Consider the following 144,179-nt stretch of genomic DNA (forward strand, 5'->3'; position numbering starts at 1 on the left):
AGTATTCTCATTCAGTATTATATTTATGTTGTATTATTAGTTGTACTGTCACTTTAGGTGTTCACGGGGGTTCACGGGGATGTGGCGCTAATGGGAGTGTTCTTATGGAGTTTCATTCACCTTTTGACGTTGTTGACAGTTTACGGAGAGAGGGGGTGAGAGTTAGGAGAGCATAATTTCTTTTGACCGCAATATTGAAAGCATGCAAGCCTTGCAATATTGAAAGCATGCAAGAGCCCTACACGCAAGATAGTTATAGGAACGTGAGCGTGAACATTATGTAATTCTGCTTGTCCATTGGGGACCAGTTGTCCACACGCAAGATAGTTATAGGAACGTGAGCGTGAACATTATGTAATTAAGTGTATTTTGTTTGGCTCATGAAGCGAAGGAATAAAAGCTTGAAGGGTGCTTTCTGGATGTGGAGCGTAATTACTTCACTAGGCGCGTCAATTGTTTGTACTCCTTTACTTAGCCCCTCGGCACGGCTTGTCTATGACAGCCTACACAGTCTACTGCCGCAACAGCAGTGTTAGAGGGTGGGAAAGCCGGTGGGTGGGTCCTGGTCGTTGTAAACAGCGACTCCTACAGTTCGGTCGGGGCACCTGCTCAGTGAGGAAAGGATCTAAGGGGGGTAGTGTGATCCTTCCACACGTTACACCCTCTCAGTGAGAGTCCACGCAAAGAAGCGGTTGATTGGCTACACATGTGTCGGAGGAAGCATGTGATAGTCTCCACTCTCCCAGACCGACTGTAGGGGGTAGGTGCGCAGCGACCAGGAAGGGGATTGGGAATTGGCATAACGACTAATATTGGGATGGGAGAAAAACGGAGGAAAAAGGAGGGGGGAAAGATAAAAAAATTAAAATAAAGGAAGAAAACGGGGGATAGACCCTTGTAACAAGTGTCAATTGAACATTGTTTATTATTTTATTAAGGATTGAAATGTCACCAAATCCTGTTTACAAATGTTTACAAGTGGTTACTATTGTTTATTATTTATTATTTCTTTATACCAAAGACACTTTTATCTGAACGTAACTTGGAAAGTTCACGTTCGAGAGTTTTGCACTTCCGGGTCAAGTATTCGCGCATGTTAGAAGCAACCTTCCGGTTTGGGTTCAGTCTGTAACAAGCACCCAACGTGAAAGGTATGTGATTATTGTGGCGCGCAGTACTTTTATGTTTTACACTGTTGTATATATCTTTTGTATAAGAATTGAATGTTGATAGATAATAATGACTCGATAGTGTTGTGACGAACGGTGTGGTTATATTATATGCACAATTGAAGGTTTTAGTCAGTGTATTTCACCGAGGCAATATAGTCAATTGGTTGTTCTTTGTCAACAGACTTGACGAGTGAACATAAGTGTGACGCTGTTTCTTTGTGGCATTGACCACCCGTTTCATGCAGGTATGTGCCTTAAGATGTTGATTTATTGTGCAAATATAATTGTTTAGAGTCTGTAACAAGCACCCAACGTGAAAGACTTGACGAGTAAACATAAGTGTGAAGCTGTTTCTTTGTGGCATTGACCACCCGTTTCATGCAGGTGGCTCCATTGCAGACCACCGAATAAATGATGAACAGTTGTCCATGTGTGCCGACTCGTCACTAAGTATCACGCCCAGAACACAACGCAGGAGACACGGACAGAACATCCGTTACAGTGGTACCGTTTTGACCCGGATTCATCAGGGAGAACGACATCAAATCGTTCGCCGGGGAGCTGCAGACAACACAGCAAAGACAACACAGCCCTCATCAGTTCATCAGTGGTGAGACGCTGCCATCTAGTGGCCGGTGATAAACTTTTCACCCTATGTGTTTCCAGGGAGAAGCACAGTGCAAGGTATGTCACAACAGACAGTGAATGACCCTGGTAAATTGTGAACAAGACAATGAACTGGTGAAGAAGAAAAAATACATGAAGATGATGATGCCATGTCATGTGCAGAAGACATTTAGGTATTAATTTAATTGGTTAATCTCTTATGTAATTTCATTCCTATTCATTTTTTATTTTAATTTTTTTTCTACTACAGTATTTAGAAGCTGAACAGGTTATTTAATTTTTTTTTCTGTTAAGCCAAAGCACCTAAGGGTGAAAGTAGGACAATGGCAGAAGGTGGGAATACAGATGTGGTAGTTGATATTGAATTGGATGGGGGGGGGGGGATTTTACAACCGGCTCTCAGAGACGGAAGCACCAGGACCAGATCCAGTCACATTTGACACTCCACAGCTTACCTCCACAAGGTATGTAAATCGTGCCAGGCCAAGTCTACCACCAGTTGATGAGCGGCTAACAGGTGAACAGCCAGAGTTAAGTGCGCTCATCACACAGCTGGCAGAAAAGATTGGTGAGTCCATCACAGCTAAGCTGCAGTTTAGCAGGAGCACAGACAGTATTAGGTCTATTGAGCATCCCTCAGAGGTGACAGTGCCACACAGAATAGTCGTGCACTCAGACGCCAGAGAGCCCCCTATATTCAGGGGTGATAATTCAGACAAATTCACTGTTTATGAGTGGGAGAATTTGGTTACCTCGTACATGAGGAAACGAGCCACTCCAGTTGGTGAGCAATCACAGGAGATTCTATCTAAGCTCATGGGTAAAGCAGGGGATGTGGTAAGGATAAAGTTGCGTTACAACAAGTCTATTGACCACACAAGGAACCCTCACATGATTTTTGACATACTAAAACAACATTTTAGTGAACTCTCATACTCGAGCATGCCCCTGGCGGACTTTTATAGTACACTACCAAAGCCAGGTGAAGATGCTATGGAGTTTTGGATCAGGCTAAATAGGACAGTAGAAGTAGCTGATGAGTGCTTGAGAAGGCAAGGCCGTAGTATCGAGGACCCGAGTCACGAGGTTAGCATGATGTTTATCAAACACTGCCCCGATCAGTCACTGGCTAATGTTTTTAAGTTCAAGTCTGCTGGGCAATGGTCTGCTTGCGAGATCCAGGAGAGACTCGATGAGCACATGCAGGACAGGAAGTCTCGAACTGCTGCAGGGGGACCGTTCGAGTTAGGTACGGTAGAGCGCAGGGTCCGTTCCCAGTGTCATGTGCCTCTAGTCAGTGACGCACCAGTATTGAGTGCAACAGCATCGGTGTTTCCGGCACCGTCCCCAGCACCCACAGATGGTTCCGGAGGTGACCATGACTACATGAGGAGTCTAGTGGGTTTGTTAGACCGCCTAGTTACAGTGCAGACTCAAGTGCCAGCCAGCGCCACAGCTCGGGTGCCTGACACACAGCGCCGGCTGTGCAGAGTTTGTAATTCTCCTGACCATTCCACTCTTTCCCACTGCAGAGGGGAGAACAGATGTCTAGGATGTTTGTCTCCCGGTCATTGGAAGAGGGATTGTCCTCAGCAGCACAACCAGTGGCAGACTCCGCCCAGTGGCAGCACTGGTGGTCAGTCTCGTTCTTTAAACGACTAAACTCACACCTAGAGAGGGGTGGTGTGGGTGGTATGGATGAGTCCCTCACTGATGTCTCTGATCTTGCTCACTTGTATGAAGACAAGTGTGCCAAAGCACCTAAGGGTTCTCGGACGATCATTCAAGCAACTCAAAAGATTCAAGCTTTCAGTGACCTGTTTTATGCTTCAGTCCTTGTCAACCAGAGTGTTCAGCTTAGAGGCATGTTGGATACTGGCTCTATGTCGTGCAGTATCAGTGAATATGCAGTGGAGAAGCTCCGCTCTGGGGGTGTTTTACCTGGGAAGCAGCAGCCTGAAGAAAATATTGTTTTGATTGGCTGTGGTGGTCTGGAGACGAGGCCTGATGGTTTTTATGATTTAGACATGCAGCTTTATGGGGTCTCCTTTACTGTACTGTGGTATAATATAATGTTCTCATGTAAAGATATTCCCCTCCCCTGTGTCCCCTTACCTGTGCCCCCCCCCCCTCTCTGTGGAATAAGACGTTCCCCTCCCCTTTCTCCCCAATCCTGTGCCCCCCCCCCCCTTTCTCCCCGTCTACGAACTTGTGACGGACTCTTGCGTCCTACCGGCGTGCTGTATTGTTTCAGTTATAATAGAGAAAAGTGAGTATTGTGGGATATTCGTGGATATCCTGAAGAAGAATGTTCTCAGTCAACCGAGGTTTGGATAATAACAAGGTTTATTAACCAAACAGATAGAATTATAGAGAGAATGGCTGAGGGCTTTGCCCCAGGTAATCAGCTGAAATGACCCAGGTGAAAAGACCAGGATTGATCTCGGGAGGAGACTTATATAGTTAACAAGGGGGGGATGTGGTCCCATTTGATAGGTCAAATGGGGGGGGATACAGGTTTGGGGAGAGGGGCACAGGATTGGGGAGAAAGGGGGGGGGGCACAGGATTGGGGAGAAAGGGGAGGGGAATGTCTTATTCCACAGAGAGGGGGGGGCACAGGTAAGGGGACACAGGGGAGGGGAATATCTTTACATGAGAACATTATATTATACCACAGTACCCACTTTGGTCGTGCCCGGTCAACATGATGACCTGATAGTTGGCACGAATGTCCTTAAACATGTTACCCACGTCCTGAAGGGTGGTAGTGAGTACTGGGATCTCGCATCGAGACCAGAGCCTCAGTCAAGTCCGGAAGTGGAGCAGTTTCTGTCCATGTTTACGAATGTGGAGCGCTGGAGGGGCGGTACGGTTCCCGAGAAAATTGGTACCATGAAGCTCACCCAGGCCGTGACGCTCCTACCGAGACACGAGCACTTAGTCTGGGGCAGACTCCCTGCTAAGGTGCCTATGTCACCTGGGAGCACTGTAATCGTGGAGCCAACAGACTCCAAGGCTATGCCACGAGGTGTTCTTGTGGGTCGGCTCGTTACACCACTCTGGGGAGATAGGTGGGTGCCCATGACTGTTGTCAATCCGTCTGACAAACCTATCACACTAAAAAGGAACTGCAAGTTGGCTGATGTTTCAGTGTGTTTGGCGATTGAGGACTTGGATGCTTTTCAGGGACTGCAGGCAGTTTCGGAAAGGCGAGAGCCTGACGCCCCAGGTTGTGCCGGTCCTCCAGCCTCGCCGGCTAGGAGTTTGTCAGAGCTCGGGCTCGGTGACATTGACATCAGTTCTTGCCAGGTCAGTGAAGCCTGCAAGTCTCAGCTTGTGCAGTTGATAACTGAATATAGCGACATCTTTTCCAAGGACTCGTTAGACTGTGGTGAGGTCAAGGGATACACTCATCGCATCCGTCTTGTGGATGAGCGCCCCTTTCGATTGCCCTACAGGAGGGTCCCCCCGGCTCACTATCAGAAGCTGAGACAGGTTCTCACTGATATGGAGGAAAAGGGGATTATCAGGAAGTCCTCGAGTGAGTACGCTTCACCTCTTGTAATGGTCTGGAAAAAGGACGGGGGGTTCGCATCTGCACTGATTTCAGATGGTTGAATGCGCGCACCCTGAAGGACGCTCACCCCTTGCCACACCAGTCTGATTGTCTTGCCGCGCTTGGGGGCAATTGCCTCTTTAGTACGATGGATCTCACCTCTGGCTTCTTTAACATCCCAATGCATGAGGATGACAAGAAGTACACGGCTTTCACAACCCCCCTCGGGTTGCATGAGTACAATCGCATGCCACAGGGTCTATGTAATAGCCCTGCAGCCTTTATGAGAATGATGACTGGAATCTTTGGGGACATGAACTTTACAAAACTGTTGTGTTACCTTGACGATCTCCTGGTCTTCGCGCCGTCAGAAGATGAGGCCCTGTCTAGGCTCCACACCGTGTTTCAGAGGTTGAGGGAGAACAACTTGAAACTGGCTCCCAAGAAGTGTCACCTGCTGCAGCGGGAGGTTAGGTTCTTGGGCCATGTGGTCGGTGGTGGGGGCGTGTCTGTTGATCCCTCCAAGGTGGAGGTTATCTCCAACATGACGGTACAAGATCTCATGGAGGTTGATGGGTGCACACCCTCTGTCCGTAGGATCAAGTCGTTTCTCGGGATGGTATTCTATTACCAGCATTTCCTCCCAAACTGCTCTGCTGTTGCGAAGCCATTGTTCGCCCTTACGGCTGGACAAAAGAGGAAGGGGAGGTCCCCTAAGGACAAGAAACCACCTGGCAGCTTTCATAGGCTCACCCCTGCCGACTGGACAGCGGTCTGTGGGGAAGCTTTCCATAGGCTGAAGACAATGTTACTAGAGTGTGTCGTGCTCGCCCATCCAGATTTTGAGGAGCCTTTTGTCCTCTCAGTTGATGCGTCATTGGACGGACTTGGCGCTGTGCTGTCGCAGGTACCTCGAGGTGAGTCTAAGGCCAGGCCTGTCGCTTTTGCAAGCAAGACCCTCAGTGTTTCACAGCGTAAGTATCCAGCGTATAGACTGGAGTTCATGGCCTTGAAATGGAGCATATGCGAGAAGTTCAGCCATTGGCTGAAGGGTCAGAGATTCACAGTTTGGACGGACAATAACCCATTGACTTATCTGCTTACGAAGCCAAAGCTCGACGCATGTGAGATTCGCTGGGTGTCTAAACTTGCGTCTTTTGACTTTGATCTCAAACACCTGCCAGGGAAGAAGAATGTGGTGGCGGACGCTTTGAGTCGTGACCCGTTCGCTAAGCATGTTAGTCAGAGATTATTGAGGGAGCCGTACCCGGCTCTTGTGCAGGAAGCGGGGGCAGTTGAGGGGGACTCTGTGCAGGATGTTTTCAGGATCAGTTGTCAGTCCCAGACGGTGAGTAGCTCACTACTCGGGATGGCTTGTGGGACAGATGAGATCAGAGCCCTTTGTCAGTCTAAATGTGATTGGATTGGTGCTGCTGAGTCCAGAGCGCTGGGTTTGGTCCAGAACATCCAACATCTGTCCGAGGGCCAGGATGTTTTACCGATGTTTTCAGTTGAGGAGCTCAGGTTGAGCCAGGAACGGGACACTTGCATCTCTAGGGTGCTACCCTTTGTCGCTGTTCGGAAGCGACCATCTAGACGGGAGAGGCATGGCGCTGACCAGAAGGTTCTCAGACTGTTGAAACAGTGGGACAAACTGGAGGTCCGTGATGGTGTCCTGTACCGCGTGACGAGGGACCAAGTGTCCAAGCAGAAGAGAACTCAGTATGTGCTGCCGCTGAGTCTGAAGGACAAGGCATTGTCTGGCATCCATGATTTGGTGGGTCATCAGAGCCAGGATCGCACTCTCTCTTGCCAGGCAATGTTTTTATTGGCCAGATATGGAGAGGGATGTCAGGGCATATGTCAGGTGTTGTCAAAGATGTGTGTATGGGAAGTCCCCGGAGCCTGCTGCTCGTGTGCCCCTTGAAAGTATCAAGAGCTCCGCGCCGATGCAGTTAGTGTGTATGGATTTCTGGTCCGCTGAGGACAGCAATCAGCGGTCAGTGGACGTGTTGGTGGTGACTGACCATTTCACCAAGTTGGCGCACGCGTTCCCATGCGCTAATCAGACGGCGAAGCAAGTTGCCAGAAAGCTCTGGGACAACGTGTTTTGTGTGTACGGGTTCCCTGAGAGAATACACGCAGATCAAGGTGCCAATTTTGAGAGCAATTTGATTGCTGAGCTCCTCAGGTTTGCGGGAGTGGCCAAATCCCACACAACGGCCTATCATCCCATGGGTAACGGTGGGACGGAGTGCTTTAACCGCACTCTGGGGAACATGCTCCGCTCTCTCCCGCTTCGGAAGAAGCACCAGTGGCCGCAGCAGGTCCAGACACTCACGTTTGCTTACAATGCCACTGTTCATGAGACCACGGGTTACGCGCCTTTCTTTTTAATGTTTGGCCGCGTCCCTAGACTACCAGTGGATGTCATGTTCAGGCAGGTCTTGAATGACCCTGGAGTTGTTGATTACGATTCCTATGCTGGCTCCCTGCTTTCGTGTCTGAAGAGTGCCATGGAGATCGCTCAGAAGCACTCCACCGTTGAGCAACAGCACCAGACCCGACAGTACAACAAGCGTGTCAAGGGTACTTACCTGTTTGTGGGGGATCGGGTTCTGGTAGCAAATCAGGGAGAGCGGGGAAAGCGGAAGTTGGCTGACAAATGGGAGGATGGAGTGTATACGGTTGTTGGTGTCAACCCCAGTATCCATGTCTATAAGATTCAGGATGTAGGGGGGCGCACAAGGGTAGTGCACAGGAACCGTTTGCTGGAGGTCAACTTCTTGCCTTTTCCTGAGCTAGAGCAGGGGGAGGACGCCAGTGAGATTGGTCAGGCGTTTGATGACGGAGAGTCCGATGAGGGGGACTGTGATAGTAGTGACGGTATGGATCCTGTATCTGGAGTTTGGTCTGAGGGCGGTGTTGCACATGACCTGACCGACTCTGTGGAGGTAGAGGGGCCTGTGGTCTCGTCACTTACAGACTCTTTTGACTCTGTGTTGGCTGTGACAGATGGGTTAGGTCAGGTTAGCCCAGTAGCCAGTCCTGCAGGGGCCACTGCTCAATGTACACCTGACACACAGGCACAGCACACAGAGGCTTCTCACTCACCTGACATAGTTGTCATAGCTCACACCGATTCAGATGCAGAGGCTTCTCACTCACCTGACATAGTTGTCACAGCTCACACTGATTCAGATGTAGGGGCTTCGCACTCACCTGACATGGGTGTTGTGGTTCCCACTGATTTACACCCTCACGTAGGGAGTGATGGTCGGGTTAGGACACGTACAGGGAGAGTGAGATCAGTGAACAGGTTGATAGAATCTATGGTTCAGATGCCGTTTCTGAGGGGGGTGACGAGTTGAGTTGTGGTGGAGGTTAGGGTTCACCAAAGCCAGTTTTTTCTTTTGTATTGCTGGGTTGAGTAGGTGTCTATCAGACAGCTTTGAGGGCCATGAGTTGTGTGGCGTATCAGGCGTCATATTAATCTAGGGGAATTTTGAGACCTGATCAATTTTTTTATTCTCTGAACCTCTTGTGGGGGGTGACTTTTGAGTCGAATGGGGGACTAGGTCCTTTTTCTCTGGTGCCAGGTCTAGGTTAGTGGTAGACTACCTATTTTTTTTTTTTCTCTTTTTATATCCCTCTTGCTCTGCTGACACAGGATGTTGGTGAAATTTCAGGAGGGGTGAATGTAACAAGTGTCAATTGAACATTGTTTATTATTTTATTAAGGATTGAAATGTCACCAAATCCTGTTTACAAATGTTTACAAGTGGTTACTATTGTTTATTATTTATTATTTCTTTATACCAAAGACACTTTTATCTAAACGTAACTTGGAAAGTTCACGTTCGAGAGTTTTGCACTTCCGGGTCAAGTATTCGCGCGTGTTAGAAGCAACCTTCCGGTTTGGGTTCAGTCTGTAACAAGCACCCAACGTGAAAGGTATGTGATTATTGTGGCGCGCAGTACTTTTATGTTTTTTTTTATCAATTTTTTTTTTATTATTAATCACATGAAACAAGACAACACATTAACCACAATCACAATACACAGAACTTCACAGGAAAATAACAAAAACAATAATAATACAGAATAAGCAGTACTTTTATGTTTTACACTGTTGTATATATCTTTTGTATAAGAATTGAATGTTGATAGATAATAATGACTCGATAGTGTTGTGACGAACGGTGTGGTTATATTATATGCACAATTGAAGGTTTTAGTCTGTGTATTTCACCGAGGCAATATAGTCAATTGGTTGTTCTTTGTCAACAGACTTGACAAGTGAACATAAGTTTGACGCTGTTTCTTTGTGGCATTGACCACCCGTTTCATGCAGGTATGTGCCTTAAGATGTTGATTTATTGTGCAAATATAATTGTTTAGAGTCTGTAACAAGCACCCAATGTGAAAGACTTGACGAGTGAACATAGGTGTGACGCTGTTTCTTTGTGGCATTGACCACCCGTTTCATGCAGGTGGCTCCATTGCAGACCACCGAATAAATGATGAACAGTTGTCCATGTGTGCCGACTCGTCACTAAGCATCACGCCCAGAACACAACGCAGGAGACACGGACAGAACATCCGTTACACCCTCATAATACGCCCCATCCATTGGGGCTGTAACCAGCCTGCTTTGCCAAAAGAAAGGACTGGATTCAGAATCTGCCTCTGTTTGGCCAGGGCTGTCAGAGCTGCAGGCCCTAACTCATCGTTTCTCCCCTATCTGAGGATAGGAGAAACCCGGTCCCCTGTAAGGGCCCTTGACACAGGATTTCCATACAGAACCTGGGAAAAAACACCTGTCATTATATATCCACCTCTTTAAGAGGGGGACGACGTTAGTTTATCCCATAGAGCCAGATCCATTTGACAGCATGAGCTGGGATTTTTAGCTAAGCAGCGCGACAATTTATCAGTATAATTCAGAACTGGGAACCTGTGATGACATTTTAGGCGCCACGGGACCCACACATTTGTGGGCTCTGAGTTTACGTTGTTCAAAAACGTGTCTCACAAGAACCACCACGGCTCCATTTCACAAGATAGACAATCGCAGACCGTTTATACTTCTTTATCAGAAAGGGAGCATGTCTATGTTCCCCGGGTCCTATGTTCCCCGGTAGCGATAGATAGTCAGACCACCAGCCCTGATTCCAAACCTTAACCAACTTCAAAAGAGGGCCTAAGCTTAACCAGTTCGAAAACAAGGCGGACATTAATAATGAATAAAATTATAAAAATGTATACAATTTTCAATCAATCAATCGGGGAACATAGGACCCGGGGAACATAGGGATGACCCCATCAGGGGAGAAAGGGTAACGTGGCCCACTTGTCATTTTGTTTCTGGCACACATTAAACACATTGAGTGAAATTACTGAAACGTTTGTTGTTTCAACCAAAAAATGCCGCTCTTTCCAAGAGTGGTCTATTTATTGAACAAAAACATATGCAAACGGAGGTTTGAGGGGGAATCACAGGTGTTTTAGCTCGGTCCCGCAACCTCTACCTCATGCGGGTTGGGGGTTGCGTACAGCCTCGATGTGCTGCGCAACGCCTCGCGGACCGTGCTGAGCCAAACAATGTTTATGATGAATTGAAAACAATTCTTTCTCCGGTCCGCCCTGCAACAATTGTGTGTACCGAGCCGCACTGCATTGTTAATACAATTTCCAATCAATCAAACAAAATGGGAGAGGCAAGCAGTATTATTTTCACATTGACTGCCACGTACATGTTCCGCAGGGCCGGGGTTCTTGGTTTAACCCGAGCGCGCCAAGCGGAACATAATACAGGCTGTCCGGTGCTCATGCCTCCGATTAAATGGTGCGATGGGCGACAGTGACAGCCTCATATGCTGGTGCCTCTCACACGAGAGGGGCCCACCATGGCCTCCGGACGGCTCAAACTCCCCACCGCACGCAGCGAGGGCTCACTCACCCGACTGCCATGACAGCCGGCCCAGAGAGCCCCCGCGATGAACGGTGGAAGCCAAGCGATGGAAGTGCTGGTGGCGTTGCAATCTCCAAACTAAATTCCCACTAATAACTATCTCTAACTCTCAGACTGCAGAGCGCGTATGAGCAACACATTCAAATGAAAGAACGAGGGAGGAGGAGCAGTCATGCCACCGGGTTATATACGTGACCGGGAGTGGGCGTGGCTGGGTAGATGTAGGTGCATGAGAAATACTTTCAATGTATACAATATGTATAACAAGCTAGTCCAGTAAGGCGAAGCAGAACGCGAAGCCAGTCTCAAAACATAACTGTCCAGAGGCTAGAGAAAAGAGGGCGTGTACAAAACTGCACATCTAAGCTCCATGCACTGAGCACAGTCGGACAGCTGCTTGGGGTACGCTGACCTCTGTATTTTTAGAAGGTAAAATGATGCAACTAAAGTTAGTAACTGAAAGAGGTAGGTAAAGACTCATGTCTGTCCTGCACAAAATTCGAAAATCACTGCATTGCTTTTAACTGTACAATTAACAGGGGGACTAACAATCATCTACCTCCTAAAAACAACATATACGTTTGATTTGACAGACATTTGTCTCTCCATAGGGAATATTTTAGTTTATTGTGATGGCATTAAACAAAGGCCACAATTAAACATAACCTCAGAAGGGAACCCCTGATGGGCCTGTGACAACTAGCCCGGTGCCCCCCCCCCCCCTTGTTGGCGGGCTTGCTTGTGGTACAGAGGACGGTCTTGAGCTGTTTGTAGAATAAATTACGCAAACTGCTACTACCAAATGTTCCTTTCTTTACATGGGCTATATAAATTACAATATGGAAATAAGTAGTACAGTGGACAAATATGATAACACCATTAATTAACATCTTTATTGCATCAAGGAAATATGAATTAGAGTCATTCACTCAGAAATGCCACCTCAACTTCTGGTCAAAAGTTTGGTTCAGAAATGTCGGTCAGCCTTCGTCCCATCTTATGAAGCTCCCAGTCGGAAAGCTGTTGGACGAACCCTCTGTTTGGTCTCATGTTGTTTTTACATTTCAGGACGTACTGCCAGGCTTCCTGAAAATAGCCACAAAGTCACAACAATATAATAATGTATAACTTAATAAGTATAGACAATTTCAGTGAAATGCTTGATTTATCAAGACCGTTTGGGATTGTTTCCTGTTGCGGTGCAAGGAAGGAACATACACACACATATTTGACATAATGTTACTGCACTTCAACCCACATCAACTGCTGACAGGAAACCAAATTAAGTCCATTCTAGAAAGCTGCTTTATGTTTGTTTTTGTTGTCAAGCTAAACTCACTTGAAGTTGTCAACTCACGTAAAATATAATAGTGGAAAAAGAATGCTAGGATTATTATGATACTTACTTTTGGAACAGGGTGTTTAGTTTACATGACCCATTCCTCAGAGGACATACACCACACGCACACAATAAAGTTGGTGCATAAATAGAACTCGCCTCCAAACTGTATTTCAAGTGGTGGATGAGAAAGGCCATGGTTACAGCACTACAGCGGCTCACACCATGACTGGAAAATATCAGGAGAGGAGACCCCATGCTGAGACGAGAACCTAAAGAGGTGACGGAGCACACGGTACACATGATACTGTTGTAAACTTCTTCTAATCTAAGGTATATTGTTTCTACCGGAGAAGGAGAACTGTTGACCGTTAGCTCTGACTACTTTTATGTCGAGCATGTCACTGTTTTGTGAAAAACCTAATGTATATTGTATAGTATACATTATTATAATATATTATGTTTAGTCTATTGTGTATTATGTTTAGTCTACTTGTGTATTATGTTTAGTCTATAGTTTAGTTTTAGTTTATAGTTTAGTTTATTTATACAGTTAGTATAGTATAGTGTGTATAGATAAAATATACCTTGTGTACTATGTTTACAAATCTACGGTTGAGGTGCTGGGAAAAACAAACATCTCACGTTTTTCTGAATGTATGTAAAAAAGCTGTGACAATAAAATAATCTGAATCTGAATAATAGTTGTGTTGTTAGGACCCGTGGCAAGAAATGGGCATTCCCATAAAGCTCTTGTACACCTTTTTAGATAGTATTACAAGAAAAACAAGTATACCATGTGTATATTGTTACCGTCTCAAAATGTTAAATATATCATGCTATGGAATGTAGGCCATAACGAAGGTTATCCTATAACCCTAGTTATATGAGTACTAGTGAGCGCTCTGCTCTTAGTGGGATATTCCCCTGTCACCTATTGTGACCTTGAACATTTCCGCCACAATGCACCTACACCTGTCCGGCCACGCCCACTTCCGCCCATGCATTTAAGCGAGGGGTGTGACCGTACTTCCGCTCTTCCCTAGTCTTGACCGTTATTCGGAAGAATCAGTGAGTGAGAGCAGAGCGCTCGCTAGTACTCATATAACTAGGTTTATAGGATAACCTTCGTTATATTTCGTACTAGCTCCGCGCTCTGCTCTTAGTGGGACACAGGAGCAGAGCAGGGCGGAGAGCCCAACAAGTGCACCCGCTGAGGTCCCCTACAACCATCAGAACACCGGGGAGGGTCTGTGCGAAAGAGGGGACAGCACCCAACAAACGCACATAGTGAGCAGATCGCGGGACAGAAGGGCCCGCGACTACCCGACCGTGCGCCCCGCTCGCTACCAGGGAACGTACGTGAAAACATAAGCCTGTGTTACCGCTTCCACACCTCGTGGGGTCGGGGTTGGTAAACCCTGACGCTGCCCGCGAGGCGTCCCGTGGGGTCGGGGGTTCCAAACCCCGACCCCGTGGGCGAAGCCATAGCAGCGGGGCGCGAAGGAGGTCTCCTGGCGTTTACTCGTGACACCACCCTTTACACCGCCAGCGCATCGGACAGGGCCTACAACAGGTGAAGGCCCTGCTCCGCCTGGCATGCCACAAGGACCCTCTGAGGAAGAGGCTCTGAAAACTCCCGGAGGAGGAGGCTCCGTAAGGAGGTTCTCTCTCTGAGGAGGAGGCTCCACTGAGGGGGGAGGCTCCGAAGAACTTCCTGAGGAGGCTCTGAAACTCCCTGAGGAGGAGGCTCCGAAGTTCTCTGAGGAGGCTCTCCTCCATAATCCTGTGGGGTCAGCTGGCATACCGGGGAGACAAACACTCCAAAAGAGGAGGTTGATCCCTTAACCCAGGCCGACAGGTAACAAGAGCAAAGCTCGACCTGCGTCCGGAGGACTGTGAATACAGGAGCGCCTAGAGGGTCTGACTGTAAAAAACAGTACCCCGACGGCCCACCTGCCAAGCGGGGGGGGGGGGGGGGGGGGGGTGTTCGGCATGCCGTTCACAATGTCACAATCTTGTTGGGTCACGAACCTCGCGGGATCAGGGTCACGGACCCCGACTCCGCCAGTAAATCGACCTCGCCACAAACCCTGACCCCGCCAGTCTATTAATCCCGCGTGGTCGGGGTTCAGAGAAAGAATTCAACACAATTGGCAGATGTCATAAAATATGTGGGGGCATCCTCTTGAGGAGCCGGAGCCGGACCTGGGCTCCACCAGAGAGTTGACTCCGCTATCGGCATACCGGGGAGACAACCACCCCAACAGAAAAGGTTGCTCCCTTAACCCATTAAAAACCGGGAAACACAACTGCGTGTATATACAGGCTATATAATGCAGTTAAGGCATTTCAGGTTTAAGAAAGGGTTAACCCATGTCGACAAGTAACAAGAGCAAGGCCCGACCTGTGCCTGGAGGACCGGGAACTACGTTGGAGCGCTTAGAGGGGCTGACTGCTAATAAACAGCACCCCGACGGCCCCCCCCGCCGAGCAGGGAGGGAGGGGTGAAATGAATGAGAGAAAGAAAACTTCATCTAACAGTTTTCAGAGAAGGTAAAATACAGTACGGCTCAACACACACAACTGTTAAGGGGATGCAGATCAGATGAAGACGTTTGTCTTGTTTACATCGGGGTCCCCCATTTTCAACTCGTAGTGGCACTTTATGACACACAACATTCATGACATCAGCCCCTGTGGCGTCCGGCCCGCCCTGGCATTTCCCCCCCGGAAAAGCTCAGGGCCCTTCGGGTTAACAGAACATATCTGTGACCCGGCGGGCACCGGGTTGAACTGATCCGGTTCGGCGCAACCAGGATGAGTCCCATGCCCTTTCACACTGCCGCCCCTCTCCAAAGGAGAGGGGGATAGGTACACGTTTCGATCAAAAAACACCACGGGAGGCGCCACCAAGACGGTCTGCATACGCGAACGCACAGCTTCCGGTGGCCCACCTAACTGGCGTGAAACCCCCCTGTCGATGCTTGATCTACCCCGTCATTTCCCCCCGGAAATGTACGCGAGCCCTCGAGCTAGCCTAGTGAGCTGGCGCTCGGTAGAGAAAAAAACGCTGTTTATGCCGTTGGACAGACCAGGGTGTGCCGGCCCTAACAAGGCTGTTTCAAATAACATTTGAGAACACGCCCGGTCCGGCCGCTGATACCGGTCCCGTAAGACCGAGTGCTGATATCAACAGCGTGTAGGTTCGTAAGACCCGAGAACGGTGGTGGGCGAATCCTAACAAGGAAGAGCCCCCAACACAACATTTCTCCCCCCTGTCTGGGTAGAACCGGGAGGCGACCGGTCCTCGAAAGGACGCTGGCACAGGGTTTAAATACAGAGCCTGGTAAAAAAAAACATCCGTCACAAATTTCTCTCACACGAGAGGGGAAGACGCCAGGTTTATCCCGGAGAGACCTCACAATCGACGCAGCCACGCAGACCTGAACTCATGGACATATCTCTCGGGCCAATAAGAAAACGTGAAAGCCTGTGACGTTAACAATGGCCGGGAACCCTAGCCCCACCCACTAAGTTTGGTGTGGGCATGGGGAATCCCTCCCCCCTCCTCCCCGCGACGAGCAGGATATGCAAATATTTGCCGCGACGTCGAGGAAGCTGATGGGGTGGAATCCTACGCACTTGCGTGATGACGCTAAAGTGCACACCGAGTGAAAAAGGTGCGCTCGTTTTAAGCCACGTCCTCCCCATCCGTCGTCAGTATTTTACAAGGATATAATCATATCCAAAGGGGAGGGTTTATCCTCACCCCCCCCCCCAACCAACCCCACATAAACACGAAACATGTAAGAGGTGAAAACAGAGAGTAGCTACCAGCCATGCATTGTGTTACAAATGAAAGGCACATACAAGCGTGTGCTCGCTTTATTGCATTGAACAACCAACCAGCTAACCACCAACCACTAACCACCAACCAGGCCACGTCTGTTTAAAAAACACGTCCACCCGAAAAACCATGGCTCTGTTTCATAAGCGAAAAACTTGTCACCCGCCATGTTTTCACTTTATCACGTAAAGCAACATACCAGCAGGATGAAGAGAGGGGCAGCGCCCTTGGCTACATGCTAATGTACATTGCTTTGCAAAGCTAACACACAAATAGCAACATCACTTGCGGATTCAGGGTCTACACTTGTTTAAAAAACGTGTTCCCACATGAATTGCGTAACTCTCCTCACACACAAGAAATGCTGCCTGTCAATCTTTAGCTGCTTTAAACAGAAAAGAAAGCAGGCCCCCATTACTTATTTCGTACGCATACCCAAAATACACAGTGAATAATCACACGTTTGTTATAACAAAAAACCGCCACTCTCAAAGAGGGACTTTTTATTTAACATAGTATTTTGAGGGGGGGGGGGATAGGGTGTTTAAACATGACGGCCGGAGAGGGGGAACAGAGCCGTCATCTCCCGCTGCGCATGGCGCGTCCTCGCTTGCCCCCTCGGGCAGACAGCCCGGGGGGGGGGGGGGGGGGGGGGGGGGGGGGCGGTTCGGGGGTGCAGCTTGTGCTTGCAGGTCCCTACCTTTCCCCCCGGGCGCAGGGTAGCTGGTACCAGGCCGAGGTACACCGTCGGGCTCTCCCCCTTGGTAGCGAGCCTTCTTGCTGGCGCTGGTGCCGGTGGCTGTGCTGGTTGTAGCCCTACGGCGCTGTGCGTGGGTGGCCCCCCCTGCTCCTCCATCTCCTTGCAAGCGACCGTCACTTCGTTGATGGCGGAGCCGAAGAGCCCACTGTCGGAGAGAGGGGCCAGGAGGAGGGGTAGTCTCCTCCGCTCATCCAGCGATGCCTGCTCCAGCCACAGGTGTCATTGGGTCAGGGTAACCAGAGCGCGCATCTTCCCCGCAGCTATGGCCTGGAGCTAGGTTAGGTGCACCCAATGCCTGCGCATGGAAAAAGTGCTGCTCTGGGTCCAGGTCCTCCCGCCTGCCATCAGCCCCGACTGGAAGCGCGCCAGCTGCTCATTGTTGGTAGTCACCGCTAAGCTTTGTGTCGAGGCGATGTAGTCCTGGTCGGACCAGTAGGCCAGCTGCCGGGCCGACCTCCCCTTCGGAAGAGGCTTCTTGCGAAGCTCCCACACCATCTCAGGGCAAAGGACGGCTGCCATCTGGTTGTCAAGCCGCTGCACACCGTCCTTTAGACCCTGGATCAGACCCTCTACCTGCGTGAATGGCAGGTAGGCGGGGGTCAGGCCGATGATGCGGGGCACCACCTGTCCCCGAGCCACGTAGGCGCCCATGGCTGGGAAGGCCGGGCACACTATGCTCGGCTCCCTCAGCGGGCGGCGTTGGAAGGCATGACCTACCATGTCATCTGGGACAGGTGCCGGCAGGGGCGTCGGTAACAGGATGCCATTAGCGCGATAGGCGGGGGCTGAAGCCGGACGCTGTGGAAGGGCCGTTCCGCCACGGAGTTGGTAAGTCGAACCCAGACTCCATGTACAAGGCTTCCCGGTGTGGAACCAGGGCCTGGGGCTCTGATTCCGCCGGGGCGTCGAAGAGGAATTCCCCCGCCCCCTCCATATAGTCCTCAGTCTCCATTGGATGCAATGGAGAGGCAACGGGGGAACCCCCCTCCGGGGCCAGTTGTTCCGCAGAACTGAACGCCTCCGGTCCTGCGTACTGAACTCCGCCGCCAGACCACCCGCCCCCGCTGCGAGCAGAAGCGGAGAGCTTGCGCCACAAATCGTCACCCACCAAAGAGACCGTCGGACTAGCCGGCTGTCTCCCGGTGGGGACGCTGGAGCCGGAAGGCCAACTCACTGGGGAGGGGCGCTTGACGGCTGCCGGGCGGCGCGCACCACGCTCTGCGTGCCGCTGGGGCTCACCTTCCTGCCACAAACATGGAGTCAGGGAACCCCCGCGGCGCACGGCGGAGGTTGTGACAGTGAACCGCTGGTGGAGCCCAGAACGATAGTTCCCAGGTCCCGGTGGTGATTTCTGTCATCTTCCACAAAAGGAAAAAACAGTAACACAAAACTAATCTAAATACCTATAGCTAACAATCCTTCTGATGTGTGCATGTAGCAATGCACTTCCAAGAAGTGAAAGATAAGGGAAGAGCGGAAGTACGGTCACACCCCTCACTTAAATGCATGGGCGGAAGTGGGCGTGGCCGGACAGGTGTAGGTGCATTGTGGCGGAAACTTTCAAGGTCACAATAGGTGACAGGGGAATATCCCACTAAGAGCAGAGCGCGGAGCTAGTACGAAATATAACGCCCACCACCACCAATGAAACATGATACAACATAACTATTTCTGGGAAACAAACTCTTTTAAGTACTGGCCACAGTAGATGGTGAATTCATGATTTCACCAGACACTTTATTTTTTATCCACTTTTTCTCCTTATTTTCTATTTTTCACCCATCCCAATTTCGAGTTTCCAATTCTCCCCTCCCATGTCTTGAACGTTGCTCGACTATGCTCCCCACTGGTCGGTTGTAGGGAGGATAGAAGCCTTGCATCACGTGTCCCCTCCGGTACACGAGGAGGCAGCCTGTCACATCTTTTCACCTGCCAGCGCGGACTCTCAGTGGTGAGGTGTAACGCATGGGAGGCTCACACTACCCCCGCTACTTCCTGTCTCTGCTGTGCAGGCGTCCCCCAACCGACCTGTAGGAGTCGCTGTCCACAACGTCCAATCCCCACCCATCGACTTCCACCCTCTAACTCTGCCAATTGAGTTAGTATGACGACTGGCCCAAGCCGGAGGCAATGCTGACACCCGGATTCGAGACCGGAGTCTCTTGCATTGGTGACGAGCGCAATCTCTGCTGCGCCACCCAGCCGCGACTTCACCAGACACTTTCATAATTCTATCAACCACAGACAAAATTGATCAGGATCTGGAAAGAGCTCCTGAACTTATCCCCTACATGACTGATCTCCTTCTTCCTTACCGCCCCACCCGTTCCCTCCGGTCCTCCTCCACTGCCTCCCTCACTGTCCCGTCATCCAAGCTCAAAAACGTTGGTGATCGGGCCTTCTCACGCACTGCACCTCAACTCTGGAACTCCCTCCCTCAGACCATCAGAGACTCCCCCACACTCTCCACCTTCAAATCCCGCCTCAAAACCCACCTGTTCGCCCTAGCCTTCAACCTTCCCCAACCTTACCCCCCCCCTACTCCAACCTGTTTTGATCTTTGTTACTGTGGCCTTATGTTTTCTGTGTATCATGCTGTTTTCCCTGTTTCTCTGTGGTCTTATGTTTCTTTGTTTTCTCTGTTTAACCCACCTAATGTCAGCGACTTCGGGTTCCTGAGAAGCGCTTTATAAATACAATGAATTATAATTTTTTATTATTATTACCAATAAAAACGCAAATGCTCTCAAAACTGGAGTACAAATCAGTCATCACTGAGTCTGCCACATGAATGTTGAGGATGGATGGGTTCCCCTTTTTCCACCTAATTTAAAAAGAAACATTCATTTAAAAAATAGCATTGAGCAACTAATGTTGTGGCCAGAGTTGGACAGGTTATTAATTCAAACCTTTATTTCAACTCGTTAGGAAGCGGAGGTTTCCCTCATTTACAGCAATGACGAGTTTACAATCAACAGAAAAGACAAATAAACAGTGACATAACACAATACAAATTTAAATAAACAACTAAATCAGTTAAAACAAGTTGACAGTGATCAAAAATCATTCTCTTAAATTCTGTAAATGACGAACATGGAGTATAAAAGTAAATGGCAGGAAAGAAAATGTCTTCAAGCAAGGTAACTTTGTGCACTGTTTTACATTTGTGTTGTTCACATTTATGCTCTAGGAAATGAGACTGTATAGTTCTGATATGTAAATCTCCTATTTCCTGTTTGCAGAGAAGAATTTGCATGCCCGACCATTTTTTTTTCTTCATATAGGCAATTCCACTGGGTTTCATGCATTGCTGGTGGGAGGGTTTTCTCTTGTTCAGCTCAGCTCAACTAAAAGGTTACATAGCGCAGGTTTAAAAATATATATATATATAAAAATAAAAAATAAATGGGCTATCTTTTCTACATGTGATGCAAATATACTTACTCAAGAGTTCTGGTCTGAGAGATGTTGACCACGGTGCCGATTTTCAGGCCTTCAGTGATGGTGCAATCAGTGGCCTGTTTGTGGTCACCCATGTAGAGCAGACCTGCTAAGATCTCCACTGGATATGGCTTTAGATTTTCCAGCTCCTATAGGATAATCAACAGACATTATTACACCATATGAATTGAAAATGGGAGACCCTGATGTAAACAAGACGAAAGTCTTTCTCTGGTCTGCATCCCCTTAACAATTGTGTGTATTGAGTTGTACTGTACTGTACCCATTCTGCAATCTGTTCATTCAAGTTTTCAATCAATCAATCAATCAATCAATCAATCAATCAATCAATCAATCAATCAATCAATCAATCAATCAATCCTCTACCAGATCAACACATTCAATTGACCTATCTCTAACCCTGCCCTCTTTTTGGAGGATCAAGAGAAGACGGCAGGTTTAAATTTTTAATTACATGGATGCACTGGCACCACCTCACTGCCAGTACCGATTCTGAGTCCAGAACTTTAAATACCCTGCCAATACAGAGAGTACCGATCCGATTCTGTTACAGCCACAGCCAGGGCCTTTCTCTCCCCTGTCAGCAGGTCCCCGCTACCATAGGGCCCTCCATGTTCCCGCTTCACCCTCAGCCTGCCTACCTGGGCTGGTCTACACACCTGAGACTAATCACGTCATCACAGAGCCAGGATAAGAGGCCTGCACCCCTGCCACTCCTTGTCCGAGTGTTGTTTCACCTGCCTTGGTATTAGGACTCTTATCTGGACCTCTATACTCTATAGATTTATAGTGTGTTTTGTGAGCTCTGTAGCCTGTGTCATTCTTACCCCTGTTCTCCTGTGTGTAGGATCACACACCTCCGGCCTGCACCCCCACCCTTGGACATCACCAGCTTGCACTATCCCGGGACCTCATGGACACCCACATCCCTCACCTGTATTCTCTCACTGCCTGCCTTGTCGTCTTCTGGGTTTCCTATTAAATACCCTAAACCGCCTCATTCTCATGTGCCTTGTGTTCTACTCTTGGGTTCTCTAGACACCACCCTAACAGATCCATTACTCTTCCATAACAGTATAGACTTAAGAGACCATTCATTTGGGGTCATCAGGCAAAAAGGATTGACACATAATAATCAATTAGAGACCACTAACGTGCTTCTGCTGTATATGTGTCCGAAAATGCTGAAAAATCAAGTTGCTTTGCTGTAATATCTGAAATGTTAACACGGGCACTTGTTATCAGAAAAAGTACCGCTAGTAGCCCCAAACTCCAATAACAGTTATCGTTATTGGTGCATCCATATTCATGAAGTAAATTATGAAGTATATAAAGCTCTGGATCAGTGGTTGACACATTACCGTGATGGTGTACATGATTTTTGTCGTCCTAAAAAAGGGAAACAGGGCTGAGAACTTCTGATAGCCTCCTTTCAGTATGCGGACAGGACACAGGCTGACCTTTGCTAGGACTTCAGCACAGTCAGTGGCTCCACCTACAAACAAGGTCCAATGAACAAGGATGAACAATGTCGTGTACATGAAACATCAGACAACCACTACTCATTCAAAGCCAATTAATTAAAAGTTCAATGTCACGTTGTTGTGCAAACTCTTGCAAATGTGGTCTAACTGCATCGCCAGGGATCTAGATAGCAATCATTCTAGCTTTTTACTTAGTTTGTTTAGTTTGAAGAAAGCCTAGGCAGACAGTATGCATTGGTAACTGTTGCAAAAAAGCCCTAGATGGCTTATTTGATGGTGATTATAGGTATTTTGGTGATGCCAATGGTAGAGACAATGGTAGAGACCACATCACTATCATACCCATAATCATAGGAAAGATTTCCCTCTAGTGTATTACTGCTATAATGACACCAATGCCAAAGCACTGCCACCCTACTACTGGCATTGTTTGTTTTTATTTGTCGAATTTAAGGCATTTTTTCACTCTCAAATTCACTTTATACAAGGGCTGACTGTATGTGACAGCTAACCATGAGTTGCACATGTATTTGAGGCTGTACAAAGTTTGTTTATATTGATATAATATTTGTAAACATTGAACTAAAATAGATCTGTATTCAATGAGTTACAATGGGTTATGAAAGTTATCAAAAACGTACAGTCACTCTTCGACAATCTATATGGATACCCCTAAAATTGTAATCATCAGAAGTTGGAGATGGCTTAATAGGAAAGTGTTGCAGGTTAGATTCTGTGCTTACCTAAATCTTGCAGGGAACTTGTGTCACCGTCATAAACCACTATGTACTGCATTGTGTCAACCTCCACCCCTTCTGGCATGATAAATATGCCTTCTGAGTTCTGAAAAGTATTCATTAAAGAGGGGAGTTGATCATTTATTTGCTATCTATAAAGTGTTTATAAATAACGTTCTGAGACGTTCTCTCAGAGTGAATAGAACAGATATGAGGGAAACAATTTGTGATCAAATGTTTTAAGATAAGATAAGATAAGATAAGATATTCCTTTATTGATCCCCTTCGGGAAATCCAGGCGTCATAGCAGCATGGGGGGGGGGGGGGGTATCATAGCTGTCAACATTGGGATTTGAAAAAACTGGAGATTTCGCCCCGCCCCCTCCCAATGTAGTCTCCTCCCCCTCGTATGTATATATTTTCTGTTAGGATGTTTGTTGACAGCTGCTCTCTGCTGAGCTGCCTCGTCGCTGCCATCTGCTGGTCAAAACCTGTATGTACCCAAGGACTGCGTGAACTACTAATTGCTACATTAAATTAATCAGATACCTGGTTGAAAGTGAAATGCTGTGTACATCCCTGCATTAAATTAATGGAAGTGTCAGTGTTTCTGTAGAGGAGATGGAACGCCTGCTCTTGTCGGCACTGTGCTGCTGTGGAATCACAAGGCCATAGATTTAGAATAGATAGAAAGGGCACATTGTGGTGTATCATAATTCATTTGTTGAATACAATAGGATTTTTATAACGTTGACACAAATTAAGGAATATTTACACTAAGTTCTCTTTTACCTCTTATTTAATTCATTCATTAATTTAATTGTAGGTACTGTTTATATTGTACATAGTCCTGTGTGTTGTATATTGTGTCCTATGTTACTTTTGTGTTTATTGTCTCTTTCTATATACACCGTGGGAAGGGGGTTGACTTTGACTTTGACTTTTAACATGTGTCTATAGTGTCAGACACTAATTGTAATGTTAAAAACGGATACTGCTGTAATATAAAGTGAAATTCTACCATGCCTCAATGTATCAACTTTAAACATACACTAAGGGTGCTTTCACATATAGTTTTGGTGGACTCGGTGCGATTCTGGTGGTGAAGTTACAACATTGTTGCATTCTTCATTTGGTTCGTCTGCATTCACACAGCAATTTGTCAGGCGCACCAAAACTTTCTGAACAATGTCACGCGGTCGAAAATGGCGCTTGTCTATTGGACAATAGGGAGTGGAAATGTGTGTGTGTGGCTGCGAGCCTGTGTGTGTCTGTGTGTGTGGACTGCGAGCCCCATAGATATGGCGAGCCCTGTCTGACTCCAGATCAGCGGAGGCGGAGTTTTTTATTTTGACATGGCATTGATCCATTGTTCTATTGAAGCCCATTACCACCATCCTCTCGCTAAACAACTTGTACACCTCGTTGTTTTTATGAGTGCCCACAAGTAGCTGTTTTATTTGGTCTTCTGCCCATATGTGTACAGTGTGCTTGTTTTGCAGTGAATGCCGCACGCCTCGGTAATAATAATAATAATAATAAGCCCCGTTTTTTCTTCCTTCTACCCAAGATGCACAGTTAGATATATAGATAGATAGATAGATAGATAGATAGATGCAGTGTGCTTGTTTTGCAGTGAATGCCGCGTGCAGTGGTAATAATAATAAGCACTTCCTATATTTGGTCCGCGTTTGGTCCAATGAAGCGAACCGAGACCTATGTTTTTGGTTGGACCAGAGTTTGCGTGTTTGGTCCGCGGACCGAGTTCGACGCGCATTCACACAAACCCCAAAAAGCGGACTATCGAATTCTGGTCCGATAGTCCGGAACAGCCCCTGTGTGAAAGCGACCTTAATGTTAATGTAGACATTTTCATTTCCATTATTTCCACCATGTGCAACATTTCCTAAGAACAGCAATGTCCATTCTATCAACTCCAAATCTGTGCTATGAGCTCAATTCTCCCGGTGCATGCAGAAGTAGAATTGCTGTCTTGTTTTGGATGAATGAGTCGAAATGAAAAACGGAAATCTTGTTTTATTAAAGTAGTTTTGACATGTGATATAGATATTAGATAAGATATTGTTTCATTGTGTATTGATTAACTTTACATTTGCACCTCATTACTTTACAAAAGGTATACTGGCACATGGGTCTAATACAGCAATGGATTATGGGTAAATGCAACATTAAAGCAGTGCCAATGTAAGACTGACTTTACATTAAACGAATGACAATAATATAGTATAAAGTAGGGTATTATTTGGACTAAAGAATGGTGTTGTCTCACCCTTCTCGCATGTTGAGGGAGAGCACCATACATTATACACTGAGAAACCACGGCAGAGAGTGAGTTCTCCAGGAACAACCCGACTTTTCCCCCCACCAGAGTTTTTCGGCAACCGGCTTCTGGTCTGACTTCCTGTGCTAACCTTCTAATCTCCACTTCTGCCACATCACGTCACGGAGGGGAATTGCAGCCATTTTGTATAAATAAAAAAATACCGGAAAAATACAGGAAAATATTTTAACTGGAGGACGGCGGGAGAGAAGGTTGAAATACGGGAGAATCCCGGGAAAAACAGGATGGTTGACAGGTATGGGCGGCGTCTATACTTCCCACAAGCAAGTTGTCCTTCCGCGTTCCCGTTTTGCGCTCTGATTGGCCACGCCCGTTTCTGGTCATGTGACATGTGCGCCCAATCGCATGACGAGCAGTGTATTAGCCCATTTCCGCGTCAAACAGCCTGCAAACGACCTAACGCCTAGTTTATCACTGGTTAAGCTTAGGCGACTCTTTCGCAAGTTGGTTAAGGTTAGAGTTTGGAATCAGGGCTGGCGTTCTATCGCCATGCTCTAAGACAAACTCTAACCTTAACCAACTTCGAAAGAGCGCCTAAGCTTAACCGTCCAAATAACTTGCCGTCACACGATTGGGCGCACATCTCACATGACCAGTCAGTGGCCAATCAGATCGCGCAAAAGGACAACTTGCTTGCGTAAAGTATTCAAGCGTATGGGCAGTATGGGTATGGTGATAGTAGAAGATATAAATATAGGCAATACAATTATAGTAAAGATAAAGAAATAAGCAGTGTAAACAATATAATTAACTCTGAATATAAGCATATGAGCAAGTAAGCAGTGCAATCAAATGTGCAGATGAGGGACTGTATTAGTTATATTATACATTACAATAAATATGGTCAATAACACTTAGAATCTGAATATATAGGCTACTATGACTGAGTAAGTAGTACTCAGTATAGTGCAGTATACATACCCTTTTTGCATTTTTAGCTGTTACAATATGACTAGTAAAATAAGCTTGTTGCTCACGAGCGTCTAGAGAGAAGAAAAACAAATAAAAAGTGAATATTGTAATTTTTCAGTTGACACACTGGGTAAGAGAAATGAGACATACCATGAGGATAGATACTGTTAGCTGCCTCTTACCAATCAAACAGAGGTAGTTCATCTCTGCCAACCTGGTCATGTATCGGGTAACATTACATTGATTGAGGATGTTGTAGAGCTCAGAGGGCTCACACAACATGGTCCCAGCCATTGCATATGATGCCTCGAATCCTGAAAGAGTTAGGAGAACATAATCATGGTCATGTAAAGCAATCAAGTCTAAATTAAATTGTGCGAAAACTAATATCACCTGCCAATAACTTTAGCTAGCGGCCTACTTATTGTTATATGATCCATATTGACATTACCCCAAAACGGCAGCTTTCAGTAAACTACAAATAACTCACAAAGAGGTTTGCGTCTGTTGCTAGGTAACGCAGCAGCGGAAATTACCCCTCTTCCGTTGTCCAAATCATTGTTGAAACCGTCGTCCAACACATTCAGTGGCGCTGTTCCGTTATTTTACCTTAAAAACTCTCAACAAAGAAGTCCAGCTAATTGGTTACCATGCAACGATAATTTGTTGTAGCTGCTGCTGCCTAGTTAACCTAGCTAACTAACGTTATGTTAACTCTTGTTTGCAGTAAACAATGCGAATATAAAATGTGTATGAGCTAACTAACTAGCTGAAAACGATAGCTAGCTAGCGTTAACAGTTACAGTTAGCTAAACACAAGTAGTACGTATAACGTTTGTTTCCAGCGTCAGACAGCATATTTGCAAACCATGGCAGACGGCTGGAACACAGACGGCGGAGAAGCGGTGTATCGGACTCGGGATGCTGTAAAAAACCTGAGGATAAAGTGAGTAACACAACCAAGTTAACGTTAGCTTACCTAGCAGCAAGCTATCATTGATGTGCCCAGTGGTGAACACATTTGTACACCTTTTCTACATTTCTAGGTTTAGAATTCCCCTTGAGTTAAACCTCTTTATGAGAAGATGTGCGATTTGAAATATGGAGATAGTCTATAAAGTTTAAACAATGGGTGGAAGACTGTGTGATATTGTGAACCCACATACTGAATGAATGAATGAAACTGTTTGTTTGAGTTTCTTTGTAGCGCTGAACAAAAAATGTAGCCCATATAACATCAAATGGGTGTTCTCACACACCCACACCTGAAAACGTGAAACATTCCAGGAGACCAATAGGACCTATCTGTAGGGATACAGATAACTGATATTGTATATCAGGGCCCATACCAGTCTGAAATAGAGTATTCAGTATTGGGATGATTTCTCCAAGAGCCATGTGAAATCAAAGCAAATGCCACTTGATTTTCTGCATTTTTGACACATGCAGAGTTCAATGGTATACGTCTCTCTCTAATGGAGAAAATGTACCATATCTCTATCTCATATAATCTTTGTCCAATCGCCTCAAACAAATCATCTATATCTATATGAATGAATGAATGAATGAATGAATGAATGAATGAAAACTTTATTTAACAGATTGCAGAATGGGTACAATACAGTACGGCTCAATACACACAATTGTTAAGGGGATGCAGACCTGAGAAAGACGTTTGTCTTGTTTACATCAGGGTCCCCCATTTTCAATTCATATAGACATTTATGACATACACAACATACATGACATTTACTGATATGTTTGAAATATGTCTGATACATTTGTGACATAAACGGTATTCAAATATACAGTACTGTTACCCCTGACAGAGTATATACATATGATGGGGAGGGGACTGTACATTAGGAGGGGGTGGGTGGGTGGGAGAGAAATATACATACGGCGGGGAGGGAATATATACATGCGGTGGGGAGGAGACTGTCTATTAGGAGGTGGTGGGGGTTTTGGGCATTTACGGTGGCCAGTTTCGAATTGCAGCCTCCCGTAGGTGCTCTTTAAGAGCGGTTTTGAATGTGGGTAGGGATTCACATTCCTTTACAGCTTTGGGTAGGGCGTTCCACATTGATGTGGCATAATTGCGAAACGTGTTTAGTCCCTTGTTTGAGCCGAATCTGGGTTTAACATGATTTGTTGAGCTTCCTCTGGTGTAGTGGTTGTGGTATTCACTGACCTTTGGGAAGTATTTTGACATGTACATGGGTACCTTAGTCGTATAGTGTATTTTGTAGACCAGGCCCATTGCAAGTTGCTGTACTCTGTCGTCTACTCTAAGGCCCCGTTTAGACAAGCGTTTTGTGAACAGAAACCGCAAAAGTCATCTTGCGGTTTCACTTTTAATTTTACGTTTAGACGAGCGTTTTGGGATGGAATTCTGCGTGCAGACGACGCTGTAACGACTCGAGACGACGGAGCCCCACTGTCACACGATTGGCGCATATGTCACATGACGTGCTGTGAAGACCCGCCCTACTCTGCCTCTGATTCGCAGACTGTGGATGGGGAATGTGATTGCACCAAAGCAGAGTCACTCACAGACAGTGGGTCCACTCACGCCGCGGGACAGATTCGTGTGTATTTAACCCTTTCACTGCCAGACGACAGCCGGTTGTGTGATGGTAAAGGGTTAACCTTCTGTCGTGTGGCAGTGAAAGGGTTAAAAGTACTGCCAATGTAGCCTTCAGGTGATCTCCGTTGATATAAGTCAGACATACTTGCTTTGTTTACGTCTCGGCTACTGGCGCATACCTGCTACCTGTGACGTAAGCAGTACGCGCGACCAGAGCCGTGACAACCCTTTCGTCATCGTTTTATCAGATTTATACGTTTTAACAGTTTAGACGAGAGCGCAAAGCTTTTGCGTTTCTAGGAATTCCACCCTGGAAGGTAGTCTCACTTTTTTGCGGTTTCACCCCGTAAAAACGCCGTTTCCGTATAAACGAAAGGCACATCCGAAAAAATATTTTGGCGGATTCACCTGCTAGCGTTTCCGTCTAAACGGGGCCTAAGCCATCCTAGGTTGTCAAAGTGGGCAGGGGTGAGGTGGGTTCTAGGAGTAAGGTCAAGCAGTAGTCTGACCAGTTTGTTTTGAGATGTTTGTAATTTTGTTTTTAGCGCCTTTGAGGTGCTTTGGTACCATGAGGTGCAAGCATAGTCGTAGTACCCTTGAATGAGTGCTCCTGCCAGAGTCTTCAGGGTATTCTTGTTTACCAGAGAGGAGATCCGGTACAAGAATCGAGTTCGTTGGTTGACTTTTTTTATTACATTGGATGCCATTTTGTCACAGGAGAGATTAGCCTCTAGGATGGAACCCAGGTAGGTAATTTCATCTTTCCTTGTGACAATATTGTCACCCACTGTAACTGAGAAGCCGTCGGTCTTGCTGAGTTTGTTATTTGAACCGAAGAGAATGGACTCTGTTTTGCCCATGTGTAATGATAGTTTGTTATCAGCGAGCCATATGCAGATTCTGCCTAGTTCCGAGCTGAGGGTTTTTTCAACCTGTAACTTGTTCTTGTCAGAGACCAGCAGGGCTGAGTCGTCCGCAAACAGGAACAAGTTGCAGTCACAAGCTGACGACATGTCATTTGCATAAATTAGGAACAGTAGCGGTCCTAGTATGCTTCCTTGTGGAACACCACAGCTCACTGTGAGGGGGGGGATAGGGTACCGTTTACCTCCACCATCTGTTCCCTCCCCTCAAGGTAGGATTGCATCCAGCTCACTGATAGACTATCAAAACCAATCGCTTTTAGCTTGTCAATCAGAATGGAGTGATTGACCGTGTCAAAGGCCTTTTGTAGGTCCAGCATGACCATGCCGCAGTATTTGCCCGCGTCCACCTCTTGTTTGATGTGGTCATTCAAATAGAGAAGGCATGTGTCAGTGGAGTGGGATGTTCTGAAGCCAGATTGGAATTCGTAGATTAGATTTTTTTCCGCTAGGTACTTTTCGACCTGTTCGTAGACTATTTTTTCCATGACTTTCGAGATGGAGGTGAGAATAGAAACAGGGCGGTAGTTGCCTGCGTCTAATTTGCTGCCCTTTTTGTGCAGAGGGGTCACCCTCGCAATTTTGAAGTCCTTGGGGACGCGTGTTGCTTTTTAACAGCGGAGGAGTGCAAGAATGTGACAATTTGACCATGTGACCGCGGCAGCGCGAGAGAGCGGCAATGCGGAAATAGGCTGTCTATTGCCATTCTCTAAGACAAACGCTAACCTTAACCAGCTCCTTAACAGCGCCTAAACTTAACCGTTCTAACCTTAACCAACTCCGAAACAATGCCTAACCTTAACCTTAACCTTAACCATGCCTAACCTTAACCTTAACCATAGAAAGAATATTGCCATTCTCTAAGACAAACTCTAACCTTAACCAGCTCCTTAACAGCGCCTAAACTTAACCGTTCTAACCTTAACCAACTCCGAAACAATGCCTAACCTTAACCATGCCTAACCTTAACCTTAACCATAGAAAGAATATTGCCATTCTCTAAGACAAACTCTAACCTTAACCAGCTCCTTAACAGCGCCTAAACTTAACCGTTCTAACCTTAACCAACTCCGAAACAATGCCTAACCTTAACCTTAACCTTAACCTTAACCATGCCTAACCTTAACCGGCGAAAGAATACACGTTAAACAACAACGGACCGCAGGACCGCTGCGCTGCCAGGTGAGCTGAGCTTCGAATGAAAATCATGGCGGATTAGGGCGGTTACATAATGCCGCAAGCTCTGCCGCTCCGTTTATTATGTGTGTGATGATTGGGGTGATAGCGGCTGCTGAGTCTCTGAGGAATTTGGAGGGGATGTTGTCATGGCCAGTGGCCTTGTTAGGTTGGAGGGCGCTCAGTTTATTGAGTACCTCATCTGTTGTTACCATTTCCAGCTTGAAGTCGTCCTTGCGGACCCCTAGGTTTTTGTAGTAAGCTACTATGTGTTCTACCCCATAAAGCCCTGAGTGGGAGGGTAGTTTGTTTACCAGTGTTGTGGCTATGTTTGTGAAGAAAATGTTTAAGTAATTGGCTACATCCAGCTTGTCTGTGATGAGCGTGTTGTCCGTTTTTATGTTTATGTTTGAGAATCTGGTTTTAAGTTTTTTACTGCATCCTAGTTGATTATTGAGTAATTTCCAAAGTTCACGTGGTTTGTTTTTGTTTTCCTCAGTTTTGTCATTGATGAAATTCTTTTTTGCAGTTTTGATCATGGAGTTTACGTCGTTTCTTAGTCGGTTTCTTTCTAGTTTGGCTTGTCAGAGTGACAAGCCATAGAAGATGGCCACAATGAGTGATGAAGAGGACGAAATGGTCGGCGATGGCGTGGATGGACAAGACGAGCATCCATGGCCCTATCTACATAAAAAATACATAGTTCATAGTCCAACCTTATAGTGTTGTTGAGTTGCCATCATTCAAAAACCTGATAAATGGTTTGCGACCAAGCACTAACGTCATTACGAGGCCCACTGTCCGCTCGAAGATCAGCAAAGCTGCTCAAACCATGAAAGAGAAAGTCACTGCTGCTATGAGTGAAGTTGAATGGATCGCGACAACAACAGATTGCTGGACAGCCCGACGAAGAAGTTTCATTGGGGTAACCGCTCACTGGATCGACACTGAAAGCTTTGAAAGGCGTTCTGCTGCAGAAGACTGAAGGGCTCCCATACTTTCAATGTTTTGGCCAGTGCCACGACATTCACTTGGAGTACAAAATCTGCATTATGCTGTGGTTAATATTGTGATATTATTCAGGGTATACTCCAGTATTCTGTCTTTAATATTGTGATATTATTCAGGGTATACTCCAGTATTCTGTGGTTAATATTGTGATATTATTCAGGGTACTCCAGTATTCTGTCTTTAATATTGTGATATTATTCAGGGTATACTCCAGTATTCTGCCTTTAATATTGTGATATTATTCAGGATAATCCAGTATGCTGTGGTTAATATTATGATATTATTCAGGATACTCTAGTATTCTGCCTTTAATATTGTGATATTATTCAGGGTACTCCAGTATTCTGCCTTTTAATATTGTGATATTATTCAGGATAATCCAGTATGCTGTGGTTAATATTGTGATATTATTATTCACTGTGATGTGAATGCCGTCCATGTTAGTTTACCTTCAATGGAGAAGTGCATTAAATAATTTTAATACAAAAAAAGTGTCCCCTGTTCTTTCATTTCAGCATGGTCTATCACAGAACACATTCCATTGTGGGCAGAGTATGCTTGGTTTCATTCCAGCCGTGCCTAAACACCAGCTGATGATTTCACTAATTGGCTCACCTCTTCAACTAACTCACCTGGTGCAATGTATAGTTAAAATGAAAACTTGGCAGATGATGGAATGAGTTTGAGACCCCTGGTCTATCCCTTTCCCAACATTTTTTTCACTTTTACTTTTTAGTACTTGAGTACATTTAAAAGTAGGACTTTTTTACTTTTACTCAAGTGTGTTTTTAGCCAGATACTTTGACTTTTACTTGAATCAGATTTTGAGACAGTACCCATACTTTCACTTAAGTATAATTTCTGGGTACTTTTTACACCCCACCATCCCAACCTGCTTACAGTATTTTGCTGTTGATTCTGTCCTCAGGGTCCGTGTTGAGAGGGTGACCTCCACAGCAGTGCTCTCTCAGCACCTTCAGCAGATGGTTCTATCCCAGCAGGAGAGGGGCATTATCGAACTGGACACCCTCGGCTCACAAGCCCAAGCAGGTTATTCTCGGGGTTAACGTCTGGAAAATACATTTGATAATTTCCATGCATTGAAATGACATGTTTAAACGTCAGTATAACATTTTATGTTTATTGTCAAGAATAATTCATGCATGACAGATAGTGATTGATAAAACGTTGTGTTTTAATCTTGACATTGATGATATTCTTTCAGGAGGTGACAATGCGGAGGAGCTGGTGGTGGGCTGGCAGGAGAAGCTCTTTAGTCAGGTAGTCTCTTATCTAGTATTCCCGTCGTAAAGCAGTTACATAGATACATTTTGTACTTTTGGAAACCTAGAGTGAAACAAGTAAAGGGCCATTAAAAACGGCTTTAAGTTTAAATAATAATTAAATCATTAAAAAATAGGCTTAAGTCCTAAATGACCAACTAACTTTGTTAATTTTATATTAAATATCTGCAATTGTTTTTCAATCTTTGAGCCCTGTAAAAAAATTTCCTGGAATAATAATATGAAAATATATAAATAAACCTTAAATTTTGCCAGTCAACTATCATCATAATCAGAATCAGAAAGGTGTTTATTGCCAAGTAGTTTTCACATACAAGGAATTTGATTTTTTGTTTTTGGTGCGACAGACAATAACGGACAGATAATCAAATAAAAAGGTGGAATAAAATGAACTAAATTAAGATAGAAGCACAATAGAATAGAATATAATTATGAAATATAGGCCAGGTCTGTACAGCTGTAAAATAAAATGGTGGAATACAATAAAATGGGATATAAACTAAATTAAATAGAAGCACAATAGAATTATAGTATTATTATTATAATTATTATAGTAGTTATATAAAAAAAAAAAAAAAAAAAGGGCCAGGGCTGTACAACTGCGCAAGACGTGGTCAAGTACACTAATAAAAATAACAATACAGCATTGTTATATACTGTTATAGTATTGTTAAGCTGTCTTAAAGGGGTTATGCACTGCTATTCCTAGCACTATTTGGGCAACTTTACACACTTCCTGTGAGTCTATGTAACACATCTGTAATTTTTATTCCAAAAATAATCATTGTTTTATATTTCTAATCTTGTACTCAAAACCAGCATTTTTCAGCCTCATGAAAGCAGGCTATTATTGGCTTGGCTCCAACCATACTAGCAGAATGCTTTGAGTGACAGCCACCCACCAAATAGCTCCGCCCATCTCCCCGTCAGAGATTAGGTTTCAGGTTACATACAAATATGGTATGTCATAAATATAGAGATGTAGCAGTACTGTCTATCTATATATATGTTACCACTATTTGTAAAAGCCACAACCACGTTACCATATTTGTAATAATGTAAATCATTGTGTCGTTGTACATATTGTGTATACACCGTTAGAAGCTAACATAGCTTAGCTTGGTAGCTATTGTGCTAACAACATATCCCGACGTCCGGCTCGCTGGCCGGCATGCACGCCCGACACAAAATGGTTCTCTCCTCTCTGTACACCCCCGTCCCCACGGGTACCCTGCCGGGGAGCCCATGGACGCGACAACGGCGGCAGCCGTAGGGTGCTCGAGCCCGCCGTAACGCTAGTGGTACACAATAGCTATGAGCTAACTAACGCTATGGCCGCCGCTGTTGTCGCGTCCACAAGCTCCCCGGCAGGACACCCGCGAGAACGGGGGCACACAAGGAGGAGAGAACCACCCCAAATCGAGCACTCATGCCGGCCGACAAGCCGGACACCGCGGTTGTTGTTAGCACAATAGTAGCCCACTGTGATGCACCGAGTGGGCCACCATTGATCAACATGCAGCGATGTGTAGCTTGCATGATGCGTGTGCAGTGCTTTGCCACACAGGTCTGAGAAGAGGACCTGCACATGATAGCAACCGGGAGCGTCGCGGAGCATTCAGCCTGCTGGCTACCTAGATCCACTTCAACCAGCCGAGCGTCGGGAGCTCCAGCAGCTTGTCGATGTGCTAATAGCCTGGAGCCAGCTACCGTTAGCTTGCAGAGGCTATTAGCACACCGACAAGCTGTGTAGCCAGCAGGCTGAATGCTCCGCGACGCTGGTTGAAGTGGATCTAGGTAGCCAGCAGGCTGAATGCTCAACGACGCTCCCGGTTGCTAACGCCGGCCCCGGCTGGTGCTAAGTAGCTAGCGATCGCTCCCGAGTCCCGAGAGCTAACGCCGGTCTGTCTGTCGAAGACCGAGGGAACCGCATCAGGCTTCAGCTGATTAGTGATCTTCTGGACAAGCCTTCCACCCTGCAGGTAGCAAGAATGGAGGCGGGCATTACTAAAACCACAGAGCCAATCACATCACCGTGCGCTATAAACAGCGCCCTGTGACGTGCACCAGGTCGTCAAATCAACATGACCTGATTTACTAGAGGCAAAGAGGGGATGGGCTGTAGCTGAGGAATTCGCCAATATAGTATTTAGGCCCAAAAACACATTGATACGAACTCCTATTACTATAATACAATGCTAGAGACTGAAAAATGACATTTATAATGCATAGCACCTTTAAATACTTCGAAGCTTCGTTCGATGGGCATGGGATTTGAACAGGAAAATAAAATTAGAATATATTAAATTAAAAAAAAAAAAGTTCCCTCCCACCTGCAAAATCTTGCGCCTCCAATGCAACAAACATCATACACCTCATTAACTCTGCCTCTCTTTGTTAACTACAACAAGCAATGCCGTTTGTTATTTAAGATGAGGTCGGACTTGGCACTGACAGATTTGTGTTCATTGTGCTGGTTTTATAAAGCCTCAAATGACTGCTTACAATATTTCATAAAAGCAAAGTGTTTAGTTTGTCTAAGAATTAAAAAGGTTTAAATTTACAGCACTGACAATTCTCTAGTATTTGTTAGTGTCCCGACCCATATAAAAACATGTCTTAACACTTTGGTTGCCTTGGGTTAAATTAATGATATACCATAGGTTGCCGGCTCTATTTGTCTATGGAGAAGTACCCCTTCTTTGCATGGCTATAACTTTTTAAATTCTATTGCTACATTGCCATTATTAGGGCCCATTCAAAGTCCTATATGTATTGTTCATTGTGTAGCAACGTTAAACTTTTTCATTCACATATTCATAGTAAAGTATGGTCTAATGTATAAGTGTTTTCATCTCTTTCTGCAGCTTTCTCCAGAACGTGATCTATAGCCCCAAATGCATTATATTGATGATGCAATACAGTTTTATGGCAATCAGCGCGATATAAAAAATTCCAACTAGACGTACTTCTAGAAGTTACTACACGTCATCTGATGTTGACCGGATGGGCTAGGGGGCGTTTATAATTCCGTGGGCAGCGTTATACCAATCATCTAATGTGGGTCAAATGTTGATAATAGCAGTTAGTATCGAAGACGGTAACGTTACACGCTGAAACTCACCCCAGTCTCCGCGCGCCGTTGGGCGATCATCGTCGAATTGAAATCTTATCATTATGGGATGTAAATTTACCCGGTCCATCTCCAGCTTGTATAATGGTATATACGTCCAAATCATGTTGTTTATCGAGTTATTGGCAATCGATCACTGTGTAGTGTGACGAGCCAGAGTCGCGGGACCTATAGCGAGCGCCGGAAGTACTACGGTCGTCTAGGACAACCTCTATTCAACATCCTGTTTGGCGATTGCGCCGATCGGCCACCAGATGGCGCTCCTGAACCGCCAGAGAGCTCAGTGGGTCCTGCTGGTGGATCTCAGGCCAGCGGAGGGGACAAATGAATCCTATCGCAGATTTTTGAAATATTGATATAAGGACGCTGTACAGCGTCCCCCGGCAACTTGAGCATGGCCAGCAATGACGTGAAAAGACGTTTCATGGCAGTCAAAGTGTTAATAAATTTTTTTCGAATTCTGCCTTTGTCTCTTGTAGTGGCCGCTTGTCGCTCCCCAATGAATCAACAAGCGTCCACGATGCACCCGTAATTAATTATCTACTCAGTCCCAAAGTTTGTGATGTAAATATGGAATGTCCCAAGTTGCTGCTGTTTACAGGGTTTATAGTTGTCCAAAGGTGAATGATGGTGAATGAAGGGTTAAATCAGAACAGTTGTCAATTGCTCCATTGTCAGTTCCAATTGGTGAGACAGGTAGGAAAAATGTATCCTCATCACAGGTGCATGGGATTACGGTAATTAGCTAGGCTATTTATAGAAGAGGGGCTATAATGGAGGCGGTGAGCCCTCTAGTGTTCAAACATAAATAAGACACTATTTATACACAAGATAATAATATTAATAACCAAAACACTCATATGGCCTTTACAGTCTCTATTAACTACATATAAATATTTATATCATTTTTTGCTTTATAGACTAAGGTTGCAACATAATAATGTAATGTTGTTGGCTGTGTAACAGAGAGCAGCCGCCCCGAAGCTTCGACGGCCAAAAAAAGCTTTGAAGGTCAGCACTTCTCTTTCTCTCTCCCTCCACCTTCCCCCTTCTCTCTCTCTCTCACACACACTCTCTCCCACTCTCTCACATCTAGTATGAGATGGAGCTGTTCCAGAGTGAGGATGTGTGCCAGACCCCTCTGGAGAGACAATACCATACAGAGGTCAAGGCGCTGAACAAGTCCAAGAGACGACGGAACCACAGGATTTTCACCTACACGGATCACGACCGCTACACCAGCTGCCTCCCGTTCCACCAACTGGTAGGGTCAGGGTTCGAATTATCACCTGAGAGCTATGGGGGCCCCCTGAATTTTATTTTTTTACAATTTTTTTACTGAAATTGTGGCTGTTTTCGAAGTCATATTTAGAGGAATATCTCATTAGGATTAGTCTAACTAAGTAATAATGACATCACACAACAGTCTAATCATAAGACTATTGTGTGATGTCATTATTCAGTCTCATTCTTAACCATCAATATTTGTTCATTTTCTTACTCACCTCTGATATATAATGCCATATTTACTTATTTGCATTTTGCATCTGATAAAATACAACAATTTAATTTGAAAAATGAGACAAAATGTATGAACTTGAATTAACATTTATTTGTCTCTGCACTTATAAATAAAAAACTAACAAAATAATCGAATGGAAAATAAATAGTTGTATGGCACAACAGCAGCATTTATCAGGATACAGTAAGTAACATTATCATCTGATAATAAAATGAACATGAAATAAATACTTGTATAAATCAAAATAAATAATGTTATAAACAAATGTGCACAGGTAATCAAGAACTGAATGAAAAATAAATTAGAAGTAGCAGCATCTTCTTAGAACAACAAGAAGAAAAGTAACTACTGCAGCATGTCACCGACATGCAGACTGGAAGAGCCGGGATTCAAACCACTGACCTCTTTTATCCAAAGCGAGTAGTGACGACTAGCACTACCTCCTGAGCTACAGCCGCCACATCATGAGCAATGCTATCACTGTGCTCTGTGCAAGTATATTTTCTTCCTCAACTTCTTGCTCTGAGAGCTAGTCACAGTCCCATTCATCCACTGCTCTGCCAAATGGGCTCCAAATGATTTATTTAACAATGTCTTGACGTTTTTACATGGAAGGCAGCCAATGCATCCCTCCTTGGCAAATAACCAGCTATATTTATTTTTCCAAAAGTTCCACTGACTCGGACCCCAGCATTGTGGTGGTTGAGTAGCAGCACAGTCCAGGTCTAGTGGTGGAGACTCGGGTCTGGCAGTGGCAGGCTGGCGGCGTCATTACTTTTACCAAGCGGTTTGTGTGTTTTGCTAATCTGATTGGCCACTGACGTTTCTGGTCATGTGACATGTGCGCCCAACGCCAGCCCTGATTCCAAACTCTAACCTTAACCAACTGCGAAAGAGTCGCCTAAGCTTAACCAGTGATAAACTAGGCGTTAGGTCGTTTGCAGGCTGTTCGATGCGGAAATGGGCTAAGACACTGCTTGTCACGCAATTGGGCGCACATGTCACATGACCAGAAACGTGCGTGGCCAATCAGATTCGCAAAACGCACGAACCGTTTGGTAAAAAACTAGACGCCAACCGGCGCGGTAACAATAACAGGTGCACTGCGCACAGGAGCAGCAGAGCTAACACTAGTACTAGCACTAGCAGTGTCAACTTCAGTGACAGTAGCGCTGCTAGCTGCTGCACTAACAGCGTCAGTTTTTGGCCTTTTTATAAAACCAAAGCTGTCCAGCTTTGTACAGCCTTGCGGCGGGTTGAGCCTTTTTTTTGGCTGCATGTGGCGTACTGTTTAGTGTTTATGTTTTCAGTTGCAGGACACGGACCGGCAGCCTTCTGTTTACAGCAGCTGCTTGCTGCTTCTTCTTCACTAGGTTGCAGTAGCGTTAAACTTATGGGCGACGCTCATGGGCGACGCATATCGGCTTGGAGGTGAAATGCAGCCTATTCCACAACATTAATTACTCAGTTCTTTTAAAAACTGAAAAGAAAAATATGATCTATTAACAATTTATTTAGGTAACATAAATAATACTAATTCGTACAAAAAAAAATAAAAAAAAATTTGAGAGACCCCCACAGGGGGTCTTGACTATGGGGGCTCAGACTCTAGCTATGGGGGCTGAGCCCCCATTGGCCCCCTCATAATTCGAACACTGGGTAGGGTGTTCCAGCATCTCGTTATGCCAACACAGACGACACTTATTTCATGACCCCTGCATTGTGAGGCATATCGGAGGCATTTCCTGAGTTCTTATAGACTGCATACAGATATTCCACTTGGCCCCGCCCACTGGGTCAAAAGCTCTTATACTTCACTAGGGAGACTGCATGGTGTTTTGCAATAAAATTGTCTTGAAACGTTTCCTGGCATTGATAAGTAAATAAAACCAGAAAACCTTAACTTTGTGTATTTCCCAGAGACACAAGGCTATTATACAGGTTGCTTCATTTAGCTGAACAACTCCATGGGAAATGGCTGCTTCAGGGCACAACAGAATGTGACTGTTCAGCTACATCAAACACTGGATAATAGCCATGTGTGTCTCTGGGAAATACGCAAAGTTAAGTTTGGTTGTTGTTGAATTCAGAGTTATAAGCAGACTTATCAATGCTGAGAAATGTTTCAAGTTATTCTTTACAGTCTCCATAATAAAGTAGGGGGTGGGGCCAAAAGAACTTGTACCTAATAACTTGACTGTTATCACTTTGCCAGGCAAGGGTGTTTACAAGGATATGTCTACAAGATCCTCCATAATAGCTTGGTGGAATGAGAACCATGTAGACTTCCCCATTTCAAAATGTTTGAACATCTTTGTTGGTGCATCTTTGAACCTGATCGCTGCTAAAACTCATTGTCTTTTATCCTAAACGCAGCACTCTGAGGACTTGGTGACCATGGTGAAATCCACCCCCACCTTCCTGGCTGAAAGGATGGCGAACATGAGGCACAGGCGGCAGGATAGACGCACAGTGTAGGTCATATCAAGGTCCTATCCTAGCAACATGCCTTCAGTTGGTAGCTGCTGGACATAGTGTTGTTAACAGTACAGATAACTGTTGCAAACTGGCAAATAAAAATCATGTGGCAATTTTTTGAATGAACATATTGTGATTGTGATCTGAATTGCTGTAAATGTGGACACGGATAGATATTTCCACAATTATTTATTTATTTTATGTTCACCACTTGGGCATTGTTAGTTGATGCTTAGAATTTGCATGAGGTACATCTCTGAAATTGATTTTGATTCTTTCAAGGTAGATGTTTTTGTCACAGGCTGGGCAATATATTGAAAAAAAAAATCTTGAATATATTGAATATTGTCTAACTTAATCGTATGGCAGATTTCTGTTAATTTGTAAATTGAGAATTGTGATTCCTCGTTCAATGCTACTAGGTAAATAAATAGTAAGTCAGATTTCTCACAAAGGTTTTCTGAAATGTTTGAGAATGTCGGGTGAAAATTACAGTTTCAGTTGACTGTATAACACTTTCCATTACCATTCAGGATCAATATGATGATCGGATTATCTGACATGTGATTATTATTATTATAGCAGATATCGTGATCTATATAGAAAAAAGGATTCTAAATATCGCGATATAATTTATTTTCCAATGTCGCTCAGCCCTACTAGACATACCCAATTTCTCAGCCCTACGTTGGATCTCTTCTATATTGCAGGGACTCCAGTGTCCCAAAGTCCAAGCTGGTGACCTGGGAGCCCACAGAAGACTTTGTGAAGAGCAGTCATGTGGTCAACAACACCATGCAGACCATGCACATCATGGCAGACCTGGGACTTCGGTCAGTATTGGACACTGGGTAATATTTACTATTACACGTGACCAGCGGCAGAATGGCTATGCTCTGGCTGGGCCATTGTTCTCCTATGGAGGTTGATGGTGCCTATCTCAGTGGCAGCGAGGTAAGCCCTACCTGTGGCACTGTGCCCTGCTCGTAACTGCAGCCGAGTCACTACGCTCCAAGTGAATTGTGGTTAAAATAAGACACTTCTCAGATACAGATTATCTAACTATAGGAGGAGGGAGCTTGCCAGGGTATAGGTTATAGTAAGGCATGTAAAAAGCTGTTATATTGTGTGTGTTTGTGTTTTTCCCAAGACTGGGTCAGAAGGAGAATGAGTGTTTGCTGTTTACTCTAAGAGCAGATGGAAACGGAGTGGTCATCATCAAACCTGACTTCAACAAAGGCAAAGAGCCCTACAGGCAAGTCAAGGGATACAGCTGCAATACCTGTAATGTTTGATAATTCACATAATTCCTGTGGTCTACAACAGGGCAATGCATGTTCAGTGAGCATGAAGTCTTTTCTTAAAGATCCATGGAAACAGCGCTTCAGAGATTGGTCAAGAGGGTGGTCGATCTGATTGACAAGTACCTGCGCATTTACAATTTGTATAAATGTGGGGGAGGGGTGCGGTATACAAAATGTAATTGTATTGGACAATTCTTTTGGTGTTCGCCCTCAAGTGTAGTGACGCAACTCATAAATTGGTTACTTTTTCCAAGAAGAGTCTTTAAATCATTTCTTTGTGAATTTCTTGGCACAAGTAATAAATAGATGAGAACTAGATGCAGACAAAAGGGTTAAAATGGTGGAAAGAACTTTTTTCATCTCATGGGATCTTTAAACCGGAAAATGTTAAACTAGAATTTGAACCTGTGATGTCATGAAGATGTAGTCTTGGAGGTGCTCCCTTGAAATTAAATCCGAAATAATTTGGCTTTATGCAACCAACTTGAAAAATAAGATTCCACACCTCAGCACCCCACCTTAAAAACAGTCCTTAAAAACATTTGAACATTCTGACGATTGTCCAGAGGGAGCGAAACATTAGTTACGCCATTTAATTGTTGTGATGCTGAGTAAGAGCAGTGTCCAGGATCTTCTTTCTCAAGACCGACATGTTACATGACACAACCTTTCCAACGACTGTTGCTGTGGTACAGGATAGAGATAGATGGGGAGAAGAAGGAGGTGTGGCGTCTCACAGTGGAGAATGTCTCCGCAGACATGAAGCATGAGGACAACGAGAGGGAGAAGCACATGTACAAAGACGTGAGTTCTTAACACTCAGTTTAACCCTTTCACTACCACACAACAGACTGTTAATCAGAGTATGAAATTAGTGCATACTGGGGCGGCTACGTGGCGTAGTGGGCAAGGCGCTCGCCACGAAATCTGGAGACGCTGGGCTCGCCTGTTCGAGCCCAGCGCTCCACATTTGCTTTCAGTTTAGCTGGTCGTCCACAGTAATACACATTGGCCGTATTACGGGGAGGGAAACTGAAGGGTGGGGATCGGGCGTTGTGGACAGCGACTCCTACAGGTCGGTTGGTGCGCCTGCGCAGTAGAATCAGGAAGTGTCGGGGGCAGCGTGAGCCTCCCACGCGTTACTCCTCGACACTGAGAGATCGAGCTGCGCAGATGAAAAGATGCGACTGCTGTTACCTCAAGTACCGGATGGGACTTGTGCTATGTATGACTTAGTCCACATTGCAGCCGGCTTGTGGGAGGCAAGAAACAGCGTTCGTGACAGGGGAGGGTTGAATTGGATGATACGAAATTGGGATGGGAGAAAATATAGAAAATGGGAGAAAAAGTGGATCAAAAAAAGAAATTAGTGCATACTGTACATTTTCCATCTCCACAGCTATATGTCCGGCATAAAGACTACCTCAACAGCCTTGTTGGACAAGACTTTGAAATGGTAAGACATTTAATAATGGATGTGGTATTGTTACTGTGCCTTAGCTATTGACTCCTAGTCCCTCGTCTCTCTGCTGCTCAGCAACGTGCGTACAATAAGTGGTGAGACCACACAAACACACTCCTGATTTCATCAAGTCATGTTTCTTTTTCACAATGCAACAGAGTCCGTGTAATTCAAGGACACAGTGGCATAGATGTGAAGCTAACGGGTCTTTATACAAAGTGCCTTGCCTGTAAGCCGCCACTAGGGATTGATTGGTTTTTATTGTGGAGTAAAAGACAGCATCCAAGGGATAAAAACATGAGAGTGCATGCACTTATTTCCATCATGGTCCCTTATTTCCATCATGGTCCCGTTAGTGTCATTGCCGGCGCTTTGCATTTAAAAATGACGAGCTTCGTTTTCTATTCCCAGTCTGGACCACATTAACTGGTGCACCTGTTTTTCTTCACAAATGCACCATTTAACATGGCCACAGGCACAGCCCACTTTCCATGTAACACCTCTGAGTAATATAGAAAACACCACCCCATTCACTGGAAGAGGGGGTCCACAGCCAGCATGTCCCGTGTCCAAGACTTACGCTCTCCCTTTCCCTCGCCCAGCCACCCCCTGGTATTCTGCGTCTCCTGGTGAATGGAGAGATAGGTGAGTGAATGATAACACTTGAGACATCTGATACCATTGTCTTCCTAGTGGAGACTGTCGTCATGTAATCCTCCTTCCTTTTCTTCTGTCTCCCCAGTCTCCGCCAAGGGCTTTGAATATGACAACTTATACATACACTTCTTCATGGAGTTGCCTACTAGTAAGTCACTCATATGTGAAAGTTGTGTTACGGTAGTTTATTCATTTCTTTATCATAGTTTGAAGCTTAACAATTTGGTATTAATATTTCTGGACTGTTAAAATGTTCAGGGTTTTGTTATTGTAGTATATCTCTATATGATGGTTAAATGTTTTGTGTCTTTTAAAGTTAATAACTTGTATTAACATCTGGACTGTTTAGATTGGTCCAGCTTGCCGTTCCAGTCCCTATCAGGAGTAACTCAAACCTGCCGGACGAGGACATTGGGGAAGGCAGGTTTATGGCCTCAGTTCCATTTCTAGGGCTAGACGGATATGTTGGTCAGCCGATATGACTCTTTTACTCAAGTGACACAAATAAAGCATCGATAGAATTATTCACAACATTCACAACTTAAATAAATGTGTAACTCTGTGGTGTGTTAAAACGGTGTTCCATGTTTTTCCTCTAGTAGAACGCAGAACTTCTTCTAGTACAACTAACAGACAAAGTTAATTCTAAAAACAAAAAGATTGTCTGCAGTTAAGGTTTTGTTGAAATACAAATATTATTTCAGTTAAATCCTTACAGATTTCCCCCCGTAAAGATATTTGCAAGGAAATATTAAAAAAAAAAATACTACTGGCAGATATTTTGGTTATCAGAAAGTTCCCAAATATCAAAATTGGTATCAAAGCCAGACACCTCATATCAGTCTAGCCCTATTCATTACACAGTACACATGGTGTTAAGTTAACAGTAGCCTATTGACTGAGTGTTTAATGAGGATCATCACCTGAATGTGCGGTCTTCCTACAGGACAACGTGGCTTTCTTCAGTTACCCCTTCAGCTTCGAGGCCTTCCTCAGGAAAGAAAAAGACAGCGAGGGTTAGTTTGTGGAAGGATACGCTTTTGCTCATACCTTGTGTGTGATGATGTATTTGTGCATTTACTACTTGATGGTATATTAATGGGTTTTCAAATGAACAAAAAATGGGTCCTGCACACTTCTTCACTTACAGTTAAAACCTTTTTTGAGGGAACAGTTTTTTTTTAGTTTTTTTCTTTTTACAATAATGCTCGTCGGGTTACAAGACGGTGTGTGGGAGTGTTGTTTTGTTCCTCTGCTGTCAGGCCCTTGGTCTTCTACGCAAACGTTTTACTGTTTGATATTAGCGCATTTCAAAACCAAACGTTTGACATTGTGGTCTTCTCATCGTCACAGAGTGCCTACACCAGTGGCCAGTGCTGTATTTCAAGGTTCTTTCTCTGGACTCCTGGCAGCGGTATCGAACGGAAGGCTACGGCTACCTGGATTTCCCTGCTGCGCCAGGTATGATGCAAAACTATACCCCTTACATTAACCTTGTGGTGGATGCCGGAGGAAATCATTATCTGGTCAGATAGCTGGTTGTTACAATTTATTAGGTAATTAGGTAGGACACAGATTACGCCAGGTTATACCGGAAGGGGAGGGGGGGGTTATGGAAGGCGGGGGCTTTAGGTAAGAGGACTGATTGATCAGGGGAGACTGATTAGATCAGGGGACAAAGGTATTGATCAAGGGAGACGGTGTGGGGGAGGGGGGGGGGGGGTACATACAATTTCCACTACAACATAAACTACTCTGTAAATAAAGTACTAATAAACCACAGGAAAAAGTTACATATTGTATGTTATTATAGCCTTAAGTATTTTATATTGACGTAATTATGAAAATGTACAATGTGTACCTATTACAAATAAGTACATATATTATTATTCAATCATTTTTTTTACTTTTCACATTTGAGCTCCCCTACTGGAGAACGAACCCAGGGCACTCGCATGGGAGGCGAGTGCCTTTACCTCTCTAGACTACCGAGACACACTTTTATGATAGCCTCGCCAAAACCCTAACCTTATATCTTAACACTTTGGCTGCCTAAGGTTAAATTCATGATATACCATAGATTGCCAGCGCTATTTGTCTATGGAGAAAGTCCCCTTCTTTGCAGGGCTATAACTTTTTAAATTCTATTGCTACATTGCCATTATTAGGGCCCATTCAAAGTCCTATATGTATTGTTCATTGTGTAGCAACGTTAAACTTTTTCATTCACATATTCATAGTAAAGTATGGTCTAATGTATAAGTATGTTTTCATCTCTTTCTGCAGCTTTCTCCAGAACGTGATATATAGCCCCAAATGCATTATATTGATGATGAAATACAGTTTGATGGCAATCAGCGCGATATAAAAAATTCCAACTAGACGTACTTCTAGAAGTTACTACACGTCATCTGATGTTGACCGGATGGGCGAGGGGGCGTTTATAATTCCGTGGGCAGCGTTATACCAATCATCTAATGTGGGTCAAATGTTGATAATAGCAGTTAGTATCGAAGACGGTAACGTTACACGCTGAAACTCACCCCAGTCTCCGCGCGCCGTTGGGCGATCGTCGTAGAGCAGAAATCTTATCATTATGGGATATATTTTTACCCGGTCCATCTCCAGCTTGTATAATGGTATATACGTCCAAATCATGTTGTTTATCGAGTTATTGCCAATCGATCACCGTGTAGCGTGACGAGCCAGAGTCCCATGATCTATAGCGAGCGCCCGGAAGTACTACGGTCGTCTAGGACAACCTCTATTCAACATCCTGTTTGGCGATTGCGCCGATCGGCCACCAGATGGCGCTCCTGAACCGCCAGAGAGCTCAGTGGGTCCTGCTGGTGGATCTCAGGCCAGCGGAGGGGACATATGAATCCGATCGCAGATTTTTGAAATATTGATATAAGGACGACGTAACGCGTCTAAAGACGGTTCCCGGCAGTCAAAGTGTTTAACCATAACCATTCAAACGAACCATCATCATAGTATTGCTTTTGTATTAGCATGGGTGGGTGGTTTAGTGGCAAGAGCACTTGCCTGTGACCCCAATCATTGTTGGTTCGACTGCTGTTTGTTTTGGACTTTTGCAGATCCAAAACATAAATATATTACTTATGGCTATAACATAACGTACATTATGTACCTTTTTTCTTGTGGTTGGTTAGTACTTTATTTATGTTTTCTGATGACACCGTTGTACCACCATGTTCACATAAACAACAACACGACCAATCCCTCCCTCTCACCTGCCTCTTCTTTCGTCTTTGTCTGTCCTCAGGTAAGCACACAGTGACATGCCACACGTGGAGACCCCTGCAGACGGGGACGGTGTCTGAGCTGAGGAGGTTCTTCATCGGCGGCTCTCCTGAGCTGGAGGACGACAGCTATGTCAGAGTACCAGGGACCTTCACGGTATGCTGACGAGACACTGCTGCTGCACTGTGAAACGTCTGCACTTCTCTGAAGTTAGGGTTTGAAACACACAGAGGACGTAATTTGCGACGCACAAAAAAGAAACAATATGCATAAAGAGAAGGAACGGAGAAAAATACATTAAAGGGATAGTTCACAACTTTGAAACCCGAGTTCTGTTTCCTACTTGACCAATGATGTTGTTGATCGGTAACGGTCCTTTCTCAGTGCAAGCCATGCTGTTCTTCATTCTGGATACCCACAGCTCCGCTTAGTTAGCCATAAACTAATGTAAAGTCAATGGGGACAAGCTCCTCTCTGTACAAGCTAACCAAATAATTTTAAAATGTTCAATTCTGCATTGAGATTGTTACGCCCCCTGTTGTAGATTGGTGTAACAGCTTTTGTATACAGCTTTTTTTAACTGGTTGAGAGTCAGATATGTAGGAAGTGAATTCTATATCTCGGAGCCTCTATATTCAATTCTGCAGATGCAGATGTTCGAGATTTAGGGGTCTTAAGTAATTGTACATTTCATGCACATGTGGCTTAATTTTCAATTCAAAGATCCCTTTAAGATGTACCCTTTTTAAGCTGCAGTTACTGTGTAAAACCACCACTTGAGTGGAAGTCCTACTTATTAGATTTTTAGCATTGCCTTTTATAAAAACAACACTTCAACCCGTTTTAACAGCAGAACTTGTTAAGCACTCACTGAATCAATCAAATAAATACTTTGAGGTTTACTTGTCTTTATCTCCTGTGTCTCCAGGGAAAGAGACTGAGTCGCTTTGGCTTTTGTACCAAAAGCACAGGAAGTGTCACTTTTACTCTGCACTGCATCCAGCACGCCAGGCAAGTAGATGTCAAGATGCCACCAGATCTTCATTTGAATGGACACGCCACTGAATTTATGAATTTCTCATGAAATGTTTTACTCGTCAAACACAAAATATGTCCCAATCTATATGAATCTTAGAATAATGTGATGTAACATTGATGAACAATTCCAATGAGAATTACTTGGAAAAGATGGAACTAGGGCTGGGCATTATGGCCAAAGTATCATGTCACGATATTTGTCTTACTTTTGACAGTATAACAGTATATGACGGTATTTACATTTAGTCATTTAGCTGACGCGTTTATCCAAAGCGACTTACAAGTTCTGTACGAAAAGTCATCAGGAAGGGCACAACTCTTATCAGCTGAGTAACAATGTTCATCAAAGTGTTGAGTGCTACAGTGTAGGTTAGTTTATTAGGACATGTGCATGACAGTAAGGTTAGTTAGGGTTAGATTACATTTTTTTTTTAAATTCAGATAATGGTTGAAGAAGTGCGTCTTTAGTCGACGGCGAAAGATTGGACGGGTTTCGGCTGTCCTAACTGGGGTGGGTAGTTAATTCCACCATTGTGGGGCAAGGACTGAGAATGGACGACTTCTCTTTGATGACCCTCCCGGAGCTTGGATAGGAGTAGGTCTGAGGCGGCCAGAAGATGCAGAGCGTAGGGGTCTTGAGGGTGTGTAGTTAGAGACCATTGACCGTAGGTAGGCGGGAGCGGTTCCCTTTGCCGCACGGTATGCCAGGTCGAGGGCCTTGAAGCGGATTCGTGCAGCAATGGGGAGCCAGTGCAGGTCCCTAAGAAGTGGGTGACATGGGCCGACTTCGGTAGGTTTGAGATCAGGCGGGCCGCTGCGTTCTGAATGAGTTGAAGAGGCTTGGTGGCGGTGGCCGGGAGGCCAGCGAGCAGTGCGTTGCAGTAGTTGAGGCGGGAGATTTCGTTTTCCAGTACAAAATACAATGTGATATATCTTTCTTTATCTTGTAATAACATGATAATATTTCATTAAAAATGAAATATTCATTTATTTATTAAAAAATTTTAATTGTATTACTGCTGAAAGGAACAATCTGATTAACTTAAACAGTATGTATATAATTTTTTACAATATGTATTGTGGATGACGTTATTTCGCATGGATCCATGACTGTATACTCCCTAACCCTAGATGGAACAGCTGATTATACATCCCTAGGATGTTTTTTTGGGCGGTAATGTTACCTTTCACATACCTAGTACCTAAGGTTACTTGTAATTTGCCAAATGCAGTGAATTTGAAGGAATTTATTTCTGTACCATTGTCGCCAAGATAAATCCTTTAAACTAGTCCAGGAAACGGTTGTCTAGCAAGCTAGGCAGTACCTGGATTCTAGCTTGTCAACAAAACTTTGAACTGGACAGGCTTGAGAGGCACCACTGAAACCACTTTGAAAATAAAAAGGGTACGCAAATTATATAATTGAATCTTCACAAACATTAATATTACCTCATCTAGACATTATTTGACACTTTCCAGCCTCTTTAAAACTAAATTTTAGTAGTCTCATGATGACATTCCTTAATTTCTTTGTATCAAGAGATCTATAATTCAAGAGAGAAAAAAGATTCCTACTCTATGTATTCAGTGGCAGGGCCCAGGAGTTGTTAATATGAACCGTAATATATATATATATGTTAATATCTATCTTGTATTAATGCTGCAGGGCGTTTGTTGACACCAGCATATTGAGGAAGAGGAGGCAGGGCGTTCTGGACCAACTGGGAGGATTCAGTCAGCAAGGGGCTGTCCATAACATCCTGGGTAAGGACAACCAATCAGTGCCCAGATACATAGTAAGGACAACCAATCAGTGCTTAGACATGGTAAGGACAAGCAATCACTGCTTAGATGTGGTAAGGACAACCATACAGAGCTTAGACGTGTCATGGTTTTGCAGGATGTACTGGTAACACTTTTGTCTTGTTTTTCATATCTAGTTGAAGTTAGGGTTAGGCGTGACGTCTCTAGTAAGGTTATAGTGAGGGACTTGGACTAAAATGCATGTCCTGTAACTGACAGGAAATCAAGTCTGTTCTAGAATGCTGGTTTATGTTTGGTTATGGTTTATTGTTGTCAAGTTGAAACCGTCTATATAGTGTGTGTTGTTGATCAGTTGTCTTTGTCTCTGTCAGAGGCCTTCCAGAGAGCCAGGAGAAGAATGCAGGAGGCCAGAGAGAGTCTGCCCAGAGATCTCATCAACACCACATCACAACTCCATTCTGAATCTACTGCATAGACACCAGAGAGAGTCTGCCCAGAGATCCCATCAACACCACATCACAACTCCACTCTGAATCTACTGCATAGACACCAGAGAGAGTCTGCCCAGAGATCCCATCAACACCACATCACACTCTGAATCTACTGCATAGAAATCCGAACATGGTGGCGGAGTGGTTGTTTACATTAATTCCAAGTGGTGAATCCCGGACATGTTACGGTCAAGGAACACACATGTAACCCAGATATAGAACTTTTGGTGGTAGGACTGAGACCGTACTATCTCCCGAGAGAATTCTCACATGTAGTGGCAGTGACTGTTTACATTCCGCCAAGCGCAGCGGCGGCGCACGCGTGTGACGTCATCCACTCTACCGTTGCTAGGATACAGACAACACATCCCCAACGCATTTGTATTAATCAACAGGGATTTTAATCACGTTAAAATAACCAGCACCCTGACAAATTTCACACAATATGTATCCTGCAAAACAAGGGGAAATAAAATTCTGGACATGCTGTATGCCAACACAAAAGAAGCTTACAGATCTACCCCCCTCCCTCCATTAGGGGCATCTGACCACAACCTGATTAGGCTTGTAACTACATACAAGCCTATTATTAAAAGACTACCAGTCACCACCAGGACCATCCAACAGTGGTCAGAGGAGGAGCTGAAGGAGTGTTTTAGGGGATGTTTGAGAGTGTCCATGGAGAGGACATCGAAGGTCTTACGGACTGTGTGACAGACTACATTAAGTTCTGTGAGGATAGCATTGTGCCTACCAAAAGGGTACGATGCTATCCTAACAATAAACCATGGATTAACGGAGACATCGAAACTCTCCTATACAAGAAAAAGAGGGCGTTTAAGGCAGGGGACATTGAGGAGGCCAGGGCAGCACAAAAAGAGCTGAAAAAGGAGCTGAGGGCAGCCAAGCTCAAATACAAGGACAGATTGGAGGGAGGACTGAAGGCTCACAGCTCAAAAGAGGTGTGTGGGGGGGGGGGGGGGGGGGGGTTTAGGAGGATAACCGGCTACAAGCAGCAAAATGCGGCTGTTGAGGGGACTCTGGAACGGGCAAACGAGCTAAACCAGTTCTTTAATATGTTTGATCGAACAACACCCATGAGCTCAACAGGGCAGCCAGGTCCCCCCGGTCCTGCTCCCCATCCCCTACCTCAGATGGCCACAGCCTGCCCCCTCCCATCTACCCCCACCTGCTCGCCCCCCTCAGTCCCTCATGCTCCCCTGTCCCCTACTTTGGATGGACATAGCTTGCCCCCCTCCACCCCACACTTGCTAGCCCCCCTCGGCCCCTCCCTACCTCTGATGACAACAGCCCGTCCCCTCGTCCTCCTCACCCGCCCCCCCAACCCCACCCCCAGAACTCCAGCCCTGACCGAACACCCGGAGTCAACCCAACACCCACCTTCATCACAACGGATCGGGTAAGAAGGCAGTTCTCCAGGGTCAAGGTGAATAAAGCCAGAGGGCCAGACAACATCAACCCCAGAGTGCTGAAGGCGTGTGCTGAGGAGCTGGCGGACACATTCCAACACCTCTTCAACCTCTCACTGAGACTGAAGAAGGTTCCCCGGCTGTGGAAAACATCCCTCATCGTCCCTGTGCCCAAGAAGGGACGCCCCACCACTCTCAATGACTACAGGCCGATTGCTCTGACGGCACAGGTCATGAAGGTCTTTGAGAGGCTGGTTCTGGAGCACCTTAAACCACAGGTGAGAGACTTTACGGACCCCCTGCAGTTTGTATATCAGCACAACATCGGTGTGGAGGATGCCATAATCTACATGGTCCACAAGGCCTATCTACATCTGGAGAAGCCGGGCAGCTCAGTGAGGGTAACATTCTTTGACTTTTCTAGTGCCTTCAACACTATTCAGCCTCCACTACTAGCCGAGAAGCTGTCAGTGATGGGGGTGGAGGACGACTTGGTGGCCTGGATCTTCAACTACCTCACTGGCAGACCACAGTCTGTCAAACTGCAGGGGTGCCACTCCGACATGCTGATCTGCAACACTGGAGCCCCCCAGGGAACTGATTTGGCACCCTTTTTATTCACCCTGTACACCTCAGACTTCCGCTTCAGCTCCGGGAACTGCCATCTCCAAATGTTTTCTGATGACTCCTCCATCGTTGGATACATCACCAACGACAACGAGGAGGAGTACAGAGCTGTGGTGGAGAGCTTCACAGAGTGGAGCAAGGAAAACCACCTACAGCTCAATATCAGCAAGACGAGCATGACCATCGGCGGAGCAAGAGGAAGCCCCCAACTCCCATCATCCAGGGGGAGGAGGTGGAAAGGGTGGAGAACTACAAATTCCTGGACGGACAACACTGAGGCCCTCTACAGGAAGGGACAGAGCAGACTGTTCTTCCTGAGAGGGCTCAGGTCTTTTAATGTCTGCAGCAAACTGCAGATGTTCTACCAGTCTGTGGTTGCGCGTGCCCTCTTCTTCGCTGTGGTATGCTGGGGGGGCAACACCAACACAGACAAAATAAACAAACTGGTCAAAAAAGCAAGCTCTGTGGTGGGAGCGGACCTGGACAGTCTGGAGGTGGAGGACGAGGAGGAAGCTGTATGCTATCCTTGAGAACCCCTGCCACCCCCTCTATGATGAGCTGACCACAATGTGGTCCACGTTTAGCCACAGACTCATCCCCCCCCCGACATACCACAAAGCGATTTGGACAGTCCTTTGTGCCGGTGGCAATCAGGCTCCACAACCAGGCAGGGCCAGGACGGGCCAACTGCCGTGGACTGGATGAGCTGGGTTGTGGACTGTAACAAATTAATTTAATTATTTAACATCATGATTGGACTTGTTTCTTTTTCTTTTCACCACTTTTTAGCTCTATTTTAGTTTTATTTTAGCTATTTTTATACCTGTGTACTTGTCCATCTTGTTTTTAACACAACATATGTATTAACTGTTTTTTTAATTGCTGTTTTTAAATTGCTGTTATGCTCTTTATGCTGTAAAGGACATCTGAATCTCCCCTCTGGGATAAATAAAGGTTTTCAATTCAATTAATTAATGCTACCAAATGAGATTTTTGACATCCTGATTTTGTTTGACGAGCTATGTGTGATGGTTAAGGTTAGGGTTAGGTTAAGGTTAGTCTTGCATAGCCAGACCTCTCTCCACACTATGTTACACTATGCTAACACTGTGCCAGTGCCGGAGAGAGGTCTGGCTGAACCTATTATCATTTCGGTATGCGGGACGGGACGCGTGTTATTTTTCTACAACGGAGTTCGGCGATTTGCGAATCTGATTGGCCAGTGTCATTTCTGGTCATGTGACATGTACGCCCAATCGTGGGACCGCAAGTTTCTACACTGGTTAGGCTTAGGCGCTCGTTCGAAGTCGGTTAAGGTTAGAGTTTGTCTTAGAGCATGGCGATGGAACGCCTGCCCTGATTCCGACGGTTAAGCTTAGGCACTCTTTCGAAGTTGGTTAAGGTTATGGTTAGGGTTAGGCGATAGAACGCCAGGTGCTTTGCAGGCTGTTCGACGCGGAAATGGGCAAAGACACAGCTCGTCACGCTATTGGGCGCACATGTCACATGACCAGAAACGTCAGTGGCCAATCGGATTCGCAAATCGCCGAACTCCGTTGTAGAAAAATAGGACGCATAGGGGACAGACTGAAATAGTCTGCCAATGGCATACTTATACCCTCAGTCTCAGTTCACAACTTTTATTTGGCAACTTATTCCTGTTTGGCATGATGGTATTCAGGAAATAAACACAAAAATAGTGCTTATTGTCACTTCCTACTGAAGTGGAATTTGAGCCAGACAAGTGTCTACCATTGTAAAATAAGTGGTAGGTGTACATAAATGTGCAGTATTGTTATGTTCTACACACCATTTTGTATTCTGTATGAAGTCTTCTGTCTTGCAAAGATGCTCAGTTATTAAATTCCATAACTTGCCCAATGGTCACATTTGTGACGGGCAAAAGTGTACAAGAGGGCGCCCCAGTGGCGAACCACATAACGCGCTGAGTCGCGGCACGGCCGACCCGGGTTTGATTCCCGAACCCGTCGTTATTTGTCGAATGTCTTCCCCCCACTCTGTCTCCCATTCCTCCTCTGTCTCTCTCTACTGGACTGCCCAGTAGCAATAAAGCGATAAACGCTAAAAAAAGTACAAGAGTTGCCTGCATCATCCGTAACTTTTTTTTGTTGATACATCCATGGTATGCTTTTATAATAGGTAGGCAATCGTTGCTACTCAATAGCTCCCGTTTTCTGAAATACAGAAATAATGTGCCTTTTGGAGGCCGTCCCTTTCTCACCACTGCACAGTTTTGAACCGTGTCAACAAATTAAGACAATATTTCTTAGTTATCCATTCACTGAGGTCCTTTTTGTAAAAATAAAAAATTAATCTTAATTTCCCCATTGGGGCCCCAGCGCACCATGCTTGATATTCACATTACACCAACAAAAAAGGGGCCCTTAAAAAACACTGATTGATTAATAATAATAATGCATTTAATTTATGAGGCACCTTTCAAGACACTCAAGGTCGCCGTACAACAATAAAAAAAACAGTTCATTAACAATCACAATACATTTAAAAAATGTAATTAAATCAGACATACGCCTGCCTAAACAGGTGGGTTTTGAATGGGATGATGGAGTCAATGTTCCTGATGTCGGGCGGGGGGGGGGGAGTTCCAAAGGCGGGGGGCAGAGCAGCTGAAGGCTCTTGACCCCATGGTGGACAGACAGGCTGGGGGGACGGTCAGGTTGATGGAGCAGGCAGACCTGAGGGACCGGGTGGGAATGTTGATGTGGAGGAGGTCGGACAGGTATGGAGGGGCGAGGTTGTGGATGGCCTTGAATGTATAGAGGAGGATCTTGTAGTCTATTCTGTGTTTAATGGGAAGCCAGTGTAGTTGGCGTAGGACGGGGGTGATGTGACTGATGACAGGGGTTCTGGTTATTATACGGGCAGCAGTGTTCTGGACTAGTTGGAGCTTATGGAGGAGTTTGTGGGGGAGACCAGTTTTAAGGGAGTTGCAATAATCCAAGCGGGAAGGGACGGAGTGGACCAGGATTGCGGCGCTGTTGGGGGTGAGTGAAGGGCGGAGGCGGTTGATGTTTTGCGAAGGTGGAAGTAGGCGGACCGGATGGTGTTATTGATGTGGGAATGGAATGATAGGGTGCTGTCGAGGACGACACCCAGACTCTTGACCTGGGGGGAAGGGGAAACCAAGGAGTTGTCTATGGTAAGGGTGAAACTGGGGTGCTTGGTGAGTGTGGACTTGGAGTTAATGAGGACTGCCTCTGTTTTATCACTGTTTAATTTGAGGAAATTTGAAGTGAACCAGGATTTTATTTCCTGTAAACAGGCACAGAGGGAAGAGGGAGGGAGGGAGGGAGGGTGGAAGTGGCTTTGGAGGAAACGGAGCTGGGTGTCGTCCGTGTAACAGTCGAAATTGATGTATTTACGGAGAATCAGACCAAGTGGGAGGAGGTAGATGATGAAGAGGATAGGGCCAAGGACAGAGCCCTGGGGAACACCGGAGGAGAGGGGGGATGGATGGGATGTGAATGATTTTAACTGAATGAACTGAGTACGACCAGAGAGATATGAGTGGAACCAGTATAGGGATATGTGGGAGATTCCAATGGAGGCTAGTCGGTTAAGGAGGGTGGAGTGAGATATGGTGTCAAATGCGGCGCTTAGATCGAGGAGGATGAGGATGGATAATAGTCCGGAGTCAGCTGCCATCAGGAGGTCATTTGTGATTTTGAGTGATGAATGAATGAAAACTTTATTTAACAGATTGCAGAATGGGTACAATACAGTACGGCTCAATACATACAATTGTTAAGGGGATGCAGACCTGAGAAAGACGTTTGTCTTGTTTCCATCAGGGTCCCCCATTTTCAATTCATATAGACATATATGACATACATGACATACAGATAGTCAGTACTGCTACATCTATACATTTATGACATACCAGATTTGCAAATACAGTACTGTTTGTGATACAGAAGGAGTCAAGAAAAGGGAGTATATACATTTGACGTAGAAACTGTACATTGGAGGAGGTTGGGTGGGGGGGGTTGGGTACATTGGGATATTGACAACCATACTGGGTAATTTACATTGGAGGTGGTTGGGGGGGGGGCGGGGGGCACACTGTATAAACAAGTAACACTGTACATTGAGGGGGGGGGGGGGGACACTGTACAAACAAACACAATTGTACATTGAACTATTGACAAAACCATACTAGGTAAATGACTGTACATTGGAGGGGGTTGGGTTAGGATATTTACAGGGGCCAGTGTTGAATTGCAGTCTCCCGTAGGAGGGCTGTTTCTGTGCTGTAACGGGGGCGAAAACCAGATTGTAACTGTTCATAGAGGTTATTGTTGGAGAGGTGGGCATGAATCTGAGAAGCCACTACCTTTTCCAGGATTTTTGAGAGAAATGGCAGGTTGGAGATGGGGCGGAGGTTATTGAAAATGTTGGGGTCTGAACCAGGTTTCTTTAAAATCGGTGTTACAGCAGTGGATTTGAGAGATGATGGGACAGAACCAGAGGTGAGGGAAGAATGGATGATTGCAGTTATAAGGGGCAGGAGAGAGGGGAGGGAAGCTATGACCAGAGAGGAGGGCAGGGGGTCAAGTTGGCAGGTGGATGGCTTGGATTTCCGGATGAGTTTTGATATATCGGCAGCATAGGGGAGATGGAAATACAGTACTGTTTGTGATACAAAAAGAGTCCAGAAAAGAGATATACATTTGATGTAAAAACTGTACATTGGAGGAGGTTGGGTAGGTGGGGTGGGGTTGGGTGGGTGGGCGTCTGTACATTGGAGGTGGCTGGGTGAGGGGTTGGGTAGGATGGGTGGGTGGGGATAACTGTACAAGCAAAACTGTACATTGGAATATTGACAACCATACTTGGTCATTTACTGTACATTGGAGGGGGTCTTCTGTCAGGGCAAGTGGGTTGCTGCATTGTTCAGGGATGGGGATAATCATACAAAAGATACTCACAATTTTCAGCGGGAACTTATGTTTGGGATGGTGACCGTACAGGCAAAGTGGCGGCTGCAATTCGAAACTGGCCCCGGTAAATGTCCAAAACCCCCACCCACCCCCTCTAATGTACAGTTTCTTCCCCCTCGAATGTATATATTTTCTTTTAGGATCCCTGTCTCTTAAACAGTACTGTATTTGTATATCTTGTATGTCATAAATGTCTGGATGTACCGGTACTGTATTTCTGTATGGCATGATTTATGTCATAAATGTCATTATCGATTAATTGAAAATGGGACTAAACAAACAAGGGACTAAACACGTTTCACAATTATGCCACATCAATGTGGAACGCCCTACCCAAAGCTGTAAAGGAATGTGAATCACTACCCACTTTCAAAAACACTCTCAAAGAACACCTACGGGAGACTGCAATTCGAAACTGGCCCCTACAAATGTCCTAACCCAGTTGTACAGTAAATGACCAAGTATGGCTTTGTCAGTATTCCAATGTACAGTGCCCCCCCCACCCCCTACTCAACCCCCCCCCCACAATGTACAGTTCGCCCCCACCTACCCAACCTTACGTCCCCCAATGTACAGTTTTATACACTATTTTTCTGGACACTTTTTGTATCACAAACAGTACTGTATTTACAAATCTGGTATGTCATAAATGTATAGATGTAGCAGTACTGTCTATCTGTATGTCGTGTGTGTTACATATGTTATGATGAATTGAAAATGGGGGACCCTGATGTAAACAAGACTAAAGTCTTTCTCTGGTCTGCATCCCCTTAACAATTGTATGTATTGACTGAGCTGTACTGTACCCATTCTGCAATCTGTTAATAAACTTATCAATCAATAAATCAATCAATCAATCAATCATCAAAACCAAATTCTCAACAATACTAAACAACATGGCCCCCCTAAGAACCACCAGGGTAAAAAATCGCGCTGAGCCGTGGATGCACACTGAAATACTGACCGCTATGAAAGCCAGAGACAAAAAATGCTCTGAATTTCATAAAAGTCAGTCAAAGCTTACCAAAAGCACGAGCAGTGAACTCCAAGCCCACGTGACTGAACTCGAACTAGAAAGAAACAGACTAAGAAATGACGTAAACTCCATGATAAAAACTGCAAAAAAAAATTTCATCAATGACAAAACTGAGAAACAAAAATAAACCACGTGAACTTTGGAAATTACTCAATAATCAACTAGGCTGCAGTAAAAAACTTAAAACCAGGTTCTCAAACATAAACATAAAGACGGACAACACGCTCATCACAGACAAACTGGATGTAGCCAATTACTTAAACACTTTCTTCACAAACATAGCCACAACACTGGTAAACAAACTACCCTCCCACTCAGGGCAGTATGGGGTAGAACACATAGTAGCATACTACAAGAACCTAGGCGTCCACAAAGACTATTTCAAACTGGAAATGGTAACTACAGATGAGGTACTCAATAAACTGAGCGCCCTCCAACCGAACAAGGCCACTGGCCATGACAACATCCCCTCCAAATTCCTCAGAGACTCAGCAGCCGCCATCACCCCAGTCATCACACACATAATAAACCTCTCCATAAAACAGGGGCACGTCCCCAAGGACTTCAAAATAGCGAGAGTAACACCCCTGCACAAAAAGGGCAGCAAATTAGACCCAGGCAACTACCGCCCTGTTTCTATCCTTACATCCATCTCGAAAGTCATGGAAAAAATAGTATACGAACAGGTCGAAAAGTACCTTACGGATAAAAATCTAATCTACGAATTCCAATCTGGCTTCAGAACATCCCACTCCACTGACGCATGCCTTCTCTATTTGAACGACCACATCAAGCAAGAGGTGGACGCGGGCAAATACTGCGGCATGGTCATGCTAGACCTACAAAAGGCCTTCGACACTGTCAATCACACCATTCTGATTGACAAGCTAAAAGCAATTGGTTTTGATAGTTTATCAGTGAGCTGGATACAATCCTACCTGGAGGGGAGAGAACAGATGGTGGAGGTAAACGGTACCCTATCCCCCCCCCCTCACAGTGAACTGTGGTGTTCCACAAGGAAGCATACTAGGACCACTACTGTTCCTAATTTATGCAAATGACATGTCGTCAGCTTGTGACTGCAACTTGTTCCTGTTTGCGGACGACTCAGCCCTGCTGGTCTCTGACAAGAACAAATTACAGGTTGAAAAAACCCTCAGCTCGGAACTAGGCAAAATCTGCATATGGCTCGCCGACAACAAACTATCATTACACATGGGCAAAACAGAGTCCATTCTCTTCGGTTCAAATAACAAACTCAGCAAAACAGACGGCTTCTCAGTTACAGTGGGTGACAATATTGTCACAAGGAAAGATGAAATTACCTACCTGGGTTCCATCCTAGAGGCTAATCTTTCCTGTGACAAAATGGCATCCAATGTAATAAAAAAAGTCAATCAACGAACTCGATTCTTGTACCGGATCTCCTCCCTGGTAAACAAGAATACCCTGAAGACTCTGGCAGGAGCACTCATTCAAGGGTACTACGACTATGCTTGCACCTCATGGTACCAAAGCACCTCAAAGGCACTAAAAACCAAATTACAAACATCTCAAAACAAACTAGTCAGACTACTGCTTGACCTGACTCCTAGAACCCACCTCACCCCTGCACACTTTGCCAACCTAGGATGGCTTAGAGTAGACGACAGAGTACAGCAACTTGCAATGGGCCTGGTCTACAAGATACACTACACGACCAAGGTACCCATGTACATGTCAAAATACTTCCCAAAGGTCAGTGAATACCACGATCACAACACCAGAGGGAGCTCCACAAATCATGTAAAACCCAGATTCGGCACAAACAAGGGACTAAACACGTTTCGCAATTATGCCACAACAATGTGGAACGCCCTACCCAAAGCTGTAAAGGAATGTAAATCACTACCCACCTTCAAAAACACTCTCAAAGAACACTTACGGGAGACTGCAATTCAAAACTGGCCCCTACAAATGTCCTAACCCAGTTGTACAATAAAGACCAAGCATGGCTTTGTCAGTATTCCAATGTACAGCCCCACCCAACCCAACACCTACCCAACCTCCTCCAATGTACAGTTTCCATGTCAAAATGTATGTCTGTCAGTATTCCAATGTACAGTGTCCCCCCCCCTACCCAACCCCCCCCCCCCCCCCCCACCTCCAATGTACAGCCCCACCCCACCTACCCAACCTCCCCCAATGCACAGTTTCTATGTCAAATGTATATACTCTTCTTCTGGATTTTTTTAGTATCACAAACAGTACTGTATTTGAAAATCTGGTATGTCATAAATGTATAGATGTAGCAGTACTGTCTATCTGTATGTCATGTGTGTCATATGATGAATTGAAAATGGGGGACTTGATTGATTGATTGATTGAAAAGTTTATTAACAGATTGCAGAATGGGTACAGTACAGTACATCTCAATACATACAATTGTTAAGGGGATGCAGACCAGAGAAAGACTTTCGTCTTGTTTCCACCAGGGTCCCCCATTTTCAATTCATCATAACATATATGACATACATGACATACAGATAGACAGTACTGCTACATCTATACATTTATGACATATCAGATTTGCAAATACAGTACTGTTTGTGATACAAAAGTGTCCAGAAAAGGAGTGTATATACATTTGGCGTAGAAACTGTACATTGGAGGAGGTTGGTGGGGTGGGGTTGGGTGGGTTGGGTGAGGGCTGTACATTGGAGGTGGGGGGGGGGGGGGGTTGGGTAGGGGACACACACACATTTTACACTGTACATTGGAATGTTGACAAAGCCTTACTTGGTCATTTACTGTACAACTAGGTTAGGACATTTGGACCCTGATGGAAACAAGACGAAAGTCTTTCTCAGGTCTGCATCCTCTTAACAATTGTATGTATTGAGCTGTACTGTACTGTACCCATTCTGCAATCTGTTAATAAACTTTTCAATCAATCAATCAATGTATATAATAATTACATGGCCACATCTCGCATAGCGGTTGCTCATCTGGTGTATTCATGTGCGCATGCGCGAGTGCGGCCCTGTAGAGAAAAAGCGATGTGCGGTCACTGACCAGTTTTGGGAATAGTCCGTCATGAATCAGAAACGCCCATGTGGCAGTTTGGAGCCAATTTAGGCTTGTTTTACGCGAAATGGGTTGAAAATATGTAAAGTTGGGAACGGCCTATCCCCGGATAAGCATAATTATACCCTGGCCCATGTCCACGGCACGCTGTGACAAAAACAAAAGTTTGATTCGGTTGCGTTTGTGAGAGTTAAAAATAAAATCACGTAGTGGTTCAAAAAGAACGGGTCGCCAAATCAGTCGACCATCATCACTCGCTATACAAACGCACGGCTGATTTTGACGCCGCGACCGAAGCGATTGTGTTTTTTTTTTATCGTGTTATAAACACCGGTAAATACACGATAGATTTTTATTATTAATACAGCATTATGTTTAAAAGAGCCAAAAGAGTTAATCTCCGTCGGAGGAATGAGTCTGATGAAGACGACCAGGAGGACGGCCAGCAGCTGTCACAGAGCGGCCCTGCGGTGGAGGAGATCCCGTTCATCGAGAGCCGCAGCCACGACACGGCGATCCACCACGACAACGGCCTGGCGAACACCTTAAGAGTGGTTAATAAGAAAGAAAAGAAGATCAGAGACGTGCTTCCAACCGCAACACAACAAGGACCCCCGAAAGCGAGTTTGCTGAGCTTCGCCGATGAAGAATGTTACGGTAACGGTTATAGCTGTGATGTTAGCACAACTGCTAGCTAGCTTAGTCTGTGGCTCCAGTTATAATGACGTTAGGTGACCTTCTCCAGATATCAGCAGTATATAATTGACAACAAAGCTGCTTTATGTTGCACTTGAACCAGATAAACAGCTGGTAACATTGTAGACAAACGAACGGTACCGTTAACTTGACCGTACCGCTCTTGTCTAGCTAACGTTAGCTATGTTGCTGGAGGCAGCCATGTTGGAAGACATATAATTACATAAACATTCCGTGCACGACCTCTATTGGGCCACCCCCGTGTCTGCTTATGATGTTGCTTTCCATCATATTTGCTTTTGTCAATTTTTGTATTTTGTCCTTGTTACAGGCAAGCATGTGTCAATATTTTGGCTCAGTTATTAGTTACAGACCAACGCAAATCACAGTTGTGCTCTTTTTGAGTCCAGCAAAAAAAAAGTGTCTTTAGTTGTTGCCAATATTGCTCAACATTGCATGTGTTTATTGCAGTGTTGTTAAACAAATGTCCTGCCTTGTTGATCTATATGTGATGCAGATGGATCAGAGGTGTTTAGAGTGAAGAAATCCAATCACAGCAAGAAGATTGTCAAACAGCTGAAGAAGGAGTACAAGGAGGACTTGGAGAGGACGGGCTGCTATGTCAGACTGGAACCCAACTCAGGTGGGATGACTTCCTCCTCACACTGGTTGGCATGATATTGACCATATTCACGTGGCGTCCATTTTGCTCTTGTCAAGCTCAGGTTGGGTTCATAATTTCACTGAGCTGTATTCAATACTTCCTGGAAAAACTTGATAGCCTTCAAACCAAATTAAATTAGCACAAGACTGTTTATAATTGTGAGATTATAGTCCTAACTTCAGTTTTTTACTTTTTGTAACCTGTCGTCCTCTTATGTATATGTTCAGATGTTCTGTCCCACACCGCCACGGTCATCAAGCAGGAGGCGAGCAGCAGAGCGGGCAGCGAGCAGGGTGAGGAGGAGATGGAGGTGGACAGTGCCGAGGAGCACCAGCAGCAGCAGCAGGAGGAGGAAAAGAAGAGCCATAGTGCCCCGGCCCAGAGTCAGGCCTCCAAGAGCATCAGCAGCATCGCCGGAACCTTCAACACTCCGTCCTCCCTGACCAACCTCCGACCTGGTATCATAAACAATCTGTTCTGTATTATTCACATGTATCTCACAATGTTTCATACCAACCGATATGGTGCAAAGTAGAGCCTGATCGAATCTGTCAGCCCATTTAATCTGGGCCTATCGCAGGCATATCGGTGTCGAATGATATGTTTGCAGATAGTTGCCGATATTAAAACTAAGAACATAATGCAAAGAACAATTATTGGGGTAATTTAGAAATGGTGTCATCAGTTTGTCCAGCAGAGCATGCTCCGACTCCATTGTTTACATGGAGTCACATTATTCCGACCCCCTACTTGACATCAAAGTTTAGTGTTAGTGCGGCCCGCGCGCAACTTTTTGCCGAGTCGTTGCGCGAGTTGGAAGTTTTATTTATTTAATCACTTGTAGGCTACCATAGCGCAGGCTCATGACAGCAACGTTACGTTAGTGACTTGGTTGAAACGTGATTCCGGAGTGATACCAAGTAAAGTGGAAGGAAAATATATCCTGTCACCCAGTGCGTATGGCAGGCATCCTCAAAATTCTCCGCTATCTCCTCTGCAAGCAGTGCTCTGCCTGTCCGGCTGCACTGCTCCACTGTCTGTCTGTCTACTCCGGTCCAATCACATTCAGCGTCCCGTCATAGTCCCCCCCCCCCCCCCCCCACAGTCTGCGAATCAGAGGCAGAGTAGGGCTGGTCTTCACGTAATGCGTGTCGTCTGAATGGACTGAAAAATATGCGTGCATCCTCCCAGCACCAAACCAATGTGCCTAATATGCCAAGAAACGGTAGCTCTTGCGAAGAGTGGCAATTTGAAACGCCATTACGAAACAAAACAGTTATTTTGATGCAACCTTTCCTCAAAATTCAGTGCTAAGAACCACAAAAATAAATGGAATGAAATCATCATATCAAGCTGCAAGCAGAATTATTGTTAAATCTATGTCGCAACGAGAAAAAGCAACCAAGTCCTCACTCAGTGGCATGGGTTTTGGCTAAACACAAGAAGCCATTCTCTGATGCATACATAATAAAATAATGTATGACTGAAGTGATGGAGACCATGTTTGAAGGCAAACAAAAACAAATCCCCCTCAGATAGCACAGCAACCAGAATACGGTAACAGAAATACTGGCTGGTGATTTGATTAAACAGCTTTGTGATGGAATTAAAAAATGCACAGTGCATTTCCATAACTGTGGATGAGTCCTCTGACACCACTGAGAAGCCTATGTTCTGAAGAACTGTTCATGTTCTGAAATGTTATTGCTAAAGATTGAGAAGATTGGATCAGTTGTACTTTTTTTTTGAATACTTGAAACCCTTTTTTTGTGGAATATTTGATGCGGCCCAGCCTCACCCAGACTCTACCTCCAGCGGCCCCCAGGTAAATTGAGTTTGAGACCCCTGATCTAAACCATCCAGCTTGGACTGTTCTTTAAAGTGCATGGTTGAATATCTCAAATCTCATTTACACTGGATACTGTCGCTCCAGTGAAGGTAAAAAAACAAGTCAACTGACAAATCTCCCTATGGTTACAATAGCAGTGTTGGTCAGACTAAGATAATCTGTAGAGCTGTTGGAACGAAAATGGAGGAAAACTAAGCTCACAGTTCACTGCGATATCTTTAAGGAAACCATGACCACCTATAACAAAGCAATACGGGTGGCAAGAAAGGACTGCTTTTCTAAGTTTACCACAGAGAATGCCAGAAACTGCCCCCACCGCTCTGCAGTCCTGTGCATCAAAATATGAACTTGCATTTTATATATGTGTCATGGAAAATTCATGGAATTTGATTTTGGCAAGTCCATAGTATAACTATTTATATGGATGTTGGACTTCTTATAAGTATCTTGTGTTTTATTATAAATTCATCTTGACTGACCGTTGATAGAAAAGGATCTTATTTGAGACTTCAGTTCCAGATATAAAATTCATGTTATTTAAATGTAAATCCACTCATGCAATCTCAAAAATGAATAATTGTGTCAAAAGATGTATTTTCCAGTGGGAGAAGTTAACTCCTTGCCTCCCGTGTCTGGCTGCAGGAGAGATCCCGGACGCGGCCTTCATCCATGCCGCCAGGAAGCGCCGGCAGATGGCCAGGGAGCTGGGAGGCGACCCGCCCCTGGTGGAAACGGAGACCCCCAAGAAACGAATGGTCCGAGAGGAGGATCAGGATGGCAGCGATGACGAAGATGAGGATGAGAAGAGGATCCGCTTCAGTGGAGTCAAGAACCAGAGCCAGCGGCAGAAGATTGCTGAGGAGATCGGTAAGACGCACCAATTACCGGGGATCCTACTGAAGACTCATTTTTTTTTCTTTTTTCTTTTTTAAGAATGAATGAATGAATGTAGTAGGTTTACCAGGCGCTGAGTCAAAAGAAGTTCATCCAAGTATCCAAACCACTGCCCTTCTTGATCCTCCAATCACAACCGTTGCTTTCCTCAGAAGTGTGTCCGGAGCTTGAGATCAATCCAAAAGGACTTGCAACTCTGTAGTAGCTTCTAGGGCTGTTGCTTTTTGTTTGAAGTTTGTACAATCGTTTCTTTCTCTGCACGTCTGCATCTCCTCTTCTTTCTGCCTAGTGGCCTGACTGATCGCTGAGCACAGCAGAGGCGGGAGATCATCTAAACTAGACAAATCATATGGACACAACTTGTTAGAGGTTATCCACCATGGTCAATAAAAGGATGTCTGTCATTATATCAATTGTTCTTTCATCTGAAATGAGTGCCTACTGCTTTCGTAATTGTGATGTTCCTGTCGGTAGCTCTCTCTCTCTCTGTCCCTCAGAGTATATGCAAGTACTACTATCCAAACCGATTACATGATTGTTTCTGTATTTCAGTCATTAAAATAACCCTTCCCCCCTCCTCCTTTGATGTGTCCAGGTATCGAGGGCAGTGATGACGAGGCTTTGGATACAGGTCAGGACGAGGAGGTGCGCCGGTGGGAGCAGGAGCAGATCAGAAAGGGAATCAGCATCCCTCAGGTGAGCCATAGCAACAACGATGACAACGCTGTCTGAACTGTCCTACGATAGAGCAGACTTTCATGTAGGGCTGGGCAGGATATCCATATTGATTGTTTATGGTTTGCTGGTCTGATTACGTTGTTTTTTTAGTTTTCTAAATTAATGATGGATGGTGATTTTTAAGTCTCAGTATTTAAGTTCTCTGTATTGTGAAGGAAGGTTCTGCACACATAGGTTCATACAAGTTTCTTTAATGAAACAAAAGCCTAGCTTTTGGTCATAAGACCTTCACCAGGGCAAACGGTCTATACAATGAACTATGTCCAGTTTGTCCACATATAGTACGCGATGCAGTCAGCTGTTTGGATTACACCTGTTTGTATCATTCTTGCTCACAGGGGAAGTGTAGTTCAACAACATATTTAGTGTGTAGTCCTTTCTATACTTCAGATGCATACAAAAGAGTACATTGACTGGTCGATAGGACACAAGGGGATGTATGATCCACATCAAAACATTTGCATATTGCTTTTGTTTTGTCCAAGAATAGGATAAGATAAATGTTACTTTGACATATAGCAAAAATAAAAAGTCCAGCCATGTTATTACAATAAATTATTACAATCAGTGCTCTGAATAAAGCTCTATATAAATTAAGTTCACACTAGGGATGTCTAGTCAACGTGTCGGAGGCATAAATCTACATCAGTCATTGTTTTTTTGTGTGTTTTTTTCGATTCTGATGTAGACTTATTGACTTAAAAAACGCACTATATGTTATATAGCTTAATCCGCCATAAAATGTATCTCAAAGTAAGGTTACTTTCCCAAATTAGGCCTATTTATTTCCCCCATTTTTTATATGAATTATTTTTTTACATTTTTCCAAAAGTATTACCGCCATTCCAATAGACCATGTCTGCACTGTCCTTTCACCACAATTGCGCGGAGATGGATGTTCACGCTGTTGTGTTCTGTTTAACAGTTCTATATTCATCCATTGTCTCTTGACTGTCTACATCTGTTGTTAATTCCTTTTCAATGGGGAGTATCCGGTTGTTGGACAGCGTTAATGTTGTGTTAACCATCATCAGATTTATGTCAGTTTTTTTGTTTGCTCTACTTTTTCTCCCATTTTCTATTTTTCTCCCGTCCCCAATTTCGTATTGTCCAATTCTCCCCTCCCCTGTCTCGAATGCTGTTGGCCATGCCTCCCACAAGCCGGCTGCAATGTGGACGAAGCCTTGCATCACATGTCCCCTCCTGTACTCGAGGAGGCAGCCGTCGCATCTTTTCACCTGTACAGCGCGATCTCTCAGCGGCGAGGGTCTGCGTGGGAGACACACGCCGCCCCCGTCGCTTCCTGATTCTACTGTGCAGGCGCACCAACCGACCTGTAGGAGTCGCTGTCCACAACGTCCGATCCCCACCCATCAGCTTTCCCACCCCTAACACTGCCAATTGTGTTAGTATGATTGACCAGCCAAGCTGATGGCAATGTGGAGAGCTGGGCTCGAACCCACCGTCTCCTGCATTGGTGGTGAGCGCCTTGCCCACTACACCACCTAGCCGCCCAGATTTATGTCCGTTTTGATGGACAGAAAGGTTTGGAGAGGGTGAACAGACGGGATACGTTACTGTCCGCAAAGCTGTTGTTTCTGCAAAGACAGGATTACATTGGGTTCCAATAAAAAAAATAAACCAACGGAACTTCTGTCAAATTGATATCCATTCATAGTTGCATACCGTTTGCAGCCTAGTTGCATTATGTACTCCTTATGCAGCACAATCATAATCTTCAACCTTCAAGGTACTAGCTCTTCCATTCCTTATAACAGGGGAGCACCTAGCGGTAAACAGGCAGAACTACGGAAGCCCTAAGAGGCCATACATTCATACATTTAATTTACTCTGTTTTCCCGTGATAACGAGTTAATTTAATTAGTTTTCTCGTGATAACGACAAACGGAGATCCTAACAGAAAATATACATACGATGGGGAGGAAACTGTACATTTGGAGGGGGTGGGAGGGGTTTGGACATACGGGGGCCAGTTTAGAGTTGCAGCCTCCCGTAGCCGGGTGGCCTATTGTTTAATAACAGCGCAGCAGTGCTGCTTTTGCTTCCGCGTTTTCCCTGATTGGCTGCGCCATGCCCCGCGGCAGGCGCGGCAACCGCGGAGCGGCAGAGCGCGAGCGGAATTATGTCATGTCCGCCATGATTTTCATTCGGCGCTTCAGCTCACCTGGCAGAGCAGCGGTCCTGCGGTCCGTTGTTGACGAGTTCGAATCCCATCAAAAAAAATTTTTTTTAACGTGATTTTTTTTTTAACGTGTATTCTTTCGCCGGTTAAGGTTAGGCATGGTTAAGGTTAAGGTTAGGCATTGTTTCGGAGTTGGTTAAGGTTAGAACGGTTAAGTTTAGGCGCTGTTAAGGAGCTGGTTAAGGTTAGAGTTTGTCTTAGAGAATGGCAATATTCTTTCTATGGTTAAGGTTAGGCATGGTTAAGGTTAAGGTTAAGGTTAGGCATTGTTTCGGAGTTGGTTAAGGTTAGAACGGTTAAGTTTAGGCGCTGTTAAGGAGCTGGTTAAGGTTAGAGTTTGTCTTAGAGACAGCCTATTTCCGCACTGCCGCTCTCCCGCGTTGCCGCGGTCACATGGTCAAATTGTCACATTCTTGCACTGCTGCGCTGTTAAAAAACAACACGCAGCCGGGTGCTCTTTGAGACCTCACTTTAATTGCGCCGCCGGTAAAGCTGAAGCCTTTGCTAACTGTTTCAGGCCTTGATTGACGCGGTGATCAATATCCTCCTGCTCCTTTAGCCCCTTTCGTGACAGTACCTGCTCCTCTGACATTGCGACACTGAATGATGTTTTCTGCTGCAGTGATCTAATACTAGACTATCGTTTCATTATCTCGAGAAAATTATCCCGTTATCACGAGAAAATAAAATTAACTCGTTATCACGGGAAAACCGAGTAAATAAAATGTATCAATGTACGGCCTCTTAGGGCTTCCGTACAGAACAGCAAACGCAGTGCTCCATAAAAACTTTCTAAACTTCCCTCGTTATTTCAGTGGTTTACAAAATTAAAACTATACTCATTTGGAAAACGGTACACTTCGTTTTTTATTTAATTTTGAATAGGCTATTTTGTCAAACAGTGTTTTTAGAACGTTTTGAATATAAAAAAAGAAATTCCTATTTACTGTCGGCACGGAGAACACATCGTTTAGTTGACTAGTTCACACCCACGCGTCAGAGTGGTCATTTTATTTTTTCAAGTACATGATTTGTTCGAATACTCCACTACTACCGTAAATTACTCAAAGTATTGGTTCATGTTATTTTGGTTGTATCCAGGTCACCCAGCCGGAGAACACCACCGTCTACTACCAGAACAGCTACGAGACCCAGCCCTACGGCTCGTATAACATGCCTTACACCTACAGCACCGCCGCTCCGCAGAACAAGCCACAACAAGTCTGTCCAGACGGCGGCTCTGTCCCCTACACTGCCCCCTGTGGCGACCTGACCCCGGTTTCCACAGATCTGGTAAAGAAACGCCTGCGGGAAAGGTAGGTAGAGTGACGGTCTGCACCAACCCTCCACTGTCAGTCCTCAGCTCTGCTCCACCTCTGCTGTGTGTGTTCGCTGTGTGACCCCTCCCCGGAGACAACACCCCAGCTACCCGTAGCTCCACACTTGACAGGACTTGATAGAAAACCATTTCCTGCCTAGCAACCTTCCTAATGGATTACCGCGACGACCGCAACAAGCGCACGAATGCCAGCGTTCGACTCGTGCACCGTGTAGTTTCTATTTCCTAACATCCTGTCTGTATCGTTTTACTATTTTAGAGCATGATAATACAGAGGAGGCAAAACGAACCAACCGACGCTACACAACACGCACATAACCGGTTATCACCCCCCAACCCACTCACTGCCAGTGTCTTGCCCTGTGTGCTGTGTGTCTGTAGGCTCAACCAAATGCTCGCAGGCCGTGAAGCGAACTCAAAGCGCAATGAGCAGATCCAGGAAGAGCTAGCCTCCTCAGAGAGCACCATACAGCGGCTGGAGGGCTCGTCCAATGACAATGCAGATCAATATAAATTCTTGCAAGAGACGCGAGGGTATGTTGGAGACTTGCTTGAGTGTTTGGGCGAAAAGGTAAGGGAGATATTATCTGCTGTTTTGACTATTTTTTTTTATTTTAAATTTTTTTTCAGACTACAAATGAAAGATTTTAAGCTAGCTTTTGATGATTTGTTTGTGCACATATAAAACCTTTCATATACGTGTTATGTTAGAAAAAAGCAAGAGCTGCCTGAGGGCACATTATTAACAAATGGAATAAGTGTAATTGTGTAACTGTGTAGGCTATACGACCAAAAAGCCTACGTGTCAGAATATTTATTCTATTTTTAGAATTATGACTCACAAAAGCACTTATATTCACAATTATGACCACCATCAACCATGAATTTGCTTGTTTATAAGAGCATCTTGATTCTTGTTATTAGTAGATACGTTTGTTTTAGTGTTGTTCCTTTAACTGCTGCCTAGGTACTTTACATGGAGCAGAGAGGAGCTGCCCGCCAGTTGCCATGAAGGGATATTTCACTTTAGTAGTCAAAAATAGCAGTTTTACCTCTTATCTAAAGTCATCTACAAGTAAGCTAGTGACCACTGCTGTCCCTGTCGTCCACTGTCGGCACCACCATTCCTCCCAGGCTCCTCGTTCACTTCCATTAATTTTGAGGACCAAGTCTAAATATAACTATATTTAGACAAACTGTATATAATACATTTTCCTGTGTCAAGGCGGGTACTTGTTTTTTGGAGCTAGTGTTGCCATTTTCAAATGATCAGTAAAGGAACTATTTCTCACTGGAGGTGTAGTTTGACCAACTGTCAAAACTTCTCACAGAATGTTTAGAATCTTTCTTTCAGCAAGACTGAGAGGGATAATCAATGAGTTTTCTTTCTTTTAAATGGTTTTAAGGTACAATGTGGAAAAAACGTTTAACGCAGACCTACAAGTTGATAAGTCGGCTGTGCTCTTTTAATGTTGCGATTTTATTTTATTAAGGATCCCCATTAGCTGGTGCCATAGCAACCAGCTAGACTTCCTGGGGTCCACCGTCCACACACACAAAAAAACATACAAAAACAATTATTATTGCAAAAACAAAATTATTAAAAGTCAGTACACACAATGCATAATGAAACTAACAATTAAGATAGCTAAAATTACATTAGTGTAAAACAAAAATACTTTACAGTGTTAAAAACAATTAAAGATTATTTATTTTAAAGTGAATCTACTGTAAATGCAGCAGAGGTTTTGAGGCAGGTTATTCCAAAGAGTTAATGCTCTAAAAAATAAAAGATCTCCTTAAAGCGTTGGTTTTAGGACCTGGCAATTCAAGCTGCCCACTACTGGAACCTCTAGTGTAATGCTCATGCACAGTATTGCTAAAAACAATCTTATGTATAAAAACAGGAGTTTTACTGCTTATGACCAACTTGAACAGCACAAGTATATTAAAAGACGATCTATTTTCAACGTTAAGCCAAGAGAGGCGGGCATGCATATGGCTCACATTAGACCTTAGTGAGCAGCCCAGTACCAACCGTGCTGCCCTGTTCTGCCCCACCTGGAGCTTCCTGAGGTCACCACTGGCAGCAGATGACCACATCGCAGAGCAATAGTCAGATGACATAAAAGGGGACGGGCAACAAAAGAAGCACATTTCCTGGAAATACCAATTGCTCTTCCCATTTCTAAAACAATATAATTAATATGCTGAGACAAACAGTGCAATCCAGCATCACTCCAATGAGTTTAGTACTTTCAACTTGTTGAACTGCCGAATTACACAAGTTTAAATGAAGCTTTGGATTTGTAGATAACCTGTGCCTTGTTCCCAGCACAATACATTTAGTCTTGGAGATATTAAGGACAAGTCTATTACATACTACCCAGTCATGCACAACTTTTAAGTTCTCTGCTCAAAACTTCATTAAGTACATTGCATGATGGTGCAGCGTAAAACAATGTTGAATCATCTGCATAAAGAACTGTTGTAGCACATTTCGTAGCTCAAGATAGGTCATTAGTAAATACAGAGAAGAGCAAAGGTCCTAGGCAACTTCCTTGCGGAACGCCACACTCTAGACCTCTGCTACTGGACAGGCTGCCATTTAGATACACCTTCTGTGATCTAGAGGACAAATAACTTAGTATCCACTTTAAAGCAGAATTTTTTAAACCATAACATTTAAGTTTCTCAACCAGTAGAGAATGGTTACATTCTATGGTTACAGGTCGGGTAGCGGAAGCATTTAGAACAGCAATTTAAACCTGAGCCGAACTATGGTTTTAACGCACACCTGCCGGCTAATCAGAACCCAGTAGTGTTGTCACGATACTGGAATTTCGACTTCGATACGATACCTTGAAAAGTATCGATACTTCGATACCATTTCGATACAAAAAAAAAAATATATATATATATATATATATATATATATATATATTATTATTATTATTTTTTTTAAACAAATTTAGCTTTTGTTGCTGGTTGATTCTCCTCAGCTTCTCTCTGGTACTATAAGAGAAGATACATATAACACTTTTAAAACCCTTTGTTTATCTTTAGATCAGAGAGAGAGAAAGAGAGAGTGGCTGCTGGAGATTTGAGGTCTACTGAGCGCACCTTTCTAGTTATGACCCGAAAACAAGGGTACTTGAGAGAGAGAGAGAGGGAGATTTCTCCGGAGCTATGCTCGGAGCATTTATTAACGTTACATTTTCAACAACATTGCTAATTGGACACTTCATGGAGGCGGGGTAACGTTGTGTCGAGTTCATGCGTGTACTAGTGTAGGATGGGCTCCGCTCGACCTAACGTTGGAAACGGGGTAGTTGTGTCGAGTTCATGCGTGTACTGGTGTAGTGTGGGTGGGCTCGGCTTGACGTTACTCCCTTTCCATGAAGTAATTATAAATGTGGCCAGCTAGCTAGCATAAGCTAACGGAGGAACGACAGCTAACGTTAGCTAATAATAGCTTTGTTTACTAACTGAACACTCCCGGCTGTGAGGGGGAGGAGGCTGCAGCAGCAGCTTGTGTCTGTTGCCGGTCTCTGAGGAGGAGGCGGAAGGGCAAGCGTGCTCTGGCAGCGCGTCTGTCTGTCAACAACTTGCGGGAGCAAGCCAGCTGGTATCTGTACTGCAGAAAGTATCGGTATTTCGGGAAATGAGTATCGAAACCTTTTTAAATATTCAGTATCGATACTTCGATATTTTTGACAACACTAGAACCCAGAGGTCCAGACCATGGTATAATCATGGATAACCACTCCACAAATATTCCATGCAAGGCAAAGGCACACGGCACACTAAAATGTATCACACATTTACCAGTTCTGCTATTTTTCAATGGTAATAAATCTGTATAAGACACATAAAATGCCAATCCGAACCTTGTACCTTGACTCAAAATAGTCTTTTATTGAAATCGGTTGTTTGTTTTTACTTAACTCTTTGGACGCCACGGACTTGAGCATAGTTTGTTCCTACCACGCCACACTCTAAAAGATAGGAATAAGTGGTGGTGTTTGCAGGGCTATATATTCTATATTATACTATGGATACAATACTATGGCCCATTTGACATAAACGATCTCATCCCACGTCACCACAGCGGCACTCGCCTCCCTCGTAGCTAAGATGAATATGCTGGCCTCTGTGAATATGAATATGTTAGCCTCCATCCAGCAAAGACTTGACACTCTGTGTCCCCTGGTGCGCAGCTCACTGACTCAGTACCGCCGGAGCCAGTTCCCTCCCGGAGGCCTAGAGCATCTTAGTTCCTATCACGCCATCAACTATCCTATCACGACATCAACTATCTATCGTTCAATATGTGAAAAAGAATAAATGTTTCCATCAATACGTTCCCGTGTTATACCGTGGTGAATATAAGTATAGTTTTAGAGTGATCCTGTCTAATCCCAGAAAACAACGATATGCAGCAAAACGTGAATTTCACTAAAAGCGTTGCCGTTTCTCGCCTGGACACGCTACTATTTCCAAATAATAGGTATTATGTTTCATCATGAAAGGAGGGGGGGGGGGGTCGTTTTTTTATGCTTTGATCGTCACCAACGGCATACGTTGCGGAGTAATGTTACACACACATTGCGATCGAGGTGAAATCATGGTTGGATCAAAGCAGCCCTTACCTTCACTAGGAGGTACCCCAAAAAGAATATTCCAATTGTCTGATTGCGAGTCTAAGTATTGGTGTCCATCGCACCGCCAACATAATCCACCACAACAGATGCATCCGGGGCATTTGATGCTGCTCAATGGGATCGGGATACCTGCCCGCCTCGCCTGACACAGAACAGTGCGCCTGGAGATATTTGATCGTTGCACAGGCCAAGATATAATGTTTCAAAGGGTGCTCGATACTGCCTCCTGGGAGGATGCGGCCGGTATTGCACTTTGGTGATCTCAAGATGATTCCCCATGTTAACCATGAGTCCGTGTGCCTGTAATTAATAGAAATATAGAATAAAAGAAATGACGATGAAAACCCGACTATACTCAGGTTTTTGGGGGTCCTGACGCTCAACGCATAGCGAGATAACCCGACTTTCCTCGGGTCTGGCGCTGATTGAGTTAAGAAGTACCATATTTAGACTAGCTCTCCAAAATAAATAGAAGTGAGTGAGGAGCCTGACACCTGGGAGGAATGGTGGTGTTGACAGCAGATGACGGGGACACCAGTGGTCACTAGCTTACTTGCATACAGATGCACTTACATAAACAAACTTAAGACTGCTGAACTTGACATGTGAAATATACCTTTTAACTTAACTAATGTCAATTTTAACCCTCTCAGCTCATCCTGAGTGGAACCACGCGTTTTAGTCAAGTGGAGTCTCTTTGGTGTACCGGTCATGGAGCATCATGATGGAAAACCCCTTTTTATCCAACATTTTATAAGCAACATTTTACATGTATGGTTCTTGTAAAACACAGGGTTCAAACACGGGTATGGAACGTGATTGTTGCAGGTCTTTTACTGTGTATTTTGAGGAGAAAAAGTTTACACTGACTGCAGCAAATTGTGGAAAACACTACGTCACTATTAACCAATTTTAGCTGATGGGCAAAGGTGCAAAACAATTGGTGATACATATCCAAAGATTTAGGTCTGGGAAAAGGAACCCTGCAGATTACCATTAACAAAAGAGAACAAACCAATAAATTGGATCTCAGTATCCGGATTATTCCTTCCGTTTTCCATTCATGATGCAACTCTAGACTCTCCACCAATCGGATGTCCCTGTGGCTCGGTGTCCCGCACTTGTTTTTGGTCAGAGGTCACAGAAGGCATCATATCTTTCAGGTGCCTGCCATCCTGGAGCTGGAGGCCGCCATGCACCAATTACTGAGGCAGCGGGCCTCGCGACTCGTCCAGAGAAGACAGGATGATATTAAAGATGAATCGGCGGAGTTTGCAAGCCTTTCAAGTCAGTCCATCTTGAAGGTTTTTATAATTTATTTGAACGGCCTCGTTGGTTCTCTGTGTGGGAGGGAGGGAGGGAGGGAGGGAGAGAGAGAGAGAGAGAGAGATGGGGAGAGAGAGATGGAGAGAGTCCCATTTCCTCCAGATTTTAACCCCATGTCATCTTAGATCTTGTTTCCCCACTGTCCCTCTCATGCTCCCTCTCATGTTCCCTCATGTGTGGTGTAAGCTTGGTCGCGCTGTGATCCTGAGCACATGGGTACGAATGCCTATATGCGAGATTGGCTGCGGTGTGGTTCTGAGCACGTGCATATGTATGCATATACATGCGATATGTGTAGTGGGAGGAGCTGTTTGAGCTGTCGTCGTCCCCCCCCCCCGTCCCCCCCGTGCCTCACTGAGTCACTCACTCGCTGCTGTGTGGCAGTAGCTCAGATCACTGGTGGTGGTGGTGATCAGCCACTAAGTAAAGATGATAAAATAAAAAAGATTTGCTAGTGGTTTGACATCACTGTCAATTCACTATAACGTGTGATTGTAGCAAGCTGAAGTCAGGTAAGTGGTTTTAAAAACAAATAATGCCTGTACAGTATGACTCAACTTATTGATGTGGGGGGGTACTTAATATGAATAGATCACCATGTTAAGGTCTTGTTTTACGTTATGTCTGTACTACTTTCACCACATGGGTTCTGAGAATGATTTCAGTAGCGCATCTGTAGTGAAAAATATGTTGATGGTTAATACTTTTGTTGAGCGAAATGTAACTACTTGTGAATTGTGCTAGTAGTTGTGTACCCAGGGTAGGAATGTGATTGTAGGATCCCCCTGCCCTTTCTGAAGGATTCCAACATGCCTCCTGTTTCTTCCCAGATAAGGCTGTCATGGCTCCTAACCTAGAGTCGCTGGGTCGTGACCGCACAGCCTACCAGGAGCACGCTCGCCAGAGGAGGATTGCGGAAAGGGAAGCGCGACGGTATGAAGCTCACTTAATCAATGAGTTTTGTTACGTGCACATTAATCTGGACTGTAGGTAATTTCTTGGTTAAAGGAACACTCCACCCCCAAAATAAATCTGAACTACTCTCATAGTCTCACACATATCCCAAAAACTATTAATTGTTTTGCAGAAAGTTTGGTTTTGAGAGTTATTGAGTTAGAGTTAAGATGCGTGATGTCATTGTGATGAGTTGTGTTTACATGTGCTTGAGAGAGGTCCATTTGGGTAAGTAAGTTCAAACCTGTATGTGAATATTCCTTACATTTACTTGATCAAAACCATTCTGAATTGGGGTTGTAATGCACTGGAGATCTGAGAATCAGAATGAATTGTGACCTAATCTTGGTTCTAATTTGCTGTTGTGTTTTGTTGATGGAATGCAGAACTCGGAGGCGTCAAGCCAGAGAGCAGAACGGAAAGAGGGCGGAGCATAAAGAAGGCCTGTCGTCTGACGATGAGGAGACCTCCACTGACCTCACCAGCTTCAGCATGGAGAGAGGTGCACAATGCAAAGCAAGCATTCCATTGACTATATTCACACGGTGCCCAGTTGGCTCTTACTTCATGCTCAGGATGGGAATGGGGTGGAAAGGAATCTCATCCTGAGCATGATGTAAGAGCAATATGGCCGCCGTGTGAATATGTCAATTTACAACATTTTGTACACCAAATGGCGCATGTGAATGCAACCTGTCAAAAGTTATTACTCTCTAAACTTAAAACCCTGTCCGGTCAAAGTTGTTTTTGGAACGTTGTCTAGAATTCCATAGATTTAAGTGACCTGTAGCCTTAGTTATGTTGTCATCAGAGTATTCAGTTCTCAAAATTCTAATCTTGTATGTGAGATCATACATGTGAAAGGGTTAACGTTTTATTTATTTATTTTCCTTCTCCTTCCTTTTACCCAGACCGTATTGCCAGGGAGTGTAAGAAGGTTTTTGAAGATGTCGTGGAGGACTTCCATTCTCTGGACTGCATCAAGTCCCACTTCGAGGTGTGGAGGAGACTCTATGCCGACTGCTACAGAGACGCTTACATAGGACTGTGTCTCCCCAAACTCTTCAACCCCCTGGTTCGCCTGCAGCTCATTAAATGGAGCCCTCTGGAGGTGTGTGTGTCCACTATGCTCTGAATTAGGGCTACATGTGATATAGGGGAAATAATCTAAAAAGGGCTGAACATCTAAATTACATCTTAAATCACAATATGACCTAGTGGTGCAATATCCAAATCACAGGCCTTCTTGGACAATACCTCAATGTAGGCTATTGCTCAAATAATTGAGTAAGTGGTGCCAGTGTGCAGCTGTCCTTACTCCTCATAGTCTATTCTGCTCCACCAACACACCTGTTGACTATTATCTTACTCCTCATAGTCTGTTCCACCAACACACCTGTTAACTATTATCTTACTCCTCATAGTCTGTTCCACCAACACACCTGTTAACTATTATCTTACTCCTCATAGTCTGTTCTGCTCCACCAACACACCTGTTCAATGATGATGACACTATGTAACAACCCATCAGCTACACACACTGCAGTGCACACACATCCACATGTACACACTCACTTTAAACAAACACTCACATTACCACTCACATTCACTTTAGACACTTTAACACACTTTATATTTATCTATTATTAAAGAGATTTGCACCACATTCATACCTCATTTGCACCCTACCCCAAGTTTTATACCTCTGCATTCTACCTCACTGGTACTAATTTTACTCTGTATTGTATACATGTATATTGACTTTACCTACTTTTTACTTCTTAAATTTTGTTTACTTACTTTCTCTTTACTGTATGTAGCACCCTCTCAGGGGCTCATAAGAAACAAGCATTTCATTATAAAGTATACTGTATTTTGTTCTGACAAATAAAAACCAAACTTGAAAACTGTTAACTATTTTTCACTTGTGTTGAAGAGACTCTTGATGCCCAGTATAAACTCAAACCTCCTTCTCTTCCTCTCTGGCTAGGCGGTGTGTGCTAACTTTGAATACATGCTGTGGTTCGAGTCCTTGTTGTTCTATGGCTGTGAAGAGCCGGGCAAGCTGCCGAAGGGAGACGTGGACATCAACCTGCTGCCTGCTATAGTGGAGCGGGTCATCCTGCCCAAGCTGTCAGGTAAAGATACATCAACATGTTGCCTGCTATAGTGGAGCGGGTCATCCTGCCCAAACTGTCAGGTAAAGATACATCAACATGTTGCCTGCTATAGTGGAGCGGGTCATCCTGCCCAAACTGTCAGGTAAAGATACATCAACCTGTTGCCTGCTATAGTGGAGCGGGTCATCCTGCCCAAACTGTCAGGTAAAGATACATCAACAATAAATGCCCCTTTTCCACCAACGCAGTTAAACAGTGGAACTGTAGCACACCCGAGTGTAAGTAGACTGGTGTGTAGGAGAAGACTATGGACGGTGTGCTCCCCACACAGACTCTGTGACTTGCAGTTAAAACATATTATGGAAAACAACATTTTCGGTACAAGGACCTTCATAATAATAAAACTTAATTTGTATGATCTGCAATTCTTGTATGAAAGGTGCTGCAGCTAAAGTGCTTCACGAAAAGACGGGCACGAAATGATCACAACATCCCAATAGGCCATCTTGTTTATGGTTTGATATCGTTTGATGGTTTTAAAATAGACAATAATAAGAGTAAAATAGTGCAATAGTGTAGTACAGTAAAATAGTTCAATAAAATAAAAGGGCCCTCATTTACAGTATAATAATCGGTGTTCATTCACTAATGCAGTTATATATTACACTATACACTAATGCAGTTATATGATGCACTAATGCAGTTATATGTTACACTATACTCGAATGCAGTTATATGTTACACTATACTTGAATGCCGTTATATGTTACACTATACACTAATGCAGTTATATGTTACACTATACACTAATGCAGTTACCGTACTTTCCGCACTATAAGCCGCACTGGACTATAAGCCGCAGGTGTTTTAATGTTTAATTACCATATGTAATTAGCATTGGGACACAATACTGTCGGACAAATAACAAGAATTAACTCATTTACAAGTTGTATTACGTTTAGCAAATAAGGGAACAGATAAATAACATTTCAATGCAGTCAAAAAAGCAATATTTAGATTTTTACATTTTCGGGTTTGGTCACGTCGAGTCACATATAAGCCGCACCGTTATATAAGCCGCAGGGTCGAAAAATGGGGGGAAAAGCCGCGGCTTATAGTCCGAAAAGTACGGTATATGTTACACTACACTAATGCAGTTATATGTTACACTATACACTAATGCAGTTATATGTTACACTATACACTAATACAGTTATATGTTACACTATACTCTAATGCAGTTATATGTTACACTACACTAATGCAGTTATGTTACACTATACTCTAATGCAGTTATATGTTACACTATACTCTAATGCAGTTATGTTACACTATACTCTAATGCAGTTATATGTTAAACTATACTCTAATGCAGTTATGTTACACTATACTCTAATGCAGTTATGTTACACTATACTCGAATGCAGTTATATGTTGCACCAGTGGTGCCCAACCAGTCGACCTCGATCGACCGGTAGATCGCGTGCTAGTTTCAAGTAGACCGTGAGATTATTTAGGTAGGTGACAGTTGGAGCATAGGTAGGTGACGCATTGGCAAAAAAAATAAAAAATCAAGCGAAAATCCGCGAGCCCAACTCGGATCGAGTTTTCCACCTGGCCGCTGTGTGTATTTGCCATGTCTCGCCCCTGCATCAACGGAGGCACAGTATTCCAATACACATCTCATACATCAGCACAGGCCACGTCTGGTCTTTTGTGAGTCAGAGGAGCGCAAAGTGCTGCGACGTGCATGCGCGAGCGTCCGTGACAGCCCTGTGCAGGTATATCGACCGTCTGGTCTTTTGTGAGTCAATGTGTACTCAGATATTTGTGATCGACACTGTCTCGTAACTAAAGCACTTCCAGGGGGGGGGGGGGGGGGGGACTTTCCAGGCCAAGCATATAAAGCTGATTTGATTAATTTAACCTGGACACTCGCAACTACGGTTTTAGAGCAGAGAAAATCGTGCTGAAAACGGCAACAACCATCAACAAAAAAGGACTACCGGTACATGCTTTGTTTATTGTTGCCAATTGGATCGCAAAGACTGGGAAACCCCACACACTTGCAGAGAGCTCTTGGTTGCCCTGTACCAAATATGTGGTTTCTGTCCTTTGTGGACAAAGTGTTGCAGAGCAGCTCCATACAATACCGCTGTCAGCTGACACTATTTCAAGAAGAATTGACTGCAGGTCGGACGATGTTAAGAGCCAAGTTGTGGAAAAACGTAAGCAGAGCCCGTATTTAATGATTTGAAGCCCATCATCTGTAGCCTACTAGCCACATAGAAGGGCTCATTGATCAATTTCTGACTTATTTCCCTGAAAGAAAGAGCACGGACAATTTGAACAACTGGATCCAAGATCCGTTCATTGCGCGTGACGCTCGCAACAGGCCTCCCTCTGTCTGAGCAGGAGGCGTTGATTGATCTTTCGTGTGACGAGCTACTGAAAGTCAAGTTCACTGGACAGGCCCTCGCAAAGTTCTGGATATCAGTCCGGAACGACTACCCAGTGCTGTGTAATGCTGCGCTGAAAAAGCTTGTCCCGTTTGCGTCAACATACCTCTGTGAAGCGGGATTCTCGGCTCTGACATTAATACAAAATAAATACAGATCTCGCCTCGAGTAGAAGCGGATCTGCGCCTCTTTCTCAGCACAACGCAGCCACGTATCATGGAACTATGTTCAAATGTACAAGCACACCCTTCCCATTAAGTCTCGTTTTTGTTGATTCTTGAAAAGCGCATGTGAACGCATAAAGAATGGCTAAATATGCCTTGATCGTTTTATAAATGTGTATACAGAAACAATTCCGTTTGATAATAATCATTCATTTCATTAACATTCTTGTAATTCCTACACTACACCGTTACAATGATATATAAAATATCATATTATATTATATGCCATATAATATTTTCTGTCATGTGCATATTGAATGGGTATTATTAATCTACTATTACTACTAATACTAGCCGAGAGTAGGTCAAATTTGGTCTGGTAGCTCTCGGCTAGGTGGCAAATTAAAAAGTAGATCTTGGTTCAAAAAAGGTTGGGCACCCCTGTGTTACACTAAGGTCGCTTTCACACGGGCTGTTTGGTCCGGATTATCGGACCAGAATTCTATAGTCCGGTTTTTCGGGTTTGTGTGAATGCGCGTCGAACTCGGTTCGCGGACCAAACAGGCGAACTCTGGTCCGCCTGAAAACGTCGGTCTCGGTTCGCTTCATCGGACCAAACACGAACCAAATATAGGAAGTGCTTATTATTACCTGCATTCAATGCAAAACAAGCACACTGCATCTATCTCTCTATCTATCTATATATCTGTGCATCTTGGGAAGAAGGAAGAAAAAACGCGGCTTATTATATTGTTATTATTATATATATATATATATATATATATATATATATAACAACGTGGTGTACTACAAGTTGTTTAGCGAGAGGATGGTGGTAATCGGCTTCAATAGAACAACTCGCCTCCGCTGATCTGGAGTCAGACAGAGCTCGCAGTCCACACACAAGACACACACACACACACGCGCGCGCACACACACAGGCTCGCAGCCACACACACATTTCCACTGTCCAATAGACAAGCGCCCTTTTCGAATCTTAAATGTCAATGTCTATAATGGATATCGGCTAGGGAGTAGATGGACAAGTAATGAAACTAGTTTGCTACCATTTCAATTAGGGATGGGTACCGAATTCGGTACTTTTGAGGTACCGAACCGAAACACGTCGGTACTACAGAGTATCGAATCAAGTGAGAAACCCTTCACACTGCTCCCATTAATTTGTTTACATTAGAAAGTTTCCTCTACTTGACATCTCCTTTCAGTGGTGCTTCTAGTGGCAGCTGTACAGACGGTCTGACTGGTGCTTCTGTGTGTGAAGTTGAAGGTCATTTTAGTTCGATCAGGACATTTTCTAGGGACCCCAATATCTGAGGGGATCCCACAAGACTTAACCGGGGTGGGACATTTTCACCAGCCATTAACCGTATGGCTATGTTGTTGTTTTAACCTCTAAAATTGAATTTGGCAGGTAGAATCATTTAAGTCTCTTGAAGTCATGATCAACCTGCCACTGTGGTCGGTGAGTGAACATGTTATTTTAACTGTTGTGTTTTTGTGTCGTCAGTGTTGGCAGAGCAGGTGTGGGACCCTCTTTCCAGCAGTCAGACAGCCAGGCTTGTGGGCTTCATCCGCAGGCTGATTAAGGGATACCCCACAGTGCTGCACGGAAACAACCGCTACACGCAGGTAGTTTATACTGTCCTACCTATATACACATAATACATGACCTCACCTAGGTCTAGATGATATGACCAAAGACTACCAATACATCACCCTCTGATTTGTGTTTTTTTTATGTAAATTATAATTTTCATACATAAATTTTTTTCTGACACCTTCACTTAAAGTGGTCTATTCTCATCCGATTTCCGTTGCAAATTACTTTAAAATACAGCTTCAATGTGAATTTTCTTTCTGTATTTTCTACATCCAAACTAGGGATGTAGAGATAAACTAAAACGGGGCATGATCATTTCTCCAATGATAAAATTCAATTACGTGTAACATGCTAGAAATCAATGCAAACTTACTTCAATTACTGCATTTTTAACACATGGAAGCATCTTGGATCTCTTCCAATTGAAAAGAAAATGCATTATATATCAAATATTTTTGTCCAATAACCCCAAACTGTGGGGTATACCATTCAGTAAAAGCGATGGATCGGTACTTGGTCTGAATTGACCTAGCTCAGACCCTGCCTTCTTTTCTTGATCCTCCAATCACAGCTGTTGCTTCCCTCCGAGATAGGTCAATTGGGGTATTGGCAGTGAAAAAGTGGTATTTGTGCGTCCCTAATGAAAAGACAATTTGGACACCAATGTGTTTGTTTTCCTCCACCAGGAGCTATTGAAGACGATCGTTTTACGGACAAGGCGGACTCTAGATGATGATGTCTTCTTACCACTCTACCCCAAAAAGTAAGTCATCCAGTGAAACTGGGTAGTGGTCATAGATTATAATGTCCTGACCATTATCTCCTGAACCATTTGATTTATGCACATTCCCCGCCATATTGGTTGACTGTGACATAGGGTTGATCTGAATCCCTCAAAGCTTAAATCGCTGCCATGGTAATCAATGTCAAAATCACTATTGGATTGCTTTGTTTTCTTTTGGTAGCTTTTCCCCCCCATTACTGTTAAAACATTTCCCCAAATCAGCATAAGAAATAACTTAAGGAAATAATAATCCAACATTAATTCATAAGAATCTGTTCTTCTCAGACAAGGACCTCGTATGATCTTTCAGAAAACCTCTCTACCCCACAGCTCTCTCTTACCCACGGCATTGAAGAATGTAGCTTTGATTATTCAATGATGATGTTACTACAGAAGCATGGAAGCCCATACAATTGTAATGGGGATGCATTAATGTGATGTAATGTATATAAAAACTTCAAGAACCAAGATGATCAAATCAATAGGCTGAACACACACTTGTCATATTTACAAACTCAAGATTGTTTTTACATATATTTGAAGTATATGTGGAAGCAAGTGTCCGACTGTAAGTGCTTTTTGTGTTTCAGTGTGTTGGAGAACAAGAATGGTGGTCCCTACTTATTCTACCAGAGGCAGTTCTGGTCCTGTGTCAAGGTAGGAATGTGGAGCTATTATCAGTTTCTATCTATCCATTACCCAAAAATTGGCAATGAATAATTGATTTGATTTTTAGTAACGAATGCGAGTGAATATTCAACATAGAGAGTGATTTACATGCACATTATTGTGGATAGTGGATACTAGCTAATAATTTATTGGTTAAAGCCATAGAGGGGACAATGCATTTTCTTTTGGTTATTTTCTTACCTCACCTGCACATTGCGTCTATAACCGCATTTTGTGATCTGTTGTTTTTATTCTCGTATGATAATACAAATGAAATCCATATCTTTAACGTGCATGTAAATGCATCCGTCAGGCCCGTGATCTGAGGCTGCAAGTGGATAGAGTCTTAACCGTCTCTTTCTCCATGTGTAGCTGCTGAACAACATCCTGCAGTGGGAGGGCATCCTGTCGGGTCCCTGCATGAGGGAGCTGGCTCTGGACAGCACTCTGAACAGATACATCCTCTCTGCCCTGCAGACCACTGATGTCGGGGAGGACAGCCTGCACAAATGCCAGCAGGTAGGATACGGTGCATGAATTCAACGTCAATATATCATTATGAATTCAATGTCCGTACCTTGGCAGGATTAACCACAGAAACCCCCATGGAGCCCAATTTCCCCAAGGGGATCAATAAAGGAATATCTTGATTTGACTATGATATATTATTGTTGAATATTCTCCTTGTAGTAGCTTTAAAACAAGGGTAGCTCAGCCTGTCGGGTAGAAAATGTATCGGAATGGTCCACTGCAAATGTAATTAAAACAGGGTAGCTCACTTCGTCAGATAGGGAATATCTGTTGGAATGGACTACATACATTTTCAGTCCTAGCACAGTAGAAAACACTACTCTGTTTGCTGAAGAGGCACCGCTGCACCAACGCATGTGGCATAATGAATCACTACCAGTGATTGTACTCGCCTTACACACTGCCAACGAGATGCCTCTACCGTTAGATTGCATCATATCCTGTGAATGAATTGGGTTATAACACAGGCATAGTTGACACATTGATTTGGTCCCCAAACACTCCACTAGCACAATCTCAGCATTTGCCTTAGCCTCCAATATATTAGCCTTGCATACACGGGGCTCGAAATTAACTTTTTTACTTGGTAGCACTGCTGGGAGCACCAGCAAAAATTTAGGAGCACCCACCAAAATGTAAGGAGCACCAACAATATATATGTAATATATTTTTTATTGATAAAAAACAACAATATAACAGTACTGTAATGCAGTAAAACAATGAAAGTAGCCTTAAACTATAGTATAGTGTAGACCTAGTAGTGTAGCCTATAGTCTAGTTAACGTGTTAGCTCTCTGTCACGTGACAGTGGAGTGCCACGAAATGGAGTGATTGAAGGCTAATCTTAACTAATCTAAAATCTGCATTAAATGTAAGAACGTCAAGCTCACGTTTGATTGGTTAGAATGGTCACTGTCGACTCACAAGGCACACATACTGAGTGTACAAACTAGCGAATGGACAGAGAAAGGGACGTTGGGGGAGGGGGGCAGGAGGTCTCACCAGAACAATAATTTTCACTCGCACAAATGCTCCCAATTATATTTTGAGGTCGCACAGATCAAATTTCGGGAGCAATTTCGAGCCCGCCCCTGATACAGCTAAGCATCAGCGAGCTGTATATTCATGCCCGGCTCCATAGTAGAACTCTTTTGGCTCATAACTACTGAAAACCTGTCAAACTCCAACATGAACTACTAAACAGCTGTCCAAAACTCTAATATAAACTACTGAACACCTGTCTAAAGGGGGCTTTCACACTAGCCATTCGGGGTCGAATCGGAGCACGATCGCACCAAAATAGAGTGATGAGAACGCTCCCCCCCCCCCCCCCCCCCCCCGTCACCGGGGACGCTGATTCGGTCCAAGACGGGACCGCTCGAATAGGTGGTCTCGGGTGCGCACCAGTGTCCCCGACGACGGAGCAGGGCGTGGTGTGCAAGCAAAACCTGTAATGCTTTCATGCTTGCTTGAATTTTGGGCAGATAAAAACATACAGCAACAACTGGACAATACCCACAAAAACTATATTTATGCGCAATTTGGCGAGTTCAGACCTCAACCAAACAAGCATGTTGAGCCTCACGGCTCAGTGGATGATGGAAACTTCTAGATGAAGCCACGTCCCAAGACTTCCCTGGCTCACCTTAGGCCTGGCAATTTTTTTGCCATTGCTATGTCTATACATTGGTTTCTTGTTCGAATGCATTTATTTCTATAGACTGATGTATTTTTCTGCCATGAAAAATGGAGCCTCTAATAATTGCCCAAAACGTAAGCCGTAAAAGATTAGCTAAAACGCGTACAAAGCCACTTATTCTGAGATGATAATTCATGTATCTGGATAACCAATGCACGGATTTTGTCGAGACGGGTAGCGTTATTTCGGGAAAATTGATATCTATAGTCTGGTGTAGTTTTCGTCCACGAAAAATGGAAGCTTTAATTATTATTATTCATAGTCTATGAATAATAATTAGAGCCTCCATTTTTCGTGGACAAACTACACCAGACTATAGATATCAATTTTCCCGAAATAACGCTATCTGTCTCGACAAAATCCGTGCATTGTATCCAGATACAGATGAATTAGCATCTTAGAATAACAAATAACACGCAAAAGACAAACGCAACATCTTTTCTTTTCTCCAGCGCGACCAGCACGTCTTTCGTTGGACGTGCTGGTCTAATAATGCTGTTATTAGAAGATGTGCGTGCATGGGTACAACGAATCAGTCAACAATGTCGAGCTAAAAGTGAAGAAGATGAGGCTTCGATATATTTTCCGTGGTTTGATGCAGTGGACAGTAATGTGGCCGGTTAGCCCATCCAAACCGCGCCATGGCCATAATGTTTTTAGTGTAGGAAAAGTATCCAAAACCCATCGTGTAGATTTAGCTGGTACATTACTTCCTGAGGTACAGCGAAAATGTCCCGTGTAACTGTTTTGTTTATTCAGAAATATATAGACTATAGAGTTGCTCTCCTCAGACCTGTCTCAAACCCTGCCCCTTTTCTTGATCCTCCAATCACAGCTGTCGCTTACCTCTGACTTCCTCGTACAAACTTTAAACTTTGTTTGTACGAGGAAGTCAGAGGTAAGCGACAGCTGTGATTGGAGGATCAAGAAAAGAGGGCAGGGTTTTGAGACAGGTCCATTGTGCCTGGCTGGGAGCGAACCAAGACTGCAGTGTGTACGCAAACCAGAGGGGGGAGAGGGAGGGGGGGAGTTTGCACTCAAGGACGGAGCGAGGACGGAACGGAGCACCCGTTCCTAATGAGAAGACACCCTGAAACTCCATATGATATTACTGTAGTTCCATATTTTGTTTTTTAAAGAAGTTGTAGACCCTGTGCTCACTTCTCTGGACCACAGCCATAACGACCATGATAGATGTTTCCTACCTGATGGGGTATGCTGCCTACGTACCCTACATTTATTTTAATTTTTCATGTACTTAAAAGTTGACCCTCCTCCATCGGTGCCAACACTTCCTGTCCTCCTCTTTCTCCACCAGGTGGTGGAGTGTTTCCCAGCCCAGTGGTTCTCTGTTCTGAAGGGCCAGCAGACCCTGCCACAGCTGGAGCCATTCTGCCGTTACCTCACCCACCTGGCCAGCTCCATGTACCGCTCCAGTCTGGGCGGCTCTGATTTAGAGCGGCGCAGCGCCAAGTAAGTGGTTCTAGTCTGTTAATACAGCTTTAGGGCTGTAACGATACGCACATTTTCTGATTTAATATGAATCTTGAGGTCACAATTAGAATGTTGATACTTTATGCGTTAAAATGTATTCATAGTTTCATAGTCTTCTCCGCTCTTTCTTTATGACTGTCTCTTTCTCTTTGACTGTCTCTCTTTCTCTGAGTGTCTCTCTCTTTGACTGTCTCTCTTTCTGTTCAACTGTCTGTTTGACTCTCTCCCTTTCTCTTCGACTGTCTTTTTTCCTCTTCGACTGTCTCTCTCCCTTTCTCTTTGACTGTCTCTCCCTTTCTCTTCGACTGTCTTTCTCTTTGACTGTCTCTTTCTGTTAGACTTTCTCTTTGACTGTCTCTCTGTTTCTGTTCGACCGCGTGTCTGTTTCTGTTTTACTGTGTCTCTGTTTGACTAAGTGCATAGCATCCCCCGACTCCACGCCAACAGCATCCAGGCAGATGCCTAGTTTAGACCACAATGGGGGGGACTGAGAGACCTAGGGAAGAGAGTGAGATAAGGATAATCACAAATACAGTTTTAAATGTGAATACACTGTATTGAATGTACACATTTAGTTTTATTCTGTATTGAGATTGTTCCACAGTTTTGTAGATGTTGGGGTAGAGGAGTTTTCAGTCCTGCCTAGCACCTTCCAGTGGTGTAGTGTGGGAGTAGCTGTAAGGATGCCAAGCTAGAAATCAGGGCTATCAGACTAAAGAAATGTTTGCATGACTGCTATCCTTAGATTTTCATCAGTCAGAATAACCCATTTAACTCATTGACCACCGGGAATTAGATGGAGCCCGTCATAGCACTGCCACACTTTAAAAGATAGGAGTGCGTCACCTTGTTTATAGAGCTATAACTATATTCTATATTATAGCTATGGATACAATACTATGGCCCATTTGACACCACCTATCTATCGTTCAATATGTGAAAAAGACTACATTTAAAAAAAAAAATCATCCATACGTTCCCGTGTTATACCGCGGTGAATATAAGTATGGTTTTAGAGCGGTCTGGGGTAATTCCCGAAATGCTGAGTTATAGCCTTAAACGTCAATTCTACTATAGACGTTGCCGTTTCTTGCCTGTACGCGCTACTATTCCAAAATCACATCCATGTTATAGGTATTATGTTTCATCATGAATGCATGAAAGGTGGGGGGATCGTTTCTGATTATTTGATTGTCGGTAACGGCATTCGTATTGAACACTAAAAACGATTATCAGTCCGAATCGGTATAAAAGCATTGCAGGATCAAGCTTTTGACGTCGGATAGTCCTTACCTATGATCGGGAGTATTCCAAAAATAATATTCCAATTGTTTGATCGCCATCTGGTACATCCAATGTCCATTTGGTCCACGGCATAACCCACCACAACATATGGATCGGGTATATTTGACGTGCTTCAATGGAACCGGGAGAACCGCTCCACTTGGCCGACAAGGAAAAGTGAAACCGGAGACATTTGGCCGTTCCACAGGCCAATATACAAGGTTACAAAGGGTGCTCGATACCGCCGTCTAGCTGGATGCTGCCGGTATTGCACTTTGGCGACCTCAGACTCATTCCCTATGGTAACGCCAAGGTCCCTGGATGAATAATTAATAAAAATATCGAAAAAAAGGATCCAATAACGAGTATACTCGTTGTTGGAGTTCAAGCGTCGGCTCCCAATAAGTTATTATTAGTTTTGTAGCACAGGCCAAAATCTTGTAGCACAAGTATAAAACGTGTTATATTTGTAACAGTCACAAATGTGCCTATATTGTATTTGTGTTATTTAGTTGCAGTGCCATGTTTGGCTGTCATTTAGTATATCGCCATGTGTTATTATTACTATGATACTCTCATATGCTATTTTCAATTAATATCATAAACAACATAAGGAATATTAGCATAATTTTGAGTGGACTGAAGGAATGAGTCGGCGTTAATAGTTTTAAATGCAAATAATTTATTGAAACATAGAAGTGGGGTCGGTTGGGACACACACACACACACACACACAATGGGGGACCCTGATGTAAACAAGACAAACGTCTTTCTCAGGTCTGCATCCCCTTAACAATTGTGTGTATTGAGCCGTACTGTACTGTACCCATTCTGCAATCTGTTAAATAAAGTTTTCATTCATTCATTCACACACACTGTTTCAACTCACCACCCCAGCATCATATTGTAGTCTAGTCTGTCTTCAAACTTCCACTCTTCTCGAAAACTTGTTTATATTTGAATATCAACATTATCTGTCCATCCTCAGTTTACTATAATACTCCTGTCCTGACTAGTGACTTCATCATCTTTCCAAACGCACGCACGCACGCACACACACACACAGGGAAGGGGAGAGAGTGCCCCCCCATTTCCCTTTCCCCAGCCCACACTGTGGCTGCTGGCTCTGCCTCTGATCAGGATTAGCTTGTTAGCTTGCTAACGTTGTAGTGATTGTAATGGTACATAAACGTTAATTTCGGGCGATGTGCGCATAAAGGAATGGCGACGGTGCAAAGCATGTAGATGCATTTGACCCGTTGCGAGAAAAAAAACCCACCACAGACTTATTTCGGGACGTGTAGCACCAACCGACCAACGCGCTGCTCTGCTTGCAGAAGGCGCACGGATAGGGCGGATATGACTCCTCGAGTTGTCACAAGAGTTTTTTCAAAATAAGATTATCATATGCACCTGAACGTTGCTAGCTTTCGGAGCCTAGCTGGAGCTGCGCGTGGGCAGAAATGAGACCCGCTACAGGATTTTCAAAATAAGAGTATCTATATGAACCGAATCCCTATCGCACCAGTGCTACTGAAGTAAATCCATCCATCGCACAGACCGCTGTTGCTGTAGCACGTGCGATATATATGTCGCACTGTACAGGCCTGCCAATAACGAGTAAACTAGTTGTTGGCGGGGAATGAGTTAATCATCAGATCTGTAAGAAATGCTTGCCGTAATGCCTTTCCTACATTATTCCTACATTCATATGTAGGAAAAAATGCTAAATAACTCCTTTTTTTTTAGATCAAGTTTTAATCAATAAACTATTTGCACCAAGACAAAAATATTAACCACCAACCTCTTACACGTCACAAATGGATCAATACAGTCCGTATTAAGTGAGGTTGCGTTTCTTTTTCAAATGTAGCCAAGAGTAAAGACCCTAACCCTATCAAAGCAGCAGTCAAAGTGTATATTTTCAGCACTACGTTTGTTTACCAATGATTTTAAGTAGGGATGTCCGATATTATTGGCCTACCGATATTATCGGCCGATATCGGCATTAAAATGTGATCTCGGAAAATATCGGTATCTGTTTAAAAAAAAAATTACATTTCTATAATTTTTATTTACCCAGGCAAGCAAGTAAGAACAAATTCTGATTTTATTTATTGTCAAAAGTATGCATAATGTTGTGTTAATTCCACAACAAGAGATATGTAATGTTAATTACCTGAAATTATAAAAAAAATTGGGGGGGGGAAACCCTGCATATATCGGTTGATATCGGTATCGGAAATTAAGAGTTGGACAATATCGGTGTATCGGTAAAAAAGCCAATATCGAGCATCCCTAATGTTATTAGCTAAATATGAGCTTATAAAAATCAAATTGCATGTAAATTCAGTACTGTATCTACAAAAAAACCTGTAAATCGTCTGCCCTTTGTTCATTTGCTTAGACTCTTGGTGCACTTGATCTCAGGAAGGTGCTGAATGGGCTTTTGGTCAATGTTAGCATGGTGTTATTCACCATCAAAGATGGGGGGGGGGGGGGGGGGGGGAATGATCATTTATATTCTCATTTTTGCTTCATTACAATTTACTCAAGCATAGTAACAAACACAATATTTCTGACTGGGAATACATTCCCTGAGGTCCATAGATGTACTACATTGTGATGCTTCGGGGGTATATGGGTGCATGCCTTTCTCTACAGCGCTCCTAATACTGCTGTCTATGTGTCAACAGGGAACAGATTAAAGAGGTGGTGAAGCTGTTGGGACAACTGAATGCCCTGGACCACATCATCACTGTGGCAACGGAACACGGAATCAAAGAAATTAAGCCGGAGACCAAGTGACAAAGGAATTAAGTCGACAACATCGTATTTCTCTCATTGGACGGCGTGGGAATGGTTTTGACGTGGGCGTCACTGGGAGGGTTTCTGAAGGAAGGTGTGTGTGTAAATCGAGCCTTTGAAAACCTGAGAAGAGTGAAATTATTACGTGAACTAAAACAAGAACATGTTCTCGAAGAGTTTTATTTTTTTGACTGCCATGCATGCAATTCTTTTGTAAAGAGCGTCACAAACATGCCTTCATTGAAACACACACGAGTTAGGCAACACACAGGCTCCGATGGTACCTCCTCCTTTGACTCCAGAGACGCGAAGGTGATTGGCTAGCTAGACCCCCCCCCCCCCCCCCCCCTTACACCAACGTCTAACAAGGCGGTAGTTTGAGCTGTCATTTAACCCAATAATACTCTGCTGCTCAAAGCTTGTGCTATTCATGTCCATATCACTCATCAGGGGGAGGGACATAGCTGAAAGATGCTGCTGAAGGTGATGGGACTAATTGTGCGTTTGGTAGGTCCTCATCAATTAGTAAAAGTCAGACATTTCTGAGTTTATTACTAGGAAACTTCATTCGAATGGCCGACCAAGTGGTCAAATTCAGTGGTGACTTTGAGTGACTGTCTTAATTTTTACTTTTGTAACTTTATGGGGGAGTAATATTTGTAAGTAATTCTGGCACTTATTTCTTTCATAGTAATTTTTATTTCATACCCTTTTACTAGTATGCTGTGAAATAGGTATTACATTCTATTCAAAGTGGTCTTAAATTGAGCAACCCTCACCTTTTGTGGCACAAACATTTGAACTGTAATCATGTGTCTGACAAATCAAAGATTTGACATGCTGGGATTCCAAAAAATCGCTCAAACCACCTGCATCAAGAAAGCAAGGTTGAATAATCTAGACCGAATCTACTGCCTTGGACCTGATTAGTCCTGACCTCACAACCTAACTACTAGCGCACCCAAACGCTATCGCCTCGTATCCCTGGGGAGTCTTATAGCCGTGATAGTTTTAAGACCCAGGTGAAATTATGACTCGTCTTTTACCATAAGAGTTTCTCAAGGTAGCGGGTTTATATTGTTCTCGTATTCAATTGGTCTGACATTTGATGGGAGCAGAGTTGAGCATAATTAAATGAGATCTGCATTTTTACATTAGAGGGGAAAAAAGGTAATGGGTACATGACTGTACCTAATGCAAAAACGACATCTTCCCAGGAAAGGGTTAATTGTATTTGACGACCAGTCTCTAGTGAACGCTGTGGAGCTGAGGAAAAACCCAAATAGTAAACGCAACAGACTTATATACTCGTGTTTTGTTTTTAAACGCCATAGTTTTCATGTTTTTAACATTTTATTGATGGCTAAAATGAAAACAAAATATGGTGTTTAATGCAACGAGAATGTAAAGGACCAACATCGGAGCAGTTATTTTATTGGTTGTAAGAATTAAACTATACAAAGATTATTAACCTAAATAATACTGTTTGGCTGTAATACGTACCGGTAATAGTTTTGCTCTTCGATGGGGGGGAAATCACAGGTGGAACCTCACTCCCCAGGTCTATACGGTTTTGTTAGTCCTTACAAGTTGACGAGGACCTGCCGAACGCACCATAATGTCGGAACAATCCAGACCAACCTTCCTTGTTAACCTGCCGTAAATCACGTGAACGTTTTCTAGAAGACTCTTTGGTGCTCGAGTGTGCAGGATGACGTAACGATGACCCCACACTAAAACCTCATACCTCCAAATGTAGCGTTCTTAAAAAATGTAAGAAAAGTTGACTGGGTCCTTTTTGTTATGTGCTGAGCCAAGTTTCATGACCCTAGGACTCTTGTAACCCATTCAGAACCTAATGTAGAATTTAAAAAAATTAATGGGTGTTAATCTGAAAATAACTGTCATTCTGAAATAAAGGTTGACTATTGAGATTTTGATTTGACGGCAACAAAGCATTTGCTGTTTTTTTGGTGTTTGAAAAATACTAAAAAATATATATATACCCCCCCCCCCCCCCCCCTCATTCATTACTGGTTCAGAATCAGGATGCTATTCTAAGTGTGAAACCGAAACGTTATGCTTTTGTTTCTGTTCACAACGCCAATCTCTTGTGTAAATATTGTGAATAATGTAAATTGTCTGAAAAGAGACAGTCTGCTTGTTACCTAATTCTGTTAAGAGAGCAGGCAAAGGGTCAAGGGGACAATCCTCGTAAGACTGCTCTTCATAGAAATACCTATAGGAAATCTAGATAATGTCTTCCTCATTAGGAAGTGGGAGATTCGTCATGTTTACCTTCTACTTGGAGTAAACTGTTATTTAATATGGACCTGTGGATTCATACTATACCTATTTTACTGTGCTAGCTTTGAAAAAATAACCACCATATTTCTTTTTTTTTTAAACTCTTTTTTTTCTGTATGTGCCAAACGAGCTTTCATGTGAGCCAAGAGGTAGAATTAGTCTATTGACAAAGATCTCGATGACCCAACTTGCCTGCTTTGAGTCGTTAAGGCCATGCAGTGTGGCTACTTCAAAACATGACCCTGAAGGAGTTACCAACTTTGTATTTTAATTTGTCAGATTTTTCAATATAATATTTGCCAGTGAATAAAACGTTTGCTATGGAAAATAACTAAGTGGACAGTGTTTGGTTTTGTTTTCTTGGCGGATAGTGTTTTTTTGGTGACACGCACTAACCTGTGCAAACTAGTTGGTTTAGGTGCAGACCTTTTGCTGTGGAATTGCATCAGGGTCATCACATTGGTGCCAAGTGTGGAAACTTTAAGTTCGGCCGACATTGAGTTGAATGGGATCAGCCGTCATTTAAACAGGTTATTACATCCGATGTCAGAATAAAAAAGTATTAACTAGCCAACGTTTGATATATTGTTTCCTCACATAGCTTTGTATATAGAATTTTAATACAGGCTTCAATATAACTGGCAACAAAGTCTGGCACCAAGCAGAGCATATAGAATGCTGGTATTCTGATGTAATGAGTCTGACCCTTCCTACTTTTATAGATTCCTTGTCAGCTACTTGGCTCCATTTAGAATGTTTATGTTAAGTTAGAAAAGGTCTATATGGGAGCCATGTTGTTCTAACACTTGTGAACCATCACTCTTCTGAACACGTAACCAGTTGAGCTTCTGTAAGTGGGTTGACATGATCCTTCCGGCAAAGTTCTCACACAACATGACCTGAAGCTTTCTTTTAAAGCAACATGGTTAATCCAGGACAAATTGGCATAGTCAAAAATACACAATTAGCCTTTTGCTAATAACCGGTGGCAATATTGTTTCTTGTTGTCCCGCACCTTTTTCACCAAAGAAAATTCGCTGTTTATTTATTGTACTTGGTGGATAATGTGCTTGAAAAGACTTAAGCCCAGATGTGTTTTTGCAAGTAAATGAAGATTTTTTACTAGACCTGTTATATTTCAAAGTATTTCTGACCAATCTGTAATATGATTATGGTTTTTCTTAGTGATTGTAACCGATTAAGGTTAAAAAAAAAATTATAATTGAATTACTGTAATCCAGTTACATGTAATCCGTTACCACCCAACCCTGGACTAATGATTGTGTTAGCTGGATCACAACATATATCATATTAATCAGATGTTCGGAGTCTAATGAAATTGTATTGTAGCTAAATGTATAGTATTAAATATAGAATTGTTACCTTAATCAAAATTGTATTTTATTGTGGTGATGCCTGAGGTTTACACCCCTGAGAATGAAGTACTTTTGATACTTGAGGATGCAAGCAAGATCTGCCTGACCCTCAGACCTCTGCTTGATCCTAGTCTCTCAGACCTATTGCCCTTGGGAACCAACCAAGTTGTCCTTTTGTCTTTGGGACCGGCAAGCAATAATATTGCCACCTTCAGAGCCCACTTCCAATAAAAAAATAATATAAAATAACTATTTCAATAGCAGATAACTAGCTCAGGGACACGTCGGCAACATCCCGAGGATGTTCCTGGACCTGAGTTTGACAAAACACTGGTCCACACATGACTGTTTATTGGTCCTCTCATAAACCTACAGTTTGACAAATGCTAGACCAAAACACAATAATCATAGGGGGTATTTAATATTCAAGTGATGTTTATATCATGATGACCTCAGTTGGTTTTAGTGAACTCGGGTGGTATTGTACCCATTCTGCAATCTGTTAATACGATTTTCAATCAATCAAACAATCGGGTGCTGGTAAGTGAAGAAGTCAAGTCAAGTGTTCCTTTATTAATCCCCTTGGGGATATTCAGGTGTCATAGCAACATGGGGCACGGGGGGATCCCTGCCCCCTCTGGTTTGAACAGAGTTTCTTCTGTATAATTAACATTTTCACCAGAGTTTGGGATATGGAGAACATTCTTCCGGAACCAGAGAAGGGACTACACCCAAAATACCCCCCCCCTCCTTCCCACAGCTGAGTGGTCAGTCTCACATAAACGGTAGGTGTGAAGTAGTCTGGCTAACCATCAAAATGAAAGGATTCAACCCAAATTAAAATGTCCAATATGTTATTTCCATGGCCTAGGAATGTTCAATCAATCAATTTGTGAGCATGAACTATACTCTCTCCCAAAGCCAGAAACCAGAGAAGAGTCAAATTTGAGATGTCATCAGGTATAAAAATCTGGAGATGCTCCATTATCAAATGGGAGACTGAGTTAGCAGATCTACCGAATGTTATCCTTATTCTATAGCAGTGTTCACAGGACATTCCCCCGGGTGCTTTTGTTGCCATCTTTAACATTTTCCCAATTCATTGTCTATTCTATGGAACAGAGACTTTCTTTATATTTGATGACGTCACACATTGTAATGTTAGCCTAGTTTGGGGATTTGCGAGAGTTGTTTGTGTTTGTTAACAGAATTCGGCTATTAATGTGGTCAAGAGGCATGGTTTCTATCTTGAGCCTTAACTGGCGTGGTTTATTATTCACATGGCAGAGCAGTAACACTACAGGTCTTCTCTCACTGAGAGACTGGAGGGAAGAGAAAGAAGTGGGAGGAGACACCTCTATTTATACTCGCCACCTGGTGGTGTTCCTGAGTGTCTCCGCCTAGAGCGCCCTCTAGTGGAAACAGTTATATATGCAGTTAGACAGTTACTAGTGTAAACAGTTATATATCCAGTTAGACAGTTACTAACAATCCTACACAGAACCTCTGCCTTCAACAGTGTTCACTAATATTTTGGACCATATAGGAATAACATGAATTCCTAAATTGGGCGTGGTTCCCCTCACTGATAATACAACTGGGAACGATGTTACCCTTTATGTTGTGTTCTGTGAGAAACACGAAACACCAAAGAAACGGAAGTTCTTCTCCTAGATTTCGAAGAGCCCAAAAAAAGAAGTAGCCTACCATAAATTATGTTTCCCCAAAAGAATCACATATTTTGCAGGCTTTGAATTAAGTAATTAATTAATGATCTTAACTCCTGTCGCCTGTCCTCCTCGTGTACCCCCTTTGCTACTGTACTGCTCCAGCGAATGGCAGTGAGCAGGAGGGCTTGTCTATGCTTGTTGTCCCATATTGAGCCATGTGTGTCGTCCCCTCCATCAAAGCGCGCAAAGGAGAAACTCGACCCAGCTATACCACCAACCTCACCAGTCACCACCTGTCAAGAAAACTATAACCGAGTCTCAAACTATCCCGTACATTACCGAGCATTGAAGCATTTTGTCTTCTGACGTGGTGGTGAGGTGACATAAGCTGCTAACATTTGGGATCTATACGCTTCATGCGCCCACACAAGCCCTGCAAGGTACTGTAGCCCATATTACTGTCTTTCTATCATATTTGCATGTTGCATGTGGTTTGCTGCTAGACGAGTAGTTGCTTTGGGCAGCGCAACTTGTTGTTTAGACTTTCTGAATTCTGAACCTTCACGTGTTCATTCGCGTATCGGTGTGTCCACGGAACATCCAGACCTATGTGTTTTAGCCAGGAGTCGGACTATACTACAAAATGTATCCTGGTAGTCATTTACTGACTGTAATGTATTTCAAACATGATTGTTGCTTGCATCATAATCTGGTCCGCATAAGTAAATAAATAAACGGATTAATTTGGAAATGGGAAATTTACTCAAAATCGCGCCGTATCACGTTTTGCGCAATACTGTCCCGAATCCGACCGCAAGTTTAATTTGGGGCTATTGATCAGTGTGTCAGTTATGGCAACTTTCTACAAACAAACTAGTCGATATGAAACAATTTATAAAGTCTTTTGGGAGCTCTATGGGAGATCAATTTATTATTTGAATTGCCCCCCATCCAAGGCTGGATTAGTACCCAGAGGCGCCTGGGCACTGAAGCTCAAAGCCCCCTTCCTAGCACTTAAAAAACAAATATATATATATATATATATTTGTTTTTTAAGTGCTATATATATATATATATATATATATATATATATATATATATATATTTTAAATCCAGTTATTTTAAATGGGTTGAAATTAATTAGTCCCGTCACACACAGCACTACAGCCTTCCTTTACACTAGCACTCTGCTCAGTGTCTTAATTTTTTGGGCTCAGTTGAGTCTTGTGTGTGTGTGTAGAGTTGTTGTTGTTGTTGTGCTGGTGGCGGTGGTGGAGCTTTTGTGAGAAATATCAGGGTTAGAGGAAATATAAATTTTGACCACAATGACCTATTTTGTTTCCCTTGGTATGTCAGTCAATGCCAGAAGGGGACTTTGACATCACAGAAATGCAAACAAATAGGTTATGTTGTTTCTGTAAACTATGTGATGTATGCTATTATCTCCATCAGGCGGAAGCCTGGGGGGGATAATGTAACTGGTTGCTTCTGTGAGTGAATCTGTCTGTCTGTTCCTCTGTCCGCAGCTAATCTTGCAAACTACAGGGGCGATTGCGATTAAACGTGGCATATAGGCTGACAGCAGGCCAATGACCTGAATTCTGGAATATTATTCTGATCGGTCAACGACAGGTATTTTATTTGAATAAATTTCCATCGTTGTCCTTTGGAATAGATATAGTTTGGGATTACTTTTTATCTCCTTCAGGTGGCAGTGTAATACAAGTGATTGAGTGACTTATGGGAGGTGTCAATGAACTCAGTAGTAGACTACTACTTCCATTGGTCTACTCTAGACTCTAGGTTAACCTCTTCCGCCCGTGCGGTTTGGGGCCGGATTTATGACATCATGTCATAAATCAATCTCTCTCCAGACTGTTTGACAAAATTATCGTTTTCTTGTCAAACGTATTCAAGTATAAACATCATAACCATGTCACAACAGCAGTTATAATGTATATTATCATCAATACGTTAGTTTACCAATAGGTTAAAGTGTTATTAGTGCGATTTTAGTATTAGTTTTTGTGTTGTTTTTATCGCGAAAGTCGGGCCATTTTGAAAAATGTACCGTCTGTAATTGTAGTTTATTTGATGCCATTTTGAAGAGGACAATCGAGAGCTTTCAATGCGCGTTGGAATTGTTCAGAAACACCCTACCCAGAGGCCTCTAGGTCAAAAAAAGCAAATGGGTTCTGTATGAATTTTTTTATATTTCTTATTATTCGGGATAATATATCACAAAACTTAACGTTATTGGCATATATTGGAGCGCAGTTAGTTTGTCTCCCCTATTTTTAGCATTTGGCAACAATCAGATTTTAAATTAGTTTAAAAATGGCGGCACTGGCAAAAATAAGAAAGCTACTGTACATACAGTAGATTTCATTATCTGTTCTTATGCACGCCTGGGGATACTAAATCCAAATTGAACTCGGGCATTTGAAAGATAAGATTTGGCACAATCCATAAATGTGCAAATTGGCTATAATAAGGTAATTTATAAGCCTGCTATTCTATATTCTATAATAATATTTCAAATTGCATTGGTCCGGATGGGAGAATTCAGTACTGTATCTACAAAACCTTCTGTTTAATTTTCATGTCTGGTCATTTTTAGCTTGGTGTTACTGTTATTCACTGTCAAAGATGCAAAGAAAAATCATAATTCATATTCTCCTTTGTTTCATCACAATTTAAGCAAGCCTAGTAATAGACACAATATTTCTGACACTGGGAATTAGGGGTGTAACGGTACACAAAAACCACGGTACGGTACGTACCTCGGTTTTGAAGTCAAGGTTCGGTACGGGTTTTCGGTACAGTGGGGGAAAGTTTGGCTTTCCATGTTCCACTCAGGGGTGATGTAGTGTGCAGTAACTAATTGTACTTGTAGGGCTGTCAACGAATATTCTATATTGAAATTAATAATCGACTTGTACAAAAAAAAAAGTATATTAGATTGTGAAAAAAACAGCCCCCGGTGGGCGGTCGTTAGTGGTTAACATACCGTTGTATTCGTTCGGTACCACTACACAGCCGTTCGGTACGGTACGGTACACACTGAAGCGGTTCGGTACGGATACGTGTACATTTACACCCCTACTGGGAATACATTCACTGAGGTCCATAGATGTCCCTAGATATAAGAACATGCAAATGGACCTTGTAGAAGTGGAGCAATATTCCATTTACTTAGGTATGTATTTTAGGCTGATTTTCAGAAAATAGGGCTCCGGGCTTAACACTTTGATTGCCTAAGGCTAAATTCATGATATACCATCCGTTGCCAGCTCTATTTAACATGGAGAAGTTCCCCTTCTTTGCAGGGCTATAACTTTTTAAATTCTATTGCTAAATTGCCATTATTAGGGCCCATTCAATGTCCTATATGTATTGTTCAGGGTGTATGAACGTTAAACTTTTTCATTCACATATTCATACTAAAATATGATCTAAAGTAGGGGTGGACGGTATGGTCTAAAATTTATATCACGGTATATTTAACGGTATATATCACGGTATCAGTGTTTCCGTTAGAATAATTTTTTTTGCCTGATAGGCAGGCTATATAAAGAATGACATCCTCAAGGCATGTAGATTTATAATATTTTAACTTAAAACTAGACTACTTTTGCGTATAAAGTTATTATATTCCAAATAAAATAAGTCCCGAGTCGAGACTCCGTGCTGCTCCCATTGCAAACAGCCTGGATTTTGCTAGAAGCATATGTAGCTGCAGAGCCGCAGAGCCAGTGGCTCTTTCAGGTCGTTCAGCCGTTGGGTGGGGGGGGCGCTGTTGAGCGGGCCTGTGACCAGACCTGAAAGAGCCACTGGCTCTGCGGCTCTGCAGCTGCATGCTATTTCGCAAATCCACTGCTGCAGCCGTCCTCCCGTTATTGTTATCATAACACTACACACATATCATAATGTTTACAGCAAACTGTAGTTGATCACCAGGTATGTTTTATTAACGTAGAATAATTCATATAAGAAAAACGATAGGTAAGATATCTTACCTTTCTCCACTGGTTAAAAATGCCAGGAACTGAAATTGAAACTTGCTGTGCGCCGCGGTGATATGTGTTTATTATGAAATGACAATTGCGTGTTGACACGCCCAGTGCGGCCACTGCGCGAAGCCTCCTAAATAACTTTTTCCAGTTTGCACATATCTATTATCTATGACTAAGTCTATCTATTTTTAGGGGCAAATGCGATTGAAATAGTCGCGCTGTGGTTACATGACGTCATTGCTATTTTAGAGCTGCTCTACCGGTTAAACGGTATAGTCAAAATCCATACCGTAGAGCAAATTCATACCGTTTATACCGTATACGGTATAACCATATAGCCATCCGGCTTCAACATGGACGGTCGCATTTTACGTAGCTCCCGTAACCAACGCAACAGCCAACGCAACAGAGCAACAACAAAGTACTTTGCGCATTTTCTACTTTCCCTCCTGTGGATTATGGATTTGTACCTGAATTCACAACTCAAGCAGCAACTCCAGACAGAAGTGGAGGGTAGCGAAAACGTAAATCAACAGTCCCATTGCGACTTCTACTTGTTAACGGGCACGGAGAGGAAACATCCACCCTTCGGAGCCTCGGCGATCCACGCAGTACTTACTGCAAATCCGGAACGAAAGAAATTACCCCCGGCAGGCAAGTGTAATAAGAGATCAATGTTTTTATTATATCTGCTCATGTCGGGTGACATACATCAGAACCCTGGTCCCGTAATGACACGGAACCAGAGACTACAGCAAGAAGCGATGGAGGTTCCCATCGCGACCAACAGCATCAACAACGCAACCTGTGGCTACATCTACTGCGCGGACGGCAACGCTTCCCCAATGACGCCGCAGCAGACGAGCACACGTGAGGCAGTGACGAGAGGAGGTGAACCGAGGGTCGAAACCATGACGACCATCTCGACGCGGGATGTAAACATCTCGACGCCCGATAGCCGGCTAGCTAGCAGAGCTAACAACAAAAACAACCAGGAACGAGTCCTTTGTTGTCCCAGCACGGCGCGGGACCCGACACCCCCCTCCCCCCTTCTTTGTTGTTCCAACACGGCGCGGGACCCGACGCCCCCCTCCCCCCTTCCCACCCACAACAACACAGAGGAACAGATCACAAACGGACAATACTTCGAACCTGCCAACATCAATGAAATAACCAACGCCAATGGACTGAACATTTTTCACATTAACATTAACAGCTTAAAAAACAAATTGGATGAAATCAAGCAAATATTCATAAATGGTAAGGCAAACATACTGTGCTTCTCAGAAACTAAGCTCGACGATTCTGTAAAAGATCCAGAGATAGAGATTGAGAACTACTCAATAATCAGGAATGATAGGAACAAACATGGAGGTGGTGTCTGTATGTACATACACAAGGACACCAAATTCATCAACAGAAATGACCTGAATCATAAATCAATTGAAACTGTATGGGTGGAAATCCTATTCGAAAGGGCGAAATCCCTACTGGTTGGCACAGTCTACAGGCCGCCAGATCATAGTGGCTTTTATGATACAATGGATGGGTGTTTAGCTGGAGTTGAGGATGTAGACAAAATTCTTATTGGAGACTGGAACACGGATATGCAACGAAAAGATGCACCCGTCTTCAAGGCCTTCAGTAGGTTTTGTGATCTGCATGGCCTCAGCCAGCTAATCACCCAACCCACACGTGTATGTGAATCAACTCAGACTACCATTGACCTCATTCTGACCTCCGACAAGTCCAAGATCTCAAATAAAGGGGTTATAGCATGTGGGTTAAGTGATCATTATATGATATTCTGTACCCGAAAAAAACTAAAACAAAAGGCTGGCTGCCACAAAACAGTCACATCTAGAGACCTCAAAACCTACTCTAGCGAGGCCTTCAACCTTGAACTGGAGAGTCTGGACTGGTCAGATGAACTCAATGGTACACTGGTTGACGAAACATGGCTTGGTTTCAAAACCAAATTCTCAGCAATACTAAACGACATGGCCCCCCTAAGAACCACCAGGGTAAAAAATCGCGCTGAGCCGTGGATGCACTCCGAAATACTGGCCGCTATGAAAACCAGAGACAAAAAATGCTCTGAGTTTCGTAAAAGTCAGTCAAAGCTTACTAAAAGCACGAGCAGTGAACTCCAAGCCCACGTGACTGAACTCAAACTAGAAAGAAACAGACTAAGAAACGACGTAAACTCCATGATCAAAACTGCAAAAAAGAATTTCATCAATGACAAAACTGAGGAAAACAAAAACAAACCACGTGAACTTTGGAAATTACTCAATAATCAACTAGGATGCAGTAAAAAACTTAAAACCAGATTCTCAAACATAAACATAAAAACTGACAACACGCTCATCACAGACAAGCTGGATGTAGCCAATTACTTAAACATTTTCTTCACAAACATAGCCACAACACTGGTAAACAAACTACCCTCCCACTCAGGGCTTTATGGGGTAGAACACATAGTAGCTTTCTACAAAAACCTAGGGGTCCGCAAGGACGACTTCAAGCTGGAAATGGTAACAACAGATGAGGTACTCAATAAACTGAGCGCCCTCCAACCTAACAAGGCCACTGGCCATGACAACATCCCCTCCAAATTCCTCAGAGACTCAGCAGCCGCCATCACACCAACCATCACACACATAATAAACCTCTCCATAAAACAGGGACACGTCCCCAAGGACTTCAAAATTGCGAGGGTGACCCCTCTGCACAAAAAGGGCAGCAAATTAGACCCAGGCAACTACCGCCCTGTTTCTATTCTCACCTCCATCTCGAAAGTCATGGAAAAAATAGTCTACGAACAGGTCGAAAAGTACCTAGCGGAAAAAAATCTAATCTACGAATTCCAATCTGGCTTCAGAACATCCCACTCCACTGACACATGCCTTCTCTATTTGAATGACCACATCAAACAAGAGGTGGACGCAGGCAAATACTGCGGCATGGTCATGCTGGACCTACAAAAGGCCTTTGACACGGTCAATCACTCCATTCTGATTGACAAGCTAAAAGCAATTGGTTTTGATAGTCTATCAGTGAGCTGGATGCAATCCTACCTTGAGGGGAGGGAACAGATGGTGGAGGTAAACGGTACCCTATCCCCCCCCCTCACAGTGAGCTGTGGTGTTCCACAAGGAAGCATACTAGGACCGCTACTGTTCCTAATTTATGCAAATGACATGTCGTCAGCTTGTGACTGCAACTTGTTCCTGTTTGCGGACGACTCAGCCCTGCTGGTCTCTGACAAGAACAAGTTACAGGTTGAAAAAACCCTCAGCTCGGAACTAGGCAGAATCTGCATATGGCTCGCTGATAACAAACTATCATTACACATGGGCAAAACAGAGTCCATTCTCTTCGGTTCAAATAACAAACTCAGCAAGACCGACGGCTTCTCAGTTACAGTGGGTGACAATATTGTCACAAGGAAAGATGAAATTACCTACCTGGGGTCCATCCTAGAGGCTAATCTCTCCTGTGACAAAATGGCATCCAATGTAATAAAAAAAGTCAACCAACGAACTCGATTCTTGTACCGGATCTCCTCTCTGGTAAACAAGAACACCCTGAAGACTCTGGCAGGAGCACTCATTCAGGGGTACTACGACTATGCTTGCACCTCATGGTACCAAAGCACCTCAAAGGCGCTAAAAACAAAATTACAAACATCTCAAAACAAACTGGTCAGACTACTGCTTGACCTTACTCCTAGAACCCACCTCACCCCTGCCCACTTCGACAACCTAGGATGGCTTAGAGTAGACGACAGAGTACAACAACTTGCAATGGGCCTGGTCTACAAGATACACTACACGACCAAGGTACCCATGTACATGTCAAAATACTTCCCAAAGGTCAGTGAATACCACGATCACAACACCAGAGGGAGCTCCACAAATCATGTCAAACCCAGATTCGGCTCAAATAAGGGACTAAACACGTTTCGCAATTATGCCACATCAATGTGGAACGCCCTACCCAAAGCTGTAAAGGAATGTGGATCACTACCCACTTTCAAAACCTCTCTCAAGGGACACCTACGGGAGACTGCAATTCAACACTGGCCCCTGTAAATATCCTAACCCAATCATTCCAACCCCCTCCAATGTACAGTCATTTACCTAGTATGGTTTTGTCAATAGTTCAATGTACAATTGTGTTTGTTTGTACAGTGTCTCCTCCCCCCCCCCCCTCAATGTACAGTGTTACTTGTTTATACAGTGTGCCCCCCGCCCCCCCCCCCCCCCCAACCACCTCCAATGTAAATTACCCAGTATGGTTGTCAATATCCCAATGTACCCAACCCCCCCCACCCAACCTCCAATGTACAGTTTCTACGTCAAATGTATATACTCCCTTTTCTTGACTCCTTCTGTATCACAAACAGTACTGTATTTACAAATCTGGTATGTCATAAATGTATAGATGTAGCAGTACTGACTATCTGTATGTCATGTATGTCATATATGTCTATATGAATTGAAAATGGGGGACCCTGATGGAAACAAGACAAACGTCTTTCTCAGGTCTGCATCCCCTTAACAATTGTATGTATTGAGCCGTACTGTATTGTACCCATTCTGCAATCTGTTAAATAAAGTTTTCATTCATTCATTCATTCATTCATTCATACCGTTTATACCATCCACCCCTAATCTAAAGTATAAGTATGTTTTCATCTCTTTCTGCAGCTTTCTCCAGAACGTGATTTATAGCCCCAAATGCATTATATTGATGATCAAATACAGTTTGATAGCAATCGGCGCGATATAAAAAAATCCAACTGGACGGACTTCTGGAAGTTACTACACGTCATCTGATGTTGACCGGATGGGCGAGGGGGCGTTTATAATTCCGTGGGCAGCGTTATACCATTCATCTAATGTGGGTAAAATGTTCATCATAGCAGTTAGTGTCGAACACGGTAATATTACACGCTAAAACTCACCCCAGTCTCCGCGGGCCGTTGGGCGATCAGCGTGGGGTAGACAGTTTTCCATTATGGGATGTTGAAATACCCGGTCCATTTCCAGGTTGTATAATAATATATACGTCCAAATCATGTTGTTTTTTCGAGTTATTTGCAGCGATCGATGTTCACTGTGTGAAGACTGAGTCTCTCTAACATTAGCGAGTGCCCGGACCACATATGGAGTGAGTCCTGCCGGGTTAAAGGTAACATCCGTTTTTTTCGATCTGCCGATCTGCCACCAGATGGCGGTCTTGAACCGCTAGAGGCTTGAGAGGAGATCACACTTGTGTCTCAGGGCCCCGGAAAGGAAATATGATTCCGATCACAGATTTTTGAAATATTGATATCAAAGACGAGTTACGGCGTCTTCGGCAACTTGAGCATGGCGGGGAAGGACGCCTAAACTCGTCCTTTGGCAACTAAAGTGTTAAGAGGTTAACCACACCCCCATGCTTAAAGGAAAACTCCAACATTTCCATAATAACTTCAATCGGTTCGGATCCTTTGAATGAAATGAAAATGTAAACAAACACTGGCCTCACGTTAGAAAGTAGCACTGGTGACGTGAAATCACTGAGCCCAGAGTGGTTAGGCAAAAAAAATATATATATTTGCTTAGAAAACGTAAATGTCGATTTCAATTATTTTTTATTTCTCCACGTGGTAAATACACAGGTCACAACATGTTTACAGGAACATTTTGGAGTTGTATTTGGAGTGTATTTCGTGACTGTAGGGAACTTCAGGGTAAAGGTCTGACCCGCTTCCAGTGATGAAGCTAAGCTACGCTAACGGTGCGGGCGTTCCCTAAGCCTAATGCATGCAGAGAGACAAAAAAGCTATGTATCTTCTTGTCTAACTCCAGGGAAGATGTTAAATAAGCAAATTTCCCAAAATGTTGGAGTTTTCCTTTAACACGTTGGGTGCCATTCACGTAATATTACATGTTTGCTCGCCAGCGGTTGAGTGCCAGACAGTTAATATTACGTTTTTGGTTAGTTTTTCTTTTTTTTCGATTTTAATATCCTATTCAATGCCAGGGACCCGTATGTTGCTGTTAGAAGGCCTACTGCGACGCAGAGGGTGCAGTACCGGCCAGATTCCCCAGGTGGCGGTATCAAGAGTGCAGTAAACCCTGTTCCAGACCCTGTGTTATACTGAAAGGTCTCCGGGCGCAGATTTTCAGTAGACGGCAAGGCTAGAGGTTCAATCGGTCACATCCAAACGTCTACAGAGGCATCAAAGGAAAAAGCTGACTTCCCTATGTAGCAGGGTGGATTATCCCTGCTTCGTGGGAACTGTGGTGCCCGGTCACTAGGTAGCGAGACACAGTAGAACTCTGGCTAGCTGCACCTCCGTCTTTGGGGTCAGGAGCGTCAACTGGAGGCTGGCAGTGGGAGTGTATGGGGCCCAGGATTTACAAACCTAGTCCGGTACTCTGGTCTTCCTCTCTCTTCCAGGGCAGTCAGCAGTACTCCCCAACATGCCCTCACTCTCCCCAATTGTCCCCTTAGCACCCCCCCACACCTAGTGACTGGATGGTAAATAAATAACTTGGTTCCCCCCGCAAGCAGTACCCTCCCTCATTAACACCAGAAACCTTACAGTAGGAAAGGGAAGGTTAAATAGGAAGGGATTAATAATATATATGTTACCCGCATCAAAAGGGTTAAGATTAGGCTCAGTAAAAGACACACACACCGTGCTCCCATTCAGTCTGATTATTATTGCACCATTGTTCTCGTTACACAATAGTTACGGTCTGGTGATTATTGCACCATGGTTATCGTTACACAATAGTTACAGTCTGGTAATTATTGCACCATGGTCATAGTTACACGATAGTTACAGTCTGGTAATTATGTAATTACGCCCTAGGCACCAAGTGCTCTCGCTGTACCCAGACTAAGTGCTGCCCACGTCTGGGCTAGACACAGTATCAATACCTTCCCTAAGGGTTTACATATACTGCTCTAGTACTCCGTAATATGGGGAAAGAAGGGAGGACATAGGGGAGGAATAGAAGGGTTCACTGAATGGGAAAATATTATTACACCAACACGGTATCACACTCAAAAGAAATAAACAGAAAGCAAAAGAGTGGGCCCACAAAATACCAGTAAAAGTCCTATCTTAATGCCGGCATGTATTGTTTGGGGTACCCCTATGGAATGGTAGTAGCAACGTTACTTTCGCCCGCAGGCTGCACCACACTGTATACTGTATAATAGCTCGGGAGCATCAATGCCCATTTGTACTCATCCGAAATGGCCGCCTCGCCGCGCCACTGTTGTCCGGAAAGCAAGATGGCGTCGAACGCTCTCGGTGAGGATGCTAGCAGGCGGAGCTGGGGCAGAGAGGCAGCGCCGGCTGAGAGCGTGTGCTGGGTGATGACAACCCCTGCTGGACGGGACGAACTCCCGTAGGCTGCAGGCAGCCGGGTGCAGATCTGGTCGCAGGTAACCGGGGAAGACTGATTGCAGGCAGCCGGAGCAGACTGATTGAAGGCAGCCGGAGCAGACCGGTTGTAGGCCCACGCGCGTCTCGGGGCTCGCACTCTATACCGCACACAGTAACTACTGTAACCCGATTGTTAAGGACTTTGATATGTTGTTAGCCGCACGTTACTTATACCGCACACAGTAACTATTATAACCCGATTGTTAGTGCTTGGCTCTGCACTGTTTGCTCACACACTATCGCTGGTACTGCTAGGATATCGTGTCCACTAGCAAGTACTTCCTATCACCCGTCGCTATCCCACGGGGCCCTCCAACATAACTTCTGCAACAGGGCTCTCCGGAGCCCCCGTCCGTTGCGACTGTTCGTGTTCAAGTTCACTGCCGAAGAGGATCTCTTTCCGTCTTCCGCTCCCATATATCACGTTCCATCTCTCTCCAACACTCTCTGCCAGACACCGCCCCCTGGTGGTCCCGCCTACTAGTCACACAGGGAAGGATGTTGATTATGGTCCAGCGATACTGTGTATGGTCTATACTTCAGTTGATAGAAGGAAGAGAAACTCATATCATTGCTCGTGGGAATATCAATGATGTCTTTGTGTACAAAGGGGATATAAAACACAAGTCAGCAGTTCTGAATAATAAACAATATTTTCAGGCTGCTACACCTAGATCAGAACAAACTTGAGGGACCCTAAGAACCATCCAGTCATTCGATCGAGTTGAATAGGTTCCAATATCCCAATCTAACAGTGAAGAGATATAAACAGGTTGTTTACCAATAAGGGCTTTAAAAATAAATAAATACCAGTGTTTGTTGTGCCTTTCTGTAAGAGAAGGCCAACCCACCCTATCATACAGGACACAATGGTGAGTAGTAGTATATCTGTCACCAGTAATAAACCTAAGAGCTGAGTGATATGCAGAATCCAGAGGTTTAAGAGTTGATGCCGCAGCATGCCTATAAATTACATCACCATAATCCAAAACTGAAGAAGACTGATTCAACTATTCTTTTTCTACTAAATAGAGGAAAATTGGATCTGTTTCTGTACAGGGAAAAAAAAATTCTGTTGCAGTTTAGAGGCAAGATTGTCCACATAGAACTTAAATGTAAATTTCTCGTCAAGCCACAGGCCAAGATATTTATACTCAGTGACGCTCTATACAAGAGCCACTGACAGTAGATATCCGCACATCATCAAAGTTAATATTTCTGGCTCTTCGAAACAACATAAACTTTGTCTTACTAGCATTAAGAACCAATTTAAGACTAGCAAGGTTCATCCTGTAGAGCAGGGGTGGCCAACCAGTCAGAGACTAAGAGCCACAAAAATTACTGTGGTACCACAAAGAGCCACACCATATACCAGCGTTTCTCAACCTTTTTTTTCAGTCACGGCACCCTTCATGTGTTTAGGTCTCACCCTCTGGCCTCTGAAGTTGCTAATGTCTTTTTTATTTGGGCCTCACAGGGTTAAAAGTACCCTGTGATACCCACGATTGCAAAATTACAAAATCACTTTTAGCCACTTAAAAAAATAAATGTTAAGCACATATATAGTCAATTGGTCCTGTTGTTCAGCCTCACAATGCTATTTGATAGTAAATGTGTTTATATGTCCCACCCTCTGGCCTCTGAAGTTGCTAATGTCTTTTTAATTTGGGCCTCCCAGGCCCGAGATATACAATAAAAGTGTATATTTTCAGCATTACGTTTGTTTACCAATTATTTTAACTGTTATTAGTGAAATATTAAGATTATAGAAATCTCAGGGCATTGAGTCGGAAACCGGCGCATATTGACAGGAGGAAGTGGCACAGCCAAAAGTGAGTGTAGTCTTTTGAAGGAAGAGACTCAGGGCTTTCGAATTTCGAAAAACTACCCTACCCAGCTCACACCAGCCCCTGTCAATCATCTGACTTCTGGATTTACTTTTTTATTTCTCTTATTTTTTTGGGATTATCTCCCACAAACCTGAACGCTATTGCCATAAAACAGAACACAGTTAGTTTCTCTACCTTTCTGTGAACGTCTTGCAAAAAACGGTGTTGCAATACTTTGAAAAATGGTGGAGAAATGTACATTATAAAAAAGATGGCAGAATTCAGTACTGTATCTACAAAACCTTCTGTTTAATCATCTTCCCTTTATTCATTTGCTTAGATTGTTCAGGTCTGGTCAATTTTAGCATGGTGTTATTCACAGTCAAAGATACATATATTTTTTTTTAAATAGAATTGATATTCTCCTTTGGTTCATTACAATTTACTCAAGCCTAGTAACAGACACACTATTTCTGACACTGATCCATATATGTCCCTAGATTCAGATGCCAAGAACATGCAAATGGACCATTAAAAAAAAATTGTAAATGTTTATTCTACGTCCTTATAATAATTATTTTTATTTTTATTTATTTTGTATGGATGGAAGAGCCGCACATTGACGGGCAAAGAGCCGCATGCGGCTCGCGAGCCGCGGGTTGGCCACCCCTGCTGTAGAGCATAAAAGGAAAGTTGCAATTTCGCAATGGCCAACTGTACAGAGTCAGCAATACAGTACACAATTGTGTCATCAGCATACAAATGGGCATGACATCCATACAAAGAAGAAACAATATCATTAATATAAATTGTAAAAAGGACAGGACCCAAAACTGAACCTTGTGGCACACCTTTAGTCATGGCCAAGAATTCAGATTGGGTTTGACCTAACTTCACACGCTGCCGCCTAGAAGATAGATAATCCTGAAACCAGACACAGTCACACAGGCATTATCATCCAACCCAATGTTAGATAGTTTCTTTAGAAGTAAGTTGTGATCAACTGTATCAAAGAGCACCTACGGGTGGCTGTAATTAGAAACTGGCCCCGGTAAATGTAAAAATCCCCCACCCAACCCCCTCCAATGTTTCTTCCCCTTCGGATGTATATATTTTTATGATCTTTTTTTCCTACACGGTATTGTATATTTGTATGTCTTGTATGTCATACATTTCTTGATGAATTGAAAATGGAGGACCCTTACGTAAACAAGACGAAAGTCTTTTTCTGGTCTGCATCCTCTTAGCAGTTTGTATTGAGCCGTACTGTATTGTAGCCATTCTGCAATCTGTTAATAAAGTGATCAATCAATCAATTAATCAATCAATCAATCAATCAGTTAGTAGCACGGCCCAGTGCCAGAGGAAGAACAGAGCCCTTATCATATAAAATACTAGGGGATGAACGATGAGCAGTCACACTCACAGCGGAATGAAGGCGCTGGTCTACTCTCTGAGAAGACATGCACACATCGTGTTTGCATAGACACACACCTGCTGGGGTCTGTCGGTATTTCAGGCACACTTTAGGAGGTGAAATGACTGCTTGTTTGCAACACAAATGCCGTTCGGCCGAATGGATTTTCTCATATTTCAGAAAAGAAAACATTTGTACAGACATGGAGGACACAGGTGTTACCCCGGTCTCCACAACACATCTCGTTTTCCTTTGCGCCTTGCGCCCTAGGGTGCCCTGGGGGGCAGGGGTCTTAGCACCACCGGTCGGGGGTCTCGCAGCAGATGCTGGTGATGAGACAGCGCTCTCCCCTCTGGCTGCGGCGCGTGGAACGTTGCGGGAAGCCTCAAGCCTGGGTCTTGCGGCGCTCGGGGCTTGGGGGTGTGTTCCCCCATCGCCTTACAGGCCGCCGACACCTCCTCGATGGGTGAACCAAACAGTGCATCCTCGGAGAGGGGGGCCATGAGGAGAGGAATCTTCCTCCCCTCCTCCAGGGACGACTGCTCCAGCCACAGATGTCTGTGCATCATGGTTGTAAGCACTGTCACTTTCCCTGAGGCTATAGCCTGCAGCTGTGTCAGAGTCTCGGCATCATCAGGACCCAAGATCACTCTGCCCGTCGCCACCTTTGACATGAACGTGTCTAGCTGAGCAGTGTTAGTTGCCGCTGTCAGGTTCTGTACGGCGGTGGTGTGGGCTGATTCACCTCTCGGCATCGGCTTCCGGTCGGGGTGCCACATCATTTCCGGGCAAAGGATCGAGGCGAGCGGCTTGTACCCCGGACCTAAGCCCTCTGACCCGGCCTTCCACCTGTGTAAAGGGCAGATAGACCTTGCTCCTTAACACTCAACACCACTTGTCCTTTAGCGACATATGGGTCGATTGGGGGGAAACCTGGGCACAGGTCCCCACCATGCCATCGGGGACAGGCATCGGCGGGGGCACAGGGAGTGGGACCCCATTGGCTGTGGCCGCAGCCGCCATAATACTGGGGAAGACGAGCGACAACCTTGACTGCTGTCTGACCTCCTCCAAGTATACATCCCGAGGGGCCGGGTTGATTAGCCCTGGTGCGCCAAACGGGGGTGTAGGAGCTATTTGATTGTTTTTTGATCCACTTTTTCTCCTTATTTTTCTATTTTTCTCCCATCCCAATTTCATGTTTCCAATTCTCCCCTCCCCTGTCTTGAACGTTGCTCGACTATGCCCCCCACTGGTCGGTTGTAGGGAGGATAGAAGCCTTGCATCACGTGTCCCCTCCGGTACACAAGGAGGCAGCCTGTCACATCTTTTCACCTGCCAGCGCGGACTCTCAGTGGTGAGGTGTAACGCATGGGAGGCTCACACTACCCCCGCTCCTTCCTGTCTCTGCTGTGCAGGCGTCCCCCAACCGACCTGTAGGAGTCGCTGTCCACAACGTCCAAATCCCCACCCATCGACTTCCACCCTCTAACTCTGCCAATTGAGTTAGTATGACGGCTGGCCCAAGCCGGCGGCAATGCTGACACCCGGATTCGAGACCAGAGTCTCTTGCATTGGTGACAAGCGCAATCTCTGCTGCGCCACCCAGCCACCCCTGCTATTTGATTGTTTTTTGTGTTAAGTCTGTAGTTGTTAAGTTCATCACTGGGTGGCAGCGCGGAGCGCATGGGTTTTGAATAAAGGCACAGGTGTAGGCTATTGCTATCAAGGTATGGGTGACGGAGAGGTCTCACGGTTTTTACCGCATGCACGCACGTACCCTCGCTCGTTTTCACTATTATTAACAGCATTTAATCAGAAACTATTGTTTGGCTCATCAACCATGTATTATGTTAAATACCGGTACTTCAATTAAACTTCACCCAACGGCAGGTGACACCAACTGGACATTACGTTATTCTAATTGCGCGTCAAAGACGAGGATTTCCCGCACCCAAACAAGCGCCTACCAGGACATCAGGATAGTCGCTACAAGGGGGTAAAATTTGGGGTCCTCCGTCTGAATAGATGGTGACACACCAGGGAAGACCCTGGCTCGGGAGTGGCTTTCCCTGCGGGGCCGGGGTGATTAGTCCTGGCGCACCAAACGGGGGATTATATTCCACCTCCACAGACTGCCCGCTGCTTGCGCTTCCCGATTGCTCGGTGTGCTGAGCGTAGGCTTTGACGCCACTCAACCCAGGGCCGGGGGTCCCTCTCCTGCGAGAAGGCCTCACTGTGACCGCAGGGTGGCTCGAGCCCTCCACCGACCACCGCAAGCGTTCCCCGGGCTCCAGCGATCTTCCGGAGAAGGATTGCCGGTCCGGGGATACTCCACAATGAGCGGCGGACAACAAGCGCTGAACGTGCTGGGGGAGACAAATAGAATATTCTATTCTAGAATATATTCTAGAATATAGAATCGTACAAATAGAATATGTATACTGTATATTTTTAAGTTAATAAAAAATGATATTATATATTACAAGATTATATGAAAAGAACATGTCATATCACATTGTAATTTGTACTAGAAAACTAGATACTGTCAAGACAAATACTGTTATGTTACTGAATATGGTGATGTGATATTTTGGTCCTTACCCCACCCCCTTCAGTTTGAGTGCAAAATAGTTAATTTTGTAGATCTGACCACACATGCAAAACCACAAAGAGCCTTCTTGTGTTTGTAGTGAGGATCTGCCATGCTGTGCCACAAATATGACTACAACAAGTTCCACTTTGGATGACTCTCTCTCTCCCTCTCCCTCTCCCTCTCTCTCTCTCTCTCTCTCTCTCTCTCTCTCTCTCTCTCTCTCTCTCTCTCTCTCTCTCTCTCTCTCTCTCTCTCTCTCTCTCTCTCTCTCTCTCTCCCTCTCTCTGATTAGGCTCTGACCTATGATTCTTAGATGCCGTCCTATCATGATGATGGTCTTGTGTCAGAGTCAAGATAGTTTTTGTGTCTGATGGTTGAGAGATGTGTCCATGACCTTAGGGGTAATCTCAAGTCTCCTATTGATGATGGTAGAGAGATGTGTCCATGACCTTAGGGGTCATCTCATGTCTCCTATTGATGATGGTTGAGTTACAGTATGTCCACGACCTTAGGGGTCATCTCATGATGATGGTTGAGAGATGTGACCATGACTATATACTATTATATATACTATATACTGTCTGCAGGTATACTATACTGTAATGGTAGTGATGCACCGATGTGAAAATTGTGGCCGATACCGATAACCGATATTAATATTGCTGTTCTGGCCGATACCGATATTTACCAATGTCGATAAAAAAAACACTTTTATATGATAATTATATCGGCCCTATTTTGATATCGGACCGGTACTGCCATATCGGCCGATATTATAGCGGCGGCCGATATATCGTGCATCACTATGTAATGGGTACTGTAATGTGTACTATATTATAATGTACTATGTATGTATGTAAATGTAAAAATAACATAAAAATAAACTAAACATAAGTCTTCAGGGGTAGGGCCCGACAAGCCTAGTGCTTCTCCCTAGCCCTTTTCGGACAATTGGACAATGCTGCAATAGCAGCTGGTAAAACTTTGCAGATTTATGGAATGACCATTGTTATGTGTCCAAAACCCGAAATAAAAAAGAACTGAACAGAACTGAACCTTAGGGGTTTAGACTAGTGTTTTTGTGTTCGTTTTTGAATACGTTTTGAATACGTTTGCTGTCCCTGTTAGATAGAAATGCCGTTTTGGCAGGAAACGTTTTGGCCCTACTGAAAACGCTAAATTGTGTTTCCGTTTTGGAATAACGCCAAAAACTCGCCGACAACGTGTCGTGTAATCTGCGCGGAGCCGTTGTTGCTCAACGCTCATGCGCAGTAGATACCCACATCTGCGTGCTCTCACCAACGTCCGGTGACAACAGAGCTATAGCTGCAGCTACCATGTGGTGTCAAGTTATTGTTATAAGGACCCCAGTCCAAGCTACAACAGTCTGCATTCCCTTAACAATTGTTTGTATTGAGCCGTATTGTATTGTACCCATTATGCAATTTGCATAAAGTTTACATCCATTCATTCTGCTAGCATTAACGATTGCATGAGCAGCTGGCTAACGTGAGCTAGCGTTAGCTATCAGACCCTGTTAACTCAAGCTCCTCTTTCAATCTTAACAAGCATTAAACAAAATGGCCCAGTCATCTATTCACTTTTGTTTAATACACGAGGCGTTGTCTCTAATGTTATCTAGCTACTGATAGCTCCCGATATCATCAGTTTGGTGCTGGCTGGTTAACGTGAGCTAACGTTAGCTGCTAGCCACAATGCTATACTGTTATACTGGCATATTCCATTCACGTTAGCATGTAGCTAACAATGTAGCTAACAACATCGCCAATCTTTTTTGAGACTAAACTATCCGCTCTTGGTGGTCACTTGTGTTGATGTTAGTTTTGTTTCATCAACAAATGAGAGGCAGAACACACAGTGAATGTATCCGTTTTGTTTATTGCACTTTTATTACACTTTTCTGAAAAATAAGTGCTGCATAGGCATTTAAAGATGGCGGCGTGTTGACATTTCTTTGCAGGAAGTGTATTGGCACATTCAAGTTCTGATTGGTTGACAATTGCCTTCATGTTCGCCACATACTGCCACCTACTGCTTTGACATTGTACTACATCACTGTGCTCAGGTGACAAAACGAAAGTGCTCAGGTAGCAAAACGAATGTCTGACTCGCCTACCACTACGTTGCGACCTGGAAAAGCGAAACTCATCATCAAAACGAAACGAAAACATCAGTCAGTCTAACCGCAGCCTGAGAGATGTGTCCACGACCTTAGGGGTCATCTCATGTCTCCTATTGATGATGGTTGAGAGTGAGACTGAGAGATGTGTCCACGACCTTAGGGGTCATCTCAAGTCTACTATTGTATGTCCCAGAAGTACGGCTGAATTGGAAGAGAGGCCATAATGTCCCTGGTTCTATCCAGCAGGAGTTCTAGATGAGAGACATGAGGTGCTAAATGCTAGAAAGTGAGATTGAGACAAGTGTGGCTGACATGCTCCACTGACACCCAGAGAAACAAGGCCTACACACAAGTAGATCCAATAGGAATGGGAAATCCAATAGGAGACACTGTAATGCCATAGGGTTATACTTACCCTCGAGGGGGCAGATGTATTCAGACTATGTACACTTACCCTACAGCGGGTTTCTCACTATGTACCACTTAAAGGGTTAAAACTATATGAGAAGGAATTTTAGATTCTCACATAAGACCTAGACCTTGAAAATGACGTTGCAACATATTGCAATCCAGATAGTTGCACTATGATATTCTGCCCATATTGTTTACTCAGAGGTCAGCACTACAGAGCTCCAGACACTTTTCTTTGGGGAACACATGCATATTTCTTTCTTCATGTAACATAGTGTGCTTTGCATCTACAAGATGTCATTAGAATCAAGGTAAATTAAAACCAAGAGTTTAAACATCCCCTCCACACGTGTTTTTAATACTTTAAAGATGTATATTGAATAACAATTTGTTTGGTATGGTTTTTCCCACCAGACATTTTCAATACATTAGCAGCATCCCTACACAGTTGTCCTCATTGAGAATACAAGGATCTATGAATCTTCTCCCCTCACGTCTTCCCCAAGCTGATTAACTTTCTCTTTTCCCATCTAAATGGTTCGCCAAAGATTTGTTTTACCCAAACCCAATTCCTAGCTTATAACTAAGAGATTTGCTGAAAAAACAATTGTTTTCGTGCATAGATAACTAGATGTATCAACTTGTAATACAAGTTTCACGTTAGCATTTCACATTAGCAGTTAGCATTTCCTGGAAGACAGTGTGGCCAGCTGGGAAATAGTGACCATGATAGGTTCACAGGATTAGATGCGTCATACATGCGGCTCAGGTTTTGAGGAAGTACAGAGACCCCCCCGCCCCCCCCCCCCCCCCCCCCGATGGCCTTTCAGCCATTGTGTAGTGTGACGTGTGCCTGCGTAGCCCAAGGTTGGGTGCTGAACAGTGGTGGTGAAGGAGGACATTTCCACCCTACGTTGTAAAGTGCTTTGCGTGTCTAGAAAAGTGCTAAGTAAATGCAATGATCATTCATTCATTCAAGTTCTTTTTTTTATTGATCTTTTTCCCCCTCCTTTTTCCTCCGATTTTCTCCCATCCCAATGTTAGTCGTTATGCCAATTCCCAATCCCCTTCCTGGTCGCTGCGCACTTACTCCCCACAGTCGGTCTGGGAGAGTGGAGGCTATCACGTGCTTCCTCCGACACACGTCTAGCCAATCAACCGCTTCTTTTCACCTGGCAGCGCGGACTCTCATTGAGAGCGTGTAACGTGTGGAAGGATCACACTACCGCCCTTAGATCCTATCCGCGCTTAGCAGGTGCCCCGACCGAACTGTAGGAGTCGTTGTTTACAACGACCCGGACCCACCCCGCCAGCTTCTCCCACCCTCTAATACTGCCAATTCTCCACTTGCACAATCTGAATGTAGCCACTTCCGGCTGACTTCCGGTTGCCAATGGCACTTCCTGTCCCATCCAAATACATTGGTTTTAGCTACTTTTCTCCCCTTATTTAAACAACTTTGTCGTCACAGAGAGGCAATGAAACGTTTGTATTATTATAGTATAGAATGTATTTAATAAGCAAACGTTTGTCAGCAGGGTTTTTGGGCTGTATTTCATGTAAAAACGTTTACTGTTAGTTTCCTTGCTCAGCCAGCATTAGCTAACAGAAGCTAGAGGTTAAACAGGCCGGATTAGCTTTGAGCTAACTATCTTTCCCGACCCATGTATTCATTCCATTCTAAACATAATGTTAGTTTACAAAACATGACCAGTCTATATAACGTTGAGGAACAAATTATATAGACGGGTAATGTTTTGAACAACTAACGTTACGTTTAGAATGGAATGCATCGGCAAAGATCCGTTAGCTCAAAGCTATTCCAGCCAGTTTATCAACTTCCTGTCATTTAGAAATATGATTTTATAGTGAAAATCATTACCAAAACGTCCGGAAAAACCTAACGGGAGCATTATAGACTGTCATACAAATGTACAAATGCTATAAGGTGGCAAGAAATGCACTATAAACAATACTTTGCGGCGTCGTTTCTTGCGCTAGCCTCTGTTGTTAGCCAGCATTAGCCTTAATAGCTTTGAGCTAACTATCTTTGCCGATGCATAAAGTATTGTTTATAGTGCATTTCCTGCCACCTTATAGCATTTGTACATTTGTATGACGGTCTATAATGCTCCTGTGAGGTTTTTCCGGACGTTTTGGTAATGATTTTCACTATAAAATCATATTTCTAAATGACAGGAAGTTGATAAACTGACCGGAATAGCTTTGAGCTAACTATCTTTCCCGACCCATGTATTCATTCCATTCTAAACATAACGTTAGTTTACAAAACATGACCTGTCTATATAACGTTGAGGAACAAATTATATAGACGGGTAATGTTTTGAACAACTAACGTTACGTTTAGAATGGAATGAATACATGGGTCGGGAAAGATAGTTAGCTCAAAGCTATTCCGGCCAGTTTATCAACTTCCTGTCATTTAGAAATATGATTTTATAGTGAAAATCATTACCAAAACGTCCGGAAAAACCTCACGGGAGCAAGACCGTCATACAAATGTACAAATGCTATAAGGTGGCAAGAAATGCACTATAAACAATACTTTATGCATCGGCAAAGATAGTTAGCTCAAAGCTATTAAGGCTAATGCTGGCTAACAACAGAGGCTAGCACAAGAAACGCCGCCGCAAAGTATTGTTTATAGTGCATTTCTTGCCACCTTATAGCATTTGTACATTTGTATGACAGTCTATAATGCTCCCGTTAGGTTTTTCCGGACGTTTTGGTAATGATTTTCACTATAAAATCATATTTCTAAATGACAGGAAGTTGATAAACTGGACGGAATAGCTTTGAGCTAACGGATCTTTGCCGATGCATTCCATTCTAAACGTAACGTTAGTTGTTCAAAACATTACCCGTCTATATAATTTGTTCCTCAACGTTATATAGACGGGTCATGTTTTGTAAACTAACGTTATGTTTAGAATGGAATGAATACATGGGTCGGGAAAGATAGTTAGCTCAAAGCTAATCCGGCCTGTTTAACCACTAGCTTCTGTTAGCTAATGCTGGCTGAGCAAGGAAACTAACAGACAGTAAAGGTTTTTACATGAAATACAGCCCAAAAACCCTGCTGACAAACGTTTGCTTATTAAATACATTCTATACTATAATAATACAAACGTTTCATTGCCTCTCTGTGACGACAAAGTTGTTTAAATAAGGGGAGAAAAGTAGCTAAAACCAATGTATTTGGATGGGACAGGAAGTGCCATTGGCAACCGGAAGTCAGCCGGAAGTGGCTACATTCAGATTGTGCAAGTGGAGAATTGTATTAGTGTGAACGGCCAGCCAAGCTGGTGACAACCCCGGAGCTGTGAGCTGGATTCGAACAGGCGAATCCAGCGTCTCCGGGGTTGGTGACGCAATCTCCGCTACGCCACCTGACCGCCCCCATTCATTCAAGTTCTACACAAATAACGTTAGGTTATGACTATAACCAAGTTCTGTTAGTTAGGGGCGATGCTTGGCATCGCTACTGCACTATCTCGCGTACGTGCACGCGTACTGAATAAACCACAAATGTACCTCTAATACCAGTATTAGTCTGACCACACCCCTCATCAGCTTACCTTCATAAGCAGGTGTGTGGTCACCTGCTCTCCTCCTTCCCAAGCTTTCACCACAAGGTGAGGACAAGGGCTGCAGCGGCGTCCGATGCCAAGCATCGCCCCTAACTAACAGAACTTGGTTATAGTCATAACCTAACGTTCTGTATCGTTAGTGGCTTAGCTTGGCATCGCTACTGCACAAGGGAGGCCAAGCGGAGCCACTTGGCTGACAAATACACCCCGCTGACAGCCCCCCAAAACCATCAGAACAGGGAGGGCCGAGCCCCCCCGACCCCCCCTAATGGAGGGTAGCCCCCCTATTAGGGACGTCACGGGAGGGCGACGGACCCGACCGTGCGAAGAGGCACTCAAGCAACTCAACGCACTGGGTGAGCAGACCGTGGCTTGACCCCACGACTACACACACGCACAACCCGCATGCCACCCGGGAACGAACGGAGGAACAACCTCGTTACTGCCCCCAGAATCACGGGGTCAAGGGCAAACCCAACCCCGTGGCAAGGCCGTAGCAGCGGAGCACGAAGGAAGACCCAGACCCACCAAAAGGACTGGACTCCCTGGAATGGGGGCCCGGAGAAGTCCATGATGCCAGCATCAAGACCCCACCAGGTGGGCACGTAGTGCCCCGCCCCCCACATCGCCAGCGTATTCGGACAAAGGCCCCTCAGTTACTGCACCTGGTATTCCCAGGCGGAACCAACCAGGCCAGAACCTGCCCAGCTTCCGAGATCGGACGAGACCGGGCGTGTTCAGGTCGGTATGGCCGTAAGCCGAGCGGGCCCCGTCCCCCCAATAGTACACCGCCTGGCACACTGACCCTGCAGAATAGGCAGTCAGCATGGCCGTAAGCACACAAAAAAAAAAAGGTTAACCAACGGAAGCAGGCAGCGCACCGGGGAAAAACCAGGCAACAGGCTGTTAACCCTAGCCTGGAGACTGCGGACGAGACAGGCGCCAGAGGGGACAGCTGAACACAGCCGCCCCGGCGGAAGGAGCGTAAGCTGGCGGTGTTGCATGACCAAGCCTCCATTTAACAACCCCCACCCAGAGGGGTCGAGGCAGAGAAGGCTGACACGATTGGCAGACGTCATGAACGTGCAGGGGCACCCTCAAACGGTGAACCCGGGAGTTGACACTGCTCCAACACACCAGGGAATCAACCACCTCGGTGTTACCCAATGCGGTGGTTGTTCCTATAACCCCTCAAGAAAAAACTCCAAAACACACCTGCGGGTATACACCGGCTATACCGCAGTACAAGTGTTTCAGTTTCCAAAAAGGGTTAACCCAGGCCTACGGGTCGCAAACATCACTTCGAACCGGGCCTGGCGGTACGGGAAGCACAGGGTCACCAGAGGAGGTCAAAAAACCACCCCCACAGGCCCCTCTTCGCCATGCGTGAGAGAGGAGCGAAAAATAATGGAGAACCAGCCCCTAAGCACACCGTACCTGGTATTCCCCGGCGGTCTCCCAACCAAGTACTAACCAGGACCAACCTGTGTAGCGGCCGAGATCCGACGAGATCGAGCGCGTACAGAATGGCATGGCTGTAAGCCATGACGACAGTGCTGAGTAAAAACATACCCAACCAGGGTCTCCATAGCGCTTAACCCTGTGACACCCAGACCGACCTGGCATTTTTCCCCCTGAAAAAAGCCCAAGTCCCTCAGGGTACCAGAACAGCAGATCTGCATCCCCGGCGGACAACGGGTTCAACTGATCTGGACCAGCGTGACCAGAACCAGTCCCGTGCCCTAACCACGCCGACATGCCTACTCCAGGAGAAGGGCAGATATGCGTGTTGATCTTAACATGAAAAGAAGGCGCCACCCAGACGTCGGGACGAACCGCGCCTGGTGGCCCACCCCAAGGGCGTGAGACCCCACTACATATGTTCAGATCCATCCCGTCATCATCCCCCAGACATGAACGAGAATCCGTCGACAACCCACCCAGGTCATGGGATGTGGTCGCCGGAAGAGGAAAAACCCCCATCTCAGTTGCTTTATAAAAACGCTGTTTCAACCACAAGCAACTAAGGCGTGCCAGTCAATCGCCTGTTTACAGCGAGCTAGCACTATACGTGCGTCGGGACACACCCCCATCAATGAACAGGCTATTTAGACCTGTCATTGAATCCCCAAGGCGCCCAGGGGAACGACAAGAGGGGTGTGACACTCCCTAACTCCAACACTTCTGGAATAGAAAGAAGGAAGCATCAACAGTATGTATCCCAGTCTACACAGCCGGGGTAAAAAATGTTCACATTTTTACATCCCACCACCCTCCCATAGGAAAGAGACGGGGATCCCCAGAGAGACTTCCCACGCGAGCTGTACAGATTGAAAAGAATATATTGCACCTTGAGCCATGTAAAAAACTGGTTTTAGGGCCTCCGGGGAAGAGGCACCGAACCCATACACACTCAATAAACGAATTGAATCGAATATACATACAATAGAAAAGGACCCTTCTAGAGGGTCCACTCACTTTGACAATCTGAGGAGGAAGGCTCTGTACTCTGATGGAGGCTTCCTCACATGGAAGAAGGAGTCCGAACTCACAGAAGGCCTGAGTAGGCGCTTGGTGAGGAGGAGCCCTGACCACCCCCCCTGAAAACAGATCCATCACATGGACCTGAACAGCACACGGAAGTCCTACCAACAGAGACGCGCACGGTGACGTACTCTATGGCGGGGGAATTCCTGCGGTGCACACGCCCAATATACCAGGCCGTGGGACCAGGAACTCCCTCCCCCCCCCCCCCCCCCCCCCCCCGTAACGTGCCGAACCGCCACGTGACGGGAACCTTGAAGGACAGGGGGTGTACCCCTGACCGACAGAACAATGGGGAGAGGAAAGGTTACCAGTTCACCCCTTTACGACCCCACACCCATGATACGACGTAACGACAAAAAGAGAATATGACACAGTCATAGTCAGCTCTATGAAGCGTTTCACAGCTCCACACAGCGCACGAGCTAACCTGCTATCTGATTTTTACTAAGGAAAAACACAGAATAGAGAGGGCTCTAAGAACCCCGGTCCAACATACACATGTGCTTCTGTGGCCAGTACAACCCAGTTGTAGGTCACATGACACACACAACCCATCATCACCTACAAAAAATGGCAAAAACACTCAACAGAGGAACGCCGTTTTTTTTCACAATGAGAGAATACATCATTCTTGATTAGTATCGACCACAGGCCTTGCTAAGCACACATGACAGCAACCAAACCAATTTCCCTTTAGGAAATAAGTTTCTCCAGCAGATTCAGCACAACCTCAGCAATCAAGCTGAGAGTTACATCGTACCCCTACCACACAAAAGACACAATTAATGCACAACATGTCTGATAGGAGGTGATAAAGTCCCCAGGGAACCGGGGGGGGAAACACAATCCTCCTATTTTACCCTCAATACGGCCAGTTAAAACAGGAAAACCTGTTAATGTGTGAACTCACTGTTCATTGTCATTACAGTCTGAGAAAGAACATTCTTTTACTCACTCGTCACCAAGCATAGCTTCATAGGTTAGTTGCCTTAGTAGTGAGTACACGGTACACATAAACACCATGATGTTTCTCACACAACAACCAGATCAATACATCACGACCTGCACGGAGAAGCTAACTGCCAGTGACAAAAACAGCTCACACACAACCCGCAACGTATCTCAAATGCATTGCAACAACACACGTTTTGGGAAAAAACACCGTTATTCACAATACATTTAGCAAGGTAAAACCAGAAGACGTGTTATGAGGTCTGGCCAACCCCGTACCTGCCCGGAACGCAGATCAGCGAAGTGCAGTCACAAGCCACCGTAGAACACAGCCGTCCCGTGTTGTTCGATCCGGGCAGCGTCGCCGCTCCACCAGTCGCTACAGTCCTCTTTGTTGACGCAATCCCCGTCTAGGCTCAGGCAGGGTCGACGAACATCCCCTGTCAAGGATGACGTCGTGGTCAAGAGTGTAAAACATGTTAAAATCAAAGCACGTTCAACAGAATAGCATCAAGCTAACGGCTGCTCCAACCGTTCGGGTGCTATTGCTTCCGCTCGCGAGACGCCGATCTACGACGCACGCGATCAGGAGCGAGCTCCCGGCGGCGCGCGAGAAGCCAAGCTACCCCGCGCCAGGCCACCGACCGGCTAACCGTAAGCTATGAACATGTAAACAATGACATAACACTCACCCAGACAGGCCGCCGTTCTGAACCCTCCTCACTTTTTAAGAGAAAAGAGAAAACAAGACGTCAACACCGCTTCACAACGGTGACATTAACACGTCCGGCGGAATCAGCACAGTACCAACTGGCCTGTATAGCTGACTTTGAACATGAATCTGCCGCTATCGCACATTACATGCACATATCCCCTCGTGAAGGAATACTCTCATTTGGATATGAAAGATGGGGTCTTAACACGGTGACAGAGAGAATCCACTCGTCCAGAACACACAGGGATCACCAGTGTCAATGGTCGCGGCCCACTAGTTAAAACTATAATGGTCGCCAGACCAAGGCCTTCTGTCGCCTAGACGGCTAAACAAAGGACCCTAGCCTGGGGCCGGTTCCCATAAACTTTGTCAAGTAGCCCCCATAGCACTAACAGACAAGTGGAGCCCGCCAGCAAACACTACTCACCCAACCTGGAACGCACCGCTCCTCACAACAGCGGCATGTCCGACAGTTCAGCTGTGGCCTGACAGGTTTCACCCCAACAAACACAGCAAGGAACTGCAGTTGAGAAGCATGCAGCGGCGTGCTCCCAATACGAAAACCGGTGGAGGGTTTGTAGAATGATCATCATCTTCTAGACACTCCAGTACGAAGACAATATCGCCGTATTTTCTCGAAAATAGTGAGAGAGAAAATAAAGATATGATGTCAACGTATCCTTGTTTCCCAAGCTGTTCCTAATCCAATTTCTTCCATCATGGTGTCAAGTGTGGGGATCTACCGAGGCACCTCTTCCTTGTGGTGAAAGCGAGAAGGAGGAGAGCAGGTGACCACACACCTGCTTATGAAGGTAAGCTGATGAGGGGTGTGGTCAGACTAATACTGGTATTAGAGGTACATTTGTGGTTTATTCAGTACGCGTGCACGTACGCGAGATAGTGCAGTAGCGATGCCAAGCTAAGCCACTAACGATACAGAACAATCTGTATAGTCAAAGTCATGCCTCCAAGAAGAATTAACTGTAGAAAAAACATGTTTTTGAGTGGAGGGGACCTTTAAATGTATATTATTCTATCCCTGATCTCCTCTCCAGGTTATCCAAGGTAACCACTTGATACGTTTCTCATACCAAGTAGTAGTACATGATACCGACAATCTCTATTTCCGTTCATGTTTTAATTTACCGGTGTGCTGTGATTGGTGACTAGTGAACCAGCCCTGCCCACTTTATGTCCACCTCTCCATTTATATTTAGCAAAGTACAGAGGGGCTTCCTTCTCTTTACACTCTACAACTGTGTGTGTGTGTGTGTGTGTGTGTGTGTGTGTGTGTGTGTGTGTGTGTGTGTGTGTGTGTGTGTGTGTGTGTGTGTGTGTGTGTGTGTGTGTGTGTGTGTGTGTGTGTGTGTGTGTGTGTGTGTGTGTGTGTGTGTGTGTGTGTGTGTGTGTGTGTGTGTGTGTGTGTGTGTGTGTGTGTGTGTGTGTGTGTGTGTGTGTGTGTGTGTGTGTGTGTGTGTGTGTGTGTGTGTGTGTGTGTGTGTTTATGTCCTTTGTAGGAGGCTTCCTTGTACTTCTGTTCATGTGGACATAAATAATTTAAACATTTCAAATGTGTGTGTGTGTACAAAATCCACATGCAAAAAATAACATATAGACCAATCTATCGACTAATCTAGTAAAAATGGAGCAACCCTTGTGTGCTTATGGATTGTGTCTGTCACAAAGGTTCTTCTGATACAGCCAACAGCCCAGATTAGGGCTAGGATGGTATACCGAACTGATACAGACATTATGAATCTCTTGCCCATGTATGTTAGGTAAATGCATTCAGGCAGGCCGTTCCATTTCATGCTCATTTTACGGACACATAATTAAACTGCCTGCCTGAAAATACCCATGGACATGATCTTGAAGAAGCCTGAAACGTCATCTAAATGAAAGAAAAATGCATATGGAGATGGAGTGTGCTATACAATATTGAAGGAATTATGAATTAAATGAACATTACAGAGGTACATGTGTTAATATGCTGTGATATGGATTTCAGGTCATACAGCTCAGATCATGGTCACTCAGTGGAACTTGCTAAAGTAGGTTCAGTATTTCTGTCAAAGCCGGTGTTTTCATGTGGTGGTGAAATAGGGCTGCTCGATTATGGCAAAAATCATAATCACGATTACTTTGGTTTGGTCAATATTGAAATCACGATTATTTAACACGATTACTCATCAACATTGGAAACATCATGCATTTATTGAACTTTAAAAAAGCATGTCTTTTTGACAGGGGATTTCCTTGAACTAAATACAATCTATATAATAAATATATATTAAAACATGACCTGGCTTAAAAATATGTAATCATAATTGATTTTTTTTTTATTAATTGCCCAGCCCATAGCGATGACTTGAGCATGGGGGAATGTCAGATTTTGTCACTATATGCTGTTCTTCCATGTGGACATGTTCTTGTGTGTCTGTGTGGATTCAGAGAGTTTCAGTGTAGAACGCCCGACGTTCCCAGCGCTGTTATTCACCACCAGGTTCTGACAGAACCTTTGTGTGTGTGTGCATGTGTGTGCGTGTGTGTGTATACTGTATGTGTCTACATGCATGTGGAAGCATAGAGCGTCTAGTAGCAGAGAGAGAAGTTACTTGGAATAGCTGAGCCATGTGATTCCTCAGATTCTATTTTGGAACGGCAGTCGTCAAACGAGACCCACGGTAGTTGGAAGAATGGTTAACAGATAGGTCTCTTAATCTCTTTATCTCTCCGTTTGTTCTCAACCTTGTGACTTTGCTGCTACACAGTTGAAACTTAAATCTGTTGGTCTTTTTTGAGTAAGTACATATCTACACATATTCCTAAATCTAAGAGCATGCTGTTGTATTGCTTTGATATTGCTCTGCAATGATAACATAGGCCTACAATATGTATTTCAGTATGGAACTAGCAGCAATCATATCTACAATAGTGTTGAGTTTAGGGTGTAGTCACTTGGTCTAACCTAACTATAGTGTTGTTGAGTTTAGAGTGTACTCACTTGGTTTAACCTAACTATAGTCTGTAGTTTAGACTAGAGTGTAGTCACTTGGTCTAACCTACATGTAACTAAAGTGTTGAGTTTAGAGTGTAGTCACTTGGTCTAACCTAACTAAAGTGTTGAGTTTAGAGTGTAGTCACTTGGTCTAACCTAACTAAAGTGTGTGTCAGTGCGGTCTCAGCACCCAGTTACTTGTCTGTGTGTGTTTCCATCTAGTTTGCAGAGAGAAAATGTCTGGTCTGGCCGTCTGGGGTCATGTGGTTCATATAGGCTAGCAGGTGGACCCTGTGGTGGAAGACAGAACCTTAGGATATGTGCAAGTCGGTATGTGGTGAGGCAGGGGTTATATGGCTTCTGGTTTTATTAGGGGTTCAAGCCATAGGGCTCAAAACCCTTATGCATTTTTTTTGCTGTAGGGATGTCCTCAATTAAAAAAATTTGTAGTCAACGACTAAATGTAATGGTGGGGTGCAGGTGAGGATCCATGTGCAGAATAACAGGCAGGCAGGCAGATGACCAGGAAAACAAAAAAAATTATATTTAACGACAACAGGCAGGAAGGCAGGATACAAGTAACAGGATTAAGTAGCTAAACTGACAGACCAAACATAACAGAACTGAAACAGCCCAACATGTCAGGCCAATTTTTCTGCTTGGTGTAATGTTTAAGTTTTTAGTAGGTTTATGCTACACAGTATTGTAGGTGTTTGTGTGGTCATTTGTGTGAACCTCCACATGTGCGTTACGCTCTCCCAGTAAAACTCCTAGCTGTCATACAAAAAGATAGATCTATTTGTTGTTGATCACACTGAACTGCATGATTATGTTAAGTGTGATATCAAAGCAAAACTTTGACCATAGGAATAACATAGTATAGGAATAGGAATAAATTGGGTGGTGTTCCTCTTTAATCTTTAACACATCAATGTAAATGTGCCAGAGTTAAACTAATGGATTATCTGTAGAAAAGATGGTTGTATGTGGTTGTTGTCGTTGGATTTCCCTGTTGTGGTAAATTAACACATAAACCTTCATTGTTGTTGTTGTTTTTTACAAGCACATTTACTATTACAAGAAGTATCTTGGCTTCCTTTTGTGTCACAGTGTTTTGATTTACAATGTCATAAAATAGGCTTATGCTAAGTTTTGAGACAGAATCGGTATTGGCTCGTTTGTGTCCTTTTTTGTAGCTTCATTAGTTAATTATCTGAGACCAATCAAAGCTTCCTTAGTTAATTATCTGGTACTAATTGAAGCTTCCTTAGTTAATTATCTGGGACTAATCAAAGCATCCATAGTTAATTATCTGGTACTAATCGAAGCTTCCTTAGTTAATTATCTGGTAATAATTGAAGCTTCCTTAGTTCATTATCCGGGACTAATCGAAGCTTCAATCTTCCTGTGTGCAAAGTAAATGAGAGCTATGGGGGTAGAAAGTTCTCATGACTTTAACGTCCTAGTCTGGGAAGAACTGATTTTCAAAACGAATGTTGAATCATAATTTCTATACGTTTTCGGAGTGTTAAAAAAAATTAAGCTTCGGAAGTGTTCTGGTTCCCTCGTTGCGGCGCTCTGACGATTCCCCAGGAGGATATCTCAGTGCTGCTAGCTCTTTACCATATAGCCACGCCATGCAGTCTTGTTTTGGCTAAGAGATGGTACACCTGATAGTCTGAACACACTGTGGGAAAAACCTAAAGGTCACGCCCACCCTTTGCACTTGCTACATGTTCCGCAGAACTTTCCGTGAGGTGTGGAGATGTGGAGATGTGGCATGACTGCTGTTCTCGAGCCTTTTTGGGTCCTTGTCCTCGTTTAGGCTAATTTCCATAGCCAAAAGTGGGTCATGGTGTTGAGCTATTCTATGTCAGTGTCCACCCCAGTCTGACTTTTAGCCCCCCACACCACACACTAGGGCTGCATGATTTAGGGAAATAATCTAATTGCAATTTTTCTGACAGATATTGCGATTGCGATTAAATTTGCGATTACAATTATTATTATTTTTAAGCAGCCCCACAGAGGTTTATTGTAAAATGCGGCTTGCATCTGGCCTACGCATGGGTCTTTTCGGGACACCGAGCCTGAAAATGTTTATTTTTACCTGGGAATCGATACCGGTACCCAACGGTACCTTTTTTTCTGTACTTTACTCTCCCTCTCTGAAGTCTAAACGTCACAACACACAATCTAAAACCCCTTACCTCCCTCTCCCAAACCGATCTTGTATCTTAATGGGACTTCCTGGTTAAATAAATAAATTCTTTAAATAAATAAAAAAATAAACAGCCGCCTCCAAGTAGTAGTAGTAGTAGTTTATTCAGTCATCATCTCACACAATACAATATGCACAATCATTTAACAATATTTGATTGTACAGTGACTGAAACACTACACTACGGCGCTACAGAGATAAGGTTGAACAGGCTGACTCTAGGTATGTGGCAGGGCCTCAGAACGATGACAGATTACAAAGGCACCTCCCTCAAGCTGAACAGTGACATCTCATTGGCAAATTATCTCAATACCTTCTATGCGAGGTTTGAGGCTGTGAATAACAACACCAGCCTACAAACCACTGCAATGGAGGGGGGGGGGGGGCACTGCCGATGGAGACTCAGTGTTCAGCAGTGGTGCAGTGCTGGGCAACCGCGGTCAAACGGCGTTTGGGCTTCGAAGTGCGCTCATCCTATTATAATGCAAAGTCTAGGTGATAAGTGCCTAGACTTTGCATAATAATAGGATACCGTTTGGCCTCCGCCCATATTACGACTGCACCCCTGGTGTTCAGGATAACAGAACATGAGGTGAGGAGGACCTTTAAGAAAGTGAATATCAGGAAGGCAGCAGGACTGGATGGTATCCCCGGCCGCGTCCTAAAAGTCTGTGCCGACCAACTGGCCCCGGTATTCACTGACATACCGGTATTTAACCTGTCCTTAGAACAGGCTGTCATCCCTACCTGTCTGAAGAAGTCCATCATTATCCCTGTACCCAAAAAATCCAAGCCCGCTTGCCTCAATGACTACCGCCCTGTAGCTCTCACCTCCATAGCCATGAAGTGCTTTGAGAAGCTAGTGAAGGGCTACATCTGTTCCTCCCTCCCCATCAACCTGGACCCCCTGCAATTTGCATATCACCCCAACAGGTCCAGGGAGGAAGCCATAGCCCATATGCTGCACACAGCAGCATCACACCTGGACAAGAGGCAAGGGAACTATGTGAGAATGCTATTCATCGACTACAGCTCAGCATTCAATACCATAGTCCCCTCCAAACTCATAGCCAAGCTCAGGGACCTGGGCTTGAACTATGACCTCTTCCAGTGGGTCTTGGACTTCCTGACCGGCAGACCTCAGGTGGTGAGAGCAGGCAACTGCACCTCCTCATCCATCACCCTCAACATAGGGGCCCCACAGGGCTGTGTTCTGAGTCCCCTCCTCTACTCGCTGTACACACACAACTGTGTGGCACAGCGGAATAACAACACAATCATCAAATTTGCTGACGACACAGTAGTGGTGGGCCTGATCTCTGCAAACGATGAGAGGGCCTACCTGGAAGAGGTAGAGGTTCTGGCGGGATGGTGTCAGGAGACAGCCTCTCTCTGAACGTCAGAAAAACAAAAGAGATGATTGTAGACTTTAGGAGGTCGGGGGTCAGGGACTACAGCCCCCTCAGCATCGACGGGGCACCGGTCGAGAGAGTGAACAGTTTTAAGTACCTTGGAGTCCACATATCCGAGGACTTGACATGGACCACACACATTGACAGTGTAGTCAAGAAAGCACGACAACGCCTCTACTTCCTTAGGCGCCTAAGGAAGTTCAACGTGAGTCAGAAGATCCTTAAGAACTTCTACTCGTGCACAATAGAGAGCATCCTGACTGGCAATATCACCTCCTGGTTTGGGAATAGCACCGCACAAGACCGTAGCAGACTACAAAGAGTGGCCTGTTCAGCCGAACGCACAATTGCAGGTGGGCTTCCCATTCTCCAAGACATTTACAACAAGCGTTGCAAGAATAAGGCTAAGAGAATAATAAAAGACTCTAGCCACCCAAACAACTGCCTCTTTGAACTGCTGCGGTCAAGCAAGCGATACCGGAGTCTCATGGCAAGCACAGAGAGACTCAGAAAGAGCTCAGAGAAAGGATGCTCAATGACAATTAACAATATGTAACAAACCATCAAATACACTCACAGCACACACACCCACACGTACACACACACTTTAAATAAACAACTCACTGTAGCACCCACTTTACACAGTTTAGACACTTTATATTTATTGGCAATTCATACCTCATTGCACATAGCCAAGCCTTGCACCTTACCTTACCACCACAAGGTGGCACCACAAGCTACCTCATCCCATTTATATTGTATTGTAACTACTCTGCATTGTATATTGTACATATGTATATTGAACATTTATGTCTTGTTTACACTTGTTTAAGTACTTGACTTTCTATTTTATACTTATTATACTTATTTCATAATTATCTATTTTTACCTAGCACACTCTCAGGAGCAACTTGAACTTGAACTTGAACTTGAAAAGGTACAGACTGAAGCATAATGCTTATACTTACATGCCTGTCCTATATTCTTAACTAAATTAAGACTCAAACAGTATTCCAAAGAAAATAGCAAAAAACAGTATTATTCACCTTTGTAATTTAAAAAAATATCTTTACAAACCATTTTCTTAAAAACCAAAAGCGACTTACTCATTCTTAACTGTATATCAGCTAGAGCTGCCGCGGTATTGATATTTTCCTTACCGCACGAATTTGCGAAATATTTCCTACCGCCGCGGTTATTACCGCACAGTGCGCAAAAAAAAAAAAAAAGTTTGAATGCATTTTTTTTTTTTTTAGTAGTCTACTCTTATAGCCTGCCTCTAGTCTAATGGCGCTTTTCCACTGCATAGTACCTACTCGACTCGACCCGCTTTAGGCACCTGGTACTTCGTTCCTTTTCAGCCAGGTACTACTCCGTTTGTCTCCGTGTGGGGATGCAGGCGGGGCCGCTCGCTTGTGTACACTGAAAGCTCCGTGGGCATAGATGTCCGAGGGCTTGCAGCAAGCCAGAGTTTAACACAGTTTCAATCAATCAATCAATCAATCAATAACAACATTAACCAGACTCTCGTTGCGTCTATTCTGCCAAAGCTAACGTTACCTCTCAGTCTCATTGTGTATACCAAGCAAACCCGGGTTTAACGTTACCTCTCGTGTATATCTGCTGATGTTAGTATTAGGCTAATAACAACAACAAACTTAACACATCAGCGATCTTGTTGTGACACTAAACTCTCCGCTCGGTGGTAAATTGGGTTGATGTCGGTTTTGTTTCATCAATAAATAAGGCAGAATACACAGTGAATCCATTCTTTTTTGTTTATTGCACTTGGTTCTGTCGCAAACAAATCCTGAATGAAATGCATCCTTAGCGAGGCAGTAAAGATGGCGGCGCCGGCGTTCTGTTTTTGTTCAGAGGCTACAAAGTGTGACGCGTCTCTCTTCTGACCAGTCAGTGGTCTGCAATGTTTCACATGACTTTTCTGGTACCACTTCTACCCAATAGGGTCGCTTGGAACCGAGTAGGGTATATCTGCAGAGCCGCAAGCCGCAAGCCAACTTTATTATTATGATAAAAAACAGCGGTGACGCGGTATTCAGCCTAACTCTGCGGTGAGCGTGATGCAACAGCGATACCGCGGTAATGCGGTTATCGCGGCAGCTCTAATATCAGCATAGAAATACACTTCCTTTTAATCCCTTTCTTAGCTTTTTGAACAGTAAATTTACAAATATCTCTCAAATTAGGGCTGGGCGATAAAACGATAACGATAACTATTGCGATAAATTATTTCCTCGAAATAAACATGAAACGTGGTCGAAAATATTCGATATATCGATTTTCCAAGCTTGGATATGAGCACATGCACTAACAACCAATCAGTGAAGGAGATGGCCGACAGCGGAAGGAGACGTAGAGAGGTATGACTCAAGTAGTAAACGAGGCTGGCTAGGATAATTAGCTTGCACGGCGCTATTTTATAGTTTACCTGCCGAGTTGGTGTGTGTTTTGAATTCTGAGGGTAACTGTTATTGTAACTGAGGGGTACAATTCCCTGACTGTATTGAGAGTATGGTATTATTAAACCACTACTTAGTTATGTACTTTAATTACTGGCCATACAGTACATGAATATATATGGTGAACACCCACACAAGAATACGGCAATGACACATAAAGTTCTATTTAGAGGGTATTTATTATTATCAGAGCAAGCAACGTTAGGTTACAGATTGAGAATTATACTCGCGCTTGTAAGGCGAAGAACACACGTAAAGTAGGTCAAGAGCGTAAGTCAATGAGAATAGTAAGATGGGTCTAAACTGACGCCACCTGTAGCATAGCAATTACATAAGGCACACTAGTACCAGCTGGAGACACTGGGGGGTTCCCTCCGGGTGTAAGGCCGGCAGGGTAGAGGAATGTTCGGGTGCAAAGTCTGGGTCAACGAGGAATAACGAGGTTCCAGATACAGGAACCAGTGCAGTACTCCCTTGATCGGTAGACAAAGCAACAGCTATAATCCAGTATGCTCGACAGCATGGATGAAAGCTAGCCAACCTCTTCCTAGAGGCGGGCTCGAGGGATGCTCCTCACGGGGGGTAGATCCCACACGATAGTGGGGTAGACGGTTCTCTGCTCCAGCAGTCACGGTACCAAAGCAATATAATCCAACCAGAAAAGGTTCTGCAGTCGCCGGTGTAGGTTCTCCGGTGTACATATCCAACGGCTCTCGTCTAGGACTCCTCGGATGGGGGCACGAGTTTAGGCCGCCCAGCCTGGATAAGTGCACTAGCTATATACACGACGAACCGGTGGTAATGCTGGTCACTGAAGAACGGTAGCCGCACGATACACTATAAATGATAGACTATTACTTCACATTAGAATAAGTCGAACTCAACGGTACTGCGTTAAACTCTGACACTTTAGCAATCTATTCGCACGCGGTTCTCAAGGCTCTATTCAGAGGCAAAGTTGCCCACTTCACTACACATTGTCTCGTGGTGAAGGCATCAACGTTTTAGTGCTAAGTGCTGCTGTATCCACCTGCGCCGTATTTATACGTAAGGTGAATTATCTAGTGCCAACCTCAGTTCTGTCTCGTATTACTGCGCAAACCTAGACATGTTGAGACATGCCTTGGCGTTGCCTTTGAACTTGCCATTGGGGGTATGGTCGTTGGCGCCTAGGGGTCGCTGTCCAATAGGAGAGCGAATATTATGGTCTGGTTTGTACCCAGGTAAAGGGATATTCCGTGTATATATACAAAGAATATACAAGGGATATCAAACGATATACAAATATTATACAAGGGATCTCAAGCAATAAATATATATATTCGGTTTAATCTGACCCTTTGTAACAGTTATAGTAGTGTGGGGTATACGGTGGACGTCGTTGCAATATATTGGGGCGGAACAGAGTATTTTATGGTCATATTTAGTACATTGTCATGGAATACACCGCTTGGAAACGAGGCTGGCTAGGATAATTAGCTTGCACAGCGCTATTTTACAGTTTACCTGCCGAGTTGCTGTGTGTTTTGAATTCTGAGGGTAACTGTTATAGTAGTGTGGGGTATACGGTGGACGTCGTTGCAATGTATTGGGGCGGAACAGAGTATTTTTTTTTTTTTGATCCACTTTTTCTCCCATTTTTCTATATTTTCTCCCATCCCAATTTCGTATCATCCAATTCAACCCTCCCCTGTCACGAACGCTGTTTCTTGCCTCCCACAAGCCGGCTGCAATGTGGACTAAGTCATACATAGCACAAGTCCCCTCCGGTACTTGAGGTAACAGCAGTCGCATCTTTTCACCTGCGCAGCTCGACCTCTTAGTGTCGAGGAGTAACGCGTGGGAGGCTCACGCTGCCCCCGACACTTCCTGATTCTACTGCGCAGGCGCACCAACCGACTTGTAGGAGTCGCTTGTTCACAACGTTCGATCCCCACCCTTCAGTTTTTCCCTCCCCGTAATACGGCCAATGTGTATTACTGCGGACGACCAGCCAAACTGAAAAACAATGTGGAGAGCTGGATTCGAACACGCGAATCCTAGCGTCTCCACACTGGTGGCGAGTGCCTTAGACCACTACACCACCTAGCCGCCCTCGGAACAGAGTATTTTATGGTCATATTTAGTAGGGGTGCACCGATATATCGGTCGGGTATCGGTATCGGCCGATAAGTGCCTTGTTGACTGCTATCGGCCTATCGGCCGATAAGCTCAAATGTGCCGATAGCAGTCGCCGATAAATACCCATCAATTTGTGTAGCGTCAAAAGGCAAAAAAAAAAAGTTCACTCACACACACACAACGCCTGCCGTCCCCCACACACACACACAATCTACTGCATCAAAGTAACTACTTATGATTAACAAGGCATTCGTTTTGTGGCATTAGCGTTATATAGTTAGTGTTACACGGACAATAACATCAGCATATTATTATTACCCATAGCAGCAAGGCATTACTCCGAGTCCGTTCATTAGCTCGGTTCCATTCCGTTGCTCATTCCGTACCCAACTACACATTCTGCAATCTGTTAATAAAGTTTTCAACCAGACAAATGTATAGAAAGGCTTTGTTTTATTATAACATTTGTTGCAGTAAAATCATTATGTCTCATTTGGTCATGCGTGGAGCGCCGGTCGGCGGGCCGGGCAGCTAACGTAGCTACGTTATTAGCTATTAGATGCAAGACTAACGTTACTGGTGAAAATGTGATTTGCGTTGGAATACTCCTTTGTCAACTTGCTGTACTTTGCTTGCAGGTCTGCAGTCATTATTGCTGCATTAAGAATAGCCCCAACTTTAGCCAAGGTAACGTTATGGCTAAACCTTTAACAATAGTTAACGCTAGCTTTCGGTTAGCTGTTCAATGCTATTAATAACACAACTCCCCGTCAACACCCTCTCTCGGGAAGATGGCATTTAAGAAAGTATCTGCTGTTAAAATGAAGTGTTACACGTTCAATAACAAGCATATTATTTACCCGAAGATAGCAGTAAACAAGGCATTACTCCGTTAGCCCGTTCATAGCTCGGTTCCATTCCGTTGCTCATTCTGTACCCAACTACACATTCTGCAATCTGTTAATAAAGTTTTCAACCAGACAAATGTATAGAAAGGCTTTGTTTTATTATAACATTTGTTGCAGTAAAATCATTATGTCTCATTTGGTCATGCGTGGAGCGCCGGTCGGCGGGCCGGGCAGCTAACGTAGCTACGTTAAGTGTGTTCTGCTCTCGCATTCGCAAACAGAACAATTTATAAACGCTTGCCGATTGGTGGTAAGGACAGCAGGAGTGGCGTAGCGGTGTGGCGTAATTGGCCGAATCGACTGTCAATCAAAATGGGTCCATTGCATTGGTTGAAAGCTCTGGTTGAGAGAATAGTATCCCGCTGCAGGCCGCAAGAATGGTTCCATTGCATTGGTTGAAAGCTCTGGTTGAGAAAATAGTATCCCTCTGCAGGCCGCAAGACGATACTGGGAGAGAGATAGTGATACCATAAACATATTTCTTGATGTTTCCTTTTTTTAAGTAAGTAAAGAGGCCTACAAATACAAACATACACATACAAATATACAGTAGTTTCATTAAAAAAAATTAAAAACTAAAAAAAAATTAAAAAAAAAATATTTTTTTTTACAAATACTTATATACAAATATACAAATATCGGTATCAGTATCGGTATCGGCCGATAGTGTTAGTTGAACAATCGGTATCGGTATCGGCGGCCAATTTTCATATCGGTGCATCCCTGATATTTAGTACATTGTCATGGAATACACCGCTTGGAAACGAGGCTGGCTAGGATAATTAGCTTGCACGGCGCTATTTTACAGTTTACCTGCCGAGTTGGTGTGTGTTTTGAATTCTGAGGGTAACTGTTATAGTAGTGTGGGGTATACGGTGGACGTCGTTGCAATGTATTGGGGCGGAACAGAGTATTTTAGGGTCATATTTAGTACATTGTCATGAGATACTCCGCTTGCTCTGGCTAACTGCTAACGTGCGCGGACTGATGACGACATCAACTCGACTCTCGAGACATTCGCAGCAGCAAAACAAGTCTATTAATAGCCCGTCCATCGGCGCCGGGCATAAGAAGTTAATTAAACTTGACAGACATTATATCGACGATAATTATCGATATCGAGTTATATGAAAATAATTTTATCATTTTATCGCGATAACGTTTTTGCCCATATCGCCCAGACCTATCTCAAATCATATTTTCTTTCATGTATTGAAAAAAACCTTTGCACCCCGTCCGGGAGTAACTTTGCTTTAGCTCTGTACATTATTTGCATAATTTTATAATAAACCAAATAATAAGATTTCATAACATGAGACTTTATAAACAATGGATTTGTGTGGTCATAGTAACTAGCCTTAAAAAGGTTCAGAATGGCCCGATTTTGCAGTAAGACTATTGGATTTACAGTCTTTTTAAATGTCGACCCCCATACTTCCACACAGTAAGATATGTAAGTCAAGTCAAGTCAAGAAGGAAGTATAGGAAGTATAAGTGAGCAGTAAATGATGTAAGGCTTTGTAATTTAATATATCCTTACATTTATACAATATTGCTACTGACTTAGATATTTTCCCTTGAATATAGTTAACGTACGGTTATATCTATAACGTTAGGTTATGGCTATAACCAAGTTCTGTTAGTTAGGGGTGACGCTTGGCATCATTACTGCACTATCTCGCATATGTGCACGCGCACTGAATAAAGACCACAAATGTACCTTTAATCCCAATATTTGTCTGACCACACCCCTCATCAGCTTACCTTCATAAGCAGGTGTGTGGTCACCTGCTCTCCTCCTTCCCAAGCTTTCACCATAAGGTGAGATCAAGGGCTGTAGCGGCCGTCTGATGCCAAGCGTCACCCCTAACTAACAGAACTTGGTTATAGCCATAACCTAACGTTCTGTTCCGTTAGGGGCTCTGCTTGGCATCACTACTGCACAAGGGGAGGCCAAGCGGAGCCGCTGGCTGACAAATACACCCCGCTGACAGCCCCCCACAACCATCAGAACAGGGAGGGCCGAGCCCCCCCGACCCCCCCTAATGGAGGGCATCCCCCCTATTAGGGGCTTCACGGGAGGGCGACGGACCCGACCGTGCGAAGAGGCACTCAAGCAACTCAACGCACAGGGTGAGCAGACCGTGGCCTGACCCCACGACTACACACACGCACAACCCGCATGCCACCCGGGAACGAACGGAGGAACAACCTCGTTACTGCCCCCAGAATCACGGGGTCAAGGGCAAACCCAACCCCGTGGCAAGGCCGTAGCAGCGGAGCGCGAAGGAAGACCCAGACCCACCAAAAGGACTGGACTCCCTGGAATGGGGGCCCGGAGAAGTCCATGATGCCAGCATCAAGACCCCACCAGGTGGGCACGTAGTGCCCCGCCCCCCACATCGCCAGCGTATTCGGACAAAGGCCCCTCAGTTACTGCACCTGGTATTCCCAGGCGGAATCCCATCCAAGTACTAACCAGGCCAGAACCTGCTTAGCTTCCGAGATCGGGCGTGTTCAGGTTGGTATGGCCGTAAGCCGAGCGGGCCCCGTCCCCCCCAATAGTACACCGCCTGGCACACTGACCCTGCAACAGGCAGTCAGCATGGCCGTAAGCACACAAAAAAGGTTAACCAACGGAAGCAGGCAGCGCACCGGGGAAAAACCAGGCAACAGGCTATTAACCCTAGCCTGGAGACTGCGGACGAGACAGGCGCCAGAGGGGACAGCTGAACACAGCCGCCCCGGCGGAAGGAGCGTAAGCTGGCGGTGTTGCATGACCAAGCCTCCATTTAAAAACCCCCACCCAGAGGGGTCGAGGCAAAGAAGGCTGACACGATTGGCAGACATCCTGAACGTGCAGGGGCACCCTCAACCGGTGAACCCGGGAGTTGACACTGCACCAACACACCAGGGAATCAACCACCTTGGTGTTACCCAATGCGGTGGTTGTTCCTATAACCCCTCAAGAAAAAACTCCAAAACACACCTGCGGGTATACACCGGCTATACCGCAGTACAAGTGTTTCAGTTTCCAAAAAAGGGTTAACCCAGGCCTACGGGTCGACGAAACATTACTTCGGACCGGGCCTGGCGGTACGGGAAGCACAGGGCCACCAGAGGAGGACAAAAACCACCCCCACAGGCCCCTCTTCGCCATGCGTGAGAGAGGAGCGGAAAAGAATGGAGAACCAGCCCCTAAGCACACCGTACTTGGTATTCCCAGGCGGTCTCCCAACCAAGTACTAACCAGGACCAACCTGTGTAGCGGCCGAGATCCGACGAGATCGAGCGTGTACAGGTTGGCATGGCCGTAAGCCATTACGACAGTGCTGAGTAAAAACGTACCCAACCAGGGTCTCCATAGCGCTTAACCCTGTGACACCCGGACCGACCTGGCATTTTTCCCCCTGAAAAAAGCCCAAGTCCCTCAGGGTACCAGAACAGCAGATCTGCATCCCCGGCGGACAACGGGTTCAACTGATCCGGACCAGCGCGACCAGAACCAGTCCCGTGCCCAAACCACACCGACATGCCTACTCCAGGAGAAGGGCAGATATGCGTGTCGATCTTAACATGAAAAGAAGGCGCCACCCAGACGTTCGGGCGAACCGCGCCTGGTGGCCCACCCCAAGGGCGTGAGACCCCTCTACATATGTTCAGATCCATTCCGTCATCATCCCCCAGACATGAACGAGAATCCGTCGAAAAACAAACCCAGGTCATGGGATTTGGTCGTCGTCAGTTGCTTTATAAAAACGCTGTTTCAACCACAAGCAACCAAGGCGTGCCAGTCAGTCGCCTGTTTACAGCGAGCTAGCACTATACGTGCGTCGGGACACACCCCCATCAATGAACAGGCTATTCAGACCTGTCATTGAATCCCCAAGGCGCCCAGGGGAACGACAAGAGGGGTGTGACACTTCCTAACTCCAAAACTTTCTGAATAGAAAAGAAGGAAGCATCAACAGTATGTATCCCAGTCTACACAGCCAGGGGTAAAACATTTTCACATTTTTACATCCCACCACCCTCCCATAGGAAGGAGACGGGGATCCCCAGAGAGACTTCCCACGCGAGCTGTACAGATTGAAAAGAATATATTGCACCTTGAGCCATGTAAAAAATTGGTTTTAGGGCTCTCCGGGGAAGAGGCACTGAACCCATACACACTCAATAATCGAATTGAATCGAATACATATACAATAGAATAGGACCCTTCTAGAGGGTCCACTCACTTTGACAATCTGAGGAGGAAGGCTCTGTACTCTGATGGAGGCTCCCTCACATGGAAGAAGGAGTCCGAACTCACAGAAGGCCCGAATAGGCGTTTGGTGAGGAGGAGCCTTGACCACCCCCCTGAAACAGATCCATCACATGGACCTGAACAGCACACGGAAGTCCTACCAACAGAGACGCGCACAGTGACGTACTCTATGGCGGGGGAATTCCTGCGGTGCACACGCCCAATATACCAGGCCGCGGGACCAGGAAACTCCCCCCCCCCCCCCCCGTAACGTGCCGAACCGCCACGTGACGGGAACCTTGAAGGACAGGGGGTGTACCCCTGACCGACAGAAACAAGGGGGAGAGGAAAGGTTACCAGTTCACCCCTTTACGACCCCACACCCATGATACGATGTAATGACAAAAAGAGAATATGACACAGTCATAGTCAGCTCTATGAAGCGTTTGACAGCTCCACACAGCGCATGAGCTAACCTGCTATCTGATTTTTACTAAGGAAAAAACACAGAAATAGAGAGGGCTCTCTAAGAGCCCCGGTCCAACATACACATGTGCTTCTGTGGCCAGTCCAACCCAGTTGTAGGTCACATGACACACACAACCCATCATCACCTACAAAAAACTCAACAGAGGAACGCCGTTTTTCACAATGAGAGAATACATCATTCTCGATTAGTATCGGCCACAGGCCTTGCTAAGCACACACGACAGCGACCAAACCATCTTTTCTTTCAGGAAAATAAAGTTTCTCCAGCAGTTTTAGCACAACCTCAGCAATCAAGCTAAGGGTTACATCGCATCCCTACCACACAAAAGACACAATTAGTGCACAACATGTCTGATAGGAGGATGAAAAAGTCCCCAGGGAACCGGGGGGAAACACAATCCTCTTATTTTACCCTCAATACGGCCAGTTAAAACAGGAAAACCTGTTAATATGTGGGCACACTGTTCATTGTCATCACAGGCTGAGAAAAGAACATTCTTTTACTCACTTGTCACTAAGCATAGCTTCATAGGTTAGTTACCTTAGTTGTGAGTACACGGTACATAACAACACACATGATGTTACTCACACAACAACCAGATCATTATCACATCTGTAACAACAACCCGATTTGCACGGAGAAGCTAACCGCCAGTGACAAAAACAGCTCACACATAACCCGCGTCGTATCCTAAATGCATTGCAGCAACACACGTTTTGGGAAAAACATCGTTATTCACAATACATTTAGAAAAGTAAAACCAGAAGACGTGTTATAAGGTCTGGTCAAACCTGATCCTACCCGGAACGTAGATCAGCGAAGTGCAGTCACAGACACCGTAGGAACACAGCCGCTCCTGTGTTGTTCGAACTGGGCAGCGTCGCCGCTCCAACCCGCACTACAGTCTTCTTTGTTGATGCAACCTTGCCGTCCTGGCTCAGGGCAGGGTCGACGAAACATCCCCTGTCAAGGATGATGTCGTAGTCAAGAGTGTAAAACATGTTAAAATCAAAGCACGTTCAACAGAATAGCATCAAGCTAACGGCCGCTCCAACCGTTCGGGCGCTACTGCTCCTGCTCGCGAGACGCCGAGCTAACGGCGCACGCGACCAGAAGCAAGCTCACGGCGGCGCGCGAGAAGCTAAAGCTACCCCGCGCCAGGCCATGGCCTATAGCAGCAAGCTAACGTTACCTAGTGATCACGACATGCTAGCCCCGCAGCTAACAGCTGACTGGCTAACAGTAGGCCCACTAAGCAGGCCATGCAGCGATCCCAGCAGGCTAACGCAGCAGTTAACAGCTGACTGGCTAACCGTAAGCTAAGCAGCTATCACCTGAACATGTAAACAATGACATAACACTCACCCAGACAGGCCGCCGTTCTGAACCTCTCCTCACTTTTTAAGAGAAAAGAGAAAACAAGATGTCAACACCGCTTTACAACGGTGATTTTACCAACACCCGACGGAATCAGCACAAAACCAACTGGCCTGTGTAGCTGACTTGAACATGGATCTGCCGCTATCGCACATCCATGCACATATCCCCTCGTGAAGGAATACTCTCATTTGGATATGAAAGATGGGGCCTTAACACGGTGACAGAGAGAAGTCCACTCGTCCAGAACACACAGGGATCACCAGTGTTAATGGTCGCGGCCCACTAGTTAAAACTATAATGGTCTTCAGACCAAGGCCTTCTGTCGCCTAGGTGGCTGAACAAAGGACCCTAGCCTGGGGCCGGTTTCCATAAACATTGTCAAGTAGCCCCCATAGCACTAACAGACAAGTGAAGCCCGCCAGCAACA

At 44.5% G+C, this 144,179-nt stretch overlaps 3 protein-coding genes across 3 annotated transcripts; 2 read left to right on the top strand and 1 right to left on the bottom strand.

Annotated features, from left to right (window-relative positions):
- Window positions 1-12,284: 12,284 nt before the first annotated feature.
- styxl1 (serine/threonine/tyrosine interacting-like 1) lies at window positions 12,285-26,906 on the bottom strand (the record flags this gene model as incomplete). The annotated part of the gene is made up of 9 exons (XM_084320793.1): window positions 26,773-26,906; window positions 26,419-26,550; window positions 26,246-26,307; window positions 22,969-23,068; window positions 22,103-22,236; window positions 20,724-20,869; window positions 20,006-20,103; window positions 12,829-12,941; window positions 12,285-12,416 (listed from the first exon to the last, which is right to left on the bottom strand). The coding sequence occupies exons 2-9, from the start codon at window positions 26,528-26,530 to the stop codon at window positions 12,285-12,287; spliced, it is 897 nt and encodes a 298-aa protein (XP_084176919.1). The 5' UTR covers window positions 26,531-26,550; window positions 26,773-26,906.
- A 132-nt stretch (window positions 26,907-27,038) lies between these two features.
- mks1 (MKS transition zone complex subunit 1) lies at window positions 27,039-51,290 on the top strand. Its single transcript, XM_084320792.1, has 18 exons — window positions 27,039-27,182; window positions 32,862-32,983; window positions 33,159-33,214; window positions 37,467-37,634; window positions 40,269-40,366; window positions 41,081-41,203; window positions 41,521-41,625; window positions 42,370-42,478; window positions 43,074-43,130; window positions 43,739-43,781; window positions 43,879-43,941; window positions 44,143-44,213; window positions 44,740-44,809; window positions 45,147-45,254; window positions 47,080-47,213; window positions 47,986-48,068; window positions 49,762-49,859; window positions 50,231-51,290. Exons 1-18 carry the CDS (start codon window positions 27,106-27,108, stop codon window positions 50,332-50,334), a joined length of 1,689 nt encoding a protein of 562 aa, XP_084176918.1. The 5' UTR covers window positions 27,039-27,105; the 3' UTR covers window positions 50,335-51,290.
- Window positions 51,291-61,768: 10,478 nt separating this feature from the next.
- Window positions 61,769-95,089, top strand: paxbp1 (PAX3 and PAX7 binding protein 1). Its single transcript, XM_084320166.1, has 18 exons — window positions 61,769-62,148; window positions 62,705-62,830; window positions 63,079-63,309; window positions 65,343-65,567; window positions 66,190-66,290; window positions 69,637-69,851; window positions 70,256-70,445; window positions 75,702-75,825; window positions 76,695-76,797; window positions 77,205-77,320; window positions 77,730-77,929; window positions 78,809-78,956; window positions 83,090-83,211; window positions 83,869-83,945; window positions 84,557-84,623; window positions 85,008-85,154; window positions 88,184-88,338; window positions 92,340-95,089. The coding sequence occupies exons 1-18, from the start codon at window positions 61,863-61,865 to the stop codon at window positions 92,449-92,451; spliced, it is 2,745 nt and encodes a 914-aa protein (XP_084176292.1). The 5' UTR covers window positions 61,769-61,862; the 3' UTR covers window positions 92,452-95,089.
- The last annotated feature ends 49,090 nt before the right edge of the window (window positions 95,090-144,179 follow it).

The sequence above is a fragment of the Notolepis coatsorum genome (genome assembly GCF_963971535.1).
Source record: "Notolepis coatsorum genome assembly, chromosome: 8".
NCBI lineage: Eukaryota > Metazoa > Chordata > Actinopteri > Aulopiformes > Paralepididae > Notolepis > Notolepis coatsorum.

Coding starts and splice junctions, on each gene's coding strand:
- mks1 (XM_084320792.1), top strand. CDS start 27,106: ATGGCAGACGGCTGGAACACAGACGGCGGAGAAGCGGTGTATCGGACT. Junction 41,204..41,520: donor ATGGCAGACCTGGGACTTCG/GTCAGTATTGGA, acceptor GTTTTTCCCAAG/ACTGGGTCAGAAGGAGAATG. Junction 45,255..47,079: donor GGATTTCCCTGCTGCGCCAG/GTATGATGCAAA, acceptor GTCTGTCCTCAG/GTAAGCACACAGTGACATGC.
- paxbp1 (XM_084320166.1), top strand. CDS start 61,863: ATGTTTAAAAGAGCCAAAAGAGTTAATCTCCGTCGGAGGAATGAGTCT. Junction 69,852..70,255: donor AAGAAACGCCTGCGGGAAAG/GTAGGTAGAGTG, acceptor GTGTGTCTGTAG/GCTCAACCAAATGCTCGCAG. Junction 83,946..84,556: donor TTACCACTCTACCCCAAAAA/GTAAGTCATCCA, acceptor TTTGTGTTTCAG/TGTGTTGGAGAACAAGAATG.